General features: G+C 53.0%; 5 protein-coding genes and 1 long non-coding RNA gene across 11 annotated transcripts; 3 read left to right on the forward strand and 3 right to left on the reverse strand.

Annotated features, from left to right (window-relative positions):
• Positions 1–25,592: 25,592 nt before the first annotated feature.
• On the reverse strand, positions 25,593–31,171 carry DOK2 (docking protein 2). 3 transcript variants are annotated; one of them, XM_058859326.1, is made up of 5 exons: positions 31,051–31,171; positions 29,140–29,421; positions 28,180–28,288; positions 26,565–26,746; positions 25,593–26,489 (listed from the first exon to the last, which is right to left on the reverse strand). In XM_058859326.1, the coding sequence occupies exons 1-5, from the start codon at positions 31,111–31,113 to the stop codon at positions 25,704–25,706; spliced, it is 1,422 nt and encodes a 473-aa protein (XP_058715309.1). In that variant the 5' UTR covers positions 31,114–31,171; the 3' UTR covers positions 25,593–25,703. The 3 variants fall into 3 exon arrangements, with proteins under 3 accessions (XP_058715309.1, XP_058715308.1, XP_058715307.1); XM_058859325.1 differs by having other exon boundaries at positions 25,593–25,853; positions 25,896–26,746; XM_058859324.1 differs by having other exon boundaries at positions 25,593–26,746.
• A 2,348-nt stretch (positions 31,172–33,519) lies between these two features.
• On the forward strand, positions 33,520–106,679 carry XPO7 (exportin 7). The gene is made up of 28 exons (XM_058859320.1): positions 33,520–33,648; positions 40,090–40,236; positions 42,961–43,054; positions 46,061–46,227; positions 48,519–48,584; positions 52,537–52,641; positions 55,086–55,251; positions 57,430–57,503; positions 60,501–60,620; positions 61,837–61,983; positions 64,730–64,902; positions 66,272–66,465; positions 69,211–69,316; positions 71,097–71,232; positions 71,969–72,042; positions 74,412–74,492; positions 76,649–76,712; positions 78,643–78,751; positions 80,603–80,709; positions 83,428–83,516; positions 85,913–86,020; positions 91,218–91,300; positions 92,985–93,199; positions 95,953–96,091; positions 97,843–98,003; positions 100,437–100,535; positions 101,948–102,075; positions 106,119–106,679. Exons 1-28 carry the CDS (start codon positions 33,631–33,633, stop codon positions 106,210–106,212), a joined length of 3,264 nt encoding a protein of 1,087 aa, XP_058715303.1. The 5' UTR covers positions 33,520–33,630; the 3' UTR covers positions 106,213–106,679.
• A 5,521-nt stretch (positions 106,680–112,200) lies between these two features.
• LOC131589711 (uncharacterized) lies at positions 112,201–112,744 on the reverse strand. Its single transcript, XR_009279824.1, has 3 exons — positions 112,675–112,744; positions 112,562–112,601; positions 112,201–112,530 (listed from the first exon to the last, which is right to left on the reverse strand). It is a non-coding gene; the product is annotated as an uncharacterized LOC131589711 (long non-coding RNA).
• Positions 112,745–114,331: 1,587 nt separating this feature from the next.
• Positions 114,332–120,169, reverse strand: PBDC1 (polysaccharide biosynthesis domain containing 1). Its single transcript, XM_058859458.1, has 6 exons — positions 120,091–120,169; positions 119,796–119,861; positions 118,048–118,107; positions 117,831–117,971; positions 116,723–116,834; positions 114,332–114,600 (listed from the first exon to the last, which is right to left on the reverse strand). Exons 1-6 carry the CDS (start codon positions 120,115–120,117, stop codon positions 114,476–114,478), a joined length of 531 nt encoding a protein of 176 aa, XP_058715441.1. The 5' UTR covers positions 120,118–120,169; the 3' UTR covers positions 114,332–114,475.
• A 1,723-nt stretch (positions 120,170–121,892) lies between these two features.
• NPM2 (nucleophosmin/nucleoplasmin 2) lies at positions 121,893–125,117 on the forward strand. 3 transcript variants are annotated; one of them, XM_058859339.1, is made up of 9 exons: positions 121,893–121,992; positions 122,217–122,291; positions 122,394–122,479; positions 123,055–123,171; positions 123,464–123,557; positions 124,061–124,161; positions 124,346–124,374; positions 124,452–124,695; positions 124,818–125,117. In XM_058859339.1, exons 2-9 carry the CDS (start codon positions 122,234–122,236, stop codon positions 125,061–125,063), a joined length of 975 nt encoding a protein of 324 aa, XP_058715322.1. In that variant the 5' UTR covers positions 121,893–121,992; positions 122,217–122,233; the 3' UTR covers positions 125,064–125,117. The 3 variants fall into 3 exon arrangements, with proteins under 3 accessions (XP_058715322.1, XP_058715324.1, XP_058715323.1); XM_058859341.1 differs by having other exon boundaries at positions 124,455–124,695; XM_058859340.1 differs by lacking the exon at positions 121,893–121,992 and adding an exon at positions 122,017–122,134.
• A 572-nt stretch (positions 125,118–125,689) lies between these two features.
• FGF17 (fibroblast growth factor 17) lies at positions 125,690–133,459 on the forward strand. 2 transcript variants are annotated; one of them, XM_058859466.1, is made up of 6 exons: positions 125,690–125,794; positions 126,353–126,622; positions 126,755–126,791; positions 129,025–129,169; positions 131,290–131,396; positions 133,094–133,459. In XM_058859466.1, exons 2-6 carry the CDS (start codon positions 126,591–126,593, stop codon positions 133,379–133,381), a joined length of 609 nt encoding a protein of 202 aa, XP_058715449.1. In that variant the 5' UTR covers positions 125,690–125,794; positions 126,353–126,590; the 3' UTR covers positions 133,382–133,459. The 2 variants fall into 2 exon arrangements, with proteins under 2 accessions (XP_058715449.1, XP_058715450.1); XM_058859467.1 differs by lacking the exon at positions 125,690–125,794 and adding an exon at positions 127,194–127,355 and having other exon boundaries at positions 126,582–126,622.
• The last annotated feature ends 5,224 nt before the right edge of the window (positions 133,460–138,683 follow it).

Here is a 138,683-nt window from a genome sequence, read left to right on the forward strand (position 1 = left end):
TTTTGGGGATGACGAGGTTAATCAGCAAAGCCGATTGCAGGGACACAGGCAGCTCCCAGTGCTCCCAGTGCTCCCAGTGCCTCCGGCAGGGACGGGCACGCCTGGAGCACTTCCAGAGGATCCCGCTCCAGCATTCCCTGCGGGATGGAGACCCCTCCGTGGCGCTGCTTTGCTCCCGCACAGGAGTTGATTCCTCCCCTCGCTCCCTTTAAATCCCGTCGGGATGGGCTGGATTTGCTCTCCCTCCCGGCTCCGGGCTTTAATTCCGATCCCATTAACGGCGGCCGAGCTCGTTCCCGTGCTGGATTAGGCAAGAACGGGGACAGAGCCGCTCTCCTCGTCCCAAAAACACCGGGAGGAGCCTCAGCACCTCGGCTCGGGCTGGATTTGTCCCCGTCAGGGACACCGGCACGAGGAGAGGGGACATCCACACCCCGGGGCCGCTTCCCCTGGCTCTGCCCTCCAGGAAATGCCCCATTTCAGGCACCTGCAGCAGGCTGAGCCTCAAGCGGGTGATTTTTTTAGCACCTCTGGGAGTTTTTAGGGTCTCAGGGATGGCTGGAAGTCCGAACCTCACCTCTGCTCCCAGTCCCGGGGCTCCTGAATCCCAGGGATGGAGCGGGACCAGCGAATCGCCTCCCTGAGCTGCTGCTCCGTTTGCAGAGCCCAGTTTGGGGCTGGGAATTCCCGGATCAGGGCTTTGTCCTCCCGGGATGTGCAGCAAACCGAGCGCCCTCTGATTAATCCCTTTGAGCTCCAAAACCCTGGAATTCCACCCTTTTTAGACCCATTTGGTTTAGAAGGGACCTTAAAGCCTTAAAGCCACCCCTGCCATGGCAGCGACACCTCCCACGACCCCAGCCCGGCCTGGAATTCATTTCCTGCCCTTGCAGATGCGGCTCCAACATTTTCCATTCTTTTTCACTCTGGGCAAGGTTTGCCCCAGCGCTGGCAGCGCGGAGGGCACGGAGAGTTCACTGCGGGCACAAGGACACCCTTGGGGACATTCCCTCCCCCTTCCCAGAGCCCCTCCTCACTTCCCGCTGCCGGGGAACCTCTCATCCTCATCCTCATCCTCCCTCCAGGGCCCGGCCAGGGCTCTCCGCTCGCTCTTCCCGCGGGTGATTCCTCAGGGATCGCGTTCCCAGGAGGAGCCAGCAGCCGCCTCGTGGCGATGGGAGTCCTTGGAACACCCCGACACTGATGGACCCCGACAGCTCCACGCAAAGCCGAGGCTATTTTTGCCCTCGCTGCTGTTTTCTGAGCTGATTTTGCCTCTTTAACCTCTGCCAGGGAACCCAAGCCCTTCCCTGCTGCTTCCTGACGGCTCGGGAACCACGGGGGAAGAAGCAGCCGGTATGAAAAGGAACTCGACTGATTCCAAACCCCCTCTGGATAAAGCCCAGGGCTGGTGGGAGCTCCCGGAGGTGCCGGCTGGGTTTGGTGGCTCCCACCCCAGCCCCGGCCTGCCCGGGAGCACCTTTTGGGAATTCGGGATTCTCCTGCCCATGGAATGTTCCAGCACGGGGCCCATCCGGCTCCGTGAGCGTGGCAGAGATTCCCAAACCTTCCCTAAAATTCCACCTCTCTGCTTCCAGGAGGGACAAAGGCACATCCCACAGATTCTGCGAATCCCAGGATTCCAGCACCAAACTGGGACGGTGCCACCACCGACGGTGCCCGGGGATGCCGCAGCCACCACCTCCTGTCAGTGGATTTTTGGGAGTTTTGGGTGAACTGCACACGGCAGAGCCACAGGGCTGGTGCCTCTGAGAGGGGACAATCCCAGTGCCACCAGAGGCGCTGCAGCGACCCCCTCCTGTCACCGAATTTTGGGGAATTTGAGGTGACTCCTGTCAGCGAATTTTGGGGAATTTGAGGTGACTCCTGTCACGGAATTTTTGGGAATTTCGGGTGACCCGCACACGGCAGAGCCACTCCCCTGGTGGCTCTGAGAGGGGACAGTCCCAGTGCCACCAAGGATGCCACAACCACCCCCTCCTGTCACCGAATTTTTGGGAATTTGAGGTGACGCCTGTCAGTGAATTCTGGGGAATTTGAGGTGACTCCTGTCACCGAATTTTTGGGAATTTGAGGTGACTCCTGTCACCGAATTTTTGGGAATTTCGGGTGACCAGCACACGGCAGAGCCACTCCCCGGTGGCCCCGGGAGGGGACAATCCCAGTCCCACCAGAGGCGCTGCAGCGACCCCCTCCTGTCACCGAATTTTCGGGAACTTGAGGAGAGTCCTGTCAGTGAATTTTCGGGAATTTGAGGTGACCCGCACACGGCAGAGCCACAGCGCTGGTGGCTCTGAGAGGGGACAGTCCCATTGTCACCAGGGATGCCCCAGCCACCCCCTCCTGTCACTGAATTTTTGGGAATTTGGGGTGACTCCTGCCACCGAATTTTCGGAAATTTCGGGTGACCCGCACATGGCAAAGCCACTCCCCTGGTGACCCCGGGAGGGGACAATCCCAGTGCCACCAAGGATGCCATAACCACCCCCTCCTGTCACCGAATTTTTGGGAATTTGGGGTGACTCCTGTCAGTGAATTTTGGGGAATCTGAGGAGAGCCCTGTCATGGAATTTTTGGGAATTTGAGGTGACGCCTGTCAGTGAATTCTGGGGAATTTGAGGAGCGTCCTGTCAGCGAATTTTTGGGGAATTTGAGGTGGCTCCTGTCACGGAATTTTTGGGAATTTCGGGTGACCCGCACACGGCAGAGCCGCTCCCGGGTGGCCCCAGGGGGGGACAGGCGTGGCCCCTCCCCGGGGAGCGGAGCTGTCACCTCGGCTGCTGTCACCGCCGTCAGCCCCAAATCGCAGCTGACATTTCCAGCCCAGCCCTCGGCACCTGAGCCAGACGCCGCCGCTGGAAGGGAAGCGCTCGGGAATTTTTTGTGCCAAGGAACAGATTCCTGCTCGCTCTGCCCTCGGTGTCCGAACGCGGGTCCAGCCCCGGAGCCCCACAGGGGGAATTCAGAGCGGGAACAGGCGGGATTTGGGATCAGGAGCCTCCTGGGATGGACTGGAAGAGCTTTCCATGGACAACCAGAGTGTTCCCATGGGATGGAGAGGGCAGGGATGGGGAAAAGGAGAGGGAATTGTTCCGTTGGATTGAGGGAGCAGGGATGGAGGAAATGCAGAAGGAATTGTTCCCATCAAATGGAGGGAGCAGGGATGGAGGCAAAGGAGAGGGAATGGTTCCAATCGAAGGGAAAGAACAGGGATGGAGGCACAGGGAATTCTTCCCACGGGATGAGGACACAGGGAATTGTTCCCAGGGGATGAGGACACAGGGAATTGTTCCATGGGGATGAGGGCACAGGGAATTGTTCCATGGGGATGAGGGCACAGGGAATTGTTCCATGGGGATGAGGACACAGGGAATTGTTCCCAAGGGATGGAGGCACAGGGATGGGGACACAGGGAATTGTTCCCAGGGGATGAGGACATAGGGAATTGTTCCCATGGGACAAAGGCACAGGGATGGGGACACAGGGAATTGTTCCCAGGGGATGAGGACACAGGGATGAGGGCACAGGGAATTGTTCCCAGGACAGGGAAGCTCGGGAATGACACTGGAGCAGCCGCGGAGCGGGACCGGCTCCAGTCCCGCACCCGGCCCGGGCAGCGAGCGCAGCAAATCGAGTTTCGCTAAAAGCTCGGCCGGGGCTGGGCGGCCGCTCCCGATGCCGGGAATGAGATTTCCATGCACTCCCAGGATGTTAAGTGAGTAATTGCGGGAGCGCTGGGCTGGACGCGGCGTCCTTGGCTGCTCTTCCCGAGCCTCCACGGCTCCAGTGGAACAGCAGGACTGGGAAACGTCTGGAAAAACGTGACATTCCTGTGTATCGGCAGAGGAGGATCCATCCATCCCCTCGTTCCTTGGGGTGCCAGGAGAGGATCCCCATCCCATGGAAAATGGGAATTAGGTGCTAGAAATCCTTCCCTGGGAGGGTGGTGGGATGGAATTCCCAGAGCAGCTGTGGCTGCGCCATCCCTGGAAGTGTCCAAGGCCAGGCTGGATCCAGCTGCGAGGTGTCCCCGGCTGTGGCAGGAACGGGATGGGTTTAAATCCCTTCCAAACAAAACCATTCCACGATTTCCATGGACGCCGCTTCCCAGCAGTGTCTGGCAGCCTCCCATCTCCCACCGCGGAAGGAGCGAGGAAAACCCTTTGGAAAACGGGGATGGGCGGGATCGCATCCTCGGGAAAGGCCGAGGCGGGAGCTGCCAGCCCGGGGTGAGACACCGGCTCCAGATCCTGGGAAAACACCTCGGGAAGCGCCAGGCGGGAGCTGCCGCAGCCTCTCTGGCACCAGGGAACTTGGAGAGATCCCCAAATCCCTTTGGATCTGTCTCATCCCGGCAGGAACACTCAGAGCCGCGGGATCTGCTCCTGCCCGGCGCTCCAGGCTCCTCCAGCAGCCGCTTCTCCTCCCCGGCCAGCTCCGTGATCCTCATGGAAAAACATTCCCGGGGCCTGGAGCAGCGCTGGGGACGAGAATCCCTTGGGAACATCCCGAGGGGAGGCGCAGGGCAGGGATGAGGTCGGGACTTTTGGGATTTGCCGCTTTCCTTTTCCAGTTTAATTGGGGATGTTTTGGTGCTCAGAGTCAGGAGCGCTGCTCCCATCTCAGTCCTCAATGGGAACGGGTTGGATCAATGGGAAAAATGGGATTTAAGGAGGCTGATCCCATCCCCAGCACGGGAGCTGCTCCATCCTCTTCCTCAGGGAGGAAAATTCCTGTAGCTGGGGGTGGTTTTCCTGCTCCTTAGGCCGTTCCCAAGGGAAAAGAATCCACGGGGAAAGCATGGAGAGCTGGGTTGGGCACGGGGATGTTCCAAGAGCTCAAGGAATTCATCCAGGCCTCCATCATCCCCATCCCAAATCCAGCCCCATTCCCATCTCCATCTGAGGCAGGAAATCCCTGTTGGAGAAACCTTGGAAAACTCCTCCCTTTCCATGGAGCAAAGGCTCCACACCCCAGAGCTCATGGGTGGGAAAATCCTGGGATTTTCCTGTCACTCCTGGGTTCCGCTGAGGAACGTTCCAGGAGGACAAGAGGGGGCAGTGAGAACATTCCAAACCCTCCTGGAAGAGCAGATCCTGCAGCTCCCTGCCAGTTTCTCTTGGGAATGATGTTTCAAGCACCATCCAAAAGTTCAAACCTGTCTTTTCCAGGAAAAGATCCCTTTCCAAAGGAAAACTTGGCTAAAAGTTTAAAAAAGAACAAAAATACAAACAATTCCCTGTGGATACCAGGATGGAATTTCCATTGGAAGCTGAATCCTTCCTTCCTTCCTTCCTTCCTTCCTTCCTTCCTTCCTTCCTTCCTTCCTTCCTTCCTTCCTTCCTTCCTTCCTTCCTTCCTTCCTTCCTTCCTTCCTTCCTTCCTTCCTTCCTTCCTTCCTTCCTTCCTTCCTTCCTTCCTTCCTTCCTTCCTTCCTTCCTTCCTTCCTTCCTTCCTTCCTTCCTTCCTTCCTTCCTTCCTTCCTTCCTTCCTTCCTTCCTTCCTTCCTTCCTTCCTTCCTTCCTTCCTTCCTTCCTTCCTTCCTTCCTTCCTTCCTTCCTTCCTTCCTTCCTTCCTTCCTTCCTTCCTTCCTTCCTTCCTTCCTTCCTCCCTCCCTCCCTCCCTCCCTCCCTCCCTCCCTCCCTCCCTCCCTCCCTCCCATCCCCGGTCTCCCTCTCCCAGCTCCCATTTGGGATCCCCTCCCCTTTAATCCCAGTTTGGGATCCAGGTTGGGATTTTAATCCCAAACTCTCCCGTTTTTCCTGGAATGGATAAATCGGGACCCTTGGAGCAGCTGGGGGTGACTGCACCCGGCCTGGGGCTGGCAGCTCCCCGGACAGGCCCTGGGGGTGTCCCCAGGAGTGTCCCCAGTGTCCCCGGGGGTGTCCCCAGTGCCCCAAATATCTCTGGGGGTGTCCCAGTGTCCCTGGGGGTGTCCCCAGGGGTGTCGCAGTGTCCCCAGTGTCCCCGGGGCTGTCCCCAGTGTCCCCAGGAGTGTCCAAATGTCTCCTGGGGGTGTCCCAGTGTCCCCAGGAGTGTCCCCAATGTCCCCAGGAGTGTCCCAAATGTCTCCAGGGGTGTCCCAGTGTCCCCAAGAGTGTCCCCAATGTCCCCAGGACTGTCCCCAATGTCCCCGGGGGTGTCCCAAATGTCCCCAGGAGTGTCCCCAGTGTCCCTAGGACTGTCCCCAATGTCCCCGGGGGTGTCCCAAATGTCCCCGGGGGTGTCCCCAATGTCCCCGGGGGTGTCCCCAGTGTCCCCAGGAGTGTCCCCAGTGTCCCCAGGAGTGTCCCCAATGTCCCCGGGGGTGTCCCCAATGTCCCCAGGGTGTCCCCAGTGTCCCCACAAGGGCAGAGCCGCTGGCCGTGGCCCAGCCGCTGGCTCCGGGTGAATTTTGCCGCTGCTTTCCCTGCAGGAGCGGAGGCTGCAGAGTAATCGAATTAGGGAAATATTATGGGCAGGAAAATGGGCAGATAAGTGGCTTAAAGTGATCGAAATGACCTGGAGGTGCCCGCGCAAATGGTCTGGAAAATATCCTGGAACAGCCCTGGCCAGGCAGCTCCCGGGAGCCGGAATTCCAGGAACAGGGAATGCTCTGAGTCTCTGCCTCCGTGTCCTGGCCCCTCCGGGCGGGGGCTCAGCCCTGGGACCCCCTCCCCTTCCCCGGGCACAGGGAATTCCATCCAGCCCTGGAATCGGGGATTTTACTGCTGGGATGGTTTTTCCCCCCGATCCGCGGATTCCCCTCCCCAGGGATGTTCACGGGATCGGGCTCAGCCGGACACCGCATTCCCAGCTCCTGGAGATCCCGGGGATCCCGGAGATCCCGGCGGGGATCAGTGCGGGCTGGAGCAGGCCGAGAGCTCAGCCCCGCCCTGGGATGAGGGAAGCAGGGCAGCAGGAATTCCAGGCACATCCCAGGATGGGGCTGAAAGCCGTTCCCATCCCGCTCCCCGCAGGTTGGGAAGCTGCGAGCTGTGGGAGGATGCGTTAAAAATAAAAATAAAAATAAAAATAAAATAAAAATAAAAATAATCCTTTCCGCAGCGCGGAGGAGCCAGAGCCATCAATCCCCGCTGGCCCCGGGGGGGTGGCACCGGCAGAGAGGCCTGGGGACCTTTTCCCTCCCGCCGTGCTGGGAATCCAGAGGAAACCGCTGGAATTGGAGCAAAACCAGCGGTGGCTGCAGACTTTTGTGTGACAGCGGCTGCCGTCACCCGCCGGGGACAATTTTCCTGACAGCATCCCCTGCTCCACCGTTGGGGTTTTTTTGTCGCTGGAGCATCCAGAGGTTGGCAGGTGGCTCAGGTGGGAGCCTGGAGCTCTGCCAGCATCAAAAAACAGCAATTTCAGAGTCCCGCTGGAGCGAGGCACAGCCAGGACAGAGCGTCCCTCCTGGGTTTTTTGGGATTTCTCACATTCCCAGAGCTTCCCAGGCCTCACATCCGGAATTTTTTGGGTTTCCATACCGATGTAACCAGGAACAGCTCCCGGGAACGGGGTCGGGTTGTGCCGCTGGATTTTTCATCTTTTAGGGGAAACGGAGAGCATCAAAACCCACCCCAAAAGTGATTTGTTAAAAAGGCAGGAATGATCCATAATCCAAAGTGCTTGGAGAAGCGGCTCTTGAAGGAGATTGACTCTGACAGCCCAATAAACGTCAGCTCGGCTCCGGGATGAATATTCCCAACTTTAATTGGAGCCATGATGCTCCCATTACCCGGGACAGCGAATCCCCACCTCCCCATTGATAAAATTATCCTGGTTTTTATCCTCTAATTGATGGCAAGGCCGCTCTTCCCCCGGAGAATCGGCTCCAGCAGCCTCGGAGGGGGATGGAACGGTCCCAGCGCAGCATGGGGAGGGGCGGGGGGCACAGAGAGACCCCGAAATCCTTCAGGATCCTCGGCTGCTTCCAAGGAGGAGGAGGAGGAGGCAGAGCCCGCCAGGAGGGATGGGAAGGGAAGAGGGAGCGGGGAGAGCGTGGCAAAAAGGAGCTGATAGCATCTCCCTCCCCGCCTGGCGTTATCCTGCCGGATTTAGGGAGGAGGATTTGGGATTTCGATCCCGCTCGGCAGCAGCTGACAGGAGCAGATTAAAGGGGTTGAGCCGGGGCCGGGCTGGAGGCTCCAACCCCCATGGGTGAGGGGAAAAGGGGATTTGGGATGGGAAAGGGAGCGGGAAAAGCGAGCACCGGCACCGCTCCAGCCCCTCGGATTCCGGTTCTCGCTCCCGTTTTTCCCTCCGGAGGAGCGGGAGCGGCCCCGGGGCTCTGCCCGGAGCCGGGACGGGGAAGCGGCCGCTCCTGCTCGGAGCTAAGGGTCCAGATTTGCTTTTCGCTCTCCATTTTCCCATCTGAGCCCATCCCGGCTCCTCTGTCCTCGCCGCTCCCGCCAGCGATTATTGCCCGTAATTTACATTTAATGATAAGGCTGGAATGTCGGGGAGATGTCGCCGCGCAGCTTTAACAGCGACACGAGGGAAAAGGGACAGAGGAAGGGGCGGGACGCGATTCCAGGTGGCAGCGCTGGGGTCCCTATGGCGCATCCATGGGATTGGCACCCTCGGTGCCACCCCCCACAGCGAGGGGGGCTCATCGTTAATGATTTATCCTTAATTAGCTGTTCTGGCCAGCGCCAGCATTCCCTGGCATCCTCGGCTCCGAGGGTCTGGGAGCAAACGGCGGTGGCAGGAATTCCCTCCTCTCGCTCAGGAACAATCCCGCAGCCCCTGCGGCACCTCGGGGTCCAGGGATCTGTTCTGTCCACCGGGCTCCCGATCCCAAAAAGCTGCCGGTAACCGATCCACAAAATCAGGGACTGGAAGATCCCAGGGAAGGCTCTGCACCCCCAAACTCCTCGGTGGGAAGCGGGGGCCTTCAGCACCCCCGGGAGAACAAAACCCCCCGGAACGCGGGCTGGGAGCTGCGGGGGGAGCCTCAGACCCGAAATGTTGGGAAATGAGGGGGGAATGACCCCAAATGTTCCCTGACAGCCCCCGGGCCCGTTCGGGGTCGGCCCGCACCCATTAATGACCCTGGGATTAATTGCGGGGAGGGGGCGCCCGGACCGGGGTCAGAGCGGCTGGGAGGGCTCTGCGGAGCCATGGGATGGACTGGGAACATCCCAATTCCCAGTTTGTGATTCCACAGGTTCCAGTGCCGGGTCTGCACTGGGAACATCCCAATTCCCAGTTTGGGATTCCACAGGTTCCAGTGCCGGGTTTGCACTGGGAACATCCCGGTTCCCAGTTTGGGATCCCACAGGTTCCAGTGCCGGGTTTGCACTGGGAACATCCCAGATCCCAGTTTGGGATCCCACAGGTTCCAGTGCCGGGTCTGCACTGGGAACATCCCGGTTCCCTGTACACGATGCCAGGTCAGCGGTGCCTCAGGATTCCTTGGATTGGGAACATCCCAATCCTCAGGACGGGATTCCAGAGGTCCCTGTGCCAGCTTTGCCCTGGGAGCATCCCAGTCCCCATTACGGAATTCCAGAGGTTCCCATTGCCCTGGGAACATCCCACTCCCCACCACAGAATTCCAGAGGCAGCGGCTCTCCCACAATTCCCGTTCCAGTGGCAATTCCTGGGGAGCTCCCGGCTGCCCGAGGCCACAGCTGGGCCTGGCGGTCCCCGAGCTCTGCTGAGCCCTGGCCTGGCTCCAACTGCTGGAATTCCGATCCTGGAATTCCGATCCTGGAATTCCGATCCTGGAATTCCGATCCTGGAATTCTGATCCTGAAATTCTGATCCTGGAATTCTGATCCTGAAATTCTGATCCTGGGAGTGGGAGCAGCAGAGTAAGGCTCCCTGCAGGACCCGCTCCCATCCGTGCTCGTCCGGTAAATCCGGGATCCTGGGGGGCTCCGGGGGTCCTTCCCCTTCCCAGAGCTGTGACATTTCCTCCTCTTCCAGTGGAACCGGATTTTGGGGCTCCTTCCACCCCTCAAGGGCCTGAGGGTCCCTTTAACGCCCCCAAACCTGTGACATTCCCCGGAAATATCCTTTTCTGACCAGGCTGACTCCATTTTGGGGAGTTTGGTGGATTTTGGGGGTTCCCCTCACCCCTCCAGGATCTGGAGATCCTTTAACCCCTCCCATCCCTGAGACATTCCCCTAGGAGATGTTCCTCAAGCGCTGACACCAGTCTGATTTTGGATTTTGGGGTTCCCTTCACCCCTCCGAGTGTCTGGAGATCCTTTAACGCCCCCTAAATCTGCAACATTCCCCTGAAGGATCCTTCTCTAACCAGTCTAACTCCATTTTGGGGAGTTTAGCGGATTTTGGGGGATTCCCTTCACCCCTCGAGGATCCGAAGATCCTTTAACCCCTCCCATCCCTGAGACATTCCCCTAGGAGATGTTCCTCAAGCTCTGCCACCAGTCCGATTTTGGATTTTGGGGGGTTCCCTTCACCCCTCGAGGACCCGAAGATCCTTTAACCCCTCCCAACCCCGCTCCAATTCCCTTCCATCCCCTCGCACACCAGCACAACCCCCGAGCCCTCCCAGGCAGCTCGGGACCCCCAACCCCTCCCCGCACGGGGGCTCAGCGAGGCGGGGACAGCGCGGGGGGAGCTCCCGGTGGCCCCGGAGCCCCCCGAGGCGGCGCTGGCGGGGCCGGGCGGCGGAGCAGCTCCTGCGGGTGACAGCTTTATGCAAGATGAGTTATATAAGCCTCGCCGAGCCCGAGTCAGCCGTAATGAGACGCCTGTGAAATCTTGCAGCGATCTGTGTCAGTGCCCTAATCGCGGGCGACAGCCGGGCTCTGCGGCTGCTCGCGGATGATAATATTAATGTCAGGAAGCATCAAGCGCAGGATGCGCCTTTCAAAGGGGGGATTACGCTGCTCGGCGGCGAAAAGGAAACAGCGCTAATCTTCCCTGCCGCATCCCGGGCGCTGCCGGGGGCCTGCGGGAGCAGCGCAGGGTGCGGTGCTGGAGGGAGCAGCGGGGTGGGAGCGCAGGGCGCTGCCTGTCCGCGGTGGGAACGGGAAAATCCGCTCTGAACCCCATCCCTGGCTCGTCTTCCACCCCATTCCTTCATCCTGCATTCCCTGTCCGCAGTGGGAACGGGAAAATCCGCCCCGAACCCCATTCCTGGCTCGCCTTCTACACCATTCCTCACATCCCGCATTCCCTGTCCGCGGTGGGAAGGGGAAAATCCGCTCTGAACCCCATCCCTGGCTCGCCTTCCACACAATTCCTTCATCCCGCATTCCCCGTTCGAGGTGGGAACGGGAAAATCCGCCCCGAACCCCATTCCTGGTTCACCTTCCACTCCATTCCTTCATCCCGCATCCTCTCATGCCCTGTCCTGTGTGAGCGCCCTCAGCCTGCCCCAAACCCCATTCCCAGCTGGTTTTTTCCCCATTCCCGGCTGGTTTTTCCCCATTCCCGGCTGGTTTTCCCCCATTCCCGGCTGTTTTTTTCCCCATTCCCGGCTGGTTTCCCCCCAATCTCGGCTGGTTTTTCCCCCGTTCCCAGCTGTTTTTTCCCCCATTCCCGGCTGGTTTTCCCCCCATTCCCGGCTGGTTTTTCCCCCAATCCCGGCTGGTTTTTCCCCCATTCCCGGCTGGTTTCCCCCCATTCCCGGCTGGTTTCCCCCCATTCCCGGCTGGTTTTCCCCCATTCCCAGCTGTTTTTTTCCCCATTCCCGGATCCCACAGCCCCGCAGGAGCTCTCCGGGCCCGTGCAGCGGATCCAGGTGGGGCCGCCAGGTTCCCTTTGTGATTCCAGCCGCTTTCCCCGGCTGCGGGTGCCGCTGCCGCTCCGGAATTGATTTGCATTCATTCCGCTCCCGTCTGGGGTGCGGGGGGAGGCCGAGCTGCCAGGCAGCGCAAACAAACAAACTCCAGCGGCGCAGGGAGCCTCGGCATCCTCAGCGATTCCAGAGCTGGGAAAAACCCTCAAAAATCCCGATTTCCGCCGTTTTCAGCAGGCTCCGGCAGGCTGGCGGGGCTGGCGGAGCCCCCCGGGTGTCCCTGGGGGTGACACCGGGGGGTGGCCGCGGACAGCCGGGGTCACTGCCACCATCCCTGCCCCTGGAGCTCGGCCTGGAGCAGCTCTGCGTCCCAAATCCCAAATCCCAAATCCCAAACCCCAAATTCCAAATCCCAAATTCCAAATCCCAAACCCCAAATCCCAAACCCCAAATCCCAGCTCCGGGACACCCAGCTGCGGGCACCGAGGAGCTGGGGAGGAGTTAAAATTAAAGGAATTTCATTTTGGAGAGGAGTTAAAATCCCAGTGGGGGGGTTCAGGCTGGTTCGGGAATTTTCTGGGGTGTGGCAGGGTGGGTTCTGGAAATTTCCCCCTGTTTTCCAAAGGAAACGATCCCCGAGCTGATGAAGCCTGCCAGGATTTGTCTGGAGCCGTCTCCTCTCCTGCTCTGATCTTCACTCTCCAAATCCTGGAATTCCCGATCCCGGAATTCCCAATCCCGGAATTCCCAATCCTGAAATTCCCAATCCCGGCCCTTCCTGCTCCTGTTGGATGCAGCGGGGTGTGGGGAATGTCGTGGGAATGTTGGGATTGGGGGGATTTGGGATCAATGATCCAGCAGGGAGAGAGGGAGGAGCCCTGGAAGGGCCTGGAACCAGCGGGGCTTTGGGAATGGGAAAGGGACGGCGACTGCGATGGTGGGATATGGGATATGGGATATGGGATATGGGATATGGGATATGGGATATGGGATATGGGGTATGGGACATGGGATATGGGATATGGGATATGGGATATGGGATATGGGATATGGGATATGGGATATGGGATATGGGATGGAGGGTATGGGATATGGGGTATGGGATATGGGATATGGGATATGGGATATGGGATATGGGATGGAGGGTATGGGATACGGGATATGGGATATGGGATATGGGATATGGGGTATGGGATATGGGATATGGGATATGGGATATGGGATATGGGATATGGGATATGGGATATGGGATATGGGATGGAGGGTATGGGATATGGGATATGGGATATGGGATATGGGATATGGGGTATGGGATATGGGGTATGGGATATGGGATATGGGATATGGGGTATGGGATATGGGATATGGGATATGGGATATGGGATATGGGATATGGGATATGGGATATGGGGTATGGGATATGGGATATGGGGTATGGGATATGGGATATGGGATATGGGATATGGGATATGGGATATGGGGTATGGAATATGGGATATGGGATATGGGATATGGGATATGGGGTATGGGATATGGGATATGGGATATGGGATATGGGATATGGGATGGAGGGTATGGAATATGGGATATGGGATATGGGATATGGGGTATGGGGTATGGGATGGAGGGTATGGGATATGGGATATGGGATATGGGATATGGGGTATGGGATATGGGATATGGGATATGGGATATGGGATATGGGATATGGGATATGGGATATGGGGTATGGGATATGGGGTATGGGATATGGGATATGGGATATGGGATGGAGGGTATGGGATATGGGATATGGGATATGGGATATGGGATATGGGGTATGGGATATGGGGTATGGGATATGGGATATGGGATATGGGATATGGGATATGGGATATGGGATATGGGATATGGGATATGGGGTATGGGATATGGGATATGGGGTATGGGATATGGGATATGGGATATGGGATATGGGATATGGGATATGGGATATGGGATATGGGGTATGGGATATGGGATATGGGATATGGGATATGGGGTATGGGATATGGGATATGGGATATGGGATATGGGATATGGGATATGGGATATGGGATATGGGGTATGGGATATGGAATATGGGATATGGGATATGGGATATGGGATATGGGATATGTGATATGGGATATGGGATATGGGATATGGGATATGTGATATGGGATATGGGATGAAGGTATGGGATATGGGATATGGGATATGGGATATGGGATATGGGATATGGGATATGGGATATGGGGTATGGGGTATGGGATATGGGATATGGGATATGGGATATGGGATATGGGATATGGGGTATGGGATGGAGGGTATGGGATATGGGATATGGGGTATGGGGTATGGGATATGGGATATGGGATATGGGATATGGGATATGGGATATGGGGTATGGGATGGAGGGTATGGGATATGGGATGAAGGTATGGGATATGGGATATGGGATATGGGGTATGGGGTATGGGATATGGGATATGGGATATGGGATATGGGATATGGGATATGGGGTATGGGATATGGAATATGGAATATAGGATGGAGGGTATGGGATAAAGTGCCATGAGGGAGCACTGCCCTCTCTGGGAAAATTGGGAATCAGCTCCTGGGCCTGGAAGGGGCAAAGCCGGGCGGGGCAGGCTGGAGATGGGAATGTCGGGCAGCGGGAGCAGCTCGGCTGTTTCCTGCAGGAGCGGGATTCCCTTTCCAGGCTCTCCTCATCCCCACGGAGCGCGGGGGGCTCCATCGAACCTCGGGCACGGCCTGGGCTGGAGGTTGGGGTCCCTGCCCGGGAGGGGTCCCTGCCCGGGAGGGGTCCGTGCCCGGGAGGGGTCCCTGCCCCGGAGGGGTCCCTGCCCGTGGGATTGGGGCTCCGTGCTGATTCCGTGATTCTGCTCCCCGCTTTCCCTCGGGGCTGGGCACGGGGTGAGGATGATGAGAACACAAATCACCCCGGCACGGGGCCAGGAGAGCCGGGCTAATTGGAAACAGGCGGGAGTCTGGGGTGTCCGTGAGTCGGGAATGATGGATCTGGGAGCCGCTGATGGAGTTTTTAACTCGATTACTGCGGGTGCTGGTGGCTCATCCCGGCCCTCCCGGCTCCCTCCCGAGCAGCTCCGCCGGGATAAACGCGGTGCTGCCGCTCCCGCTCCTCCATCCCGCCCTGGATCCAGCGGGATCAGCATTCCATGGGCCGCTCCCTTCCCCGGGCGCTCCTCATCCCAAAACCAAGGGCGCTCAGAATCCCAGTTCCCGTTTTCCTTGGGTTGCATCTTCCCAGGAAAAGCGGGAGCTGGAGGGAAGGCGGTGCTGAGCCCTGAGGGATGTGGGGCAGAGCCGGGAAGGTCGGGAGCTGCGGCCGCACTCCATAAATCCCGCGGAGACGATGGATTTGCTCCATCTCCATTATTGCTTCCTTCTGCATAAACGCGCGGCAGCGCCGGGGCCGTGAATCATCCCCGGGCTGGCTCAGCAGGATCGGGAGCTGCTTCAAGGATCTCCGAGCCCTCCCGTCCCTCCCGGGGCTCAGGAAATCTGGGATCGGAGATTTTGGAGCCTCCTGTCTCGGGGATTTGGTGCGATGGGTTCGCCCCGTGCTCAGCGCTGGGGCGAAGCATCGGATCCTTCAGGCTCGGAGCCCTCCGGGATCCCCCGGGAAGGGTTGGGAGCCGGGCAAATCCAGGGAAAAGCAGGGAAAAGGCAGATCCGTCTGGAAGCTGCCTCAGATTCTGCTCCTTTCACGCCCCGGTATTTCTCCGGGGGGCTCTCAGCCGCCCCTCTCCCCCGTCCCCCCCTGACGGGACCGCAATCCCGAGGTTTTCCCGGGATCAGGGGCAGGAGGGAGCCGTGCCCATCCCCCGCCATGGATCTGCCCCCCACAGCCCCGTTCTGCTCCTCCCAAATCCTCTTCTTCCTCCTGCTCTTCCTCGTTTTCAACTGGAGCAGTCCCGGGTGGGAAGCGGGGCCTGGCATTCCAGACTCCCGGAGCGGGCGGGATCCATCCCGGGATGGAGGGCAGGGGGTGCCAGGGCAGCCCAGGGCCCTGGGATCCTCATTCAATTTGGGGTCTTCATTCAATTTGGGGTCTTCATTCAATTTGGGGTCCTCATTCAATTTGGGGTCCTCATTAAATTTGGGGTCCTCATTAAATTTGGGGTTTTCATTACAAATGGAAATGAAAACAATGTGCCCCCGGTGTCAGCTCGGCTGGCAGGGCTGGAATTCAGACGTTGATGCTGTTCTTTCCCTGGAACGGAGCAGCTCCTTCCTCCTCCTCCTCCTCTTCCTCTTCCTCCTCCTGCTCTTCTTCCTTCTTCTCCCCTTCTCCTTCTCCTTCTCCTTCTCCTTCTCCTTCTCCTTCTCCTTCTCCTTCTCCTTCTCCTTCTCCTTCTCCTTCTCCTTCTCCTTCTCCTTCTCCTTCTCCTTCTCCTTCTCCTCCTCCTCCTCCTCCTCCTCCTCCTCCTCCTCCTCCTCCTCCTCCTCCCCTCCCATCACCGCGGTGCCCTCAGGGACACCCAGCTCTCCCATCCCCTCTGGATTTTCCTTCCCAGAGCCCCGGATCCCGTCACTCCATGCTGGGAATCTTCCTGCCGGTGTCAGCCCGAGCCCTCATTAAGCACTGGAATAATTAATTATTCCTATTTATAACGAGCACTCGGCCCTGCCCTTGACAGAGCCCGGCTGCTCCCGAGGCCGCTGACACGGAGTTATTTTTACCCCTCTTCCCTGGAGAGGTTTCGCTCCCAATTCCAGCGAATCCCTGGGATTTAAAGGGCCGCTGACGATCCCTGCACCCCCTTCCCGGAGTTCCGGGGGGAAGAGCGGGAAGGGCTCCGTGATTCCAGGAAATTCGGGAGCTGCTGTGGGTGTGGGATGATGTGGGATCGGTAATCCTGACATCCCGGATCGATCCCGCCCTGATCCCACAGGATCTCTGGAGCCCCTCGAGGAATTCCATCTATTGCTGTCTCCCAGAGATGGGGAACAGTGGGAATTCAGGGAAATCGATGCAAAATTCCCAAGGAAAAGGGACGGAAGTTGAGGATGGAGATGCCCAAAGGAAAATCCCTTTTGGGGAGAATGTGTCCAAACGAGTCCCTGGTGCTGTGAATCCCTTTTTTCCCTGGATTTCTGCTCCTGCCCAGGCTCAGGACGCTGGGAATGGGTGCCAAGGGATCCCGAGGCACCGGCTCCCGATTCCCAGGAAAACCAGAACCCATCCCTCACTTCCACTCCAGCTCCTTGGGATGTGGCTGCTGCGATCCAGGAGGAAAAGCTGGATTTGCGTTAATGCCTCTCCTGTGGATTCCTGTGGATTCCCGTGGTTCGGGAAGCGCAGCAGAATTCCCGTGTTCCACAGCCTGGGTGCTCACAGGGCTCTGGGAATCCAAGATTCCTAATGGGAAAGGCCTTGGGAATCCAAGATTCCAGCTGGGAAATACCCACATGGGTCTGAAATCCAAGATTCCCAATGGGAAATGCCTCACACGGGTTTGGGAATCCAAGATTCCCAATGGGAAATGCCTCACACGGGTTTGGGAATCCAAGATTCCAGCTGGGAAATGCCTCACACGGGTTTGGGAATCCAAGATTCCAGCTGGGAAATGCCCACATGGGTTTGGGATCCAAGATTCCAGCTGGGAAATGCCCACATGGGTTTGGGAATCCAAGATTCCCAATGGGAAATGCCCCACATGGGTTTGGGAATCCAAGATTCCAGCTGGGAAAGGCTTTGGGAATCCAAGATTCCCGCTGGGAAAGGCTTTGGGAATCCAAGATTCCCGCTGGGAAATGCCTCACATGGATTTGGGAATCCAAGATTCCCGCTGGGAAAAGCCTCTCTGGGCAGGGCAGAAAGGAAAACAATCCAGCTTTTATGGGAATGTAAATCCAGGGAATCTCATCAGGGAGCGAGGCAGGGAGTTTCACATCCCATGGGATGCTGGTGGGATCTGCTGGGACAAAACGTTCCCTAATTAATTTTCATCAGCACATTTATCCTTCCAGAACATTCCTTATCATCCCTGGGGATCTTCCCGCTTTCCGGAGCCTCCACATTCCCGTTCCCCGCCCTTGGGGACACCGAGATGTTCATTCCCACCGAAACCCTGGGCCGGGTTCCTGCCGGGAACGTTCCCTTCCCTCATCCCTGCCAGCAGAGATCATTCCCGGCAGGAATCTTTCCCGGCACGCATCATTCCCGAGGCAGGCTGAGCCATCTGGATGGGCCGGGGCTCAGCATATGCTGCCTCGGAAATTCCCGATCATTCCCGGCTCTCGCCAGCTGCTGGGAATTGGCTCCCGCTCGGAGGAGAGAGCCGGGAAATTCCACCCTTCCCGGCTCCGATGGATGGATCCCGGGAAAGGTGAGGCTGGATCCGTGTGCCCGGTGCCAGCGGGATGGGATCCCCTCGGGAATGCCGGGCAGGGAGCGGATCCAGCCCGGAGCACACCGGGATGGGAAGTGCTTGGAATGGTTTGGGTGGGAAGAGACTGAAATCTCGTCTGGTTCCAGCCCCTGCTGTGGGAGGGACACATTCCATGATCCCAGATAATCCAAACCTGCCCTTGGGCACTTCCAGGGATCCAGGAGCAGCCACAGCTTCTCTGGGAATTCAATGCCAACCCCTCCCCACCCTCCCAGCCAGGAGTTCCTTCCCCAAATCCCATCCACATCCCTGCCCTCTGGCAGTGGGAGCCATTCCCTGCGTCCTGGAATTCCAGGAAATCCCGGTGTCCGTGGTTCTTCCTCCTCCTGCAGCACCCCCAGAGCGACGGGAAAACAAAACCCTGGAATGGTTTGGGTTGGGAGGGAATTTAGGGATCTGCCAGTCCCAGCTCCGACACCTCCCGCTATCCCAGATTATCCCAACCCAGCCTTGGGCACTTCCAGGGATCCAGGGGCAGCCACAGCTCCTCTGGGAATTCCATCCAACCCCTCCCCACCCTCCCAGCCAGGAATTCCTTCCCAAAATCCCATCTCACCCCATTCCCGGCAGTGGGAGCCATTCCCTGTGTCCTGGCACTCCAGGGCCTCCTTCCCAGCAGATTCCCGGTGTCCAGGGCTGTTCCTGCAGCACCCACTGATGGATGGAGAAACAAAACCCTGGAATGGTTTGGGTTGGAAGGACCTAAAATCCATTTCCAGCCATGACACCTCCCCCCACCCCAGGGTGCTCCAGCCCGGCCCTGGATGCTTCCAGGGATCCAGGAACAGCCACGGCTTCTCTGGGAATTCTGGGCCTCTCCACGCTGCAGAATTCCCGGCATTGCCGGCAGTGCCGAGGGTGGAACTGTGAATCTCCGGCTGCAGCCTCAGCCTGGGCAGGTGGGTGTTGTGGATATTTATATTTTACATTTCTATTTCCTGACAAAATCCGCCCGCGGAGCAGCTCTGGGACGCGCACGGAGCAGGATTTGGGTCCAAACACTGCGGATTAAGGCAAAGGAGCACAGGAAACCTTCACTTCCATGGAGACTTGGGAGAGCTGAAGGCTTGGAAAAATCCCAGGATTCAAACCAGGCTTTAAACCGCAAGATGGGGGAGCAGGGTCTGGAATTCGGGATTCGGACACATCCTGCCTTCGTCATTAGGGTCTGGATGATGCTGTTAATGAGGTTCCCGTAATTAATTCATTAACGGAGAGTTGGATGCACGATCCAAAGAGCTCCAGAGTTTTCCCAGGCTCTGGACAGGGCTGTCCTCACACAGCTGGAGCCTCCACCAAACATTCCCTGCTGGAATTCCACAGGGAGGGATTTGGGGTGGGGACCCTGCTCCCATGAACCCCCAGCCCAGCGAGGGGATCCCCCCAAAACCTGGATCTGGCAGCAAAATCCCATAAAAACAACGATTCCCTGAACCAGAACCGGCCGGGAATTGCCTTTCCAGAAGCTTCTCCACACCTTGGAACGAGCCCTCCTCGTCTCCTCCTGTTCCCAGCAGGAAATTCGGCTGCTCCTTTCATCCAGGTTTCCCTTTCTCCGCTCTCCCATCCCCTGGGATCTCACATCGGGATCTCATCCCCATCCCTCAATCTCGTGGATTCTCCCCAAACTTTTCCTCCGTCCCTGCATCCCTCAGCAGGGAATTTGGTGCTGTGGGATTTGGGATGTGCCCCTTGCAGCAGCAGCTGGGGGGTGTTTGGGTTCTTTTTCCCAAAAAAACCCATGGGAAATATAAATATAAATATAAATATAAATATAAATATAAATATAAATATAAATATAAATATAAATATAAATATAAATATAAATATAAATATAAATATAAATATAAATATAAATATAAATATAAATATAATTTTTCCCAGATATTTATATGGACAGGAAGGAAAGGGAAGACAGAGGAATCTGGGAATTTGGTTCCAGCACGAGCAGGGCTCAGGGATGCTCCAGGCTGGGATCAGAGTGGGAATTCAGTCCCAGCAGGGCTCAGGGATGCTCCAGGCTGGGATTGGAATGGGAATTCACTCCCAGCAGGGCTCAGGGATGCTCCAGGCTGGGATCAGAGTGGGAATTCACTCCCAGCAGGGCTCAGGGATGCTCCAGGCTGGGATCAGAGTGGGAATTCACTCCCAGCAGGACCCAGGGATGCTCCAGGCTGGGATCAGAGTGGGAATTCACTCCCAGCAGGGCTCAGGGATGCTCCAGGCTGGGATTGGAATGGGAATTCAGTCCCAGCAGGGCTCAGGGATGCTCCAGGCTGGGATTGGAATGGGAATTCAGTCCCAGCAGGACCCAGGGATGCTCCAGGCTGGGATTGGAATGGGAATTCACTCCCAGCAGGACCCAGGGATGCTCCAGGCTGGGATCAGAGTGGGAATTCAGTCCCAGCAGGACCCAGGGATGCTCCAGGCTGGGATCAGAGTGGGAATTCAGTCCCAGCAGGGCTCAGGGATGCTCTGGCCTTGCCCAGGTGCCGGGATCGATGCCCAGCCGGTGCCCCTGGCCGCTCTGTGGGCAGCAGAGGCCACGGGATCAATGCGGGATGAAGGAATTACGGCTCTGGACTTTTACAGCTTCCTTCCCACCAAAGTCCGGCTTTAGGGACTCCCGTTGCTGCCAAGGAATTCAGCTGGGGCAGGACCAGCCCAGCTCCTGCAGGACAGCCATGGACTCGTTTTTTCCCGGGTCTGGAATGCTAGAATTCCCAGGAATAACCACTCTGGGAATCCTTGAGCTGCCGAAAGGACGAGGAAAAGCGGGATGTATGATTTCAGAATTCCCCTCCGCTCTGCCACCTCCACCTTCTCCTCACTCCCGCCCATCCCACATCCCGAGAAGCTCCGGGAACGAGACAGGCAGAGACAATCCAGACCTTCCCAATTAAGCAATTTTTTCCTGAATGAAGAGCCCTGCTCCTGCTGGCTCCGGGAATGGGATTTCCATCAATCCCGGCCTGACGAGCTCCTCGTCACTCAGCACCTCTAATGAGGCTCCCTAATTCCGTTAGGGGCTCCTTGGCATGGCCCTAATGCAGTTTCCAGCTCCTGCTGGCGCCTGGGATTCGGCCGGAGCGGGAGAGCGAGCGCATCCCTAATCCGAGCGGACAGTAATGGGAAAACGAGCTGAGCCGCGGGAAAAACGGGAGCGGCGTCTCCAGGCCATGGGAAGCGCCCCCATCCCGCTTTTCAGCGGGTTTGTTCCTCATTTCCTGGAGATCCCTGGATCTTTCCGTGCCCTGAGCAATCCAGGCCTTGCCAGCCCAGCTTTCCCTTGGGATTATCCCAGATTTTTCCACAAGGCTGCACCCCTGGTCTGTTCCCAATCCAAATTCCCCATCGTCTCCATTCCCACACCCCTCTTCCCGTGCCCAATCCAAGCTGGCCCAGCTTTCCCTTGGGATTATCCCGGATTTTCCCACAGAGCTGCATCCCTGGTCTGTGCCAACTTCCCCATCCTTAATTCCTGTTCCTCCCCATCCTGGAGATTCCCACACCTTCATTCCTCATTCTGCCCCTCCAGCCCATCTTTTCCTTGGGACAATCCCAGATTTTTCCACAGGGCTGCATCCCTGATCTGTTCCCAATCCTTATTTCCCCTTCCTCCCCATCCCGGAGATTCCCACACCCTCATTCCTCTCTCTTCCTCTCCAAGCTCTCCCAGCCCAACTTTCCCTTGGGATTCTCCCAGTTTTCTGCCCCAGGGCTGCATTCCTGGTCCATTCCCCATCCTCTCCACCCCGGAGATCTCCTGATCCCACTTTCCTTGCTCTGCTCCAAGCAGCCCAGCTTTCCCTTGGGATCATCCCGATTTTCTGCCCCAGGGCTGCATCCCTGCTCTGCTCCCAGGCCCAATTTTCCAATCCCAGATCCCATTTTTCCTCACTCTGCCCCCTCTGAGCCTTCCCAGTTTTCCCTTGGGATGTTGCTCTGCCTCTCCTCCGCTCGGGAGCCCCTCGGAGCTCGGAACAAATCCGCGCTCCCATTATCCCTGCTCCTGGATGATTCATAACCAGCAGAATTCCATCGGGACAGAAATTCCCAAATCAGATTAAACCTCTCAGTTCTTCTGGAGCTTTGGGCTTCCAGCTCTTCCCTCCCTCTTTTCCATTGATTTTTGCCCAGCCCTTTGCTGAGCTTTTCCAAGGGTTTATCCAGCTTGGAATTCTCCAGGCTCTTTTCCACTCTAAACCCCATCCGCGGTGGGGGGGGGGGCAGGCAGGGGATGCAATTCCAGCACCAAAATTCCCGGGATTTCCCCCAATCCCTGCCCACCACTGCAAATCCCACAAGATTGGGAATTTTTGGGAAGCCTTTCCATGTTTTTACAGTGCCATTCCTGGTGATCCATCATTCCCTGGTTTCCCATGGAACTGGGAAATCTGGGAGGCGTTCCCATGTTTTTACAACATCATTCCTGGTGATCCATCATTCCCTGGTTTCCCATGGCACTGGGAAATCTGGGAAGTGTTTCCATTCCTTGGGTTAAGGCAGGCAAGCCAGGAGGAGCAGGGATGCAGCAGGAAGCTGGGCTGGAGGAGGGAGGGTTGTGTTAACACCAATTAATAATGAATAAGGCCCTAATGAGCGTTAATTAATTAATAATAACATGTGCTCAAGCCATCGATTCCCGATGAACGGCCCCACGCTGCCAGGAGTCCCCAGCTCGGGAATTCTCCTGGATTCCCCTGGCTCTGGGGATGGGAACCAGCCCAGCCATGGACGGGACCATCCCATTTTTCCATAGGAATGGGAAAAGGGAAAGGATGGGAAAGGTTGGGAAGCATCTCCCGCCCCTCAGTGCATCCTAAACCCCTCCCAGCTCCCCCCTGCTCCGTGATTTTCCTTAGTCCCACGTGGAAAATCCTGCTGGAAGCTTTTCGTTCTGGACTGACCACCTTTAGGTGTTTCTCCCTGTGTGATCCCACCTGGAGCAGGATCCCGCTGGATCAGGATCCCCCTGGAGCAGGATCCCATTGGAGCAGGATCCAGCTGGAGCAGGATCCCTGGAGCAGGATCCCCTCAGAGCAGGATCCCATTGGAGCAGGATCCCGTTGGAACAGGATCCCATTGGAGCAGGATCCCATTGGAGCAGGATCCCTGGAGCAGGATCCCATTGGAGCAGGATCCTGTTGGAACAGGATCCCATTGGAACAGGATCCCATTGGAGCAGGATCCCATTGGAGCAGGATCCCTGGAGCAGGATCCCTGGAGCAGGATCCAGCTGGAGCAGGATCCGATTGGAGCAGGATCCCTGGAGCAGGATCCAGCTGGAGCAGGATCCCATTGGAGCAGGATCCCCTCAGAGCAGGATCCCTGGAGCAGGATCCCATTGGAGCAGGATCCCATTAGAGCAGGATCCCATTGGAGCAGGATCCCCTCAGAGCAGGATCCCATTGGAGCAGGATCCGATTGGAGCAGGATCCCTGGAGCAGGATCCAGCTGGAGCAGGATCCCATTGGAGCAGGATCCCCTCAGAGCAGGATCCCTGGAGCAGGATCCCATTGGAGCAGGATCCCATTAGAGCAGGATCCCATTAGAGCAGGATCCCATTGGAGCAGGATCCCATTGGAGCAGGATCCCTGGAGCAGGATCCCATTGGAGCAGGATCCCATTGGAGCAGGATCCCATTAGAGCAGGATCCCATTGGAGCAGGATCCCCTCAGAGCAGGATCCCATTAGAGCAGGATCCCATTGGAACAGGATCCCATTGGAGCAGGATCCCATTAGAGCAGGATCCCATTGGAGCAGGATCCCCTCAGAGCAGGATCCCATTAGAGCAGGATCCCATTGGAGCAGGATCCCCTCAGAGCAGGATCCCATTAGAGCAGGATCCCATTGGAGCAGGATCCCTGGAGCAGGATCCCTGGAGCAGGATCCAGCTGGAGCAGGATCCCACCTGTGCATCCCATTCCCTTCAATCCCGCCCGGGATGCAGCCATGGATCCTGAGCTTTAATCAGCATTTCTTATCAAAACCACTTAATTTGGCTCATTAAAAGCCGCCGGATTCCCAAGATCCAGGAAATGAACCGGAGCACCTGAGCGTCGCCTCTGATTGGGAGAGGTTATAAATAATTCATGGGATGTCTGCGCTTTCCATGGAAAACCGAACGGGAGGAGCTGCGATCCCGATCCCGGGCTGCGGATGGGGCTGGGGGGGTCCGAGCTGGGCCCTGGAGGGATCCCGGGAAATTCCATGGGGAAATGGGATGGGTCTGGCTGAGGGGCCGGATGTCCCCGAGGAAAGGCTGGAGGTGGATGGGAAGAGGAGGGGGAGGAAGATGAGAAGGAAAGGGAAGGGGAAGGGGAAGGGGAAGGGGAAGGGGAAGGGGAAGGGGAAGGAGAAGGAGAAGGAGAAGGAGAAGGAGAAGGAGAAGGAGAAGGAGAAGGAGAAGGAGAAGGAGAAGGAGAAGGAGAAGGAGAAGGAGAAGGAGAAGGAGAAGGAGAAGGAGAAGGAGAAGGAGAAGGAGAAGGAGAAGGAGAAGGAGAAGGAGGAGGAGAAGGATGGCCCAGGGGCTGTGTACTGGTTTGTACTGGTTTGTACTGGGAGGACTGGAGCCAGAGGTGAACATCTCCATGGAAATAAAGCCCAGTTTTCCATCTGGAATTCCGAGGGGTTGGAAAGGGGCGTTCTAAGGGGAATTCCAAACAACTGGAGCAGCTGGAATCTGGAATTGCTGAGCGAGGAGCGGGAGGGAGCTTTGGGCAGGGAAGGAGTGGCTCTGCCGGGGCACTGGAACATACTGGGAGCACTGGGGGCTGTGTGTGGGCACGGGAGGGATCCGAATCCCTGGAATGAGCCGCGTCCATCCCATGGGGTGGGATCTGCATCCCTGTGGGATTCGGGATGTGCATCCTTGGGGAAGAGCATCCAGCTGAGCCGCCCAGGCCCATTCCTGCTCCAGCCGCCTCTGGAAGCGCATCCCGGGGGGATGGCTGGGGCAGAGCCGGGGCTCTCGGGGCCGGAGCTGGGCCGGGACCGGGGCCGGAGAGGGGCCGGGGCTCCCGGGGCCGGAGCTGGGCCGGGACCGGGGCCGGAGAGGGGCCGGGGCTCCCGGGACCGGAGCTGGGCCGGGACCGGGGCCGGAGCGGGGTCTGAGCGGGGCCGGGGCTCCCGAGGCTCCCGGGGCCGGAGCGGGGTCTGAGCGGGGCCGGGGCTCCCGAGGCTCCCGGGGCTCCCGGGGCTCCCGGGGCTCCCGGGGCTCCCGAGGCTCCCGGGGCTCCCGGGCACGGCCGCTGCGCGGGCTCGCACTGCCCTCCAGCGGCACGGCTCGCTCCCGGGCTGCCAGCTGGCACTGCCACCCCCGGCTGTCCCCTGCCACCCCCGGCTGCCTCCTGACACCCCCAGCTGTCCCCTGCCATCCCCAGCTGTCCCCTGCCATTGCCCAGGCTGTCCCCTGCCACCCTCCAGGCTGTCCCCTGCCATCCCTGGCTGTGCCACCCCTCTGCCCAGATGTGTCCCCATGGCCCAGAGTCCCACCAGGGTATTTGTGGTGTCTCCCCCTCCTCTGTCCCCGCTGCTCCTCACTGCAGGTTCCTCCTCCTGGCCCCCCTCAGGGCCACGTTGTCGTAGTCGCAGTGGCCGAGGCGCTCCGAGCCGGGGAGCAGGAAGGATCTTTTGGGGACGGCGTAGTCGTCGCTCTGGGGGTTGTAGGGACACCCCAGCCCGGGGGGCTCCTCGGGGGCCGCCTGCAGCCTCCAGGCCTCCCCCTTCACCTCCTCGGGCTCGTCGTAGAGCGCGAGCGCCGCGAGCCCCTCGGGCTCGTCGTAGATGTGCTCGGCTTTGGGGGCCGGGGGGCGGCCGGGGGGCTGCCCGCCCCCTCCTGCATCCCTGGGGACCCTCGGGAGCTCGGGGAACCCCTCCCGGGGCCGGCCCAGGCCGCCGAACCGCCGCGCCAGGAGGGCCTTGGCCACGGCGTCGAAGGGGACGGCGTACTCGGGCTCCAGCTCGGCGCCGCCCGGCCTCGGCCGTGGGGAACGGCGGGGCTCGGCTTGGGGAAAATCCGCACCCCGCGAAGGCTGGAGCGGCCCTGAGCACTCCCCTGCCCCGGGGGGCATCGCCGCCTTGGCCTTGAGCCCTTTGGCCTCCCCAGAGGGGCCCTGGTGCTCCTCGCGGCCCTGCGCCCGCCCGGCCCGCTCAAGGCCCTCGTCCGCGAGGCCTCCCCGGCGCGGCTCCTCTGCACCATGGCCCCGCTGGAGCTCGATGGCCGCCTCGATGGCCGCGAAGATCTCGTTGCCTTGCCTGGTGTCGAACTCGAAGTTGCCCTCTCCGGACTCGCAGCGCCGGCCGGCCTCGAAGGAGAAGGTCACCTGTGGAGGGAGGGCAGGGCTCGGTCCCCGCGGTGCCCAGGCCAGCCCCGGCCGGGCTCCCTGAGCACTGCTGACCTTGTCGCGGCCGAAGCGGCGCAGGAAGCGGTAGGGCCAGCGGAACAGCGGCTCCCGGCTCCGCGGATGCCGCAGCTCCAGGGACTCCTCGGCAGCACGCAGGATGCAGCGGCCCCGGAGCTGGCAGCGCTGCGATGACGGCGTCGGCCTCACTGTCACCTCAAACTCCTGCTCCAGGCAGGCTGGGGAGGGACACGGCATCGGACACGGTGCCACGGGACACAGAGACCGGGATGGACACGGCATCGGACACGGTGCCATGGGACACAGAGACCAGGATGGACACAGTATCAGACACGGTGCCACGGCACACAGGGGCTGGGGTGGACACGGTGCCAGGACACGGTGCCACGGGACACGGGGGCTGGGGTGGACATGGTGCCAGGACACACGGGGACTGGGATGGACACGGTGCCACGGGACACAGAGACCGGGATGGACACGGCATCGGACACGGTGCCACGGGACACAGGGACAGGGATGGACATGGCATTGGACACAGTGCCAGGGCACACAGGGGCTGGGATGGACACGGTGCCATGGCACACAGGGACTGGGGTGGACATGGCATCGGACACGGTGCCATGGCACACAGGGACAGAGATGGACATGGCATCGGACACGGTGCCAGGGCACACCGGGGCTGGGATGGACACGGTGCCAGGGCACACAGGGACTGGGGTGGACATGGCATCGGACACGGTGCCATGGCACACAGGGACTGGGGTGGACACGGTGCCAGGGCACACAGGGGCTGGGATGGACACGGTGCCATGGCACACAGGGGCTGGGATGGACACGGTGCCAGGGCACACCGGGGCTGGGATGGACACGGTGCCAGGGCACACAGAGACCGCGATGGACACGGCATCGGACACGGTGCCACGGGACACAGGGACTGGGAGTGACCCCCAGGCCAGACCAACCTGCTCCAGGCTGGCTGGGGATGGACACGGCACTGGACATGGGTGCCACCCCACAGAGGGGCCAGGAGTGACCCCCAGGCCAGAGCCCTGGACACAGCTGGCACTGGACACGTGTCCCACACCACAGAGGGTGACCACCCCTCCAGGCCAGCTGGGATGGACATGGTGGACACCGGCCACGTGTCCCACTCCACACAGGGGCTGGGATGGACACGGTGCCACGGCACTCAGGGGCTGGGATGGACACGGCATCGGACACGGTGCCACGGCACATGGGGGCTGGGAGTGACCCCCAGGCCAGCTGGGATAGACATGGTGGACACTGGCCATGTGTCCCACCCTGCACAGGGGCTGGGAGTGACCCCCAGGCCAGCTGGGATGGACATGGTGGACACTGGCCATGTGTCCCACCCTGCACAGGGGCTGGGAGTGACCCCCAGGCCAGCTGGGATGGACATGGTGTACACTGGCCATGTGTCCCACCCCCAGAAGGGCTGTGGGTGACCCCTCCAGCCAGGCCAGCAGTGACCGGCCGATAAGGGCCAGACAGCTCCAGCCACTGCTGATAGCACAGCCAAGGCAGCCCCACAAACCACAGCAGGAAGAGGAGGAGGAGGAGCAGGAAGAGCAGGAAGAGGCTTTTGGGGGGAGATTTCCCCCCCCCGCAGCAGCCCCAGCCCTGCTCCCACCTTTGTCCCGTGAGCTGTACAGGGAATTTTCCTCCATGGAAAACTCTCTCTCCGTGCCCGGCGAGCTCAGCGATCCCTCCTTGGCCACTCCGGGCTCCTCCTGGCTCCTCTGCCCGGGGGAAGAGTGGGAGGCGAGGGTTCCACCCATCCCTGGGATCCCATCCATCCCAATGGATCCCACCCATCCCAACAGATCCCATCCATCCCTGGGATCCCATCCATCCCAATGGATCCCATCCATCCCAGCCCTCCATCCCAATGGATGCCAGCGGATCCCATCCATCCCATCCATCCCATCCATCCCAATGGATCCCATCCATCCCAGGGATCCCATCCATCCCAGTGAATCCCATCCATCCCAGGGATCCCATCCATCCCAACCCTCCATCCCAATGGATGCCAGCGGATCCCAACCATCCCAACCCTCCATCCCATCCATCCCAACAGATCCCACCCATCCCAACAGATCCCATCCATCCCAGTGAATCCCATCCATCCCAGGGATCCCATCCATCCCAATGGATCCCATCCATCCCAGAGGTTCCTAGCGGATCCCATCCATCCCAATGGATCCCATCCATCCCAGGGATCCCGTCCATCCCAATGGATCCCATCCATCCCAGGGATCCCATCCATCCCAATGGATCCCATCCATCCCATGGGATCCCATCCATCCCAGGGATCCCGTCCATCCCATGGGACCCCATCCATCCCAGGGATCCCATCCATCCCAGCAGATCCCATCCATCCTAATGGATCCCATCCATCCCATTCATCCCATGGATCCCATCCATCCCAACTCTCCATCCCAACTGATCCCAGCAGATCCCATCCATCCCAATGGATCCCATCCATCCCAGCGGTTCCTAGCGGATCCCATCCATCTCAGGGATCCCATCCATCCCAGGGATCTCATCCATCCCAGGGATCCCATCCATCCCAGCAGCTCCCATTTCATACCGGGAACGCCAGCTCGCACATCCGCCGGATCCACTCGTGCGCCTCGGCGGCGGGAGCAGCCAGCAGCACGCGGCGCTCGGCCGTGTCCAGCAGGATGGGGACGGTGTCCCCGGGACAGGCGGTCTCGGTCCCCGCGGGGACCACGCGGACGCAGTCGCGGAGCCGCAGCGGGCGCCGGGCGGGCTCGGCCTTGCGCGGCCTCTCGGGGCCGTCCCGCAGCTCCAGGTGCGCCGGGGACCCGCGGCTGTCCCGGTACAGCACGGCCCAGAGCTTCTTCCACCTCTGCCATGGGGAGAGCACCGCGTCGGCACTCCCGGCACGGCCTGGCCTGCCCGGGGCTTGACCTTCCTGGGGATTTGTGTCTTCCTGGGAATTTCTGCTTTCCCGGGAATTTGTGTCTTCATGGGAATTTGTGTCTTCACGGGAATTTGTGCCTTCCCAGGATTTTACCTTCCCTGGAATTTTACCTTCCTGGAAATTGTACCTTCCCAGGAGTTTGAACTTTCCAAGGTGTTTTTACCTTCCCAGGAATTTTTGCCTTCCCAGGAATTTTTGCCTTCCCAGGTATTTTTACTTTCCCAGGAGTTTTTACCTTCCAAGGAGTTTTAATTTTTCCAGGAGATTTTACCTTTCTTTGGGTGGTTTTATCTGCCCAGGACTTTTTACCTTTCCTGACAGTTTGACTTTTCCTGGAGTTTTTACCTTCCCAGGAATTTTTACCTCCAGGAGTTTTTACCTCCAGGAGTTTTTACCTCCAGGAGTTTTTGCCCCCTTGGGATCACACAGGAACCCAAGGCAGGACAAAGCCCCTCCCCACACCCAGGGGTGACGGAAATTGGGATTTCAAAATCTCTGGATAAACATTCCCACCCTGCAGCGAGGCCTTCCCAGCTCCAGCCTCACCCAACCCCATTCCCCCACAAGCTGCCAACGACTTCCAGCTCCCGTTTTCCCTAAAATCCCCCAACTTTTCAGCTCAGCAGAAGCCGCAGCAGTTCCGGGCTCGGGGTGCGAGGGAGGCACCATGGCAAAGGGGAAGTGGGGGCAGGGAAGTCACCCCAAAACCGGCCCGGGGCTCCCTTTTCCCGGGATGGGGTTTTGGGATCGCTGCCCTTCCCCTGGGGTGGATCCCCCGGGAATGGGCTCTGTGGGGAGGAAGAGAAGGGAGAGGAGCAGGAGAGGCCCCTCAGCTCCTTCCCTTGGGCAGCCATCGCCCAACCCCGGCCGTTATCGGAGCCGGAACCGCGCGGCTTTGGGGCCTCAGCTGTCACCCCCGGCTGGAGATGAACTTAAATGGGGCTTTGGGGTCACTTCTGTCACCCCTGGCTGGAAACGTCCCCAAATGGGCTTTGGGGCCTCAGCTGTCACCCCCGGCTGGAGATGAACTTAAATGGGGCTTTGGGGTCACTTCTGTCACCCCTGGCTGGAACTGTCCCCAAATGGGGCGTTGGGGCCTCAGCTGTCACCCCCAGCTGGAGCTGAACCTAAATGGGGCTTTGGGGTCATTTCTGTTACCCCCCCAGCTGGAACTATCCCCAAATGGGGCTTTGGGGTCACTTCTGTCACCCCTGGCTGGAGCTGTCCCCAAATGGGGCTCTGGGGTCACATCTGTCAGTCCCAGGTCACTTCTGTCACCCCCCAACTCTGCAGGGTCTCTCTTGGGGGGTCTCTACAGTGTCCCCAGCAGCTCCTGTCCCCCTGCTGTGGATGAGGGACAGTGGAGCGTCCAACGGCTGGGATCACCCCATTCCCACAGGATCCACACCATTCCCACAGGATCACCCCATTCCCACAGGGTCCACCCCATTCCCATGGGTTTCACCCCATTCCCTTGGGATCCATTCCATTCCCCTGGGATCCACTCCATTCCCGTGGGATCCACCCCTCTCCCAGACCCCCGAGCCCCCTGACCTTCCCGAATGGCTGCTGGAGCTGCAGGTAAATCCAGCCCTGCTTCACCACTGCCTCCTCCATCCTGGCGTGTCCGGAGTGTCCAGAGTGTCCAGAGTGTCCAGAGTGTCCAGAGTGTCCAGAGTGTTTGGAGTGTCCAGGATGTCCGCAGTGTCCGCAGTGTCCGCAGTGTCCGCAGTGTCCGCAGTGTCTGCAGTGTCCGCAGTGTCCGCAGTGTCCACAGTGTCCGCAGTGTCCGCAGTGTCTGCAGTGTCTGCAGTGTCTGCAGTGTCTGCAGTGTCCGGGATGTCCGCAGTGTCCGCAGTGTCCGCAGTGTCCGCAGTGTCCGCAGTGTCCGCAGTGTCCGGGATGTCCGCAGTGTCCGGGATGTCCGCAGTGTGCGGGGTGTCCGGGGTGCCCCCGGGGGTCCGGCGGGGCCGTGTCCCCCCGCGGTGGCAGCGGGTTCGGCTCAGCCTGTGCCGCTCCCAGCCCGGGCTCTGCCGCTTCCTCTGCAGGCGGCGGCTTCCTGTGAGCGCGGCGGGGACAGCGGCACTGCCGCGAGGAGGGCGTGGCAGCGGGTGTGGCACCGGGCGTGGCAGCGGGTGTGGCACCGGGCGTGGCAGCGGGTGTGGCACCGGGCATGGCAGCGGGTGTGGCACTGAGGGTGTGACACAGTGGGTGTGGCACTGTGGGTGTGGCACTGTGGGTGTGGCACTGTGGGTGTGGCACTGGGTGTGGCACTGTGGGTGTGGCACTGAGGGTGTGACACAGTGGGTGTGGCACTGGGTGTGGCACTGTGGGTGTGGCACTGCAGGCGTGGCACTCTGGGCAAGAGGGTGTGGCACTGTGGATGGGTGGGTGTGGCACAGTGGGTGTGACATAGTGGGTGTGGCACAGTAGGTGTGACACTGCAGACAGGTGGGTGTGGCACTGTGGGTGTGGCACTGTGGGTGTGGCACTGTGGGTGTGTCATTGTGGGTGTGGCACGGTGGGTGTGGCACTGTGGGTGTGGCACTGTGGATGGGTGGGTGTGGCACAGTGGGTGTGTCATTGTGGGTGTGGCACAGTGGGTGTGTCATTGTGGGTGTGGCACAGTGGGTGTGGCACGGTGGGTGTGGCACAGTGGGTGTGTCATTGTGGGTGTGTCACAGTGGGTGTGGCACAGTGGGTGTGGCACAGTGGGTGTGGCACTGTGGGTGTGTCACTGTGGGTGTGGCACAGTGGGTGTGGCACGGTGGGTGTGTCATTGTGGGTGTGGCACAGTGGGTGTGGCACAGTGGGTGTGTCATTGTGGGTGTGGCACAGTGGGTGTGGCACGGTGGGTGTGTCACTGTGGGTGTGGCACAGTGGGTGTGTCATTGTGGGTGTGGCACAGTGGGTGTGGCACGGTGGGTGTGGCACAGTGGGTGTGGCACAGTGGGTGTGGCACTGTGGGTGTGGCACTGTGGGTGTGGTACTGTGGATGGGTGGGTGTGGCACGGTGGGTGTGTCACAGTGGGTGTGGCACTGCCGGACACACCCGTGTGTCACCCTGTGGTGCTGATGGGCACTGGGCACACTGGAGGGCACTGGGCAGCACGGCCGGACCCTCGCGCAGGACACAGCACTGGGCAGGGCACTGGGGACAGCGGTGACAGCGGTGACACTGCTGGCACTGCTGGCACTGCTGGCACCGGTAATGCCGGTGGCACCCGTGGTACTGACGGCTCTGGTGGCGCTGGTAGCACTGGTGGCACTGGTGGCGCCAGCGGCACAGGTGGCACAGGTGACACTGCTGGCACTGGTAGCCCGGTGGCACTGGTGGCACTGGTGGCACAGGTGACGTTGGTGGCACAGGTGGCACTGGTAGCACTGGTGGCACAGGTAGCACTGGTAGCACTGGTGACACTGCTGGCACTGGTAGCACCGGTGGCACTGCTGGCACTGCTGGCACTGGTAGCACCGGTGGCACTGCTGGCACTGGTGGCACAGGTGACGTTGGTGGCACTGGTAGCACCGGTGGCACTGCTGGCACCGGTGGCACTGGTAGCACAGGTGGCACTGCTGGCACTGGTAGCACTGCTGGCACTGGTGGCACCGGTGGCACTGCTGGCACAGGTGACACCGGTGGCAGTGCCCGTGCAGGTGTCGCTGCTCTCAGCGCTGTCCCCGCTGTCCCCGGGGTGCGCGGCCCCTTTAAGGCGGTGTCAACAAACCGCGCTCGCGCCCCTCCCTCCTCCCCCCGCGCCGCGCCGCCGCCGTGACGTCAGACGCAGCGCGCCGCGCGCGCACGGGGGCGTGGCCAGACCGCCATGGGCGTGTCCCTCCGCCGCGCGCAGGCCCCAGACGGACGCGTGGGCGTGGCCTGCGCTGGGTGGGCGTGGCCTGCGCTGGGTGGGCGTGGCCTAGCTCAGCGCGCGCAGGAGAAGGGGCGTGGTTTCCGCCGCGTGGGCGTGGCTCACCCCGCGGAGGGGGCGTGTCCCCTGCGCGCGCGCAGGCGCGGGAGGGGCGGGGTCGCGGCGCGGCGCATGCGCGGTGCGGCCGGCGGCGCGGGGGGACGCGGTGGCGCCGGGCCCGGCGCAGGCGGGGGCGGAGGCGCGAGCGGAGCATGAATGGGGCAAGATGGCGGATCATGTGCAGGTGAGCTCCGGGCGCAGCGCGGGGCTCGCCCGGGCCCGCTCGCCGCCCTCCCGGCACCCCCGCGCCGCCCCCCCGGCCCGCGCGGCCGAGCCCCGCACGGCCAGGCCCGGCCAGGCCCGGCGCGGCCCAGGCGCGCAGGCCGCGCTCGCCGGGGAGGCGGCGCTGCCGCCGCGCTCTCCCCGTGGGGCTCCGAGGGGCTCCGGTGTCGCTTTGTGTGCCCTCGGTGCCGCTCTACGTGCCCTCGGTGTCACTCCGAGTGTCCCCGGTGCTGCTCCGAGTGTCCCCGGTGTCGCTCTGTGTGTTCTCGGTGTCCCTCCGTGTATCCCCGGTGTGGCTCCGAGTGTTCCCGGTGTGGCTCCGAATGTTCCCGGTGTGGCTCCGTGTGTTCCCGGTGTGGCTCCGTGTGTCCCCGGTGTGGCTCCGTGTGTCTCCGGTGTGTCTCCGAGTGTCCCCCGGTGTCGCTCCGTGTGTCCCGGTGTGGTTCCATGTATCCCCGGTGTGGCTCCGAGTGTTCCCGGTGTGGCTCCGTGTGTCCCGGTGTCGCTCCGTGTGTCCCCGGTGTGGCTCCGTGTGTCTCCGGTGTGTCTCCGAGTGTCTCCGGTGTGTCTCCGAGTGTCCCCCGGTGTCGCTCCGTGTGTCCCGGTGTGGCTCTGTGTGTTCTCGGTGTATCCCCGGTGTGGTTCCATGTATTCCCGGTGTGGTTCCGTGTGTCCCGGTGTCTCTCCGTGTGTCCCGGTGTCTCTCCGTGTGTCCCGGTGTTGTTCCGTGTGTCCCGGTGTCCCGGTGTTGTTCCGTGTGTCCCGGGCTCTCCTCCCGGGCTGTGCCCTTGGCCCTGCCGGTTCCCCTGGGGGCTCAGTCCCGGTTGCTCTGCGGGAGCCCCGCGGGAAGGGCGGCAGAGCTCGCTCCGGTCCCGTTTGATGCTGGGAATCAGCGGCCGGGGCAGCCCCGGGACCCGCGGGCTCCTGAGAACCGGGCCCGGTACCCGCGGGCTCCTGAGAACCGGGCCCGGTACCCGCGGGCTCCTGAGAACCGGGCCCGGTACCCGCGGGCTCCTGAGAACCGGGCCCGGCCCCGGGAGCTGCGGGCTGGGCAGCCGGGGGATCCCAGCCGGGTTTGGGATCCTTCTCCAGCCGGGTTTGGGATCCTCCTCCAGCCGGGTTTGGGATCCTTTCCCAGCCGGGTTTGGGATCCTTCTCCAGCCGGGTTTGGGATCCTTCTCCAGCCGGGTTTGGGATCCTTCTCCAGCCGGGTCTGGGATCCTTTCCCAGCCGGGTTTGGGATCCTTCTCCAGCCGGGTTTGGGATCCTCCTCCAGCCGGGTTTGGGATCCTTTCCCAGCCGGGTTTGGGATCCTTCTCCAGCCGGGTTTGGGATCCTTCTCCAGCCGGGTCTGGGATCCTTTCCCAGCCGGGTTTGGGATCCTTCTCCAGCCGGGTTTGGGATCCTTTCCCAGCCGGGTTTGGGATCCTTTCCCAGCCGGGTTTGGGATCCTTCTCCAGCCGGGTTTGGGATCCTTTCCCAGCCGGGTTTGGGATCCTTTCCCAGCCGGGTCTGGGATCCTTCTCCAGCCGGGTTTGGGATCCTTCTCCAGCCGGGTCTGGGATCCTTTCCCAGCCGGGTTTGGGATCCTTCTCCAGCCGGGTTTGGGATCCTTTCCCAGCCGGGTTTGGGATCCTTTCCCAGCCGGGTTTGGGATCCTTCTCCAGCCGGGTTTGGGATCCTTTCCCAGCCGGGTTTGGGATCCTTTCCCAGCCGGGTTTGGGATCCTTTCCCAGCCGGGTTTGGGATCCTTCTCCAGCCGGGTTTGGGATCCTTTCCCAACCGGGTTTGGGATCCTTTCCCAGCCGGGTTTGGGATCCTTTCCCAGCCGGGTTTGGGATCCTTTCCCAGCCGGGTTTGGGATCCTTTCGCAGCCCTGGGAGCTCTCAGAGTTGGGGAAAGCTTTTCCCGGGTGTTTTGAGGGAATTCCAAGTTGGAGAAGTTCATGGCGTTGGAGCCAGCAGGGAAATTGGGGATGGAAAAGTTCCAGGCTGGAGTGGAGGGGACAAAACCCCTGGGAAAGAGCCCGAAACTCTCTGGAAAGGAGCAGAAACTCCTGAGGAAGGGAAGGGAAGGCTCAGAGTGGGCTCAGAGCCCTTCGGGAGCGTTCCTGACGTCTCTCAAGGGACCTAAATCCCCTGGAAGTGACCCCAAATCCCTGGAATTGACCCCAAATCCCTGGAAGTGACCCCAAATCCCTGGAATTGTCCCCAAACCCTCTGGAATTGTCCCCAAACCCCCTGGAATTGTCTCCAAACCCCTGGAATTGTCCCCAAACCCCGTGGAATTGTCCCCAAACCCCCTGGAATTGTCTCCCAAACCCCCTGGAATTGTCCCCAAACCCCTGGAATTGTCCCCAAACCCTCTGGAATTGTTTCCAAAGCCCCCGAGGCGCAGCTGGAGATGTTTTCCATCAGATTTTGATGGATTTGGATTTGCACGGAGCCCAAACCCTGGGATAAAGCAGAATTCCCGGGAATTATTTATTATCCCTGGAATTTTGGGATCGAATCAATTCCCAGGAATTGCGAGGGCGAGAGGAGAGCTCGGGAATTCCGCTGGGAATTGCGGAAAACGGGGATCGCTGGGTTAGGAACGGGAATTTCCACAGGAAAAAAATCCTCATTTTCCTCGGAATTTGGCTCCAAATCCGGGATTTCCGTGTGAAATCCGGGATTGAGCGAGGTGGGAGTCGGGAAAGCCGGAGCTGGAGGGGTTGGGAATGCTGAGCTCAGCGGGGTTAAAGTTTAACTCAGAACTTCGGGAATTTTTCCACGGCTGGAAAAAGGATTTGGGAACTCGCAGGAATTCCGGGAATTCCGGTGAGGATTGGGAAGGTTTGGAGCGATGGGAAAAGGGGTTGGAAGTGGGAGAGGTTTGGATGGGATTTTGGGATGAAATCCTCCCGTTATTCCAGGATATCCCAACCTGCTCTTGAAAACTTTGGGATTTCCATCCCAGGCAGGAATTCCTTCCCAAAATTCCATTTAAATCCCCCCTTTTCCAATGGGAATCCATTCCCTGTGGCCAGCCCAGCTCTCCTGGAAACGGCTCCGGGTTTTCCCTGGAATTTCCCTTTTCCAGGAGAACATTCCCAGCAATCCCAGCCTGGCTCCAGAGATATTTTTAGGGAATATTCTCCGGGAATGCTTGCTTTGGGAATTTGGGAATAAATCCCAGCTGGCAGCAGGGCTTGGGAAGTTGGGAAAATCCCTCTGGAACTTCCCAAGAATTTTGGTTTGGGTGGGAAAAAATTCCCAAAGGAATTTCAGGAATTACGGCGGAGCCCAAACGGATTTTCCGTGGATTTTATTGGATGTGACGGAGCCTGAATTGGTTTTTTGTGGATTTTTCCCAATGTGGTGAAGCCCCAGAAGATTTTTTATGGATTTCCTGGAATGACGAAGCCCAAATCCGTTTTTTTGGGGATTTTTCTGGGTTTGGTGAAGCCCAAAAAGATTTTTTGATGGATTTTACCTGGAGTGAAGAAACTTCCAAAACTTTTTATGGATTTTTCTTGGAATGACGAAGCCCAAATCCATTTTTTGGGGGATTTTTCCTGGAATGACAAAGCCAAAATGAATTTTTCCTGGATTTTTCCTGGAATGAAGAAGCCCAAACCCATTTTTCCATGGATTTTACCCGGATTGATGAAGCCCAAATTAATTTTTCATGGATTTTTCCCGGTGTGAAGAATTCCCAAACCTTTTTTTTATGGATTTAGACCCGGAATGGTGAAGCCCAAACACGATTTTTATGGATTCTACCTGGTTTTCATCCTGAAAAATCCAAAACTCTGGGAATTGTGAGCGATCCCTTTGGCTTTTCCTGGGAATATCCCATTTTTTTTTCCCTTTGGAAGCAGATTTTTCCTTGGATTTTTGGATTGAAAACTAAAATTATGGAAACGATGGACAAAAATTCCCAAATTTACAGAAATTTACTGGAAAGGATGGATAAAAATTCCCAGATTATGGAAATTTGCTGGAAATGATGGGTGAAAATTCCCCAAATTTTGAGGGATTTCAGCTTTTCCTGGGATTTTTTTGCCCCCATGGGAATTCTGGGTTTGAATTCCCGCGTTCCTCTGGGGATTTTGGGAATTAATCCCAGGAGAGGCGGCTCTTCCCAGGGAGGGGATTCCCAGGAGAACCTCGATTCCGGCTTTTTCTGGAAATTCCTGTGAAATTCCTGCAAAATCTCTGGAAATTCCCGCAAAATTCCTGGAAATTCTTCCAAAATTCCTGAAAATTCCTGCTAAATTCTCCTGAATTCCTGCAAGATTCCTGGAAATTCCTGGAAATTCCTGCAAAAATCCCTGCAAATTCCTGGAAATTCTTGCTGAATTCCTGTAAATATTGGAAAATTCCTGTAAAATTCCTGGAAATTCCGCTAAATTCCTGCAAAATTCCTGTAAAAGCCTGGGGTTTATCCCAGAGCCGGAATTTTGGGAATTTTGGGCTGTGCCCCCTCCCTGGCCCGGGAAGGAAAGGATTTGGGAAGGGAATGAAGTGACGCCCTCAGGGCAGCATTTTCCAGGAGTTTATTCCCAGAGAAATGGAAATTCCAGGGAATTGCGGCTCTGGAACGGGATCTGGAGGGGAGGGAGGTTCCAGAGGGAATGTTGAATTCCCAAATTCCCGAATTCCCGGTGCTTTGGGGCTGGAATTGCTGTGCAGGGAATGTCCCGGGTGTTGGGATCCGCCGGCTCATCCCGAAGGAGTCCGATCCCGAAAGGGAATCCCTGGAAAAGGGGAATCCTTGGAAAAGGGGAATCCTTGGAAAAGGGGAATCCTTGGAGAAGGGGAATCCTTGGAGAAGGGGAATCCATTTGAAAAGGGAAATCCTTGGGAATTCCCCACTTTGGCGCTTCCCATCCCAAACCGCTCCTGGATTCTGGGAATCCCAGCCTGGGGAACGGGAGCTGGGCCCGGGAGGAGTTTCCAGCCCAGGAATTTGGGATCTTGGGACGGAATTCCCATCTGGGCTGGAATTCCCTGGGATGGGGGGAGGTGTCTGTGATTATGGAAGTCGGAATGGGAAGGGATTTGAGGATCTTCCAGGGAAAAACAATCAGAGATTCCAGGGAAAAGCTGGGAATGAGAGGAATGGCTCGGGGGGGGGGGGGGGGGGGGGGGGGGGGGGGGGGGGAAGGGAAGGGGAGGGAAGGGAAGGGAAGGGAAGGGGAGGGGAGGGGAGGGAAGGGGAGGGAAGGGGAGGGGAGGGGAGGGAAGGGGAGGGAAGGGGAGGGGAGGGAAGGGGAGGGAAGGGGAGGGAAGGGAAGGGGAGGGAAGGGGAGGGAAGGGAAGGGGAGGGGAGGGAAGGGGAGGGAAGGGGAGGGAAGGGGAGGGAAGGGAAGGGAAGGGATGTGAGGTGAGGTCTCGACAGTTCCGCTCCCTCTGCACACAAACAGCCCCCGCTGTGCCCCAATCCCGTTTTTCCCACATTTTCCCCGTTCCCTGTTCCCCATTCCCTGTTCCCCATTCCCTGTTCCCCATTCCCTGTTTTCCCATGATTTCCCTGTTTCCCCATTCCCTGTTTCCTGTTTTCCCATCTATTCCTGTTTGTGTTGCCGGTGTTCCCATTCCCGTTTTTCCACCATTCCCATTCCCGATGTTCCTGGTGTTCCTGGTCATTCCCATTCCCTGTGTTCCTGGTTGTGTTCCCCGTTGTGTTCCAGGTTGTGTTCCCTGTTTTCCCACCATTCTCTGCTGTGTTCCCGTGTTCCAATTCCTGTTTTCCCATCATTCCCATTCCCTGTTTTCCCAGTTGTGTTCCCAGTGTTCCCAGTTTTGTTCCCGGTTGTGTTCCTGGTTGTGTTCTCAGTTGTGTTCCCGGTGTTCCTGGTGTTCCCCATCCATTGTTCTCAGTTTTGTTCCCGGTTTTGTTCCCGGTTTTGTTCCCGGTTGCGTTCCCGGTGTTCTCATTCCTGTTTTCCCATTCATTCCCGTTGTTCCCGGTTGTTTCCCGGTTGTTTCCTGGTTGTGTTCCCGGTGTTCCCATTCCCATTTTCCCGTTCATTCCCATTGTTCCCGGTGTTCCTGGTTGTGTTCCCGGTGTTCTCATTCCCATTTTCCCGTTCATTCCCGTTGTTCCCGATTGTTTCCTGGTTGTGTTCCCGGTGTTCCCGGTGTTCCCATTCCCTGTTTTCCCATTCATTCCCGGTGTTCCCGGTTGTGTTCCCAGTGTTCTCATTCCCGTTTTCCCGTTCATTCCCGTTGTTCCCAGTGTTCCTGGTTGTGTTCCCGGTTGTGTTCCAGACTGTGTTCCCGGTTGTGTTCCCGGTGTTCCCATTCCCGTTTTCCCGTTCATTCCCGTTGTTCCTGGTGTTCCTGGCTGTGTTCCCGGTGTTCCCATTCCCGTTTTCCCGTTCATTCCCGTTCATTCCCGTTGTTTCCCGCAGAGCCTGGCCCAGCTGGAGAACCTGTGCAAGCAGCTCTACGAGACCACGGACACGGGCACGCGCCTGCAGGCCGAGAAAGCGCTGGTGGAGTTCACCAACAGCCCCGAGTGCCTGAGCAAGTGCCAGCTGCTGCTCGAGAGGGGCAGCGTGAGTCACAATTCCTGAAATTCCCGGAATTCCCGGAATTCCTGATCCCAAATATCCCCAAAAACAGGGAATTCCCAATCCTGAACATCCCCAGTCCCATCCATGGCATCGCTTATCCATGGATCCATGGATAGCCAGTGCCAGCTGCTGCTCGAGAGGGGCAGCGTGAGTCAATTCCCGAAACTCCCGGAATTCCTGATCACAAATATCCCTAAATCCAGGGAATTCCCGATCCCAACATCCCCCAATCCAGGGAATTCCCTCCCATGGATAGCCAGTGCCAGCTGCTTCTCAAGAGGGGCAGCGTGAGTGATGCTTCCTGGAATTCCCAGAATTCCTGATCCCAGACATCCCCCAATCCAGGGAATTCCCAATCCTGAACATCCCCAATCCCATCCACGGCATCGCTTATCCATGGATCCATGGATAGCCAGTGCCAGCTGCTGCTCGAGAGGGGCAGCAAGAGTCACAATTCCCGAAATTCCCGGAATTCCTGATCCCAAATATCCCCAAAACCAGGGAATTCCCAATCCTGAATATCCCAAAAGTCCATCCACGGCATCGCTTATCCATGGATCCGTGGATAGCCAGTGCCAGCTGCTGCTCGAGAGGGGCAGCGTGAGTGATGCTTCCCAGAATTTCCAGAATTCCTGGAATTCCTGATCCCAAATATCCCCCAGTCCAGGGAATTCCCAATCCCAAATATCCCCAGTCGCATCCACGGCATCGCTTATCCATGGATCCGTGGATAGCCAGTGCCAGCTGCTGCTCGAGAGGGGCAGCGTGAGTCAATTCCCGAAATTCCCGGAATTCCTGATCCCAAATATCCCTAAATCCAGGGAATTCCCGATCCCAACATCCCCCAATCCAGGGAATTCCCTCCCAGGGATAGCCAGTGCCAGCTGCTTCTCAAGAGGGGCAGCGTGAGTGATGCTTCCTGGAATTCCCAGAATTCCTGATCCCAGACATCCCCCAATCCAGGGAATTCCCAATCCTGAACATCCCCAATCCCATCCACGGCATCGCTTATCTATGGATCCATGGATAGCCAGTGCCAGCTGCTGCTCGAGAGGGGCAGCGTGAGTCACAATTCCTGAAATTCCCGGAATTCCTGGAATTCCTGATCCCAAATATCCCCAAAACCAGGGAATTCCCAATCCTGAACATCCCCAATCCCATCCATGGCATCGCTTATCCATGGATCCGTGGATAGCCAGTGCCAGCTGCTGCTCGAGAGGGGCAGCGTGAGTCACAATTCCTGAAATTCCCGGAATTCCTGGAATTCCTGATCCCAAATATCCCCCAGTCCAGGGAATTCCCAATCCTGAACATCCCCAATCCCATCCATGGCATCGCTTATCCATGGATCTGTGGATAGCCAGTGCCAGCTGCTGCTCGAGAAGGGCAGCGTGAGTCAATTCCCAAAATTCCCGGAATTCCTGAAATTCCTGATCCCAGATATCCCCCAATTTAGAGAATTACCGATCCTGAACATCCCTGAATCCAGGGAATTCCCTCCCATGGATAGCCAGTGCCAGCTGCTGCTCGAGAGGGGCAGCGTGAGTCCGAATTCCCAAAATTCCCGGAATTCCCAAATTCCCGGAATTCCTGATCCCAGACATCCCCAAAACCAGGGAATTCCCAATCCCGAACATCCCTGAATCCAGGGAATTCCCTCCCATGGATAGCCAGTGCTCCAGAGGGGCAGCGTGAGTGATCCAGCCTGGAATTCCTGAAAATTCCCCAAATCCAGGGAATTCCCCATCCCAAACTCCCCAAATCCATGAAATTCCAGATCCCAACCATTCCCAAATCCAGGGAATTCCAGATCCCAAACTCCCCAAATCCAGGGAATTCCCTCCCATGGATCCATGGATCACCAATGCCAGCTGCTGCTGGAGAGGGGCAGTGTGAGTTCATCCCGAAAATTCCTGAAAATCGTGGAATTCCAAGCTTGGAGAAAGGAATTCCAATGATCCCAAATATTCCTGGAAATTCCTGCAAAATTCCTTAAAATTCCTGAAAAATTCCCTCAAAATTCTTGAAAATTCCTAAAAAAAATTCCTAAAAAATTCCTGCATTGTTCCTGTAAATTCCTGAAAAAGTCCTGCAAAATTCCAGAAAATTCCTGTGAAATTCCTGGAGAAGTCCTGGAAATTCCTGTTAAATTCTTATGAATTCCTACAAAATTCCTGAAAAAATCCTGCTAAATTCTTGCTAAATTCTCACAAATTCCCACAAAATTCCTTTAAATTCCTGTAAAATTCCTGAAAATTCCTGCAGAAATCCTGGGAATCCCTGCTAAATTCTCATGAGTTCTTGCAAAATTCCTGAAAATTCCTGCAAGATTCCTGCGAATTCCTGTGAATTCCCGTAAATTCCTGCCAAATCCCTGAAAATTCTTAAAAATTCCTGAAAATTCTTAAAAATTCCTATAAATTCCTGCAAAATTCCTGTGAATTCCTGTTAATTCCTGCAAAATTCCTTAAAAATTCCTGTCAATGCCTTCAAAATCCCTGTAAATCCCTGGAAAATCCCAGGATTTATCCCAGAGCCGCTGGAATTTCGAGCTGTTCCCCCTCCTGAGGCATTTTCCTCCTCCAGCTCCAGTTCCTGGGGGATCCTTTCCCCAATTCCCGGGGGATCCTTTCCCTGTCCGGGGTCGGGATTTTTCCCGATCCCGGTTTTTTTATGGATCTTTTCCGTGTTTTCCCTGTTTTCCAGTCCTCGTACTCGCAGCTGCTGGCGGCCACGTGCCTGAGCAAGCTGGTGTCGCGCAGCAGCAACCCCCTGCCCCTGGAGCAGCGCGTCGACATCCGTGAGTATCCCGCAATTCCCGCTGTTCCCGCTGTTCCCGCAATTCCCGCTGTTCCCGCTGTTCCCGCTGTTCCTGGTGATCCCGAGGCACTCCCGCCATTCCCAGCATTCCCGCCATTCCCAGCATTCCCAGCATTCCCGCCATTCCCAGCATTCCCGCCATTCCCAGCTTTCCTGCCATTCCCAGCATTCCCACCATTCCCAGCATTCCCACCATTCCCAGCATTCCTGCCATTCCCAGCATTCCTGCCATTCCCAGCATTCCCACCATTCCCAGCATTCCTGCCATTCCCAGCATTCCCACCATTCCCAGCATTCCCACCATTCCCAGCTTCCCGCCATTCCCAGCTTTCCTGCCATTCCCGGCATTCCCACCATTCCCAGCATTCCCAGCATTCCTGCCATTCCCAGCTTCCCGCCATTCCCAAGGCATTCCCAGCATTCCCAGCATTCCCACCATTCCTGAGGAATTCCCGCCATTCCCAGCATTCCCAGCATTCCCGCCATTCCCAGCATTCCCGCCATTCCCAGCTTTCCTGCCATTCCCAGCATTCCCGCCATTCCCAGCATTCCCGCCATTCCCAGCATTCCCAGCTTCCCGCGACTCCCGCTGTTCCCAAGGGATTCTTGAGGGATTCCCACCATTCCCGAGGGATTCCTGCCATTCCTGAGGCATTCCCACCATTCCCACTATTCCCAGGATTCCCGCCATTCCCAAGGGATTCCTGCCATTCCCACCATTCCCAGCTTCCCGCCATTCCCAGTGTTCCCAAGGGATTCCCACCATTCCCAGCTTCCCGCCATTCCCGAGGGATTCCCGCCATTCCTGAGGCATTCCCACCATTCCCACAATTCCCAGCATTCCCAGCATTCCTGCCATTCCCAGCATTCCCGCCATTCCCACTATTTCCAGAATTCCCGCCATTCCCACTATTCCCAGCATTCCCACCATTCCCACCATTCCCAGCATTCCCAGCATTCCCACCATTCCCAGCATTCCTGCCATTCCCACCATTCCCAGCATTCCCAGCATTCCCAGCATTCCTGCCATTCCCAACATTCCCAGCATTCCCGCCATTCCCAACATTCCTGCCATTCCCACCATTCCCACCATTCCCACCATTCCCAGAATTCCCTCCATTCCCATGGGATCCCAGCCCATTCCAGGCTCTCTCTGGGGTGTTTTCAGTGGAGTTCAGGGCTGGATTTTTGGGATAACAGGGAATGGGATCCGTGGATTTGGGAGTGAACCGCTTGGATTTGATCAGTTTTCCTTGGAATATAAAATTGGCTTTTCCCAGGATGTGGTCGAGACTGAAAGTGGCCGGAAAATCTCTGGGATTTGGGATTTTGGGATTTTGGGTGTCTGGAATATCTCTGGGATTTGGGATTTTGGGATTTTGGCTGTCTGGAATATCGCTGGGATTTGGATTTTTGGGATTTTGGGATTCAATCAGTCCTGCTCTCCTTTTCCTCAATGATTTTCCCAATGAAAATTTGGGAATGTTTGGGTTCCAAAGGCTTTCCCAGCCTTGGATCAGGTGGAATTCCCATCCTGGGAAGTGCAGGAGGCCCCTGGGCCTTGGGGGCTTTTCCAACCTCCAGAATTCCCGGATTTTTGCAGCTGATGGAGCAGCTGAGGGTGGGAATGCGACCCTTTCCCAGGGAAAATCCAGGGAAAATCCAGTCCTTCCCTGGGTCTAAATCCAGCTCTTTTCCAGGGATATTCCAGGGTAAATCCAGCCTTATTCCAGGTCTAAATCCATCCCTTTTCCTGGGAAAATCCAGCCCTTTCCCAAGGGTATTCCAGAGCTAAATCCAGCCCTTTTCCAGGTGTATTCCAGGGCTAAATCCGACCCTTTCCCAAGGCTAAATCCAGCAGTTTTCCAGGGTAAATCCAGCTCTTCCCTTGGTCTAAATCCAGCCCTTTTCCAGGGATATTCCAGGGTAAATCCAGCCTTTTCCATGGGTATTCCAGGGTAAATCCAGCCCTTTCCAGGGATATTCCAGGGTAAATCCATCCCTTTTCCAGGGATATTCCAGGGTAAATCCAGCCCTTTTCCATGGGTATTCCAGGGTAAATCCAGCCCTTTTCCATGGGTATTCCAGGGTAAATCCAGCCCTTTCCAGGGATATTCCAGGGTAAATCCAGCCCTTTCCAGGGATATTCCAGGGTAAATTCTGCCCTTTTCCAGGTCTAAATCCATCCCTTTTCCTGGGAAAATCCAACTCTTTCCCAGGGGTATTCCAGGGCAAAATCCAGCCGTTTTCTGGGTCTAAATCCAGCCCTTTCCCAGAGCTAAATCCAGCAGTTTTCCAGGGCTATTCCAGGGTAAATCCAGCTCTTCCTGGGTCTAAATCCAGCCCTTCTCCAGGGCAAATCCAGCTTTTTCCCAAGAGTATTCCAGAGCTAAATCCAAGCCTTTTCCAGGTCTAAATCCAGCCCTTTTCCAGGTGTATTCCAGGGCAAATCCAGCCCTTTTCCAAGTCTAAACCCATCCCTTTTCCAGGTCTATTCCATCCCTTTTCCAGGTCTATTCCATCCCTTTTCCAAGTCTGTTCCATTCCTTTTCCAGGTCTATTCCAGAACTAAATCCATCCCTTTTCCAGGTTTATCCCATCCCTTTTCCAGGTTTATTCCATCCCTTTTCCAGGTTTATTCCATCCCTTTTCCAGGTTTATTCCATCCCTTTTCCAGGTTTATTCCATCCCTTTTCCAGGTGTATTCCAGGTCTAGACCCATCCCTTTTCCAAGTCTATTCCATCCCTTTTCCAGGTCTATTCCAGGTCTAGACCCATCCCTTTTCCAGGTTTATCCCATCCCTTTTCCAAGTCTATTCCAGAACTAAATCCACCCTTCCCAGCACCTCCAATTCCCCATCACCCCACATTCCCCTCCCTTCCCTCCCTCCCTCCCTCCACCCCTCCCCAAACTCCCTTTCCCTTCCTCCCTTTCCCCCCCAGGGTTGGATTTTTCCCGTGGCTCCAGCTTTTCCGTGTTTTCCAGGGAATTACGTGCTCAACTACCTGGCCACGCGGCCCAAGCTGGCGACGTTCGTGACGCAGGCGCTGATCCAGCTCTACGCCCGCATCACCAAACTGGGCTGGTTCGACTGCCAGAAGGACGAGTTCGTCTTCAGGAACGTCATCAACGACGTCACGCGCTTCCTGCAGGTCCAGGAATTCCCGGAATTCCTCCAAATCTGGGAATGGCGGGAATTGAGGGGGTTGGGGTTTCCCTGCTGGTGATTTTCAGGGGGGATTCTGGGGGTGAGGAGCTCCTTAAAAGTTCAGGGAGCTGGGAATTGTTCCTGGGTGTTCCAAACTTTAGGAATCAGTGGTGGGATCCATCTTTTCCTTGCCAGAATTCCCGGGATTGGCCAAAATCCCGGAGTTTTCTGGGGGTATGAAGGAGTTTGGGATTTCCCTGTTGGTGATTTTCAGTGGGGGCTTCTGAGGGGAAACAGCTCCTTAAAAATCAGGGAATTGTTTCAGGGAGCTGGGGATTGTTCCTGGACATTTCCAGCTTTAGGAATCAGTGGTGGGATCTGTCTTTTCCTTCTCCAGAATTCCTGGAATTCCCCAAAATCCGGGAATTGGGGGGTGTGAGGAGTTTGGGGTTTCCCTGTTGGTGATTTTCAGGGGGGATTCTGGGGGTGAAAAGCTCCTTAAAAGTTCAGGGAGCTGGGAATTGTTCCTGGGTGTTCCAAACTTTAGGAATCAATGGTCAGATCCATCTTTTCCTTGCCAGAATTCCCAGGATTGGCCAAAATCCCGGAGTTTTCAGAAAGAAAACGAAGGAATTCATGAAGGAGTTTGGGATTTCCCTATTGGTGATTTTCAGTGGGGGCTTCTGAGGGTGAAAAGATCCTTAAAATTCAGGGAATTGTTTCAGGGAACCAGGAATTGTTCCTGGGTGTTCCAAACTTTAGGAGTCTGGTTGGATCTGTCTTTTCCTTCTCCAGAATTCCTGGGATTCCCCAAAATCCAGGAATTACAGGATGTGAAGGAGTTTGGGATTTCCCTGTTGGTGATTTTCAGCAGGGGCTTCTGGGGGTGAGGAGCTCCTTAAAAGTTCAGGGAACCAGGAATTTTTTCTGGGTGTTCCCAGCTTTAGGAATCAGTGGTTGGATCCATCTTTTCCTTCCTCAGAATTCCAGGAATTCCCCAAAATCCGGGAACTGGGGGGTGTGAGGAGTTTGGGATTTCCCTGTTGGTGATTTTCAGTGGGGGCTTCTGAGGGTGAAAAGATCCTTAAAATTCAGGGAATTGTTTCAGGGAGCTGGGAATTGTTCCTGGACGTTCCCAGCTTTAGGAATCAGTGGTGGGATCCATCTTTTCCTTGCCCAGAATTCCCGGGATTGGCCAAAATCCCGGAGTTTTCTGGGGGTATGAAGGAGTTTGGGATTTCCCTGTTGGTGATTTTCAGGGGGGCTTCTGAGGGTGAAAAGATCTTTAAAAGTTCAGGGAGCTGGGAATTGTTCCTGGGTGTTCCAAACTTCAGGAATCAATGGTCAGATCCATCTTTTCCTTGCCCAGAATTCCCAGGATTCCACAAAATCCTGGAATTTTCAGGAGGAAAACAAAGGAATTCTTGAAGGAGTTCAGGATTTTGGTGCTTTGCAGTACAGGGTTCTGAGGGTGAAAAACTGAAGAATTCAGGGAATTGTTTTCAGGAGCAGGGAATTGTTCCTGGACATTTCCAGCTTTAGGAATCAGTGGTTGGATCCATCTTTTCCTTCTCCAGAATTCCTGGAATTCCCCAAAATCCGGGAATTGGGGGGTGTGAGGAGTTTGGGATTTCCCTGTTGGTGATTTTCAGTGAGGGTGAAAAGATCCTTAAAATTCAGGGAATTGTTTTCAGGAGCTGGGAATTGTTCCTGGGTGTTCCAAACTTTAGGAATCAGTGGTTGGATCCATTTTTTTTCTTCCTCAGAATTCCGGGAATTCTGTAAAATCCCGGAGTTTTCCGAAGCCATGAAGGAATTTGGGATTTCCCTGTTGGTGATTTTCAGCAGGGGAGGGCAAACAGCTCCTTCCAAATCCCAGAGCAGGGAATTTTCCCTGGATATTCCCATCTTTGGGATCCAAACTCAAATCCACCCCGAGGATGGATGGAAAATTCCGGAATTTTTTGTTCCCTTTTTCCCATTCCCAATGATCCCGCTCCGTATTTGGCTCCTTAAAATCTTCAGCCAGCAGAGAATTCTTTCCAATCCCAATTTTCTCCTCCATCTTTTCCAAACCTTTGGATATTCCCAGGATTTCTTTCACTTTCCCACGTTGATTCTTTCAAACCTCTCATAAATTCCTCATTTTTCTGTTTCAATTTGGATTTTTAAGATGCATTTTAAGCTTTTCTAGGCACGATTTTTTTCCCAAAAAAAAAAGAGGGATTTTTCCCAGAAAATTTGGGAATTCCCAAGGGATGAATTCCCGGGAAAAGCCGTTCCTTGTCTCCGCAGGACAGCGTGGAGCACTGCATCATCGGCGTCACCATCCTGTCCCAGCTCACCAATGAGATCAACCAGGTCGGTGCTTCCCTCTCCCGCCTTTTCCCGGAGTTTTTTTGGGAATTTCGCTCTCTGGGAGGGATTTTTTGGGGATTTTGGGTTTGGTTTTCTCTTTGTTTCCTCGGTTTTTTTCTGGGATGAGAACGGGATGAAAAAAAACTGGGATAAGGAATTGTTTAATGTGGGAATTTCCTGGTGAGAAAATCCCAAATTTCCCATTGTCATTGAATGGTTCCTTTCATCCCGGATGGAATTCCCAGGGGATTTCTGGGATAAAATTCCTGGGAATGCTGCTGGATTCTCCCCGAGTCCTGGCCCAGCTTTTCCAGAGGGTTTAGGACCCCTGTGGGGCTGGGCTCTGGAATTCCCTCTGGAATTCCCTCTGGAATTGCTGCTGGAAGCTGGGATCGGCACCTTCACCTCCTGTATCCCACGTCCTGTGGTTTTTCCATGATTTTCCAGGTTTTTTCCATGATTTTCCAGGTTTTTTCCATGGTTTTCCTTGGTTTTCCATAATTTTTCCATGATTTTCCAGGTTTTTTTCCATGGTTTTCCATGGTTTTCCTTGGTTTTCCATAATTTTTCCATGGTTTTCCAGGTTTTCTCATGGTTTCCCATGGTTTTCCTTGGTTTTCAATGGTTTTCCTTGGTTTTCCTCAGTTTTTCCACGCTTTTCCATGGTTTTCCTTGGTTTTTCCATGGTCTTCCCTGTTTTTCCATGGTTTTCCATCTTTTTCCATGGTTTTTCCATTATTTCCCCATGGTTTTTCCATGGTTTTCCTCAGTTTTTCCAGTTTTCCATGGTTTTCCCATGGTTTTCCATGGTTTTTCCATGATATTTCCATGTTTTCCCATGGTTTTCCTTTGGTTTCTCCATGGTTTTCCTTGGTTTTCCTGTGTTTTTCCCATGGTTTTCCATGGTTTTTCCATGATTTTCCCATGGTTTTCCCATGGTTTTTCCATGTTTTTTCCATAATTTTCCATGGTTTTCCATGGTTTTCCATGTTTTCCCATTTTTTCCATGGTTTTCCATGGTTTTCCTTGGTTTTCCCATGGTTTTTCCATATTTTTCCATGATTTTCCGTGATTTCCCATGGTTTTCCATGCTTTTTCCATGTTTTTTCCATGCTTTCCCCTCAACCAGGCCGATTTTCCCGCGGTGTTTGGAAAAGTCTCTGATTTTCCTTAAAAAACGCAGCTGGAAAATCCCTTTGGCTTTGGCTTTGGTTTCCTTGGGAAGCGGCTCCGGCTTTTCCCGGGATGTTCCGGAATCCAGAGGAATCCCGGCGGGATCCGGCTGTGCCAGACCTGGAAAGGGAGGAGCCAAATTCCCGGATTTAATCCAAATTCCAGGATTTAATTAAAATTTATGGATTCAATCCTAATTCCCAGATTTAATCCCAATTCCCAGATTTAATCCCAATTCCCAGATTTAATTCAAAGTCCCAGATGTAATTAAAATTCATGGATTTTATTAGAATTCCAGGATTTAATCCAAATTCCTGGATTTAATCCCAGTTCCCAGATTTAATCCAAATTACCGGATTTAATCCAAATTCCCAGATTTAATCCAAATTCCCAAATTTAATCCAAATTCATGGATTTTATTAAAATTCTTGGATTTAATTAAAATTCCTGAATTCAATCCCAATTCATTGATTTAATCCAAATTCTAGGATTTAATCCAAATTCACAGATTTAATTAAAATTCCTGAATTTAATCCCAATTCCAGGATTTAATCCAAATTCCTGGATTTAATTCGAATTCCCAGATTTAATCCCAATTCCTGGATTCAATCCCAATTCCCTGGGGAATTTTCCATCCCCCCAAGGCCTTGGAACAGGAATTTTATCCCCATTCCCGGAGCTCCCGGCGCTCAGAGCCGTTAAAATTCCTGAAAATTCCGGGATCCGTTGGGGCTTTTCCTTCTCTCCTTCCATGGAAAGAACGGGAATTTTGGGATCCTCCATGGAATCGTTGGGAAAAATCCAACCTCGGATTCCAATTCCAATCCCAGAGGAAAGGTTTGGAGCTGGGAATTGGAGTGAGGAACAGAAAAGCAGGAATTTTTCCCGGCGGATATTCCGCTGGAATTCTGCGTCCCGGATATCCCAGACAGGCGGAATTTCCCTGGGATCCGTGGTAAAAATGGGAATTTTTCCTCCTTTTCCCTCTTTTTCTGGGGAATAAAAAAGGAATTTTGCTGTTTCCCAGCTCTGGGATCCGGTGGCAGATCCGGGATTGGGATTTATCCCAAAAAACAGCAAAATCCCGGAAAACTCCTGGAATTCCCTTTGGCTGGAATTTCAATTCTCAGGGTTTATCCCTGTCTGCCCAGCAGCTCCAGGGGGGATTCAACCCTTTGGAGTCAGGAATTCCCATTCCCAAAATCCCAAAATTCCCCATTTTTGGCAAAAATTGGAAGGGAAACTTGGACTAAATTGGGAATAAAATTCCAGGAGCGTGGATTTCTCCATGGAAAAGTTCTGGAATTGCTTCCCGCCGTTTCTGAGGGTTCAGAACCCTTTGGAGCTGGGAATTCCATTTCCCAAAATCCCAAAATTTCCCATTTTTGGCAAAAATTGGAATGGAAACTTGGACTAAATTGGGAATGAAACACCAGGAATGTGGATTTCTCCATGGAAAAGTTCTGGAATTGCTTCCCAATGGTTCTGGGGGTTCAGAACCCTTTGGAGCTGGGAATTCCATTTCCCAAAATCCCAAAATTTCCCATTTTTGGCAAAAATCGAAGGGAAACTTGGAATAAATTGGGAATAAAGTCAATAAAATTCTGGGAATAAAATTCCAGCAATGTGGATTTCTCCGTGGAAAAGCTCTGGAATTGCTTCCCAACGGTTCTGGGGGTTCAGAACCCTTTGGAGCCGGGAATTCCCATTCCCAAAATCCCGGAATTTGAATCAAAATCGAATCAAAACTTGGAATAAATTGGGAATAAAGCCAATAAAAGTCTGGGAATAAAATTCCAGGAATGTGGATTTCTCCATGGAAAAGCTCTGGAATTGCTTCCTGCCGTTTCTGGGGGTTCAGAACCCTTTAGAGCCGGGAATTCCCATTCCCAAAATCCCCAAATTCCCCATTTTTGGCAAAAATCGAAGGGAAACTTGGAATGAATTGGGAATAAAGTCAATAAAACTCCGGGAATAAAATTCCAGGAGCGTGGATTTCTCCATGGAAAAGCTCTGGAATTGCTTGCCGCTGGTTCTGGGGATTCAGAACCCTTTGGAGCTGGGAATTCCCATTCCCAAAATCCCGGAATTTGAATCAAATTTGAATCAAAACTTGGACTAAATTGGGAATGAAATACCAGGAATGTGGATTTCTCCATGGAAAAGTTCTGGAATTGCTTCCTGCCGTTTCTGAGGGTTCAGAATCCTTTGGAGCTGGGAATTCCAATTCCCAAAATCCCAAAATTCCCCATTTTTGGCAAATTTTTGGCAAAAAATCAAAGGGAAACTTGGAATAAATTGGGAATAAAGTCAATAAAATTCTGGGAATAAAATTCCAGGAGCGTGGATTTCTCCATGGAAAAGCTCTGGAATTGCTTCCTGCTGGTTCTGGGGGTTCAGAATCCTTTGGAGCTGGGAATTCCCATTCCCAAAATCCCAAAATTTGAATCAAAATTGAAGGGAAACTTGGAATAAATTGGGAATAAAGTCAATAAAACTCTGGGAATAAAATTCCAGGAGCGTGGATTTCTCCATGGAAAAGCTCTGGAATTGCTTCCCAATGGTTCTGGGGGTTCAGAACCCTTTGGAGCTGGGAATTCCCATTCCCAAAATCCCAAAATTTGAATCAAAATTGAATTAAAACTTGGAATAAATTGGGAATAAAGCCAATAAAAGTCTGGGATTGGAGCTCCAGAGTGTGGATTTCTCCATGGGGAGGGCGGGGCCGCGATTCCCGGCATTCCCGAGCTTTTCCCGGATTTGCGAGCGCGCTGTTCCGCAGGCCGACACCTCGCACCCGCTGACCAAGCACCGGAAAATCGCCTCCTCCTTCCGCGACTCCTCCCTGTTCGACATCTTCACCCTCTCCTGCAGCCTCCTCAAACAGGTGGGGACAGCCCGGGAATATCCGCGGGAATATCCGCGGGAATATCCACTGGAATATCCGCGGGAATATCCGCGGGAATGGCCTCAGGAATGGCCTTGGGAATATCCGCGGGAATGTCTGCAGGAATATTCTTGGGAATATCCGCGGGAATGTCTGCAGGAATATCCGCGGGAATGTCCGCGGGAATCTCCTCTGGGAATTGGGAATGGCAGTTGGTGGCTTGGGAGGGAATTCCTGCCTGGAATTCTGGGATTCGATAATGATGATGATGATGATGATGATGATGATGATGATGATGATAATAATAATAATATCAACAGCAAGAGCAGCAATGATAATATATATAATAATAAAAGTAATTATATAATAATGATTATAATATACAATATATATTATTATTACATTATATATATAATTATATAATAATAATATAATAATAGCAATAACAAAGGAACAAAATAACAATAACAATAATTACAATAAGAATAACAATAATTTTAATAATTACAAGAATGATAGTAATAATAGCATAACAATAACAATAGAAACAGCAACAACAATAATAACAACAATAATAACAATAATTATAATAGTAGCAGATAATAATAAATAATAATGACAACCATGGTAATAGTAATAACAGTACTACTACTACTATTAGTATTACTATTACTATTACTATTACTAGTAATGACAGCAGCAATAATAATTGCAATAACAAAGCAACAAAATAATAAAAATAATTACAATAAAAATAATAACGGTAACAAAAGTAACATGATAATAATAATAGAAACAATAACAATAATAGTAATTATAACAGTAATAACTATAATAATAATAATAATAATAGCAACAATAAAAACCACAGTAACAATAATGATGCTAATGAGACTAATAATAGTAACAGTAATACCAATAATAAAAGTAACAATAATAATAATAGAAACAATAATAATAACAATAACAATAATAACAACAATATTAATAATAACAGTAATATAAATAATAACAATAATAATGACAATAATAGTAATAACTATAGTAACAATAATGGTACTAATGATAGTAATAATAATAATGGTAGTACCAATAATAAAAGTAACATAATAATAATAATAATAATAATAATAATAATAGAAACAACAATAATAACAATAATAATGACAATATTAATAATAATAACAATAATATAAATAATACCAATAATAACAATAATAATAGCAATAATAGTAATAACTATAGTAACAATAATGGTACTTATGATAGTAATAATAATGGTAGTACCAATAATAGAAGTAACAATAATAATAATAGAAACAACAACAATAACAATAATAACAATAATAATGACACTATTGATAATAATAACAGTAATACAAATAATAACAATAATAACAATAATAGTAATAACTCTAGTAACAATAATGGTACTAATGATAGTAATAATAATAATGGTAGTACCAAAAATAAAAGTAACATAATAATAATAATAATAGAAACAACAATAATAACAATAATAATGACAATATTAATAATAATAACAGTAATATAAATAATGCCAATAATAACAATAATAATAGCAATAATAGTAATAACTATAGTAACAATAATGGTACTTATGATAGTAATAATAATAGTGGTAGTACCAATAATAAAAGTAACATAATAATAATAATAGAAACAACAACAATAACAATAATAACAATAATAATGACAGTATTGATAATAATAACAGTAATATAAATAATACCAATAATAACAATAACAATAATAGTAATAACTATAGTAACAATAATGGTACTAACGATATTAATAATAATAATGGTAGTACCAATAATAAAAGTAACATAATGATAATAGAAACAACAACAATAACAATAATAACAATAATGACAATATTATTAATAATAACAGTAATATAAATAATACCAGTAATACCAATAATAATAACACTAATAGTAATAATTATAGTAACAATAATGGTACTAATGATATTAATAATAATAATGGTAGTACCAATAATAAAAGTAACATAATAATAATAGAAACAACAACAATAACAATAATAACAATAATAATGACAATATTAATAATAATAACAGTAATATAAATAATACCAGTAATAGCGATAATAATAATAATAATAACTATAGTAACAATAATGGTACTAATGATAGTAATAATAATAATGGTAGTATCAGTAATAAAAGTAACATAATAATAATAATAGAAACAACAACAATAACAGTAATAACAATAATAATGACAATATTAATAATAATAACAGTAATATAAATAATACCAATAATATGAGCAATAACAATATTGATAACAATATAATAATAATAATAATAATAATAATAATAATAATAATAATAATAATAATAATAATAATTGCAGTGATGATTGCAGCAGTGTTAATTAGCGCTAATTGATTGCAGGCGTCGGGGAAGGCTCTGAACCTGCACGACGAGAGCCAGCACGGGCTGCTGATGCAGCTGCTGAAACTCACCCACAACTGCCTCAACTTCGACTTCATCGGCACCTCCACCGACGAGTCCTCAGACGACCTGTGCACCGTGCAGATCCCAACCAGCTGGAGATCAGGTGAGAAATCCCGGGAAAATCCCGGGAAAATCCAAATCCTGGGAAAATCCGACTCCTGTGCACCGTGCAGATCCCAACCAGCTGGAGATCAGGTGAGAAATCCCGGGAAAATCCAAATCCTGGGAAAATCCAACTCCTGTGCACCGTGCAGATCCCAACCAGCTGGAGATCAGGTGAGAAATCCCGGGAAAATCCAAATCCTGGGAAAATCCAACTCCTGTGCACCGTGCAGATCCCAACCAGCTGGAGATCAGGTGAGAAATCCCGGGAAAATCTTGGGAAAATCCAAATCCTGGGAATATGAAATCCTGGGAGTGCAGATTCCCAGCAGCTGGAGATCAGGTGAGGGTAAATCCTGGGAAATCCAAATCCTGGGAATACAGATCCCAACCAGCTGGAGATCAGGTGAGACATCCAAATCTCGGGAAAATCCAAATCCTGGGAAAATCCAAATCCTGGGAAAATCCAAATCCTGGGAATGGGAAATCCTGGGAATGGGAAATCCTGGGGGTGCAGATCCCAACCAGCTGGAGATCAGGTGAGGGAAAATCCCGGGAAATCCAAATCCTGGGAATGGGAAATCCTGGGAAAATCCAAATCCTGGGAATACAGATCCCCACCAGCTGGAGATCAGGTGAGATGGGATTCCTGGGGAAAATTCCCAGGAAACACCAAATCCTGGGAAATTTCATAAATAAACCTGAATTTAAACTCGGCTCTAATTCAGTTTGGGGGGATTTGATCTTTCCAAATCCCTTTTCCAGCCTTTCACAATCAGGAAAAATGGATTCATAAGAAAAATTAGGGAATAACTTCCACATGGAAAAGGCTCAAATCCTTGGAAATTTCATAAATAAACCTGAGATTAAACTCGATCCTAATTAATTTTTAGGAGATTTTATCATTTAAAATCCCTTTTCCCTTCCAGTGTTTCAACTCTGGTTCCACCAAGCAGGAGAAATGGATTTTAAAAAATTTCAGGAATAATTTTCTCACCTGGAAAATGCTGAAATCCTTGGAATTTTTATAAATAAACATGAGATTTAACTCGGTCCTAATTAATTTGGGGAGATTTTATCATTTAAAATCCCTTTTCCCTTCCAGTGTTTCACCTCTTGTTCCAATAACCAGGAGAAATTGGTTTTAAATAAAAATTAGGGAATAACTTCCACCTGGAAAATGCCGAAATCCTTGGAAATTTCATAAATAAACCTGAGATTGAACTCGATCCTAATTAATTTTTAGGAGATTTTATAATTTAAAATCCCTTTTCCCTTCCAGTGTTTCAACTCTGGTTCCACCAAGCAGGAGAAATGGATTTAAATTAAAAATTAGGGAATAACTTCCACCTGGAAAAGGCTCAAATCCTTGGAATTTGCATTAAAAAAACCCAAGGTTAAACTCAGCCTTAATTAATTTGGGGAGATTTTAATTAATTTGGGGAGATTTTATCTTTTCAAATCCCTTTTCCCTCCCAGTGTTTCACCCCTGGTTCCACCCAGCAGGAGAAATGGATTTAAAAAAATTTCAGGAATATTTTTCTCACCTGGAAAATGCTGAAATCCTTGGAAATTTTGTAATTAAACCTGAGATTAAACTCGGTCCTAATTAATTTTTAGGAGATTGTATCATTTAAAATCCCTTTTCCCTTCCACTCTTTCAACTCTGGTTCCACCAAGCAGGAGAAATGGATTTAAATTAAAAATTAGGGAATAACTTCCACCTGGAAAAGGCTCAAATCCTTGGAATTTTCATTAAAAAAAGCCAAGGTTAAACTCAGCCCTAATTAATTTGGGGAGATTTTAATTAATTTGGGGAGATTTTAATTAATTTGGGGAGATTTTAATTAATTTGGGGAGATTTTATCTTTTCAAATCCCTTTTCCCTCCCAGTGTTTCACCCCTGGTTCCACCCAGCAGGAAAAAAAGGGATTTTAAGGAATTTCGGGAATACCTGGGCCCTTTTCCCTCATCCCAGATTTTCTGCCTTTCCCAGGTCTCTCATTCCCTAAATCCCATCCCTGCCCTTTCCTCCCTGCTCCCATTCCAGGGAATTCCAAATCCCAGCAGAGATTTTCCAGGATCGCGGCTCTTCCGTGGGACAAATCCAGGCGGATAAAATCGGGATAAAACCGTGGGAATTTGGGAATTGGGATCCAACCCTGTTTTTTTCTTGCAGCTTTCTTGGATTCTTCGACCCTTCAGTTGTTTTTTGACCTTTATCATTCCATCCCTCCTTCCTTCTCTCCTCTGGTGAGTCCCAGATTTCTTTTCCTTCGTTTTTTTGGGAATTTTCTGGGAGATTCCCTGGGAATGTGGAATATCCGGGTGCTGCCGAGGGTTTTGAGGCTCCTCCAAGGTTGGATTTTTTTTGGGGCTGGAATTTCCGAGCTCCTGTTTGTTCATTCCCTGGAGGGAATAATTCCCAACATTCCCAAAAAATTCCCTAAAAAAGCACAGTGGGAATAGGGAGCAAAGCTGGGAACACCCCAAGGATTGGGATTTCTCCTTCCACCTTTTCCAAACCCCTTGGGATGAGAGAGCACAACGCAGCTAAAATGGGAATTATTTCTTCTGGAAAAATCCTGAATTGGATTATTTTGGGAAAAATCAAAAATTGGATTGTTTATTCTGGAAAAATCAAAAATTGGATTATTTAATCTGGAAAAATCAAAAATTAGATTATTTATTGTGGAAAAATCAAAATTTTGATTATTCTGGAAAAATCAAAAATTGCATTATTTATTCTGGATAAATCAAAAATTGGATTATTTAATCTGGAAAAATCAAAAATTGGATTATTTAATCTGGAAAAATCAAAAATTAGATTATTTATTCTGGAAAAATCAAAAATTTGATTATTCTGGAAAAATCAGAAATTGGATTATTTCATCTGGAAAAATCAAAAGTGGGATTATTTTATCTCGAAAAAAACAAAAGTTGGATTTTTCTGGAAAAATCAAAAATGGGATTATTTTGGAAAAAATCAAATATTGGATTATTTTATCTGGAAAAATCAAAAGTTGGATTATTTATTCTGGAAAAATAAAAAGTTGGATAATTTCTTCTGGAAAAAAATCAAAAATTGGATTGTTCTGGAAAAATAAAAAATTTGATTATTTAATCTGGAAAAATCAAAAATTTGATTATTTATTCTGGAAAAATAAAAAGTTGGATAATTTATTTTGGAAAAATCCAAATTTTGATTATTCTGGAAAAATAAAAAATCGGATTATTTCATCTGGAAAAATCCAAAGTTGGATTATTTTATCTGAAAAAAACCAAAAGTTGGATATTTGTGGAAAAATAAAAAAAAAATTGGATTATTTCTTATGGAAAAAAATCAAAAATTGGATTATTTGTTTTGGAAAAATAAAAAGTTGTATTATTCTGGAAAAAATCAAAAATTGATTATTTCTACTGGAAAATAAAATATTGGATTATTTTACCTGAAAAAATCAAAATTTGGATTATTCTGGAAAAATCAAAAATTGGATTATTTAATCTGGAAAAATCAGAAGTTAGATAATTTCTTCTGGAAAAACCAAAAATTAGATTATTTCTTCTGGAAAAATAAAATTTGGATTATTTTATCTGGAAAAATCAAAATTTGGATTATTTCTTATGGAAAAAATCAAAAATTAGATTATTTCTTCTGGAAAAAATAAAATAGTGGATTATTTCTTCTGGAAAAAAATTAAAAATTGGATTATTTCTTATGGAAAAAATCAAAAATTGGATAATTTCTTCAGGAAAAATAATTTTAAAGAGGCCTTTCAGGGATAAATCCCTGAATTAAAGCTCAGGGAAAACAAGGCTGAGAGGGAAGAGCCTTCCAAAGGAATTTTTCCATGGAGATTCCATTTATTCTGGTGGAGAGTTAATTCCTAATCCTGAATTTCCAGCCTTAAATATTCAGGAGAGTTTGGAGGGGTGAAAATCCCGTTTTTTTTTTCATGGAAATGTGGAATTCTTCCCTTGGGATCCACGATTGGGATCCCAATCCCAGGAAAAGTCCGGATGTGGCATCGGAGCTCTGCGCCAGGGTGGGATCAAAGCTTGGAGCTTGGAGGGGTTTTCCAACCTCTGGAATTCCATCATTTGGGGAATTTCCATAATCCTGGGAATTTCCATAATCCTGGGACTTTCCAGAATCCTGGGTATTTCCATAATCCTGGGAATTTCCATAGTCCTGGGAATTTGCATAATCCTGGGAATTTCCATAATTCTGGGAATTTCCATAATTCTGGGAGTTTCCATAATCCTGTGAATTTCCATAATCCTGGGAATTTCCATAATCCTGTGAATTTCCATAATCCTGGGAATTTCCATAATTTAAGGGATTTCCATAATCCTGGGAATTTCCATAATCCTGGGAATTTCCATAATTCTGGGAATTTCCATAATCCTGGGAATTTCCATAATCCTGGGAATTTCCAGAATCCCGGGAATTTCCATAATCCTGGGAATTTCCATAATTTAAGGGATTTCCATAATCCCAAATTTCCATAATTTAAGGGATTTCCATAATCCTGAATTTCCATAATCCCGTGAATTTCTATAATCCCAGGATATTAATCCCGGGAATTTCCAGAATCCCGGGAATTTCCATAATCCTGGGAATTTCCAGAATCCCGGGAATTTCCATAATCCCAAGAATTTCCATAATCCCGGGAATTTCCATAATCCCGTGAATTTCTATAATCCCAGGATATTAATCCTGGGAATTTCCATAATCCCGGGAATTTCCATAATCCTGGGAATTTCCATAATCCTGGGAATTTCCATAATCCCGGGAATTTCCATAATCCCGTGAATTTCTATAATCTCAGGATATTAATCCTGGGAATTTCCATAATCCCGGGACTTTCCAGAATCCTGGGAATTTCCATAATCCTGGGAATTTCCATAATCCTGGGAATTTCCATAATCCCAGGAATTTCCATAATCCCGGGACTTTCCATAATCCCGGGAATTTCCATAATCCTGGGAATTTCCAGAATCCTGGGAATTTCCATAATCCCAGGATTTTCCATAATCCTGGGAATTTCCATAATCCTGGGAATTTCCATAATCCCGGGAATTTCCATAATCCCAGGAATTTTGGGTTGGAGTTTTGGGCGCTGGGATTTCATTCTCTGTTAGGGAGCAGCAAACCTCCACGGCCGCTGGTGCCGTGAGGGGAACATTCCTTCATTTCCTGGTTCTCATCCCGGTTTTTTGGGGCGATTCCCGTTTTTCCGTGGCCAGGTTTTATCCTGCTTGGTGCAGATCGCCTCCGTGCGCCGCTCCCTGTTCAACAACGCCGAGAGGGCGAAATTCCTGTCCCACCTGGTGGACGGAGTCAAGCGGATACTGGAGAACCCCCAGGTGAGAATTCCAGCTGGGAACGGCGGCTCCGCGTCCTCTCCGTCGCGTTTCATCCCAAAAAATTCCTGGGAAAGGGGAGGATGGAGCGGCCTTGGTTGGATCTTGGCTTTTCCCGCCCGAGGGAGGCTCCTGGTGGAGATTGGGAAGGATTCCTCCATTGGAAGGGGATTTAAGGATTGGAAGCGTCCCTGGGAATGGCCAAAAAATGGGAGAAGTGGCTGTTCCTGCCCTGGTTTGATTTGGTGGGAGCTTGGATTTGTTCCTGGAGCTGTCTCCCATTCCATGATCCCATCCCGTGGGAAGAGCTGTTCCTGCAGGAACAATTCCTCCATTGGAAGAGGATTTAAGGGCTGGAATCATTCCCAGGAATGCCCAAACCAGGAGATGTGGCAGTTCCAGCCCTGGTTTGATGGGATTTGTTGAGAGCTTGGACTCGTTCCCGGCGCTCTCTCCCATTCCATGATCCCATCCCGTGAGAAGAGCTGTTCCTGTAGGAGGAAGTTTTCCATTGGAAGAGGATTTAAGGACTGGAAGCATCCCTGGGAATGCCCAAACCAGGAAATGTGGCAATTCCTGCCCTGGTTTAATGGGATATGGTGGGAGCTTGGACTGGTTCCAATTCCATGATGATCCCAGCCCATGGCAGGAGCTGTTCCTGCAGGAACAATTCCTCCATTGGAAGAGGATTTAAGGACTGGAATCATTCCCGGGAATGCCCAAACCAGGAGATGTGGCAATTCCTGCCCTGGTTTAATGGGATTTGGTGGGATCTTGGTCTGGTTCCCAGCGCTCTCTCCCATTCCATGATCTGATCCCATGGGAGGAGCTATTCCTGTAGGAGGAAGTTTTCCATTGGAAGAGGATTTAAGGACTGGAACCATCCCTGGGAATGCCCAAACCAGAAGATGTGGCAGTTCCAGCCCTGGTTTGATGGGATTTGTTGAGAGCTTGGACTCGTTCCCGGCGCTCTCTCCCATTCCATGATCCCATCCCGTGGCAGGAGCTGTTCCTGTAGGAGGAAGTTTTCCATTGGAAGAGGATTTAAGGACTGGAAGCATCCCTGGGAATGCCCAAACCAGGAGATGTGGCAATTCCAGCCCTGGTTTGATGGGATTTGGTGGGATCTTGGACTCTTTCCCGGTGCTCTCTCCCATTCCATGACCCCATCCCATGGCAGGAGCCGTTCCTGACCCCTCTCCCGTTTTTATCCCCTCAGAGTCTGTCAGACCCCAACAATTACCACGAGTTCTGCCGGCTGCTGGCGCGCCTGAAGAGCAATTACCAGCTGGGGGAGCTGGTCAAGGTGGAGAACTACCCCGAGGTGATTCGCCTCATCGCCAACTTCACCGTCACCAGCCTGCAGGTACCGGCCAGCCATTCCCAAATCCCACATCCTGAACAGAATCCCTGTGCTTGGGGGATTTTCCATATCCTGTTTTTAGGATTTGTTAGGATTGTTCAATATCAGCAGCCTGAAGGTACCAGCAGCCATTCCCAAATCCCACATCCTGAACAGAATCCCCATAGTTGGGGGATTTTCCATATCCTGTTTGTAGGATTTGTTAGGATTGTTCAGCATCACCAGCCTGCAGGAACCACTCAGCCATTCCCAAATCCCACATCCTGAACAGAATCCCTGTGCTTGGGGGATTTTCCATATCCTGTTTGTAGGATTTGTTAGGATTGTTCAGCATCACCAGCCTGCAGGAACCACTCAGCCATTCCCAAATCCCACATCCTGAACAGAATCCCCCTGGTTGGGGGATTTTCCATATCCTGTTTGTAGGATTTGTTAGGATTGTTCAATATCAGCAGCCTGCAGGTACCAGCAGCCATTCCCAAATCCCACATCCTGAACAGAATCCCTGTGCTTGGGGGATTTTCCATATCCTGTTTTTAGGATTTGTTAGGATTGTTCACCGTCAGCAGCCTGCAGGTTCCACCCAGCCATTCCCAAATCCCACATCCTGAACAGAATCCCCATGGGAAGCAGCAGTTGGGGGATTTTCCGTATCCTAGCGGGGAGTTGGAAAAACGAGGTTGATTTTTAGGATTCAGTGGGGATTTGTTAGGATTGTTCAGCATCACCAGCCTGCAGGTTCCACCCAGCAATTCCCAAATTCCACATCCTCCTGAATGGAATCCCTGTGCTTGGGGGATTTTCCATATCCTAGCAGGGAGTTGGAAAAATGAGGTTGATTTTTAGGATTTCCATGTTTTTTCCTCTGGAAGCGCTGGGAATTTGCTCCCTAACAACGTTCCTTGAAATTCCTGGTTAATTTGGCAGCCAGGCCTGCAGCAGAAGTGGAAGGAGCTGATCTTGAAGCCCCTCCCAGGGCAAATTCTGTGGGAAAAACTGAAATCAAAAGCACACATACCCTAATTCCCTGCCTTGTTTTCCATGTTTTTCCCTTGGGAAGTGCTGGGAATTCACTCCCAACAATGTGCCCTGAACTTCCCGGTTAATTTGGCAGCCAGGGCAGCGGAAGGTGGAATGAGCTGAGCTTGAAACCTCTTCCTTCCCGGCCAAATTCTGTGGAAAAAACTGGAATCAAAGCACACAAATCCTGATTCCCTGCCTGGTTTTCCATGTTTTTTCCTCTGGAAGCACTGGGAATTCACTCCTAACAATGTGCCCTGAAATTCCTGGTTAATTTGGCGGCCAGGGCAGCGCAAGGTAGAAGGAGCTGAGCTTGAAATCCCTCCCAGGGCAAATTCTGTGGGAAAACCTTGAGCCAAAACACACAAATCCTAATTCCCTGCTTGTTTTCCATGTTTTTCCCTCTGGAAGCGCTGGGAATTCACTCCTAACAATATTTTCTGAAAATTCCTGGTTAATTTGGCGGCCAGGGCAGCGGAAGGTGGAATGAGCTGAGCTTGAAACCTCTTCCTTCCCGGCCAAATTCTGTGGGAAAAACTCGAATCAAAGCACACAAATCCTAATTCCCTGCCTTGTTTTCCATGTTTTTTCCTCGGGAAGCGCTGGGAATTCGCTCCTAACAATGTGCCCTGAAATTCCTGGTTAATTTGGCAGCCAGGGCAGTGTAAGCTGGAATGAGCTGAGCTTGAAGCCCCTCCCAGGCCAAATTCTGTGGGAAAACCTTGAGCCAAAGCACACAAACCCTGACTTCCTGCTTGGTTTTCCATGATTTTTCCCTCTGGAAGCGCTGGGAATTCACTCCTAACAATGTGCCCTGAACTTCCCGGTTAATTTGGCGGCCAGGGCAGTGCAAGGTGGAATGAGCTGAGCTTGAAACCCCTTCCTTCCCGGCCAAATTCTGTGGGAAAAACTCGAATCAAAGCACACAAATCCTAATTCCCTGCCTTGTTTTCCATGTTTTTTCCCTCTGGAAGCGCTGGGAATTCGCTCCTAACAATGTTTTCTGAAAATTCCTGGTTAATTTGGCAGCCAGGGCAGTGTAAGCTGGAATGAGCTGAGCTTGAAACCCCTTCCAGGGCAAATTCTGTGGAAAAACCTTGAGCCAAAACACACAAATCCTAATTCCCTGCCTTGTTTTCCATGTTTTTTCCTCTGGAAGCTCTGGGAATTTGCTCCTAACAATGTTTTCTGAAAATTCCTGGTTAATTTGGCAGCCAGGCCAGTGCAAGGCCTGGTCAGTGAAGGAGGAGCTGAGCTTGAAGCCCCTCCCAGGCCAAATTCTGTGGGAAAACCTTGAGCCAAAGCACACAAACCCTGACTTCCTGCTTGGTTTTCCATGATTTTTCCCTCTGGAAGTGCTGGGAATTTGATCCTAACAACATTCCTTGAAATTCCTGGTTAATTTGGCAGCCAGGGCAGTGCAAGGTGGAATGAGCTGAGCTTGAAACCTCTTCCTTCCCGGCCAAATTCTGTGGGAAAAACTGGAATCAAAGCACACAAATCCTAATTCCCTGCTTTGTTTTCCATGTTTTTCCTTCTGGAAGTGCTGGGAATTTGCTCCTAACAATATTTTCTGAAAATTCCAGGTTAATTTGGCAGCCAGGGCAGTGTAAGCTGGAATGAGCTGAGCTTGAAGCCCCTCCCAGGGCACATTCTGTGGGAAAACCTTGAGCCAAAGCACACAAATCCTAATTCCCTGCCTTGTTTTCCATGTTTTTTCCTCGGGAAGCACTGGGAATTCGCTCCCAACAGCGTGCACTACCTGCTGAGCCTGTGGCAGCGCCTGGCCGCCTCGGTGCCCTACGTCAAGGCCACGGAGCCGCACATGCTGGAGACGTACACGCCCGAGGTGACCAAAGCCTACATCACCTCCCGCCTGGAATCCGTGCACATCATCCTCAGGTCAGGCTCCTCCCGCTCATCCCAGCCTGGGAAAGCTGGGAAAAGCAGGATCGTTACCTCTGGGAAAGCTGGGAAAACAGGATTGTTACCCCTGGAAAAGCTGGGAAAAGTGGGATCGTTACTCCTAGGAAAGCTGGGAAAAGTGGGATTGTTCCCTCTGGGAAAGCTGGGAAAAGTGGGATCGTTCCCCCTGGGAAAGCTGGGAAAAGCAGGATCGTTCCCTCTGGGAAAGCTGGGAAAAGCAGGATTGTTCCCCCTGGAAAAGCTGGGAAAAGCGGGATTGTTCCCCCTGGAAAAGCTGGGAAAAGCGGGATTGTTCCCCCTGGAAAAGCTGGGAAAAGCGGGATTGTTCCCCTGGGAAAAGCGGGATTGTTCCCCTGGAACGGCGGCTGAGGGCCGGCGGCTCCAGGATCGCTCGGCGGGGGTCGCGGTCCCCTTGGGAGAGGAGACATCGGAGTGCAGCCGCTGGGATCTGAGGGAAAAATGGGAATGAGCCCCCCTGGGAGAGCTGGGAATGTGCAGCCAGAGAGGGGAAATTCCAGGGAGAGCTTCCAGAACATTCCAGGGACGAAAGGGGCTCCAGGAGAGCTGGAGAGGGGTTTGGGACAAGGGATGGAGGGACAGGAGCCAGGGAATGGCTTCAGCTTGGAAAAGGGATTGGATGGGATTTTGGGAAGGAAGGGGAGGGTGGGGAGGGGCTGGGATGGAATTCCCGGAGGAGCTGGGGCTGCCCCTGGATCCCGGGAAGTGGCCAAGGATCAACCTGGGAATGTGGGAGGTGTCCCTGCCTATGGCAGGGGTGGAATGGGATGGGATTTAAGTTCTTTCCAACCCAAATTTTTCCACAATCCCATGAAATCCAAACTGGGTGGGATTTTAACCCTTTCCAACCCAAATTATTCCATGATCCTGTAAATTCCAAACTGGATGGGATTTAAGTTCTTTCCAACCCAGAGCATCCCATGATCCTGTGAATTCCAAACTGGATGGGGTTTAAACTCTTTCCAACCCAGAGCATTCCATGATCCTGTGAATTCCAGACTGGGTGGGATTTAAGCTCTTCCCAGCCCAAATCCTTCCATGATCCTCTGAATTCCAAACTGGATGGGATTTAAACTCTTCCCAGCCCAAACCACTCCATGATCCTGTAAATTCCAAATTGGATGGGATTTAAGCTCTTTCCAACCCAGATTTTTCCACAATCCCATGAAATCCAAAGTGGGTGGGATTTTAACCCTTTCCAACCCAAACCATTCCATGACCCTGCCAATTCCAAACATCTCCAACGCCCCCGGAGCAACCAAACCACAGCGACCGTTCCGGCGCTCCCGGGACTCCCCAAATCCATTTTTCCGTGTGTTTTTTGCAGGGATGGGCTGGAGGATCCTCTGGAGGACACGGGGCTGGTGCAGCAGCAGCTGGATCAGCTGTCCACCATCGGGCGCTGCGAGTACGAGAAGACGTGCGCGCTGCTGGTGCAGCTCTTCGACCAGGCCGCCCAGTCCTACCAGGAGCTGCTGCAGAGCGCCAGCGCCAGCCCCATGGACCTGGCCGTGCAGGAAGGTCAGCTTTCCCGGGAATTCCCATCCCAAATCCCATCCCATCCCAAATCCCATCCATCCCATCCCATCCCATCCCATCCCATCCCATGGATCCCATCCCAGCGCCAGCGCCAGCCCCATGGACCTGGCTGTGCAGGAAGGTCAGCTTTCCTGGGAATTCCCATCCCATCCCATCCCAAATCCCATCCCATCCCATCCCAAATCCCATCCCATGGATCCCATCCCATCCCATCCCATCCCAAATCCCATCCCATGGATCCCATCCCATCCCAAATCCCATCCCATGGATCCCATCCCATCCCAGCGCCAGCCCCATGGACCTGGCTGTGCAGGAAGGTCAGCTTTCCCAGGAATTCCCATCCCAAATCCCATCCCATCCCAAATCCCATCCATCCCATCCCATCCCAAATCCCATCCCATGGATCCCATCCCAAATCCCATCCCATGGATCCCATCCCAGCGCCAGCGCCAGCCCCATGGACCTGGCCGTGCAGGAAGGTCAGCTTTCCTGGGAATTCCCATCCCATCCCATCCCATGGATCCCATCCCATCCCAAATCCCATCCCATGGATCCCATCCCATCCCAAATCCCATCCCATGGATCCCATCCCATCCCAAATCCCATCCCATGGATCCCATCCCATCCCAAATCCCGTACATCCCATCAATCCCATCCCATGGATCCTATCCCATCCCATCCCAAATCCCATCCCATCCCAGCACCAGCCCCATGGACCTGGCTGTGCAGGAAGGTCAGCTTTCCTGGGAATTCCCATCCCAAATCCCATCCCATCCCATCCCATCCCATCCCATCCATCCCATGGATCCCATCCCATCCCAAATCCCATCCCATGGATCCCATCCCATCCCAAATCCCATACATCCCATCAATCCCATCCCATGGATCCCATCCCAGCGCCAGCGCCAGCCCCATGGACCTGGCTGTGCAGGAAGGTCAGCTTTCCTGGGAATTCCCATCCCAAATCCCATCCCATGGATCCCATCCCATCCCAAATCCCATCCATCCCATCCCATGGATCCCATCCCAAATCCCATACATCCCATCAATCCCATCCCATGGATCCCATCCCATTCCAGCGCCAGCGCCAGCCCCATGGACCTGGCTGTGCAGGAAGGTCAGCTTTCCTGGGAATTCCCATCCCAAATCCCATCCCATGGATCCCATCCCATCCCAAATCCCATCCATCCCATCCCATCCCATCCCATCCCAAATCCCATCCCATCCCATCCCATCCCATCCCATCCCATCCCATCCCATCCCATCCCATCCCATCCCATCCCATCCCATCCTATCCCATCCCATCCTATCCCATCCCATCCATCCCATCCCATGGATCCCATCCCATCCCAAATCCCATCCCATCCCATCAATCCCATCCCATGGATCCCATCCCATCCCAGCGCCAGCGCCAGCCCCATGGACCTGGCTGTGCAGGAAGGTCAGCTTTCCTGGGAATTCCCATCCCAAATCCCATCCCATGGATCCCATCCCATCCCAAATCCCATCCCATGGATCCCATCCCATCCCAAATCCCATCCCATCGCATTGCATCCCATCCCATGGATCCCATCCCATCCCAAATCCCATCCATCCCATCCCATCCCATCCCATCCCATCCCAAATCCCATCCCATGGATCCCATCCCAAATCCCATCCCATGGATCCCATCCCATCCCTTCCCCCTTTTCCCTGCTCTGGGCTGTGGCTGTAAATTTCCCACATTATTTTGGGAGAAAATGGATTTCTCTGGGAGAGAAATGGATCATTTTGGGGAAACCCGGCTTTGTTTGGGAATCCCGGATTTCCCTGGGAATCCCGGCTCTGTGAATCCCATCTCTCCCTGGGAATGCTGTCTCTCCCCGGGAATGCCGGATTTCCCTGGGAATGCCGGATCTCCCTGGGAATGCTGTCTCTCCCCGGGAATGCCGGATTTCCCTGGGAATCTCGTATTTCCCCGGGAATCTCGTATTTCCCCGGGAATCCCAGATTTCCCCAGGAATGCCGGATCTCCCCGGGAATGCCAGATTTTCCTGGGAATGCCAGATTTTCCCGGGAATGCTGGATTTCCCCGAGAATGCCGGATTTCCCAGGAATGCCGGATTTCCCGGGAATGCCGGATTTCCCGGGAATGCCAGATTTCCCGGGAATGCCAGATTTTCCTGGGAATGCCGGATTTTCCCGGGAATGCCGGATTTCCCGGGAATGCCGGATTTCCCGGGAATGCAGGATTTCCCAGGAATGCCGGATTTCCCGGGAATGCCAGATTTCCCCGAGAATGCCGGATTTCCCCGAGAATGCCGGATTTTCCCGGGAATGCGAGATTTCCCTGGGAATGCCGGATTTTCCCGGGAATGCTGGATTTCCCGGGAATGCCGGATTTTCCCAGGAATGCCGGATTTTCCCAGGAATGCGAGATTTCCCGGGAATGCCGGATTTTCCCAGGAATGCCGGATTTCCCGGGAATGCCAGATTTCCCTGGGAATGGCAGATTTCCCCGAGAATGCCAGATTTCCCGGGAATGCCGGATTTCCCGGGAATGCCGGATTTCCCGGGAATGCCGGATTTCCCAGGAATGCCAGATTTCCTGGGAATGCCGGATTTCCCGGGAATGCCGGATTTTCCCGGGAATGCTGGATTTTCCCGGGAATGCTGGATTTTCCCGGGAATGCCGGATTTCCCGGGAATGCCGGATTTCCCGGGAATGCCAGTTTCCGTTGCTCGCAGGGCGCCTGACGTGGCTCGTGTACATCATCGGCGCCGTCATCGGCGGCCGCGTCTCCTTCGCCAGCACGGACGAGCAGGACGCCATGGACGGGGAGCTGGTCTGCAGGTCAGCCACATTCCCAAAAATCCCGCCGGGAATCCCGGGAAAACCACGCCCGGACAGCCGGGAAAGGCGGAATCAGCTCCCGCCGGGTGCCCGGAGCCGGAGGGAATTGGGGATCTGGGATTGGGTTGGGAATGGTGGAGATGGGAATGCTGGGTGTTATTGGGAATGCTGGGAGTTACTGGGAATGCTGGGTGTTATTGGGAATGCTGGGAGTTACTGGGAATGCTGGGAGTTACTGGGAATGATGGGATTTATTGGGAATGCTGGGAGTTACTGGGAATGCTGGGAGTTACTGGGAATGCTGAGAGTTATTGGGAATGGTGGAGATGGGAATGCTGGGAGTTATTGGGAATGCTGGGAGTTATTGGGAATGCTGGGAGTTACTGGGAATGCTGGGAGTTATTGGGAATGGTGGGAGTTATAGGGAATGCTGGGAGTTATTGGGAATGCTGGGAGTTATTGGGAATGGTGGAGATGGGAATGCTGGGAGTTATTGGGAATGCTGGGAGTTACTGGGAATGGTGGAGATGGGAATGCTGGGAGTTATTGGGAATTCTGGGAGTTATTGGGAGTGCTGGGAGTTTTGGGAATGCTGGGAGTTACGGGAATTCTGGGAGTTGGGAATGCTGGGAGTTATTGGGAATGCTGGGAGTTGGGAATGCTGGGAGTTATTGGGAATTATGGGAGTTGGGAATGTTGGGAGTTATGGGAATGTTGGAGATGGGAATGCTGGGAGTTATTGGGAATAGCAGGCTTGGAAATTTTGGGAATTACTGGGAATGTTGGACTTTGAAATATTGGGAATTATTAAGAATGTTTGGCTTGGAAGTATTGGGAATTATTGGAAATATTGGGCCTGGAAATACTGGGAATTATTGGGAATGTTGGGCCTGGGAATTCTGGGAATTAATTGGAATAGTGGGCTTGGAAATTTTGCAAATTATTTGGAATATTGGAAATACTGGGAATTACTGGGAATGCTGAGCTTGGAAATACTGGGAATTCCTGGGAATAGCGAGCTCGGAATATTCCGATTTTCTGCTGCCATGAACTGGATTTTGGGATTGAAATCCAGCGGGAATTTGGGTTTCGGCAGAGAATGGGGGGAGCGAGCAGGGAAAAGGGAATTGTTCTCCCCCTTTTCCATCCCTTTTTCCCATTTGTTTTTCCCCCTTTTCCCATTTTTTCCCCCTTTTCCCATTTGTTTCCCCCTTTTCCCATTTTTTTCTCTTTTTTTCCCATTTCTTTTCCCTCTTTTCCCATTTTTCCCCTTTTCCCATTTTTTTTCCACCCTTTTCCCCTTTTTCCCCAAATTTCCCATTTTTTCCCCGATTTTCCCATTTTTTCCCCAATTTTCCCATTTTTTCCCACCCCTTTCCCATTTCTTTTCTCCCTTTTCCCATTTTTTCCCCCTTTTCCCATTTTTTCCCCCTTTTCCCATTTGTTCCCCAATTTTCCCATTTTTTCTCTTTTTTCCCATTTTTCCCCCCATTTCCCATTTCTTTCCCAAATTTCCCATTTCTTTTCCCAAATTTCCCATTTCTTTTCCCCCTTTTCCCATTTTTCCCCCCATTTCCCATTTCTTTCACAAATTTCCCATTTCTTTCCCAAATTTCCCATTTCCTTTCCCAAATTTCCCATTTCTTTTCCCATTTTTCCCCCATTTCCCATTCCTTTCCCCCCATTTCCCATTCCTTTCCCCCCATTTCCCATTCCTTTCCCAAATTTCCCATTTCCTTTCCCAAATTTCCCATTCTTTTCCGCTGTTCCCGTTTCCCAGGGTGCTGCAGCTGATGAACCTGACGGATTCCCGGCTGGCTCAGGCCGGGAATGAGAAGCTGGAATTGGCCATGCTCAGCTTCTTCGAGCAATTCCGCAAGATTTACATCGGGGATCAGGTGCAGAAATCCTCCAAGGTAACGCAAATCCCGGGAATTCCAGCCCTTTCCTTGGAAAACCGCCCCAAATCCCTTCATCCCTTCCTTTCTCCTCCTTTCAGCCAGAAATCAATCCCATTTTCCAGGATTTCTCCCTTTATTCCCAAGTTTTGGCTTTCCCAGTGTTGAGCTGAGTTGGGAATGTCGGGAATTGGAGGCCTGGATTTGGATTTTCCCTTTTTTTTTTTTATTGTTGGGATCATCCCAAACATCCCCTGATCTTTCCTGGCTTTAAAATGGGAATAAATCCCAATTTCCTTCATCCCAAGGGATTTGTAATGGTGGCTCAGGAGGTAAAAATCCCTTTTTCCAACAAAAAAAAAAACGGGAATGTTGCTCCAGGATTGAGTTCTGTTCCTTCCTGGAGGAAAAATTGGATTGGGATCAAATCCATTCCCAGGGATTTGGGAATTGCTGAGAATTCCAGAGAAATCCCCTCCGACCCTGGCTGTGTTTGGAGGTGGAGCGTGGTTAAATCCCGTTTTTTTGGGGAATTTTCCCAGGAATTTTCCTGGAAAAACCCAAATCCTCCTCCTTTAGCTCAGAGTGACCCTGCTGGAACAAAGGAAAAACAGGAAAAATCAGGAAAAACTCCGGATTAGGAACAACCCCCGGGAAAATCCCTCCTGCCAGCGAGGGCAGAGCGGATTTCTCGGGATCATTCCCAGTTTTCCTGGCGGTTTGGAATCCTTTTTTCCATGGTTTTTTTTGGCAGCTGTACCGGAGGCTCTCCGAGGTGCTGGGGCTCAACGACGAGACCATGGTGCTGAGCGTCTTCATCGGCAAGATGTGAGTGCTCCGGGAGAATTCCAGGGATTTCCTGGAATTCCCGCCGGGAAAAGCGGGATCCCAGAGATCCCAGAGATCCCAGAGATCCCAGGGATCGGGCTCAAGAGACAAACCTGGAATTTGGATCCTTGGGATTCAGGGAGCTCAGAGAGTTCTGGCTGGAATTTTCCAAATTCCACAATTCCGTCCTTTTCCCGGGATGGAATTTCTTCCCGGAATTCCGGAGGGGGGGAGGGGCCATTCCCAGACACATTCCAGCTGGGAAGGAGCTCAGAGCTTTTCCTTGGAATTCCATCCTTGGAGATTCATCCATTTCCTTGGATTTTTCCTTGGAATGTTGCAAATCGGCCTCTTCTCAGGATCCAGCCTGGAATTTTATCCCATTTTTTGGCCATTTATCCATTTTATCCAGATTTTATCCATTTTTTAATCCATTTTATCCATAATTTTATTCATTTTATCCATTTTTTATCCATCTCATCCATTATTTTATCCATTTTATCCATTATTTCATCTATTTTATCCAGTTTTTATCAATTTTTTTATCCATTTTATCAGATTTTATCCACTTTTTAATCAATTTTATCCACTTTTTATCAGTTTTTTATCCATTTTATCATATTTTATCCATTTTTTAATCCATCTCATCCATTATTTTATCCATTTTATCCATTGTTTTATCTATTTTATCCGTTTTTTTATCAATTTTTTTTCCATTTTATCCAGTTTTTATCCATTTTTTAATCCATTTTATCCATTTTTAATCCATCTCATCCATTATTTTATCCTTTCCATCAAGTTTTTATTCCAATTTTATCAATTTTATCCAGTTTTTATCCATTTTTAATCCATTTTATCCAGTTTTTATCCATTTTTAATCAATTTTATCCATTTTGATCCATTTTTAATCCGTTTTATCCAGATTTTATCCATTTTTTAATCCATCTTATCCATTTTTTATCCATTTTATCCCATTTTTTATCCATTTTATCCCATTTTTTATCCATTTTATCCCATTTTTTATCCATTTTATCCCATTTTTTATCCATTTTATCCCATTTTTTATCCATTTTATCCCGTTTTTTATCCATTTTATCCCATTTTTTATCCATTTTATCCCATTTTTATCCATTTTATCCCATTTTTTATCCATTTTATCCTATTTTTTATCCATTTTTCCCAGTTTTTATCCATTTTTCCCAGTTTTTATCCATTTTTCCTGGTTTTTATCCATTTTTTCCAGTTTTTATCCATTTTATCTCTTATTTTATCCCATTTTTATCAATTTTATCCATTTCTTCCATTATTTTATCAATTTTTCCCTGTTTTTATCCCATTTTTTATCCATTTTTTCCCAGTTTTTATCCATTTTTCCCATTTTTATCAATTTTATCCGTTTTTTCCATTATTTAATACATTTTATCCCATTTTTATCCATTTTCCCCAGTTTTTATCTGTTTTTTCCATTATTGAATCCATTTTTCCCTGTTTTTATCCCATTTTTTATCCATTTTTATTCCATTATTTTATCCATTTTATCCCATTTTTTATCCATTTAATTCCTTATTTTATCCCATTTTTATCAATTTTATCAATTTTTTCCATTATTTAATCCATTTTATCCCATTTTTATCCATTTTCCCCAGTTTTTATCTGTTTTTTCCATTATTGAATCCATTTTTCCCCGTTTTTATCCCATTTTTATCAATTTCATCCATTTTTCCATTATTTTATCCATTTTTCCGTTTTTATCCCATTTTTTATCCATTTTTTCCCAGTTTTTATCCATTTTTCCCATTTTTATCAATTTTATCCATTTTTTCCATTATTTAATCCATTTTATCCCATTTTTATCCATTTTCCCCAGTTTTTATCTGTTTTTTCCATTATTGAATCCATTTTTCCCTGTTTTATCCCATTTTTTATCCATTTAATTCCTTATTTTATCCCATTTTTATCAATTTTATCCATTTTTTCCATTATTTTATCCATTTTTCCCCGTTTTTATCCCATTTTTTATCCATTTTATCCATTTTTTCCATTATTTTATCCATTTTTCCCCGTTTTTATCTCATTTTTTATCCATTTTATCCCATTTTTTATCCCTTTTATCCCTTTCCCAGCAGCCTCTGGCTCTTTCCCATCCAATCCAGGGCGAATTTGGGAATTCCAAAGGGCTGCAAATCCCACAGAATTCCCAAACCAGAATTTCCCTTCCCAAAAATTCTCCCAAAAATCAAAAAAAAACCGGAATTCCATTCCCGATTTTCAGCCGTGGGTATAAAACCCCCCAAAATTCCTGGGGAAACGATGGGAAAAGCGGGAAAAATCCCGGGAAAAGGCGCGTGATCCGTGTTTTTCCTCGGCAGCATCACCAACCTGAAGTACTGGGGCCGCTGTGAACCCATCACCTCCAAAACCCTGCAGCTGCTCAACGACCTCTCCATCGGATATCCTTGGGAATTCCCGGGAATCGGCCGGGGATGAGCGTTTCCTTTGGGATGGGAATTCCCCCGGGCAGGGGGTGCTGGGTGGGGGGTGGTTTTCTGGGAATTCCGGGAATTCCAGGAGTTCCTGATGTTCCTGGAGTTCATGGAATTCCAGGAGTTCCAGGAGCCCATGGAATTCAAGGAATTCCAGAAGTTTCTGGATTTCCGGAAGTTCCTGGATTTCCAGGAGTTTCTGGGTTTCCAGGAGTTCCTGGAGTTCCTGGAGTTCCTGGAGCCCATGGAATTCCAGGAGTTTCTGGGTTTCCAGGAGTTCCTGACATTCCTGGAGTTCCTGGATTTCCAGGAGTTCCTGGAGCTCCTGGAGCCCATGGAATTCCAAGAATTCCAGGAGTTTCTGGACTTCCAGGAGTTCATGGAGTTCCAGGAATTCCAGGAGTTTCTGGATTTCCGGAAGTTCCTGGATTTCCAGGAGTTTCTGGATTTCCAGGAGTTCCTGGAGTTCCTGGAGTTCCTGGAGCCCATGGAATTCCAGGAGTTTCTGGGTTTCCAGGAGCTCCTGATGTTCCTGGAGTTCATGGATTTCCAGGAGTTCCAGGAGCCCATGGAATTCAAGGAAATCCAGAAGTTTCTGGATTTCCGGAAGTTCCTGGATTTCCAGGAGTTCCTGGATTTCCAGGAGTTCATGGAATTCCAGGAATTCCAGGAGTTCCTGACATTCCTGGAGTTTCTGGATTTCCAGGAGTTCATTAAGTTCCTGGAATTCCAGGAGTTCGTGGAATTTCAGGAATTCCAGGAGTTTCTGGATTTCCAGGAGTTCCTGAAATTCCAGGAGTTCATGAAGTTCCTGGAATTCCAGGAGTTTCTGGATTTCCAGGAGTTCCCGAAATTCCAAGAGTTCCTGTATTTCTGGGAGTTCCAGGAGCCCATGGAATTCCAGGATTTCATGGAATTTCAGGACTTCCAGAAGATCCTGGATTTCCAGGAGTTCCAGGAGTTCCTGACGTTCCTGGAGCTTCAGGAGTTCCAGGAATTCCAGGAGTTCCTGGATTTCCAGATCCTGAATTTTTCCCCAAGATTTGCGCTTGGGTTGTCCTTGAAAAACCAGAATTCCCAATTTATTGAGACCCAAACAGAATTCCCGACTTCCTGAAAATTCCAGGCAATTCCCAACTTCCCGAATCCTCCAGGCACAATCCCCTTCTCCCAGCCTGGCCCTGGATGTGATTTTCCAGGAATTCCAGGAGTTCCAGATCCTGAGTTTTTCCCCAACCCAAGATTTTCACAATTCGGGTTTTCCTTGGAAAAAGCAGAATTCCCAATTTATTGAATAATCCAGGCCCAATCCCGTTTTCCCAGGATGTCCCTGGGAATGGTTTTCTGGGAATTCCAGAACTTCCAGAACTTCCAGCCCCGGAGTTACCCCAAGCCGAGATTTGCACGGTTTGGGTTCTCCTTGGGAAAAAAACCAGAATTCCCAACTTTCTGAATCTTCCGGGCACGATCCCATTTTTCCAGCCTGGGTTTGGATGAGATTTTTCAGAATTCCAGAAATTCCACACATTCCAGACCTGAGTTTTTCCCCAGAAATTTGGGATTTCCTTGGAAAAAACAGAATTCCCAATTTATTGAATAATCCAGGAATGATCCCGTTTTCCCAGGATGTCCCTGGCAGGGATTTTTCCAGGAATTCCAGAACTTCCAGAAATTCCAGACCCTGGGGGGGTCTCCCCAAGCTGAGATTTTCCCAATCCGAGTTTTCCTTGGAAAAACCACAATTCCCAATTCATTGACTAATCCAGGCACAATCCCATTTTTCCAGCCTGGCTCTGGATGCGATTTTCCAGAATTCCAGAAACTCTGGGATTTCCACAAATTCCAGGAGTTCCAGGAGTCTATGGAATTCCAGGAGTTCATGGAATTTTAGGACTTCCAGAAATTCCTGGATTTCCAGGAGTTCATGGAATTTCCACAAATTCCAGACCCTGGGAGTTCTCCCCGAGCCGAGATTTTCCCAATCCGAGTTTTCCTTGGAAAACAAAACCCCACAATTCCCAACCCTGAACCCCTGGGGTCCCATCCCGTTTTCCCAGGCCGTCCCTGGGAGTGTTTTTTTCCGGGAATTCCGGGAATTGTGGGAATTCCTTGACATCCAGCACCTACAGCAGCGTGCGGAAGCTGGTGAAGCTCAGCGCCGTGCAGTTCATGCTCAACAACCACACGGTGAGCGCTCCCTTTTCCCGGGAAATCCCCTCCGGAAACCGCCGCGATTCCGGGATCTGGGGGGGTTTGGTTGGAATTCTTGGGGTGGGAGAGGTTGGGATTTGGGAATTGTTCCCGAAGGGTTTCTGCTCGCTGGGGAATCCGGCCTCGTTCCCGGGAAATTCCCGGGGGAGGAGGGGAGTGAGGGGCATTCCCAACATTCCCAACATTCCCGGCATTCCAGACATTCCCAGCATTCCAGACATTCCCAGCATTCCCAACATTCCCAGCATTCCCAACATTCCCAGCATTCCTGACATTCCCAGCATTCCAGACATTCCCAGCATTCCCAACATTCCCAGCATTCCCAACATTCCCAGCATTCCTGACATTCCCAGCATTCCTGACATTCCCAGCATTCCTGACATTCCCAGCATTCCCGACATTCCCAGCATTCCCGGCATTCCCAGCATTCCTGGCATTCCCAGCATTCCTGGCATTCCCAGCATTCCTGGCATTCCCAGCATTCCTGACATTCCCAGCATTCCTGACATTCCCAGCATTCCTGGCATTCCCAGCATTCCTGACATTCCCAGCATTCCCGGCATTCCCAGCATTCCCAGCATTCCCGACATTCCCAGCATTCCTGGCATTCCCAGCATTCCTGGCATTCCCAACATTCCTGGCATTCCCAGCATTCCTGGCATTCCAAACATTCCCGGCATTCCTGACATTCCCAGCATTCCTGGCATTCCCAACATTCCCGGCATTCCTGGCATTCCAAACATTGCCAGCATTCCTGACATTCCCAGCATTCCCAACATTCCCAGCATTCCCAGCATTCCTGACATTCACTGCATTCCTGGCATTCCCAGCATTCCCAACATTCCCGGCATTCCTGACATTCCTGACATTTGCTGCATTCCTGGCATTCCCAACATTCCCGGCATTCCTGACATTCCCAACATTCCAAACATTGCCAGCATTCCCAGCATTCCAGGCATTCCCAGCATTCCCGACATTCCCGGCATTCCCAACATTCCCAACATTCCCAGCATTCCCAGCATTCCCGACATTCCCGACATTCCCGGCATTCCCATCATTCCCAGATTCCGTGATGTTCCCGTGGAGCTGGGATTCCCTTGGGAACGAGGGGAATTCCTGCCGGTTTTCCAGGCATTCCCAGGGTGTTTTCCTGGAATTCTGGAATTCCTGGAGTTCAGAGATTATTTCCAGGAATTCCTGGAGTTCCCAGGATGTTCTTCAGGCATTCCCAGGATTTTTTCCTGGAATTCCTGCATCTCCACGAGGTTTTCCGGGCACTCCCAGGGTGTTTTCCTGGAATTCCCAGGACCTCCAGCCCCAGTTCCCATCCTGGAATTCCATTTTTCCATGGAAAACAGCCGGGAATCAGCCTGAAGGGATTCCCCTCCCAGAGGCAGCGCCAGAATTCCCAGAATTCCCCCAGGAATTCCAGGGGGAGGGAGAAGAGCGGGATTTACCGGCTCCGGGAATTCCAGCAGATTCCATCATTCCTTAAAATCCTCTGGATTTTGGGATCAGCCGGGAATTGTGGATCCCAAGGATCCAATGGGAATTCCAGAAAATTCCATCATTCCTTAAAATCCTCTGGATTTTGGGATCAGCCGGGAATTGTGGATCCCAAGGATCCAATGGGAATTCCAGAAAATTCCATCATTCCTTAAAATCCTCTGGATTTTGGGATCTGCTGGGAATTGTGGATCCCAAGAATCCAATGGGAATTCCAGAAAATTCCATCATTCCTTAAAATCCTCTGGATTTTGGGCTCAGCCGGGAATGCTGGCTCAGCTCCATCCGCTGCATCCCAGATTTCCCACCCCCCATTGCTCAGGGCAGCTTTTCCAGGCGGGAATTTTTTTCCCAGGGGGGCTTTTCCCACTTTTCCCATCCCGGTTTTTTCCTTTTCCAGAGCGAGCACTTTTCCTTCCTGGGAATCAACAACCAGTCGAGCCTGTCGGACATGCGCTGCCGCACCACCTTCTACACCGCGCTGGGCCGCCTGCTCATGGTGGATCTGGGTAAATCCCGGCAATTCCGGCAATTCCGGAAAATCCCAAACCTCCCGGGATTTGGGCATTTTGGGAAGGAGCCGGGAAAAATGATCGGGATTCGGGAATTGAGGAGGGAAAATGGGGAGGGATTTTAACAGCTGGAAATTTGGGATTGGATTTTTTTCCGTCCCGCAGGGATTTGGGATCAACTTTTCCATCCTAAAATTTGGGATCAGTTTTCCCATCCCGCAGGGATTTGGGATCAACTTTTCCATCCTGAGATTTGGGATCAACTTTTCCATCCTAAAATTTGGGATCAGTTTTCCCATCCTGAGATTTGGGATCAACTTTTCCATCGGTTTCCCAGCCCACCAAGAATTGGGATTTGATTTTTCAGTCCCAAAATTTGGGATTCAATCCCAAAATTTGGGATCAGTTTCCCATCCCACCAAAATCTGGGATTCAATCCTAAAATTTGGGATCAGTTTTCCCATCCTGAGATTTGGGATCAACTTTTCCATCCTAAAATTTGGGATCAGTTTTCCCGTCCTGAGATTTGGGATCAACTTTTCCATCCTAAAATTTGGGATCAGTTTTCCCATCCCGCAGGGATTTGGGATCAACTTTTCCATCCTAAAATTTGGGATCAGTTTTCCCATCCTGAGATTTGGGATTCAATCCTAAAATTTGGGATCGGTTTTCCCATCCTGAGATTTGGGATCAACTTTTCCGTCAGTTTCCCAGCCCACCAAGAATTGGGATTCGATTTTTCAGTCCCAAAATTTGGGATTCAATCCTAAAATTTGGGATCAGTTTCCCATCCCACAAAAAACTGGGATTCAATTTTTCAATCCCAAAATTTGGGATCAGTTTTCCATCACACCAAGATTTGGGATCAACTTTCCCAAATCCCAAAAATTTGGGATCAGTTTTTCCAGGCCACCAAAATTTGGGATTCAATCCCAAGATTTGGGATCGATTTTCCCATCCCACCCAAACTGGGAATAAATTTTCCCATCCCAAAATTTGGGATCAATTTTCCCATCCCCACGTCCCAAATTTTTCCTCCTGGATCCGGGGTCATTCCCAACCCTCTGGAAGTTCCGTTTGGGAAGGACCCGGCTCCATCTGGATCCCTCCGGCTCCGTGGGGCCGCCTGGCCCGGGAGATTCCCAGGGATTTTCCAGGGATTTTCCATGGATTCCATGACTTTTTCCCGTTCCAGGGGAGGATGAGGATCAGTCTGAGCAGTTCCCAAGGGGTTTCCCATGGAATTTCCATGGATTTTCCATGGATTTTCCTGCTTTTCCAGGGGAAGATGAGGGTCAGTACGAGCAGTTCTCAGGGGGTTTCCATAGATTTTCCATGGATTTTCCATGGATTTTCCATGGGTTTTCCATGGATTTTCCTGTTTCCAGGGGTGGATGAGGATCAGTACGAGCAGTTCTCAGGGGGTTTCCATAGATTTTCCATGGATTTTCCATGGATTTTCCACAGATTTCCCATGGGTTTTCTATGGATTTTTCTGGTTTTCCAGGGGAGGATGAGGATCAGTCTGAGCAGTTCATGGGGGTTTTTCCCATGGGTTTTCCATGGATTTTCCTGCTTTTCCAGGGGAGGATGAGGATCAGTCCGAGCAGTTCCCAGGGGGGTTTCCATAGGTTTTCCATGGATTTTCCATGGATTTTCCCTGTTTTTCCAGGAGAAGACGAGGATCAGTACAGGCAGTTCCCAGGGGGTTTCCCATGGGTTTTCCATGGGTTTTCCATGGATTTTCCCTGTTTTTCCAGGAGAAGACGAGGATCAGTACAGGCAGTTCCCAGGGGGGTTTCCATAGGTTTTCCATGGATTTTCCATGGATTTTCCGTGTTTTTCCAGGAGAAGACGAGGATCAGTACGAGCAGTTCATGCTGCCGCTCACCGCTGCCTTCGAGGCCGTGGCTCAGATGTTCAGCACCAACTCCTTCAACGAGCAGGAGGCCAAGGTCAGCTGGGAGAAAATTCCCAACTTTTCCCACTTTTCTGGGATTCATCCCATGGGATTGGGGGGTTTTAGGGAGCAGGGAGCTGTGCTGAGCTCCGGGAGAGAAACGGGAATGGTGGGAGCTTCCCAAGGGGGCTGGGGGTGCCTGAATCCCTCGGGATCAGATCGGTGGGAATTGGGGGTTCCTGAATCATTGGGATCAATCCAGAGGGAATTTGGGATTGATCCAGAGGGAATTGGGATCAATCCAGAGGGAATTGGGGGTTCCTGAATCTTTGGGATCAATCCAGAGGGGATTGGGGATCCCTGAATCTTTGGGATCAATCTGGGGGGAACTGGGATTAATCCAGAGGGATTTGGGGGTTCCTGAATCTTTGGGATCATTCCAGAGGGGACTGGGGGTTCCTGAATCCCTCAGGATCCATCCAGGGGGAACTGGGATCAATCCAGAGGGGATTTGGGATCCCAGAATCCCTTGGATCAATCCAGAGGGAATTGGGATCCCTGAATCCCTTGGGATCAATCCAGAGGGAATTGGGGGTGCCTGAATCTTTGGGATCAATCCAGAGGGGATTTGGGATCCCAGAATCCCTTGGATCAATCCGGATGGGATTTGGGATCCCAGAATCCCTTGGATCAATCCGGATGGGATTTGGGATCCCAGAATCCCTTGGATCAATCCGGATGGGATTTGGGATCCCTGAATCCCTTGGATCAATCCGGATGGGATTTGGGATCCCTGAATCCCTTGGATCAATCTGGATGGGATTTGGGATCCCAGAATCCCTTGGATCAATCCGGAAGGAGCCGGGGGTGCGGGGTTGGGCTGGATTGAATTATTGTGCTCGATTCTGTTCTTGATTCCGTCTGCTGCATTTCACTGATGGCATTTCCTGTGTCCGTGTGTCCATTGTTCCGTGTGTCCGTCTGTCCGTCTGTCCGTTATTCCGTGTGTCCGTGTGTCCATTGTTCCATGTGTCCGTGTGTCCATTGTTCTGTCTGTCCGTGTGTCTGTTATTCCGTGTGTCCGTGTGTCTGTGTCCGTGTGTCCATTGTTCCGTGTGTCCGTGTGTCCGTTATTCCATGTGTCCATGTGTCCGTGTGTCCGTGTGTCTGTGTGTCCATTGTTCTGTATGTCCATTGTTCCATGTGTCCGTGTGTCCATTGTTCCGTGTGTCTGTGTGTCCGTGTGTCCGTTGTTCCATGTGTCCGTTATTCCGTGTCCATGTGTCCGTGTGTCTGTGTGTCTGTATGTCCATTGTTCCGTGTGTCTGTGTGTCCATTGTTCTGTATGTCCATGTGTCCATGTGTCCGTGTGTTCATTGTTCCATGTGTCCGTTGTTCCATTGTTCTTTGTGTCCGTGTGTTCCATGTGTCCATTGTTCCGTGTGTCCATTGTTCCGTGTGTCCATTGTTCCGTGTGTCTGTGTGTCCGTGTGTCCGTTGTTCCATGTGTCCGTTATTCCGTGTCCATGTGTCCGTGTGTCCATGTGTCCATGTGTCCATGTGTCCATGTGTCCGTGTGTCCGTGTGTCCATGTGTCCATGTGTCCATGTGTCCGTGTGTCCGTGTGTCCGTGTGTCCGTTGTTCTGGTTCCATTCCGTGTCCGTGTGTTCCATGTGTCCGTGTGTCCGTGTGTCCGTGTGTCCGTGTGTCCGTTGTTCCATGTGTCCATGTGTCCGTTGTTCTGTCTGTCCGTGTGTCTGTGTGTCTGTTATTCAATGCGACTGTGTGTCCTTTGTTCCGTGTGTCTGTTATTCAATGTGTCCGTGTGTCCATTATTCCGTGTGTCCGTGTGTCCATGTGTCCGTGTGTCCATGTGTCCGTGCGTCCGTGTGTCCATGTGTCCATGTGTCCGTTGTTCCATGTGTCCATGTGTCCGTGTGTCCATGTGTCCGTGTGTCCATGTGTCCATGTGTCCATGTGTCCGTGTGTCCATGTGTCCGTGTGTTCCATGTGTCCGTGTGTCCATGTGTCCATGTGTTCCATGTGTCCGTGTGTCCATGTGTCCATGTGTTCCATGTGTCCGTGTGTCCATTGTTCCGTGTGTTCATGTGTCCGTTGTTCCATGTGTCCGTGTGTCCATGTGTCCATGTGTTCCATGTGTCCGTGTGTCCATTGTTCCATGTGTCCGTGTGTCCGTTGTTCTGTGTGTCCGTGTGTCCGTGTGTCCATTATTCCATGTGTCCGTGTGTCCGTGTGTCCGTTGTTCCGTGTGTCCGTGTGTCCGTGTGTTCATTATTCCATGTGTCCGTGTGTCCGTGTGTCCATGTGTCCGTGTGTCCGTGTGTCCGTGTGTCTGTATGTCCATTGTTCCATGTGTCCGTGTGTCCATTGTTCCGTGTGTCCGTTATTCCATGTGTCCGTGTGTCCATGTGTCCGTGTGTTCCATGTGTCCATGTGTCCATGTGTCCGTTGTTCCATGTGTCTGTGTGTCCGTGTGTCCATTGTTCTGTCTGTCCGTGTGTCCGTGTGTCCGTGTGTCCGTGTGTCCATTATTCCGTGTGTCCGTCTGTCCGTGTGTCCATGTGTCCATGTGTCCGTGTGTCCATTGTTCTGTCTGTCCGTGCGTCTGTGTGTCCGTTATTCAATGCGTCTGTGTGTCCATTATTCCATGTGTCCGTGTGTCCGTGTGTCCGTGTGTCCATTATCCCGTGTGTCCGTGTGTCCGTGTGTCCGTGTGTCCGTTGTTCCATGTTTCCTGTTCCGGTTTCCCAGCGCACTCTGGTGGGGCTGGTGCGGGATCTTCGCGGCATCGCCTTCGCCTTCAACGCCAAGAGCAGCTTCATGATGCTCTTCGAGTGGATGTATCCTTATCCCGAAATTCCCGAAATTCCCACAATTCCCGTCCTGCTCCGGGACTTATCCCGAAATTCCCGAAATTCCCATCCTGCTCCAGGATTTATCCCGAAATTCCCGAAATTCCCACAATTCCCGTCCTGCTCCGGGACTTATCCCGAAATTCCCACAATTCCCGTCCTGATCCTGGACTTATCCCGAAATTCCCGCAATTCCCGCAATTCCCGTCCTGCTGCAGAACTTATCCCGAAATTCCCGCAATTCCCACAATTCCTATCCTGCTCTGGAACTTATCCCACAATTCCCATCCTGCTCCAGGACTTATCCCGAAATTCCCACAATTCCCATCCTGCTCCGGGACTTATCCCGAAATTCCCACAATTCCCATCCTGCTCTGGAACTTATCCTGAAATTCCTGTCCCACAATTCCCGTCCTGCTCCAGGACTTATCCCGAAATTCCCGCAATTCCCGTCCTGCTCCAGAAATTATCCCAAAATTCCCGCAATTCCCATCCTGCTCCGGGACTTATCCCAAAATTCCTGTCCCACAATTCCCATCCTGCTCTGGGATTTATCCTGCAATTCCTGCAATTCCTGTCCTGCTCCAGAACTTACCCCGCAATTTATCCTGCAATTCCTGCCCCGCAATTCCCCAGCCCACAATTCCCACAATTCCCACAATTCCTGCAATTCCTGCCCCACAATTCCTGCCCTGCTCCAGAATTTATCCCAAAATTCCCACAATTCCCACAATTCCTGCAATTCCTGCCCCACAATTCCTGCCCTGCTCCAGAATTTATCCTGCAATTCCCCAGCCTGGAATGCCCAATCCCAACTCCTGACACTCCCCCAATGTCAACTCCCAAATCCTCCCTGATCCCGGCATTCCCACAATCCCAAACTCCCAGAATTCCCAGAATTCCCAACTCCCTGATCCCAAAATTCCCGGCATTCCCACAATCCCCAACTCTCATAATTCCCACAATCCCAACTCCCTGATCCCAGAATTCCCACAATCCCAGAATTCCCACAATCCCAGAATTCCCGGCATTCCCGCAATCCCAAACTCCCAGAATTCCCAGAATTCCCAGAATTCCCAACTCCCTGATCCCAGAATTCCCACAATCCCAGAATTCCCGGCATTCCCGCAATCCCAAACTCCCAGAATTCCCAGAATTCCCAGAATTCCCAGAATTCCCAGAATTCCCAACTCCCTGATCCCAAAATTCCTGGCATTCCCACAATCCCCAACTCTCATAATTCCCACAATCCCAACTCCCTGATCCCAGAATTCCCACAATCCCAGAATTCCCACAATCCCAGAATTCCCAGCATTCCCACAATCCCAAACTCCCATCGCTCCCTCCATGGGAACACCCCCAGACATTCCGCCTGCCTGGGAATTCCCGGAATTTTCCTGGGAATTTCCCTTGGACCCACAGGATTTTGTGTTCTTCATTCCCAAAAATCCCCATTCCCAGGAATGCCCTGGATTTCCCTGGGAATTCCCTTGGATTTATGGGATTTAGCGTCCCTCATTCCCAAAAATCCCACTTTGCCTCAAAAAATTGGGATTTTCCTCTTCCCTCTCTTCCAAAAAAACCTTTTTGGCTTCCGGTTTCTCTTAAAAATTGGGATTTCCATAAAAAAAAAATTGGGATTTCCTGTTAAAATTTGGGATTTTCTTAAAAAAAATTGGGATTTTTTTTAAAAAAAATTGGGACTTCCTTAAAAAAAATTGGGATTTCCTTATAAAAAATCGGGATTTTCTTGAAAAAAAATTGGGAATTTCTTTTAAAAATAGGGATTTCCTTAAAAAAAAATGGGATTTCCTTTAAAAAAAAAATGGGGTTTCTTTAAAAAACTGGGATTTCCTTTAAAAAACTGGGATTTCTTTAAAAAAAATTGGGATTTCCTTAAAAAAAATTGGGATTTCCTTAAAAAAGTTGGGATTTCCTTAAAAAAAAAAATTGGAATTTCCTTATAAAAAATTGGGATTTCCTTAAAAAAATTGGGATTTTTCTCTTCCTTTTTCCTCCAAAAATAAAAAAATGAAAACAAAACCAGTTCTTTTTCCCAAAAAATCCCTTTTGGGCTCCCGATTTTACCTTAAAAAATTGATTTTTTTTTCTTTGGGATCCTCCCCAAAAAAAAAACCCTTTTGGATTTTTTGTTTCCTATAAAAAAATCCAGGATTTTCCCTTTGGATTTCCCCACACTTTTGATTTATTATGAGCTAATTAATTCAAAATTTCAAAAAATTAATTAAAATTAATTTAAAAACGACCCCAAATTCCATCCTCTTTGGGATATATTCCTATTTATATATTTGGGATGTATTTTTGGGATATTCCCGTGGGATTTTGGCTCTGGAAAATTGGGAATTCCTTAATTCCAAGGGCAGTTATCCGTCGTACATGCCCATCCTGCAGCGCGCCATCGAGCTCTGGTACCACGACCCCGCCTGCACCACGCCCGTGCTCAAACTCATGGCAGAGCTGGTCCACAACAGGTAGGAATTCCCAAAAAAACCTGCAATTCCCAAAAAAACCTGCAATTCCCAAAAAAACCTGCAATTCCCAAAAAAACCTGCAATTCCAGCTGCCAATGGGAGATTTCAGCCCTTGGGGTGCGGTCGTTGCCCCAAAAAATCCTCGTCTTCCTCAGTTTTTCCTCGGTTTTCCTCTTCTTTCCTCCCCAATCCTCAATTCTATCTCATCTTCAGTCCCAAATTTTCATTTTTTCCTCCCAAATCCTCATTTTTCCCTCATTTTTTCTCATTTTTCCCTCATTTTTTCCTAACATTTTCCTCATTCTTAGTACCAAATCCTCATTTTCCCTCATTTTCTCCTCCAAATGCTCATTTTTTCCTGATTTTTCCTCATTTTTTCTTCCCAAATCCCCAATTTTTTCCTTATTTTTCCTCCCCAATCCTCATTTTTTCCTCATTTTTTTCACACTTTTCCTCCCAAATCCTTACTTTTTCCTTTAGTCCCAAATCCTCATTTTTCTCATTTATCCCTCAGTTTTCCTCCCAAATCCTCATTTTTCCTCATTTTTTCCCATTCTTTGTCCCAAATCTCCACTTTCCCCCATTTTCCCCTCGTAAATCCCATTTACAACAGGCAGCAATTCCCAAACCCTTGTGATTTCAGGGAATTCTGCAGCTTGGAAAAGCTTTAAAGCTGATTCCATCCCCTTGTGTGTCCTTCTTGCCCCAAATCCTCCTGGTTTTCCCCCATTTTTTCCTTCTTTTCCCCCCAAATCCCCATTTTCCCCTCCTAAATCCCGTTTAGAACAGGCAGGAATATCCTTTCAATCCGGGATTCCATGGAATTCTGCCAGGGAGGGGTTTGGATCCAGCTCAGTATCCCAGGGGAGGGAAAGGTTCTCCTGATCTGGGGGCACTCCCAGGGATCCCTGGAATTCCTTGGGAATTCCATCCCCACCCTCCCAGCCAGGAATTCCTTCCCCAAATCCCATCCCATCCCTGTTTTCCGAGCTGAAGCCGTTCCCTGGCTCCTGTCCCTCCATCCCTTGGCCTCTCCACCTCTCCTGGAGCCCTGGAATGTTCTGGAAGCTCTCCCTGGAGTTTCCCCTCTCCCGGGGCTCATTCCCAGCTCATTCCCGGCTCATTCCCGGCTCATTCCCAGCCTCATTCCCAGCTCATTCCCAGCTCATTCCCAGCTCATTCCCAGCTCATTCCCAGCTCATTCCCAGCTCATTCCCAACCTCATTCCCAGCCTCATTCCCAGCCTCATTCCCAGCTCATTCCCAACCTCATTCCCAGCTCATTCCCAGCTCATTCCCAGCTCATTCCCAACCTCATTCCCAGCCTCATTCCCAGCCTCATTCCCAGCTCATTCCCAGCCTCATTCCCAGCTCATTCCCAGCTCATTCCCAGCTCATTCCCGGCTCATTCCCAGCTCATTCCCGGCTCATTCCCAGCTCATTCCCGGCTCATTCCCAGCTCATTCCCAGCCTCATTCCCGGCTCATTCCCGGCTCATTCCCGGCCTCATTCCCGGCTCATTCCCGGCTCATTCCCAGCTCATTCCCAGCTCATTCCCACCTCATTCCCAGCTCATTCCCAGCCTCATTCCCAGCTCATTCCCAGCCTCATTCCCAGCTCATTCCCAGCTCATTCCCAGCCTCATTCCCAGCTCATTCCCAGCTCATTCCCAGCTCATTCCCAGCTCATTCCCAGCTCATTCCCGGCTCATTCCCAGCTCATTCCCAGCTCATTCCCAGCTCATTCCCAGCTCATTCCCAGCTCATTCCCAGCTCATTCCAGGCTCATTCCCAGCCCATTCCCGGCTCATTCCCGGCTCATTCCCAGCTCATTCCCAGCTCATTCCCAGCTCATTCCCAGCCTCATTCCCAGCCTCATTCCCAGCTCATTCCCAGCTCATTCCCAGCCTCATTCCCAGCTCATTCCCAGCCTCATTCCCAGCCTCATTCCCAGTTCATTCCCAGCTCATTCCCAGCCTCATTCCCAGCCTCATTCCCGGCTCATTCCCAGCCTCATTCCCGGGTTCATTCCCAGCTCATTCCCGGGTTCATTCCCAGCTCATTCCCAGCTCATTCCCAGCTCATTCCCGGCTCATTCCCAGCTCATTCCCAGCTCATTCCCGGCTCATTCCCGGCTCATTCCCAGCCTCATTCCCGGGCTCATTCCCAGCTCATTCCCGGGTTCATTCCCAGCTCATTCCCAGCTCATTCCCAGCCTCATTCCCAGCTCATTCCCAGCTCATTCCCAGCCTCATTCCCGGCTCATTCCCGGGTTCATTCCCAGCTCATTCCCAGCTCATTCCCAGCCTCATTCCCAGCCTCATTCCCAGCTCATTCCCAGCTCATTCCCAGCCTCATTCCCAGCTCATTCCAGGCTCATTCCCGCCTCATTCCCAGCCTCATTCCCAGCTCATTCCCAGCCTCATTCCCAGCTCATTCCCAGCTCATTCCCAGCTCATTCCCAGCCTCATTCCCAGCCTCATTCCCAGCCTCATTCCCAGCTCATTCCCAGCTCATTCCCAGCTCATTCCCAGCCCATTCCCAGCTCATTCCCAGCTCATTCCCAGCCTCATTCCCAGCTCATTCCCGGGTTCATTCCAGGCTCATTCCCAGCTCATTCCCAGCTCATTCCCAGCTCATTCCCAGCTCATTCCCAGCTCATTCCCAGCTCATTCCCAGCTCATTCCCAGCTCATTCCCAGCTCATTCCAGGCTCATTCCCAGCCCATTCCCGGCTCATTCCCGGCTCATTCCCAGCTCATTCCCAGCTCATTCCCAGCCCATTCCCAGCTCATTCCCAGCTCATTCCCAGCTCATTCCCAGCCTCATTCCCAGTTCATTCCCAGCTCATTCCCAGCCTCATTCCCAGCCTCATTCCCGGGTTCATTCCCAGCTCATTCCCGGGTTCATTCCCAGCTCATTCCCAGCTCATTCCCAGCTCATTCCCGGCTCATTCCCAGCTCATTCCCAGCTCATTCCCGGCTCATTCCCGGCTCATTCCCAGCCTCATTCCCGGGCTCATTCCCAGCTCATTCCCGGGTTCATTCCCAGCTCATTCCCAGCTCATTCCCAGCCTCATTCCCAGCCTCATTCCCAGCTCATTCCCAGCTCATTCCCAGCCTCATTCCCAGCTCATTCCAGGCTCATTCCCGCCTCATTCCCAGCCTCATTCCCAGCTCATTCCCAGCCTCATTCCCAGCTCATTCCCAGCTCATTCCCAGCTCATTCCCAGCCTCATTCCCAGCCTCATTCCCAGCCTCATTCCCAGCTCATTCCCAGCTCATTCCCAGCTCATTCCCAGCCCATTCCCAGCTCATTCCCAGCTCATTCCCAGCCTCATTCCCAGCTCATTCCCGGGTTCATTCCAGGCTCATTCCCAGCTCATTCCCAGCTCATTCCCAGCTCATTCCCAGCTCATTCCCAGCTCATTCCCAGCTCATTCCCAGCTCATTCCCAGCCTCATTCCCGGCTCATTCCCAGCCTCATTCCCAGCTCATTCCCAGCTCATTCCCATCTCATTCCCAGCTCATTCCCAGCTCATTCCCGGCTCATTCCCAGCCTCATTCCCGCCTCATTCCCAGCTCATTCCCAGCCTCATTCCCGGCTCATTCCCAGCCTCATTCCCGCCTCATTCCCAGCTCATTCCCAGCTCATTCCCAGCTCATTCCCGGCTCATTCCCAGCTCATTCCCGGCTCATTCCCAGCTCATTCCCGGCTCATTCCCAGCTCATTCCCAGCTCATTCCCGGCTCATTCCCAGCTCATTCCCAGCTCATTCCCAGCTCATTCCCAGCTCATTCCCAACCTCATTCCCAGCTCATTCCCAGCTCATTCCCAGCTCATTCCCAGCTCATTCCCAGCCTCATTCCCAGCTCATTCCCAGCCTCATTCCCAGCTCATTCCCAGCTCATTCCCAGCTCATTCCCAGGGCTCATTCCCAGCTCATTCCCAGCTCATTCCCAGCCTCATTCCCAGCCTCATTCCCAGCCTCATTCCCAGCTCATTCCCAGCTCATTCCTGGGCTCATTCCCAGCCTCATTCCCAGCCTCATTCCCAGCTCATTCCCAGCTCATTCCCAGCTCATTCCCAGCTCATTCCTGGCTCATTCCCAGCTCATTCCCGGCTCATTCCCAGCCTCATTCCAGGCTCATTCCCAGCTCATTCCCGGCTCATTCCCAGCTCATTCCCAGCTCATTCCCAGCTCATTCCCAGGCTCATTCCCGGCTCATTCCCAGCTCATTCCCAGCCCATTCCCAGCCCATTCCCGGCTCATTCCCAGCTCATTCCCAGCTCATTCCCGGCTCATTCCCGGCTCATTCCCGGCTCATTCCCGGCTCATTCCCGGCTCATTCCCGGCTCATTCCCAGCCTCATTCCCAGGGCTCATTCCCAGCTCATTCCCAGCTCATTCCCAGCTCATTCCCAGCTCATTCCCAGCTCATTCCCAGCCTCATTCCCAGCTCATTCCCGGCTCATTCCCGGCTCATTCCCGGGTTCATTCCCGGCTCATTCCCGGCTCATTCCCAGCTCATTCCCGGCTCATTCCCAGCTCATTCCCAGCTCATTCCCGGCTCATTCCCAGCTCATTCCCAGCTCATTCCCGGCTCATTCCCAGCTCATTCCTGGTCTCATTCCCAGCTCATTCCCAGGCTCATTCCCGGCTCATTCCCAGCTCATTCCCGGGTTCATTCCCAGCTCATTCCCAGCTCATTCCCAGCTCATTCCCAGCTCATTCCCGGCTCATTCCCAGCTCATTCCCAGCCTCATTCCCAGCTCATTCCCAGCTCATTCCCAGCTCATTCCCAGGGCTCATTCCCAGCTCATTCCCAGCTCATTCCCGGCTCATTCCCAGCTCATTCCCAGCCTCATTCCCAGCTCATTCCCAGCTCATTCCCAGCTCATTCCCAGCTCATTCCCAGCTCATTCCCAGCTCATTCCCAGCCTCATTCCCAGCCTCATTCCCAGCTCATTCCCAGCCTCATTCCCAGCTCATTCCCAGCCTCATTCCCAGCCTCATTCCCGGCTCATTCCCAGCCTCATTCCCAGCTCATTCCCAGCCTCATTCCCAGCCTCATTCCCAGCTCATTCCCAGCTCATTCCCGGCTCATTCCCAGCTCATTCCCAGCTCTTTCCCAGCTCATTCCCAGCTCATTCCCAGCTCATTCCCGGCTCATTCCCGGCTCATTCCCGTTTTTCCCGCAGATCCCAGCGGCTGCAGTTCGATGTCTCCTCTCCCAACGGGATCCTGCTTTTCCGTGAGACCAGCAAGATGATCACGACCTACGGTGAGGATCCCGGAGCCTGGCAGGGTAGAGAGATCCATGGAAAAATCCTGGAATCATCTGGGAAAAATCCTGGAATCATTCATGGATAAATCCTGGAATCATCCTGGAAAAATCCTGCATTTATTCGTGGATCAATCCTGGATTCATCCTGGAAAATTCCTGGATTTGTTCATGGATAAATGCTGGCTTCATCCTGGAAACATTTTGGAAAAATCCTGGATTCATTCATGGATAAACCCTGGATTCATCCTGGATAAATCCTGGATTCATTCATGGATTCATCTTGGAAGAATCCTGGAAAAAGTCCTGGAAAAATCCAGGATTTATCCTTGAAAATTCCTGGATTTGTTCATGGATAACTCCTGGATTCATCCCTGGATAACTCCTGGATGATCCGGGATAAATCCTGCATTCCCTGGGATGAGCTGCTGGAAGCTCGGAGCGCAGGGAAAAACCAGGAAAAGCAGGAAAAGGCGGAATCGGCAGGGAGAGCATTCCCAACCTCGGGATCGCTGCTCCCACGTGGATCAGTGCCCTCCTGTATTCCCAGGAAAATCATGGAATGCTTTGGGTGGGAATGGCTTCGAAATCCCAGATTTGGGGTTGGAATGGGTTTGAAATCCCATCCCAATTCCCAGATTTTGGGTTGGGAATGGCTTTGAAATCTCATTCCAGTCTTGATTTGGGGTTGGAATGGATTTGAAATCCCAGATTTGGGGTTGGAATGGGCTTGAAATCCCATCCCATTTGGAATTCATGGGATCATGGAAGGGTTTGGGTTGGAATGGATTTGAAATCCCATCCCAATCTTGATTTGGGGTTGAAATGGCTTTGAAATCCCAGATTTGGATGAGAAATGGCTTTGAAATCCCATCCCAGTTCCCAAATTTGGGGTGGGAATGGATTTGCAATCCCAGATTTGGGGTTGGAATGGATTTGAATTCCCATCCCAATTCCGGGATTTTGAGTTGGGAATGGGTTCGAAATCCCATTCCAATCATCATTTGGGGTCGGAAAGCTTTGAAACCATCCAGTTTGGAACTCATGGGATCATGGAAGGGTTTGAGTGGGAATGGATTTGAAATCCCGGCTTTTGGGGTGGGAATGGATTTCAAGTCCCAGTTTGGGGTGGGAATGGATTTGCAATCCCAGTTTGGGGTGGGAACGCTGGGCTGGGATGATTCCAAGGCGGAATTCCGGCAGGGAACCGCATCCTGACGCTGGGCGAGGTGCCGAAGGAGCAGGTGTACGCGCTGAAGGGAAGGGAATGCTGGGGTGGGAATGGATTTGAAATCCCAGAGTTGGGGTTGGAATGGATTTGAAATCCCATCCAGTTTGGAATTCATGGGATCATGAAAGAGTTTGGGTTGGAATGGATTTAAAATCCCAGGTTTGGGGTGGAAAAGGCCTTGAGATCCCATCTCAGTTCCCAGATTTTGGGGTGGGAATGGATTTGTAACCCCCGATTTGGGGTGGGAATGGATTTCAAGTCCCAGTTTGGGGTGGGAATGGATTTGCAATCCCAGGTTTGGGGTGGAAATGGCCTTGAGATCCCATCCCAGTTCCCAGATCTGGGGTGGGAATGGATTTGAAATCCCAGCTTTTGGGGTGGGAATGGATTTGTAACCCCAGATTTGGGTTGGGAACGCTGGGCTGGGATGATTCCAAGGCGGAATTCCGGCAGGGAACCGCATCCTGACGCTGGGCGAGGTGCCGAAGGAGCAGGTGTACGCGCTGAAGCTGAAGGGAATCTCCGTCTGCTTCTCCATGCTGAAGGCGGCGCTCAGCGGCAGCTACGTCAACTTCGGCGTCTTCCGGCTCTACGGGGACGACGCGCTGGACAACGCCCTGCAGACCTTCATCAAACTGCTGCTCTCCATCCCGCACAGCGACCTGCTGGTGAGCTGGGAACAGCAACGGGAATAACGGGAATAACAACGGGAATAACGGGAATAACAGGGTGTTTGGGAATAGAGAGCTGCTCTCCATCCCGCACAGCGACCTGCTGGTGAGCCAGCGGGAATAACGGGAATAACAACGGGAATAACAACGGGAATAACAACGGGAATAACGGGAATAACAACGGGAATAACAACGGGAATAACAACGGGAATAACGGGAATAACAACGGGAATAACAGGGAATAACGGGGTGTCTGGGAATACAGAGAGCTGTTCTCCATCCCACACAGCGACCTGCTGGTGAGCTGGGAACAGCAGCGGGAATAACGGGAATGACGGGAATAACAGGGATAACGGGAATAACGGGAATAAGGGGAATAACAACGGGAATAACGGGAATAACGGGGTGTCTGGGAATAGAGAGCTGCTCTCCATCCCACACAGCGACCTGCTGGTGAGCTGGGAACAGCAACGGGAATAACGGGGAATAACAACGGGAATAACGGGAATAACAACGGGAATAACAACGGGAATAACAGGGATAACGGGAATAACAGGGAAAATGGGAATAACGGGAATAACAATGGGAATAACAGGAATAACGGGGAATACGGGGAATAACGGGAATAACAGGGAAAAACGGGGAATAACAGGGAAAAACGGGGTGTCTGGGAATAGAGAGCTGCTCTCCATCCCACACAGCGACCTGCTGGTGAGCCAGCGGGAATAACAACGGGAATAACGGGAATAACGGAATAACGGGAACAACAGGGAAAATGGGAAAAATGGGAATAACGGGGAAAATGGGAATAACGGGAATAACGGGGTGTCTGGGAATACAGAGACCTGCTCTCCATCCCACACAGCGACCTCCTGGTGAGCCAGCGGGAACAGCAGGACAAACGGGAGTAGCAGGGAAAACAGGGAATAACAGGGAATAATGGGAAAAATGGGAATAACAGGGGAATGGGAATGCCGGGAGTCACAGGGAATAACGGGGTGTCTGGGAATACAGAGAGCTGCTCTCCATCCCACAGCTGGTGAGCCAGCGGGAACAACAACGGGAAAAACGGGAATAACAGGGAAAACGGGAATAACAGGAATAACAGGGGAATGGGAATGCCGGGAGTCATGGGGAAAAACGGGGTGTTTGGGAATACAGAGAGCTGCTCTCCATCCCACACAGCGACCTCCTGGTGAGCCAGCGGGAAAAACGGGAATAACGGGAAAAATGGGAAAAAACAGGGAAAATGGGAATGCTGGGAGTCACGGGGGAATGGGGATCTGGGATACCGAGAGTCACGGGGGAAATGGGATGTCTGGGAATAGAGACCTGCTGGTGAGCTGGGAACAGCGGGAATAACGGGAAAAATGGGAATAACGGGAAAAACGAGAGTAACGGGGTGTCTGGGAATGCTGAGAGTCACAGGGAAAATGAGGTGTCCGGGAATACGGAGAGTCACAGGGGGAATGGGATCGGGAATTCTGAGGGGCCCAGGGAAAACGGGGAACCCAGGAATACGGAGAGTCTCAGGGGAATGGGGATCAGGAATACTGAGAGTCATGGAGGGAACGGGATCAGGAATGCTGAGAGTCCCAAGGAAATGGGGATCTGAGAATACCGAGAGTCACGGGGGAAATGGGATCTGGGATACGGAGAGTCACGGGGAAACAGGGATCAGGAATACTGAGAGTCACGGGGGGAACGGGATTGGGAATACCGAGAGTCCCAAGGAAATGGAATCAGGAATACCGAGAGTCACAGGGGGAACAGGATTGGGAATACCGAGTGTCCTGAGGAAACGGGGATCTGGGAATATGGAGAGTCCAGGGGAACAGGGTATCTGGGAATACTGGAAATCACAGGGGAATGGGGATCGGGAATACAGAGAGTCCCGGGGGAACAGGGATTGGGAATACTGGGAATCACAGGGGAATGGGGATCGGGAATACAGAGAGTCCCGGGGGAACAGGGTATCTGGGAATGCCGAGAGTCCCAGGAAGAGCTGGAGTCTCCAAAAGGCTCCCCGGAATGGCCGGAGCTTCCCGGGATAAAACGGAGCCTCCTGGGAAAAGCCGGATACTCCCGGGAACGGCCGGAGCCTTCCAGGAATGGCCAGAACCTCCTGGGAACAGCCAGAGCTTCCTGGGAATGGCCAGAGCTTCCTGGGAATGGCCAGAGCTTCCTGGGAATGGACAGAGCTTCCTGGGAATGGCCAGAGCTTCCTGGGAACAGACAGAGCTTCCTGGGAACAGCCAGAGCTTCCTGGGAATGGCCAGAGCTTCCTGGGAACAGCCAGAGCTTCCTGGGAAATCCCAGATTCTCCCGGGGACTCCGGGAACAGCCGGAGCACAGGGAGGAGCGCAGAGCCGGGAGGGATTCGGGAATTCGGGCAGGGACGGGAACAGGCGGCACAGCCGGGGCGGAGAGAGGGAGCATGGGGAGAATTCCCAGATTCTGGGTTGGAATGGATTTGAAATCCCATCCAGTTTGGAATTCATAGGATCACGGAACAGTTTGGGTTGGAATGTTGGAATGAGGGAATGGGAAATGTGTGGGAATGGGAGAGGAGGACAATGGGAAATCTGTTGGAACATCGATTTTCTGGGATAGGGAATTCCTGGTTGGTTCCTCCTGGGACATCCATCAGCACATTCCAGGCCACTGACAAAAGGTTGGATTTAGGAATTCACCACATTCCAGGAAAACCACCGAGCCTCACCAGCGGATTTTTCCGGCTTTTCCCGCAGGATTATCCCAAGCTCAGCCAATCCTATTATTCCCTGCTGGAAGTTCTGACCCAGGACCACATGAACTTCATCGCCAGCCTGGAGCCTCACGTCATCATGTACATCCTGTCCTCCATCTCCGAGGGCCTCACCGCCCTGGGTAATTCCCGAGGATCTCTGGGAATCGGGATGGGAGCGGGAGGAGATCGCAGTCGGAGCCTCAAATCCCGTTTTCCACTCCGGAGTTTGTCAGGAGGGATTTGGGAGGGAGGGAGAGGTCGGAGCGCTGATCCCTCCCGGAATTCAGGGGATTTCTGGGATGGTGGAATTTCGGGATGGTTTGGGTAGGAGGGGATTGAAATCCCATCCAGCTCCAATCCCAGTCCCGGGAACGCCTCCCCCAATCCCAGCTGATCCCAACCTGCCCTTGGACACTTCCACTTCTTTCCCTCCCAAACTCCGTTTTTCCCATTTTCCCTCCTAAACTCTCATTTTTCTCCATTTTCCCCCCATTTCCCCTCCAAACCCATATTTTTATCCCATTTTTTCCCCATTTCCCTCCCAAAACCCCATTTCCCCCCCTTTTTTTCCCATTTTCCCTCCCCAAAATCCCATCTTCCTCTTATTTCCCCATTTTCCCTCCCAAACCCCCATTTTTTTCTCCCATTTCCCCATTTTTCCCCATTTTTTCCCAAAATCCCCATTTTTTCCCCATTTTCCCTCCCTAACCCCCATTTTTCCCCCTTTTTTCCCCGTTTTCCCTCCTAAACCCAAATTTTTTTCTCCCAAACCCCCATTTTTTTTCCCCAAATCCACTTTTTTCCCAATTTTTTCCCCAAATCCCCATTTTTGCCCCATTTTCCCTCCCAAACCCCCATTTTTTTCTCCCATTTCCCCATTTTTTTCCCCAAATCCCCATTTTTTCCCCATTTTCCCTTCCAAACCCCCATTTTCCCTCCCAAACCCCCATTTTTCCCCTTTTTTCCCCATTTTCCCTCTTAAACCCACATTTTTTCCCCCCAAATCCCCATTTTTTCCCAATTTTTCCCCCAAATCCCATTTTTTCCCGATTTTCCCTCCCAAACCCACATTTTTTCCCCCAAATCCCCCTTTCTTCCTAATTTTTTTCTCCAAATCCCCATTTTTTTCCCTATTTTCCCTTCCAAACCCCCATTTTTTTCTCCCAAATCCCCATTTTCTTCCCCATTTTTCCCCCAAATCCCCATTTTTCCCCATTTTTTCTCCCCAACCCCAATTTTTTCCCAATTTTTTTCCCTCCAAATCCCCATTTTTTTCTCATTTTCCCTTCCAAACCCCAATTTTACCCCATTTTTTTCCCCAAACCCTCATTTTTTTCTCCATTTTCCCTCCCAAACCCCCATTTTTCCCCCAAATCCCCCTTTTTTCCCTATTTTTTCCCCAAATCCCCATTTTTTCCCATTTTCCCTTCCAAACCCCCATTTTTTCCCCATTTTTTTCCCCAAATCCCCATTTTTTCCCCCATTTTCCCTCCCAAACCCCCATTTTTTTCCCTCCCAAACCCCCATTTTCCCTCCCAAACCCCCATTTTTTCCCCAAACCCCCATTTTTTTCCCCAAACCCCCATTTTTTCCCCATTTTCCCTCCCAAACCCCCATTTTTTTCCCCAAACCCCCATTTTTTTCCCCAAACCCCCATTTTCCCTCCCAAACCCCCATTTTTTTCCCCAAACCCCCATTTTTTTCCCCAAACCCCCATTTTCCCTCCCAAACCCCCATTTTTTTCCCCAAACCCCCATTTTTTTCCCTCCTAAACCCCCATTTTCCCTCCCAAACCCCCATTTTTTTTCCCCAAACCCCCATTTTTTTCCCTCCCAAACCCCATTTCCCCCGTTTCCCCGTTGCCGCTCCCGACGCGTGTCCGTGCCCGCAGACACCATGGTGTGCACGGGCTGCTGCTCCTGCCTGGACCACATCGTCACCTACCTGTTCAAGCAGCTCTCGCGCAGCACCAAGAAGAGATCGACCCCGCTGGCCCAGGAGAGCGACCGCTTCCTGCACATCATGCAGCAGCACCCCGAGATGATCCAGCAGGTGCGCCCCAAAAACCTCCTGGGGGGCCAAAAACCTCCTGGGGGGCCCAAAAACCTCCTGGGGGGCCCAAAAACCTCCCAAAATCCTCCTTTGGGGCCCAAAAACCTCCCAAAACCCAAAATCCTCCTTTGGGGCCCCAAAAACTCCTCAGGTCCCTGCACATCATACAGCAGCACCCCGAGATGATCCAGCAGGTGCGCCCCAAAAACCTCCTGGGGGGCCCAAAAACCTCCTGGGGGGGCCAAAAACCTCCTGGGGGGCCCAAAACCCTCCCAAAACCCGAAATCCTCCTTTGGGGCCCAAAAAAACTCCAGGGGGGCCCAAAATCCTCATTTGGGGCCCCAAAAAACTCCTGTTGGGGGCCAAAATCCTCATTTGGGGCCCAAGAAACTCCTCAGGGGCTCCAAAAACACCTCAGGGGCTCCAGAAACTTCTGGGGGGCCCAAAAAACTCCTCAGGGGCCCCAAAATCATCCTTTGGGGCCCAAAATCCTCCTTTGGGGCCCCAAAAACTCCTCAGGTCCCTGCACATCATGCAGCAGCACCCCGAGATGATCCAGCAGGTGCGCCCCAAAAAATTCCTGGGGGGCCCAAAAACCTTCCCAAAACCCAAAATCCTCCTTTGGGGCCCAAAAAACTCCTGGGGGGCACAAAAAACTCCTGTGGGGCCAAAAAAACTCCTCAGAGGCTGCAAAAATCCTCCTTTGGGGCACAAAATCCTCCTTTGGGGCCCAAGAAACTCCTCAGGACTCCAAAAAACTCCTGGGGGGCCCAAAACCCTCCCAAAACCCGAAATCCTCCTTTGGGGCCCAAAAAACTCCTCAGGTCCCTGCACATCATACAGCAGCACCCCGAGATGATCCAGCAGGTGCGCCCCAAAAAACTCCTGGGGGGCCCAAAAAACTCCTGGGAGCCCCAAAATCCGCATTTGGGGATCCAAAACTCCTCCTTTGGGGCCCAAAAAACTCCTGGGGGGCCAAAAAAACTCCTCAGAGGATGCAAAAATCCTCCTTTGAGGCACAAAATCCTCCTTTGAAGCCCAAGAAACTCCTCAGGGGCTCCAAAACTTCTCCTCTGGGGCCCAGAAACTCCTCAGGACTCAAAAAACACCTCAGGGGCCCCAAAAACTCCTCAGGGGCTCCAGAAACTTCTGGGGGGCCCAAAAAACTCCTCAGGGGCCCCAAAATCATCCTTTGGGGCCCAAAATCCTCATTTGGGGCCCCAAAAACTCCTGTTGGGGGCCAAAATCCTCATTTGGGGCCCAGAAACTCCTCAGGACTCCAAAAAAATCCTCAGGGGCTCCAGGATTCACCTGAGGGCCTCCAAAGACTTCTGGAGGGTCCAAAAACTCCTCAGGGGCCGCAAATTCCTCCTTTGGGGCACGAAATCCTCCTTTGGGGCACAAGAAACTCCTCAGGACTCCAAAAACACCTCAGGGGCCCCAAAAACTCCTCAGGGGCCCCAAAATCATCCTTTGGGGCCCCAAAAAACTCCTGAGGGGCTCCAGAAGGACCTCAGGGGCACCAAAATTCCCCTGGGGAGCCCCAAAATTCCCCTGGGGAGCCCCAAAATTCCCCTGGGGAGCCCCAGAATTCCCCAGGGAGCCCCAGAATTCCCCATGGAGCCCCAAAATTCCCCTGGGGAGCCCCAGAATTCCCCATGGAGCCCCAAAATTCCCCTGGGGAACCCCAAAATTCCCCAGGGGAGCCCCAAAATTCCCCTGGGGAGCCCCAAAAGGCCCCTGGGCACCCAAAGGCCTGGAATTCCATCCTTGGCAGCGCTCGGAGCCTCCAGGAGATTCCCAACTGCCAGGGATGGGATTGGGGTTTATGGGATGGGATTTATGGGATCGGGATGGGATTTGGGATTTGGGATTTGGGATTTGGGATTTGGGATTTGGGCTGGGATCCATAGGATGGGCTGGGATCCATGGGATGGGCTGGGATCCATGGAATCAGGATGGGATCCACAGGATCGGGATGGGATCCATGGGATGGGATAGGATCCATGGGCAGGGATCCATGGGATCAGGGTGGGGTCCATGGGCAGGGATCCTTGGGATCCATGGGCAGGGATCCATGGGTGGGGATCCATGGGATCAGGATGGAGTCCATGGGATCGGGATGGGTTCCATGGGATGGGATCCATGGGCAGGGATCCATGGGATTGGGATGGGATCCATGGGATGGGATGGGATCCATGGGTAGGGATCCATGGGCAGGGATCCATGGGATCAGGATGGAGTCCATGGGATTGGGATGGGATCCATGGTCTGGGATCCATGGGATGAGGATGGGATCCATGGGATGGGATCCATGGGCAGGGATCCATGGGATCCATGGGATGGGATCCATGGGATGAGGATGGGATCCATGGGATGAGGATGGGATCCATGGGATGGAGGCGCTGCGTTAACCCCTGGCTGCCCGTGCAGATGCTCTCCACGGTGCTGAACATCATCATCTTCGAGGACTGCCGGAACCAGTGGTCCATGTCCCGGCCCCTGCTTGGCCTCATCCTCCTCAACGAGAAGGTACGGACGGATCCATCCCGGGGATCCACCTGGGGCGGGCTGGAGAGCCATCCCAAAAAGCCTTGGGGTGACCCCATGACCAGGGTGATCCTTGGGGTGATCCCATGGGCAGGGTGATCCTTGGGGTGACCCCATGGGCAGGATGATCCGTGGGGTGATCCCATGGGCAGGATGATCCTTGAGGTGATCCCATGGCCAGGATGATCCTTGGGGTGATCCCATGGCCAGGATGATCCTTGTGGTGATCCCATGGCCAGGATGATCCTTGTGGTGATCCCATGGCCAGGGTGATCCTTGGGGTGATCCCATGGCCAGGGTGATCCTTGGGGTGATCCCATGGCCAGGATGATCCTTGTGGTGATCCCATGGCCAGGATGATCCTTGAGGTGATCCCATGGCCAGGATGATCCTTGTGGTGATCCCATGACCAGGGTGATCCTTGGGGTGATCCCATGGCCAGGGTGATCCTTGGGGTGATCCCATGGGCAGGAAAACTCCTTGGAGCAATCACATGTCCAAGATGATCCTGGGATCATGGGCAGGGTGATCCTTGGAATGGTCCCATGGGCAGGAAAACTCCTTGGATGAATCCATGACCAGGATGATCCTTGGGGTGATCCCATGGCCAGGAAAATTCCTTGGAATGATCCTTGGAGTGATCCCATGGCCAGAATGATCCCTGCAATGATCTCTGGATGATCCTTGGAATGATCCCTCCACCAGGATGATCCTGGGATGATCCTAGGATAATCCCATGGCTAGGATGGTCCCTGGAATGTTCCCAGGATGATCCTGGGATTATCCCTGGAATGATCCCAGGATGATCCCTGGATGACCCCATGGCCAAGATAATCCCAGGATGATCCCTGGAATGATCCCAGGATGATCCCTGGAATGATCCCTGGATGATCCCTGGCTGATCCCTGAGCCAGGAAAGCCCCTCGGAGCTGCTCCATCCCAGCTCCATCACCCCAAACCCCAAACCCCAAACCCCAAACCCGGGATGTTCCCTCCTCATCCCCGCGGGGTGGGGGTGGGGGTTGGGATTGCTCCGTGCCCCGTCCCGAATCCCGCGGGAACGGCTCCGAGCGGCTCCGGAACGGCTCCGAGCGGCTCTGAGCGGCTCCAGAACGGCTCCGAGCGGCTCCGAACGGCTCCAAGCGGCTCCGGAACAGCTCCGAGCGGCTCCGAGCGGCTCCGGAACAGCTCTGAGCGGCTCCGAGCGGCTCCGAACGGCTCTGAGCGGCTCCGAACGGCTCCGAGCGGCTCCGAACGGCTCCGAGCGGCTCCGAGCGGCTCTGAGCGGTTCCGAGCGGCTCCGAGCGGCTCCGAACGGCTCCGAGCGGCTCCGAGCGGCTCCGAGCGGCTCCGAACGGCTCCGAGCGGCTCCGAACGGCTCCGTGTGTCCCCAGTACTTCTCGGACCTGCGGAACAGCATCGTGAACAGCCAGCCCCCGGAGAAGCAGCAGGCCATGCACCTCTGCTTCGAGAACCTCATGGAGGGCATCGAGCGCAACCTGCTCACCAAGAACCGCGACAGGTCAGCGGGAACGGGAACGGGGAATGCAGCGGGAATGCAGCGGGAATGGGGGATGAGGGAATGGGGGAATGCAGCGGGAATGGGGGATGAGGGAATGCAGCGGGAATGGGGGAATGAGGGAATGGAGGAATGCAGCGGGAATGGGGTAATGTGGGAATGCAGTGGGAATGGGGTAATGGGGGAATGGGGGAATGGGGGAATGGGGGAATGCAGCGGGAATGGGGGAATGAGGGAATGGGGGAATGCAGCGGGAATGGGGGAATGGGGGAATGGGGGAATGCAGCGGGAATGGGGGAATGAGGGAATGGAGGAATGCAGCGGGAATGGGGGAATGAGGGAATGGGGGAATGCAGCGGGAATGGGGGAATGGGGGAATGCAGCAGGAATGGGGGAATGCAGCGGGAATGGGGGAATGCTGGGGGAATGTGGGAATGAGGGAATGTGGGAATGAGGGAACACAGCAGGAATGTGGGAATGAACACAGCAGGAATGCATTGGGAATGCTGCGAGAATACAGCGGGAATGCAGTAGGAATGAGGGAATGAAGGAATGAGGGAATGTGGGAACACAGCGGGAATGCAGTGGGAATGCAGTGGGAATGCAGTGGGAATGAACACAGCAGGAATGCAGTGGGAATGTGGGAATGAACACAGCAGGAATGCAGTGGGAATGCATTGGGAATGCAGTGGGAATGCAGTGGGAATGCAGTGGGAATGAAGGAATGAGGAAATGTGGGAATGCAGCGGGAATGAACACAGTGGGAATGCATTGGGAATGCAGCTGGAATGTGGGAATGAAGGAACGAGGGAATGTGGGAATGCATTGGGAATGCGGGAACATGGGAATTCAGGAATGTGGGAATGCAGGAATGAGGGAATTCGGAAATGTGAATTCAGGAATGCGGGAATGTGGAAACTCAGGAATTCGGGAATGCAGAAGTTTGGGAAAGCCAGAACTCAGGACTGCAGGCGGGAATTTGGGAGTACAGGCAGGAACTCGGGAACGCAGGAATGTGCACGGGAATGCGGGAATTTGGGAACACGTGCAGGAACTCAGGAATGCTCACGGGAATTTGGGAATTCAGGAATGCTCACGGGAATTTGGGAATTTGGGAATTCAGGAATGCTCACGGGAATTTGGGAATTCAGGCAGGAATTTGGGAGCATGGGCAGGAATTTGGGAATTGGGGAATTCAGGAATGGGCTCGGCCCGGGGATGGTTGAGGCGGGGAGGGAGGTGAAGCATTCCCGCCGTGCCGGGGGATCCAGCCTGGCCTGCCCCACTTCCAGCCACAGATTTTCCTCTGGGAATTCCATCCCAGCCCCTCCCAGCCTGGAATTCCTTCCCAAAATCCCCATTTCAGTCTGAGAATTCCCACGGGATTCCTTCACGGATCAAGGATGGGCTCACGGAAGGGTTTGGGTGAGAAGGGACCGGAATTCCCACCCAAAGCCGTGGGGAATTTCCGTGGGAGCAGCCATGGACAAACCAGGGATTTTCCTCTGGGAATTCCATCCCAGCCCTTCCCCACCCACCCACCCAGGCGGGAATTCCTGGATTCATCCTGGATAAAATCCTGGAAAAATCCTGGATAAATCCTGGATAAATTCTAAATTCATTCATGGATAAATCCTGGATAAATTCTAAATTCATTCATGGATAAATCCTGGAAAAATCCTGGATAAATTCTAAATTCATTCATGGATAAATCCTGGATAAATTCTAAATTCATTCGTGGATAAATCCTGGATAAACCCTGGCTCTCCCCATTCCGGTGGGATCCAAGAGCTTTGGGTGGAATCCCCCAGACCCCCCTGGAATCCCACGGAACCCTCTGGAACCCCTCAGGATCTCCTGGAAACCCCCAAAACCCACCAAGAACTCTTCAGAACCCTCTGGAACCCCCTGGAATCCCATGGAAACTCCTGGAACCCCTCAGAATCCCCCAGAACCTTCCGGAACCTCTCCCCCCGCCCAGGTTCACACAGAACCTCTCGGCGTTCTGGCGGGAAGTCAACGACTGCATGAAGAACTCGAGCTCCCCCAGAACCCTCCAGAACCCCCCAGAACCTCCTCAGAACCCTCCAGAACCCCCCAGAACCTCCTCAGAACCCTCCAGAACCCCCCAGAACCTCCTCAGAACCCTCCAGAACCCCCCAGAACCTCCTCAGAACCCTCCAGAACCCCCCAGAACCTCCTCAGAACCCTCCAGAACCCCCCAGAATCCCATGGAACCCTTCAGAACCCTCCAGAACCCCCCAGAACCTCCTCAGAACCTCCTCAGAAACCTCCAGAACCTTCTGAGAGCCCTCCAGAACCCCCTTGAATCCCATGGAATCTCCCAGGAACCCTTCCAGAACCCTTCAGAATCCTCCCAGAACCCCTTGGAACCCCCTGGAATCCCATGGAATCTCCCTGGAATCTCCCAGAATCCCATGGAATCTCCCAGGAACCCTTCCAGAACCCTTCAGAACCTCCTCAGAACCCTCCAGAACCCCCAGAACCCCTGAGAACCTTCCAGAACCTTCTCAGAACCCTCCAGAACCTCCTCAGAACCCTCTGGAACTCCCTGGAACCCCCGCGAATCCCATGGAATCCTTCCAGGAACCCTTCCAGAACCCTTCAGAACCCCTTGGAATCCCATGGAATCCTCCCAGAACCCCTTGGAATCATTTGGAATCCCATGGAATCCCCCCAGAATCCCCTGGAATTCCCCAGAACCCCTGAGAACCTTCCAGAACCTCTCTCCTGCAGGTTCACACAGAACCTCTCGGCGTTCCGGCGGGAAGTCAACGACTCCATGAAGAACTCGGGACCCCCCTGAACCCCCCCAGAACCTCCTCAGAACCCCCCAGAACTCCCTGGAACCCCCTTGAATCCCATGGAATCCTTCCAGGAACCCTTCCAGAACCCTTCAGAATCCCTTGGAATCCCATGGAATCCCCCAGAACCCCTGAGAACCTTCCGGAACCTCTCCCCCGCAGGTTCACACAGAACCTCTCGGCGTTCCGGCAGGAAGTCAACGACTCCATGAAGAACTTGAGACCCCCCTGAACCCCCCCTAGAACCTCCTCAGAACCCCCCAGAAGCCTCCAGAACTTTCTCAGAACCTCCTCAGAACCCCCCAGAACCCCCCCAGAACCTCCTTGGAACCCTCCAGAACCTCCTCAGAACCCCCCCAGAACCTCCTCAGAACCCTCTAGAACCTCCTCAGAACCCTCCAGAAGCCTCCAGAACTTTCTCAGAACCCCCCCAGAACCTCCTCAGAACCTCCTCAGAACCCTCCAGAACCCCCCAGAACCTCCTCAGAACCCTCCAGAACCTCCTTAGAACCCTCTGGAACTCCCTGGAACCCCCTTGAATCCCATGGAATCCTTCCAGGAACCCTTCCAGAACCCTTCAGAATCCCTTGGAATCCCCTGGAATCCCCTGGAATCCCATGGAATCCTCCCAGAACCCCTTGGAATCCCCTGGAATCTCCCAGAATCCCATGGAATCTCCCTGGAATCCCCTGGAATCTCCCAGAACCCCTCAGAACCTTCCGGAACCTCCTCAGAACCCTCTGGAACCCCCTGGAATCCCCCAGGAACCCTTCCAGAACCCCCCAGAACCCCTTGGAACCCCCTGGAATCCCATGGAATCTCCCTGGAATCTCCCCGAATCCCCTGGAATCTCCCAGCAACCCTTCCAGAACCCTTCAGAACCTCCTCAGAACCCTCCAGAACCCCCCCAGAACCTCCTTGGAACCCTCCAGAAGCCCCTGAACCCCCCCTAGAACCTCCTCAGAACCCCCCCAGAACCTCCTCAGAACCTTCTCAGAACCCCCTGGAACCCCCTTGAATCCCATGGAATCTCCCAGGAACCCTTCCAGAACCCTCCAGAACCTCCTCAGAACCCTCTGGAACTCCCTGGAACCCCCTTGAATCCCCCAGGAACCCTTCCAGAACCCTTCAGAATCCCTTGGAATCCCCTGGAATCCCCCCAGAATCCCATGGAACCCCCGAGAACCTTCCGGAACCTCTCTCTCTCTCTCTGTCCCGCAGGTTCACGCAGAACCTCTCGGCGTTCCGGCGGGAAGTCAACGACTCCATGAAGAACTCGAGCTACGGCGTCAACAGCAACGACATGATGAGCTGACAGCTCCGAGCCTTCCTCTTCCTCCTCCTCCTCCTCCTCCTCCTCCTCCTCCTCCTCCTCCAGGCGTTTTCCCACGGGAATGGCACGATCCAGGTGCAGGAATTCCGAGGTTTTATTATTTTTATTTTTATTTTTATTTTTATTTTTTTTTTTGAGGGGTATTTTGGTTTTTTTTTGGTTTTTTTTGGTTTTTTCTTTTGGTGGCGCCGCGTCGGGAAAATCCTGCCTTGTATAAAAATATGGAAAAAAAAAACAAAACAGAACAAAAAAAAAACAAAAAAAAAAAGAAAAGGAGAAAAAAAAAAAATGAAAAAAAAAATAATATGTACATTTTTTCATAACGTTTTGGAGCGAGGTTTATATTGAGTTTCAGAAAAATGAGGTTTAAAAAATGATCAAAAAAAAAATAAAAATGTTTAAAAAAAAAAAAAGGATAAAAAAAGATGAAAAAAGATGGGAAAAAGATAAAAAAAAAGATAAAAAGGGTAAAAAAACAAAAAAAAAAAGATGAAAAAATAGAGAAAAAATGAACAAAATAGACAAAAAATAGATAAAAAACGAGAAAAAAAAACGACAAAAAAAATAAAAAAAAGAAGACAAAAAAAATAAAAAAAGAAGACAAAAAAATAAAAAAAGAAGACAAAAAAATAAAAAAAAGAAGACAAAAAAAATAAAAGGTGGGGGAAAAAAAATCACAAAAAAATTACAAAAAAAAATCATAAAAAATCCCACAAAAAACGAGGACAAAAAAAAAAGACAAAAGGATAAAAATACAAAAAAAAAATACAAAGTGTGATTGAAATTTTTACAGAGTCCTGGTGTGAGGATGATGAATGTGAGTGAGGAAAGCGTGGCCTGAAGCTTTACTGGGCGAGGGGGGTGTGAAAGTGCAGAGATTATTAAAGAGAGAGAGAGAGAGAGAAGCGAAAACTCAAAACAAACGCTTAAAAAAAAACCACAAAAAAAAAAATTAATAATAATAATAATAATAAATAATAAATAATAATTAAAAAAAATAATAAAAAAAAAAACACAGCAAAAAAACACAAAAAAAACCCCAAAAAAAAGCGTTGTAAAATTCCAAATGTATATTTTTTCTTATGAAGCCCCTGTGAGAAATGATCATTTCCCAGCCCTGCTTGTCGGGAACGTGACCCTTCCCTTCCTGCTTTGCTCGTGGCTCCTCCTCCTTTTTATTCCCGGTTTTTTTTTTGGGATAAGGATGGATCCAAGGGAAACTCTTGGATTTCCCCACTCTCGTTGCTGCTACTCGTGTGCATCCTCTTGCTCAGCTCTCCCCAGAACCCCTCGGCCCTTCCTTCCTTCCTTCCTTCCTTTTCTTGCAATTTGCTTTTGGAATTGCATTTTTGGAATTCTAGATTTTTCTTTTTTTTTTTCTCCCTTCTTTCCCTTATTTTCCTTTTTTTTATTTTCCTTTTTTTTCCTTTTCTCATTTTTCTTTCTAATTTTCTTGTCTTCCTTTATTTTCCTTTTTTCCTTTTTTTCCTTTTTATTTTCTTTTTTCCTTTTCTTTTTTTCCCTTTTCTTTTTTTCCCTTTTCTTTTTTCTTCCCTTTTTGTATTTTTCCCTCTTATTTTCCTTTTTTCCCTTATTTTTTCCCCCTTACTTTTTTCTATTTATTTTTTCCTTTTTTTTCCTTTTTTCCTTTTCCCCTTTTTTCTTTTCCCCCTTTTTTTTTCTTTTCCCCATTTTCTTTCCTTTTCTCCCTTCTTTCCCTTATTTTCCTTTTTATTTTCCTTTTTTTTTCCTTTTCTCATTTTTTTTCTAATTTCCTTGTCTTCATTTATTTTCCTTTTTTTCCTTTTTTTTTCTTTTTTCCCTTTTCTTTATTCTTCCCTTTTTTTATTTTTCCCCCTTATTTTCCTTTTTTTCCCTTATTTTCTCCCCCTTTTTTCTATTTATTTTTTCTATTTATTTTTTTCTTTTTATTTTTTTCCTTTTTTTTCTTTTTTTTCCTTTTTTTCCTTTTTCCTTTTTTTCTTTTCCCCATTTTTTTTCCTCTTCTCCCTTCTTTCCCTTATTTTCCCTTATTTTCCTTTTCTTTTCCTTTTCTCATTTTTCTTTCTAATTTCCTTGTCTTCCTTTATTTTCCTTTTTTCCCTTTTTTTTCCTTTTTATTTTCTTTTTTCCTTTTCTTTTTTTTCCTTTTCTTTATTCTTCCCTTTTTGTATTTTTCTCTCTTATTTTCCTTTTTTTTCCTTATTTTTTCCCCCTTACTTTTTTCTATTTATTTTTTTCCTTTTTTTTCCTTTTTTTCCTTTTTCCCTTTTTTCTTTTCCCCTTTTTTTTTTCTTTTCCCCATTTTTTTTCCTTTTCTCCCTTCTTTCCCATATTTTCCCTTTTTTATTTTCCTTTTTTTTTTAATTTTCCCTTTTTTATTTTCCTTTTTTTTTTCCTTTTCTCATTTTTCTTTCTAATTTTCTTGTCTTCCCTTATTTTCCTTTTTTCCCTTTTTATTTTCTTTTTTCCCTTTTCTTTATTCTTCCCTTTTTGTATTTTTCCCTCTTATTTTCCATTTTTTCCCTTATTTTTTCCCCCTTGCTTTTTTCTATTTATTTTTTTCTTTTTATTTTTTCTTTTTATTTTTTTCCTTTTTTTCCTTTTTCCTTTTTTCTTTTCCCCCTTTTTTTTTCTTTTCCCCATTTTTTTTCCTTTTCTCCCTTCTTTCCCTTATTTCCCCTTTTTTATTTTCCTTTTTTTTTCCTTTTCTCATTTTTCTTTCTCATTTCCTTGTCTTCCTTTATTTTCCTTTTTTCCCTTTTTTTCCTTTTTATTTTCTTTTTTCCATTTTCTTTATTCTTCCTTTTTTTTATTTTTCCCCCTTATTTTCCTTTTTTTCCCTTATTTTTTCCCCCTTATTTTTTCTTTCTATTTTTTCTTTTTATTTTTTCTTTTTTTTTCTTTTTATTTTTTTCCTTTTTTTCCCTTTTTTTCCTTTTTCCCTTTTTTCTTTCCCCCCTTTTTTTTTCCCCCATTTTTTTCCTTTTTCTCCCTTTTTCCCCTTATTTTCCTTTTTTTATTTTTCCCCTTTTTTTCCCTTTTTTATTCTTTTTTTCCTCTTATTTTCCCCCGTTATTTTCTCCATTTTTCCCCCTTCTTCTCCCTTTTTTCCCCTTTTCTTTCCCCTTTTTTCCCTTTTTTTCCTTTTTCCCTTTCCTCCCTTATTTTTTTTCTTTTTCCCATTTTTCTTCCCTTTTTTTTCCTTTTTCCCTTTTTCCCCCTTATTTTTTTTCTTTTTCCCCTTTTTTTCCTTTTTTCCTTTTTTTTTCCCCTTTTTTCCCCCTCATTTTTTTCTTTTTCCCCTGTTTTTTTATTTTTCCTTTTTTTTCCTTTTTTTCCTTCTTTTCCTTTTTCCCTTTTTTTCCCCTTATTTTTTTCTTTTTCCCCTTTTTTTCCTTTTTTTCCCATTTTTTTCCTTTTTTGCCTTTTTTCTCCTTATTTTTTCTTTTTTTCCCCTTTTTTTTTTCTTTTTTTCCCATTTTTTTCCTTTTTCCCTTTTTTTCCCCTTATTTTTTTCTTTTTCCCCTTTTTTTACATTTTTCCTTTTTTTCCCATTTTTTTCCTTTTTTGCCTTTTTTTCCCCTTATTTTTTTCTTTTTCCCCTTTTTTTCCTTTCTTCCCATTTTTTTCCTTTTTTGCCTTTTTTTCCCATTTTTTTCCTTTTTTCCCTTTTTTCCCCTTATTTTTTTTCTTTTTCCCCTTTTTTATCCTTTTTTCCCCTTATTTTCCCCCCTTTTCCCCTTTTTTTCCCTCTTTTTCCCCTTTTTTTCCTTTTTTTCCCATTTTTTCCCTTTTTTTCCCATTTTTTTCCTTTTTTCCCTTTTTTCCCCTTATTTTTTTTTCTTTTTCCCCTTTTTTATCCTTTTTTCCCCTTATTTTCCCCCCTTTTCCCCTTCTTTTCCCTCTTTTTCCCCTTTTTTTCCTTTTTTTCCCATTTTTTTCCTTTTTTTCCCCTTATTTTTTTCTTTTTCCCCTTTTTTATCCTTTTTTTCCCCTTATTTTACCCCCTTTTTCCCCTTTTTTATCCTTTTTTTCCCCTTTTTTCCCCTTTTTTTCCCCTTTTTTCCCCCCTTTTCCCCCATTTCCCCCCATTTTTTCCCATTTCCCCCCATTTTTTCCCATTTTCCCATTTTTCCGTGCTGTTTCCGGCGCAGTTCCGGAGGTTCCCGTGCTGGGTTTGGGTTTTTCTCTCCCTGCTGGGTGTGTGTGGGCTCCTTTCCCGTCGGCAGGCGCTGGTTGGTGTCGGGTGTTTGCTGCAATCCGTGTAAAAGCATCGTGACTGCAAATAAAACTCCGTGGTTTCTACTGCGCCGGCTCTGCTGCGCCCGAGAGCCCCGAAATTCACCCCAGGATCCGTCCTGGAGCCCCAAAAACCATCCTGGAGCCCCAAATCCATCCTGGAACCCCAAAATCCATCCTGGAGCCCCGGAATTCACCCCAGGATCCGTCCTGGAGCCCAAAATCCATCCTGGAACCCCAAAATTCACCCCAGGATCCATCCTGGAACCCCAAAATCCATCCTGGAGCCCCAAATCCATCCTGGAACCCCAAAATCCATCCTGGAGCCCCGGAATTCACCCCAAAATCCATCCTGGAGCCCCAAAATCCATCCTGGAACCCCGAAATTCACCCCAAAATCCATCCTGGAGCCCCAAAATCCATCCTGGAACCCCAAATCCATCCTGGAGCCCCAAAATCCATCCTGGAACCCCGAAATCCATCCTGGAACCCTGAAATTCACCCCAGGATCCGTCCTGGAGCCCCAAAATCCGTCCTGGAACCCTGAAATCCATCCTGGAACCCCGAAATTCACCCCAAAATCCATCCTGGAGCCCCAAAATCCATCCTGGAGCCCCGAAATTCATCCTGGAACCCCGAAATCCATCCTGGAACCCCAAAAACCATCCTGGAACCCTGAAATTCACCCCAAAATTCATCCTGGAGCCCCAAAATCCATCCTGGAACCCCGGAATTCACCCCAGAATCCATCCTGGAGCCCCCAAAACCATCCTGGAACCCCGAAATTCACCCCAGAATCCATCCTGGAACCCCAAAATTCACCCCAAAATCCATCCTGGAACCCTGAAATTCACCCCAGAATCCATCCTGGAACCCCAAAATCCATCCTGGAACCCCAAATCCATCCTGGAGCCCCAAAATCCATCCTGGAGCCCCAAAATCCATCCCGGAACCCTGAAATCCATCCTGGAGCCCCGAAATTCACCCCAAAATCCATCCTGGAACCCCAAAATCCATCCTGGAGCCCCAAAATCCATCCCAGAACCCTGAAATCCATCCTGGAGCCCCGAAATTCACCCCAAAATCCATCCTGGAACCCCGAAATTCACCCCAAAATCCATCCTGGAACCCTGAAATTCACCCCAAAATCCATCCTGGAACCCCAAAATCCATCCTGGAACCCCGGAATTCTACCCAAAATCCATCCAGGAGCCCCAAAATCCATCCTGCAACCCGAAATTCACCCCAAAATCCATCCTGGAGCCCCGAAATTCACCCCAAAATCCATCCTGGAACCCTGAAATTCACCCCAGAATCCATCCAGGAGCCCCAAAATCCATCCTGGAACCCTGAAATCCATCCTGGAGCCCCAGAATCCATCCTGGAACCCCGAAATTCACCCCAAAATCCATCCAGGAGCCCCAAAATCCATCCTGGAACCCCGAAATTCACCCCAAAATCCATCCTGGAACCCTGAAATTCACCCCAAAATCCATCCAGGAGCCCCAAAATCCATCCAGGAGCCCCAAAATCCATCCTGCAACCCGAAATTCACCCCAAAATCCATCCTGGAGCCCCGAAATTCACCCCAAAATCCATCCTGGAACCCCAAAATCCATCCTGGAACCCCGGAATTCACCCCAAAATCCATCCTGGAGTCACCTGAGAGCCCCAAAATTCATCCCAAAGTTCATCCTGGAGCCCCAAAATTCATCCTGGGCCCCAAAATTCACACCAGAGTCCCCCCGCAGCCCCAAAATTCATCCTGGAGCCCCAAAATTCACCTGAAAATTCACCTGAAAGCCCCAAAATTCATCCTGGAGTCACCTGGGAGCCCCAAAATTCACCTGAGAGCCCCGAAATTCACCCCAGAATTCATCCTGGAACCCCCAAAATTCATCCTGGAATCCCCAGAATTCACCTGAGAGCTCCAAAATTCACCTCCAAATTTACCACAGAGCACCAAAATTAATCCCAGAGTCACCCTGGAGCCCCAAGATTCACACCAGAATTCACCACACAGCCCCAAAATTCATCCCAGAGTCACCCCAGAGTCACCTGAGAGCCCCAAAATTCATCCCAGAGTCACCTGAGAGCCCCAAAATTCATCCTGGAGCCCCAAAATTCATCTTGGAGCCCCAGAATTCTCACCAGAGCCCCCCAGAGTGACCCCGGAGCCCCAAAATTCACCTCAAAATTCACCTGAGAGCCCCAAAATTCACCTGAGAACCCCAAGGTTTATCCCACAGCCCCCCAGAGTCACCTGAGAGCCCCAAAATTCACCCCAAAGCCCCAAAATTCACACCAGAGCCCCAAAATTCACACCAGAGCCCCCCAGAGTGACCCGAGAGCCACCCCAGAGTCACCCCACAGTCCCCCAGAGCCACCCCAGAGCCCCCAGACTCACCCAGGAGTGACCCCAGAGCCCCGAGAGTCACCCAGAGTCACCCCAGAGCCACCCCTGCACCCCGAGTGTCCCCAGCGTCACCCCAGAGCCCCGAGAGTCACCCAAAGTTACCCCAGAGTCACCCAGAGCCTGAGAGTCACCTGAGAGCCCCAAAATTCACCCCAGAGCCTCGAGTCACTCCTGAGTCACCCCAGAGTCACCCAGAGCCACCCCTGCACCCCAAGAGTGTCCCCAGTGTCACCCGAGCCTTGAGAGCCACCCCAGAGTCACCCCAGAGCCTCAAGAGTCACTCCTGGGTCACCCAGAGTCACCCCAGTCACCCCTGCACCCCAAGAGTGTCCCCAGAGCCCCCCAGAGTCACCCCAGAGCCCCGAGAGTCACCTGAGAGCCCCAAAATTCACCCCAGAGCCTGAGAGTCACTCCTGAATCACCCCAGAGTCACCCCAGAGTCACCCCTGCACCCCAGGAGTGTCCCCAGAGTCACCCCAGAGCCCCGAGAGTCACCCAGAGCCACCCCAGAGCCCCCCAGAGCCTGAGAGTCACCTGAGAGCCCCAAAATTCACCCCAGAGCCTCAAGAGTCACCCAGAGCCACCCCTGCACCCCAACAGTGTCCCCAGAGTCACCCCAGAGCCCCCAGCATCCCCCCTGCACCCTGAGATTCATCCCAGGACCCCGAGAGTCCCCCCAAAACTTTGAGAGTTCCCCCAGAACCCCAAATCTTCCCCAGCACCCCAAATCTCCCCCTGCACCCCAAATCTCCCCCTGCACCCCAAATCTTCCCCCAGCACCCCAAATCTCCCCCAGCACCCCAAGATCTCCCCCAGCACCCCAAATCCTCCCCCAGCACCCCAAATCTTCCCTCAGCACCCCAAATCCTCCCCCAGCACCCCAAATCTCCCCCAGCACCCCAAATCCTCCCCCAGCACCCCAAATCTCCCCCAGCACCCCAAATCTTCCCCCAGCACCCCAAATCTTCCCCCAGCACCCCAAATCTTCCCCCAGCACCCCAAATCCTCCCCCAGCACCCCAAATCTTCCCCCAGCACCCCAAATCTTCCCCCAGCACCCCAAATCTCTCCCTACACCAAGTTCTCCCCAAGAATTTTGGATTTCTCTCCCAATTCCAAGATCTCCCCCTGAGCCCAGAATTCCCAACATTTCCCCCGGAACCCCAAAATCCCCGGGAGCTCTCCCTGCTCACCCCAACACCCCCAGCCCTTTCCCACAGGGAAAATCCCAAAAATCCCAAAAATCCCAAAGTTTCACTCGGGGGGATCCTCGAGCCCCGACCCAAACCCACCTGGATTTGGCCCAAATTCCCGGAATTCCTCCCTCATTTTAGGGAAGGGACCCCCAACACCTGCCAGGGAAGGGACCCCCAAAGAGGGATTTGGGATTTTCCAAATTTGGAAAATTTGGGATTTCCAAATTCCAAAATCCCAACACCAGCACCGGGATTTTAAAATCTTTATTTACAGCAGGAGGAGCCGCAGCCCCTCCGAGCTTCCAGAACTTTCCCAAAGCCTGGGAATGATCCTGGAGCGGGGCTGGGGGCTCCTGCCCCCCAAAATTCCAGCCTGGGGGTTCCTGCCCCCCTCATCCTTTCCCCAATTCCTGCTCTTCATCCTCATCTTCATCGCGCTTTTCCCTGCTGAAAACGGCGTCGTTGCAGCCTTCCCTGTTCCGGGCGATCTCGATGGCGAAGAATTGGATCCTGGTGGCTGAAAAGGGGGAGAGGGATCAGCTCCAGCTCCCTGCACCCCATTTCCCACCAAAAAAATGGGGTTTATCCACTAAAAAATGGGGTTTATCCACTGAAAATGGGGTTTATCCACCGAAAATGGGGTTTATCCACTAAAAAATGGGGTTTATCTACCAAAAAATGGGGTTTGTCTACCAAAAAATGGGGTTTATCCACCAAAAAATGGGATTTATCCACCGAAAATGGGGTTTAGCCACCGAAAATGGGGTTTGTCTACCAAAAAATGGGGTTTAGCCACCAAAAAATGGGGTTTATCCACCAAAAAATGGGGTTTTTTCCCCCCAAAAATGGGGTTTATCCACCAAAAAATGGGGTTTATCCACCAAAAAATGGGATTTATCCACCAAAAAATGGGGTTTTTTCACCAAAAAATGGGGTTTAGCCACCAAAAAATGGGGTTTATCCACCAAAAAATGGGATTTATCCACCAAAAATGGGGTTTATCCACCGAAAATGGGGTTTATCCACCAAAAATGGGGTTTATCCACCAAAAATGGGCTTTATCCACCAAAAATGGGGTTTATCCACCAAAAATGGGCTTTATCCACCGAAAATGGGGTTTATCCACCAAAAAATGGGGTTTAGCCACCAAAAAATGGGGTTTAGCCACCAAAAAATGGGGTTTTTTTCCCCCCAAAAACAGTGTTTTCCCAACAAAAATGGGGTTTATCCACCAAAAAATGGGGTTTTTTCACCAAAAAATGGGGTTTATCCATCAAAAAAAACGGGGTTTATCCACCAAAAATGGGGTTTATCCACCAAAAATGGGGTTTATCCACCAAAAATGGGCTTTATCCACCAAAAATGGGGTTTATCCACCAAAAATGGGGTTTATCCACCAAAAATGGGGTTTATCCACCAAAAAATGGGGTTTAGCCATCAAAAAATGGGTTTTTTTCCCCAAAAACAGGGTTTTCCCAACAAAAATGGGGTTTTCCCAACAAAAAATGTTTTTTTTTTCCCACCAAAAACAGTGTTTTCCCAACAGAAATAGTGTTTTCCCAGCAAAAATGGGGTTTTCCCACAAAAAAATGGGTTTTTTTCCCACCAAAACCAGCGTTTTCTCACCAAAAATGGGGTTTTCCCAACAAAAATGGGGTTTTCCCACCAAAAAATGGGTTTTTCCCCCAAAAAACTGTGTTTTCCCAACAAAAATGGGGTTTTCCCACCAAAAAATGATGTTTTCCCAACAAAAATTGTGCTTTTTTCCCACCAAAAGTGGCGTTTTCCCACCAAAAATGGGCTTTTCCCACCAAAAATGGTGTTTTTCCCACCAAAAATGATGTTTTCGCACCAAAACCGGTGTTTTTCCACCGAAAATGCTGGTTTTTCCCACTGAAAATGCTGTTTTCCCCCAAAAAATGGTGTTTTTCCACTGAAAATGATGTTTTTTCCCACCAAAAATGGTGTTTTCCCATCGAAAACAGTGTTTTTCCCCCCAAAAATGGTGTTTTCCCACCAAAAATGGTCTTTCCCCACTAAAAATGGTGTTTTCCCACCAAAACCAGTATTTTTCCCCCCAAAAATGCTGTTTTTTCCCCCTGAAAATGCTGTTTTTTCCCACTGAAAATGGTGTTTTCCCACCAAAACCAGTGTTTTTCCCACCGAAAATGGTGTTTTTTCCTCCAAAACTGGTGTTTTCCCACTGAAAATTATGTTTTTCCCACCAAAAATGGAGTTTTTCCCACCCAAAATGGTGTTTTCCCACGAAAAACAGTATTTTTCCCACCAAAACCAGTATTTTTCCCACCAAAAATGGTGTTTTTTCCCACCAAAAATGCTGGTTTTCCCACTGAAAATGGTGTTTTTCCCCCCAAAATGCAGTTTTCCCACCCAAAATGGAGTTTTTCCCACCCAAAATGGAGTTTTTCCCACCCAAAATGCAGTTTTCCCCCCAAAATGCTGTTTTCCCCACCCAAAATGGAGTTTTCCCACTGAAAATGGAGTTTTTCCCCACCCAAAATTGAGTTTTTCCCACCCAAAATGCAGTTTTTCCCCCCAAAATGCAGTTTTTCCCCACCCAAAATGCAGTTTTTCCCCCCAAAATGCAGTTTTTCCCCCCAAAATGCAGTTTTCCCCACCCAGGATGGAGTTCTCCGGGCTGTACTCCCCGCGCGAGTCCAGCCGCAGCAGAGTTCCGTAGTTGAAATCCTCCACCACCCCCTCGAAGCGGAGACAGAACGGGCGCCACTTCTGGGGAGGGCAGGGAATGAAGGGGTTAAACCACGCTCAGCACCCCAAAAACACCAGGACACCCCAAAAAAAACCCTCAGCACACCAAAAACCCCAGGACACCCCAAAAATCCCAGGACACCCCAAAAAAACCCAGAACAACCCAAAAAAACCCAGAACAACCCAAAAAACCCCAGGACACACAAAAAAAAACCCAGGACATCCCAAAAAAACCCAGAACACCCCAAAAAAAAAACAGGACACCCCAAAAAAACCCCAAGACGCTCCAAAAAAACCCAGGACTCACAAAAAAAACCCAGGATACCCCAAAAAAAACCCTCAGCACCCCAAAAATCCCAGGACACCCCCCCAGGACACACAAAAAAAACCCCAGGACACCCCAAAAAAACCCAGAACACCCCAAAAAAAACCCCAGAACACCCCAAAAAAAACCAGGATACACAAAAAAACCCCAAGACACCCCAAAAAAACCCAGAAAAACCCCAAAAAAAACCCAGAACACCCTCAAAAAAAAAACAGGACACCCCAAAAAAACCCCAAGACACCCCAAAAAAACCCCAGGACACCCCAAAAAAACCCCAAGACACCCCAAAAAAACCCCAGGACACCCCAAAAAAACCCCAAGACACCCCAAAAAAACCCCAGGACACCCCAAAAAACCCCAGGATACCCCAAAAAAAAACCAGGACACCCCAAAAAAACCCCAAGACGCTCCAAAAAAACCCAGGACTCACAAAAAAAACCCAGGATACCCCAAAAAAACCCAGAACACCCCAAAAAAAAACCAGGACACCCCAAAAAAACCCAGAAAAACCCCAAAAAAAACCAGAAAAACCCCCCAAAAAAACCCGGAACACCCCAAAAAAAAACCAGGACACCCCAAAAAAACCCCAGGACGCCCCAAAAAACCCCAGGACACCCCAAAAACCCCAGGACACCCCAAAAAACCCAGGAAAACGGGGGGACCCCCCAAAATCCCCCCCAAACTCCACCCACCGCCTTGGCCGGCTCCGATTTGAGCTCCTCGGGGTCCAGGAGGTCGACGCGCAGCTCCCGGAAGCTCCGGCGGAATTCCTCATAAATCCGATCGTCCACCTTGGTCAGGTGCAGGAATTTGGGGTCCACGGAGGAGATGAGCTGCACACGGAGCCCAAGGATGAGCTGGGACCCCCCAAAAACCCCCCAAAGCACCCCAAAAATCCCCCAGACTCACGTTGAAGTAGACCTGGGCGTGCTGGTGAGCTTTGATGGCCCAGGCGAGCTCCAGGCGGGGCTGGACACGGAGAGGGGACAGCTGTGACACCCCTGGGGACAAATGTCCCCTCTGGGAGTCCCTCTTCCCGTTTTGGGGACCCTCTCCCCCTTTTTGGGGGTTTTCTCCCCGCTTTCAGGGGGTTTTCCCTCCCCTTGGGGTTCCTCTCTTCTCGTTCTGGGGGATTTTCTTCCTTTTGGGGTTCTCCTCCTCCTCCCAGACCCCCCAAAACCGGGACTGAGACCTCCCCAAAACTGGGACTGAGACCCCCCCAAACCGGGACTGAGACCCCCCAAAACCGGGACTGAGACCCCCCCAAAACCGAGACTGAGACCCCCCAAAACCGGGACTGAGACCCCCCCAAAACCGAGACTGAGACCCCCCCAAAACCGGGACTGAGACCCCCCCTAAAACCGGGACTAAGACCCCCTAAAACTGGGACTGAGACCCCCCAAAACTGAGACTGAGACCCCCCAAAACCGGGACTGAGACCCCCCCAAAACCGGGACTGAGACCCCCTAAAACTGGGACTGAGACCCCCCAAAACTGAGACTGAGACCCCCCAAAACCGGGACTGAGACCCCCCCCAAAACCGGGACTGAGACCCCCCCAAAACCGGGACTGAGACCCCCCCAAAACCGGGACTGAGACCCCCCAAAACCGGGACTGAGGACCCCCTAAAACCGGGACTGAGACCCCCCCAAAACCGGGACTGAGACCCCCCCAAAACCGGGACTGAGACCCCCCAAAACCGGGACTGAGACCCCCCCAAAACTGGGACTGAGACCCCCCCAAAACCGGGACTGAGACCCCCCAAAAGCCCCTCCCAGGACTGGGATGTGCCCCTGAGGACGGGGATCCCCCAAAGCTGGGACTCCTCAGCTTTGTGAACCCCAAAATGGGAACCCCCAAATCAGAGACACCCCCCAGGACAGGGACCCCCAAATCAGAGACACCCCCCAGGACTGGGACCCCCAAATCAGAGACACCCCCCAGGACAGGGACCCCCAAATCAGAGACACCCCCCAGGACAGGGACCCCCAAATCTGGGACCCCCCCCAGGACAGGGACCCCAAAAGCTGAAACCCCTCAAATCTGGGACCACCCCCCGTGAGGACAGGGACCCCCAGGGCAGGAACCCCAAAATCTGGGACCCCCTCCCAGTAAGGCTCCCCAATCTTCCAATCCCCCCCAGACTCCCCCAGTTTCCTCCAGTCCCCCCCAGTTTCCCCAGTTCCCCCAGTTCCCCCCCCGTTCCACCAGTTCCCTCCAGTCCCCCCCAGTTTTCCAGTTCCCCCAGTTTCCCCAGTCCCTCCAGTCCCCTCCAGTTCCACCAGTTCCCCCCAGTCCCCCCAGTTCCCCCAGTCCCCCCCAGTTCCCCCAGTCCCCCCCAGTTCCCCCCAGTTTCCCCAGTCCCCCCAGTTCCCCCAGTCCCCCCAGTCTCCTCAGTCCCCCCAGTTCCCCCCAGTTTCCCCAGTTTCCCCCAGTCCCCCCCAGTTCCCCCCAGTCCCCCCAGTTCCCCCAGTTCCCCCCAGTTCCCCCAGTTTCCCCAGTCCCCCCCAGTCTCCCCAGTCCCCCCAGTCTCCCCAGTCCCCCCAGTTTCCCCAGTCCCCCCAGTCCCCCCAGTTTCCCCAGTCTCCCCAGTTTCCCCAGTTTCCCCCAGTCCCCCCAGTGCCCCCAGTTTCCCCAGTCCCCCCAGTTCTCCTCACGTCGTTGCCGAACGCCTCCGCGGGCAGCGCCAGCGCCTGAGCGGCCGCCGCGGCCTCACCGGGGCCCTGCGGGGGACACGGGGCTGTGACAGCGCGGGGACACGGGCCAGGGACCCCCAGAGACCCCCAGGGACACCCAGGGACCCCCAGGGACACCCAGGGACACCCAGGGACACCCAGGGACCCCCAGAGACACCCAGGGACACCCAGAGACACCCAGGGACACCCAGGGACCCCCAGGGACACCCAGGGACACCCAGAGCCCCCCAAACCCCCCAGGACCCCCCGGGCTCACCAGCCCCGCCAGCCCCGCAGCCGCCATCGCTGCCGGAAGAGGAGCGGAGGCTCCGCCCACGGGAACGGGGGGGGGACGGGGGGGATGGGGGGGATGGGGGGGGACACTGGGGATTGGGGGGGACAGAGGGGACAGGGGGGGACAGGGGGGGACACTGGGGATTGGGGGGACAGGGGGGATCGGGGGGGGGACAGGGGGGACACTGGGGATTGGGGGGGACAGGGGGGGATGGGGGGGACACTGGGGATTGGGGGGACAGGGGGGGACAGGGGGGACAGAGGGGACAGGGGGGGGACACAGGGGATTGGGGGGGACAGAGGGGACAGGGGGGGACAGGGGGGGACACTGGGGATTGGGGGGACTGAGGGGACAGGGGGGGACACTGGGGATTGGGGGGACAGAGGGGACGGGGGGGACAGGGGGGACACTGGGGATTGGGGGGGGAAAGGGGGGGAGGGGGGGGGACAGGGGGGGGACACGGGGGACACAGGAGGACGGGGGGGAGGGTGGGGGATGGGGGGGACACAGGCGGACACAGAGGATTGGGGGGGACAGAGGGGACAGGGGGGGATTGGGGGGACAGAGGGGACTGAGAGGGACAGAGGGGGGGACACAGGGGATTGGGGGGGACACAGAGGGACAGGGAGGGATTGGGGGGGACACAGGGGATGGGGGGACAGAGGGGACAGGGGGGGACACAGAGGATTGGGGGGACAGAGGGGACAGGGGGGGACACAGAGGATTGGGGGGACAGAGGGGACAGGGGGGGACACAGAGGATTGGGGGGGACAGAGGGGGATTGGGGGGACAGAGGGGACCGAGAGGGACAGAGGGGGGGACACAGGGGATTGGGGGGGGACACAGAGGGACACAGAGGGACAGGGAGGGATTGGGGGGGACACAGGGGATGGGGGGGACAGAGGGGACATGGGGGGATTGGGGGGACAGAGGGGACCGAGAGGGACAGAGGGGACTGAGAGGGACAGAGGGGGGACAGAGGGGGGGACAGAGGAGGGGGATTGGGGGGACCGAGGAGGACACACGGGGAACAGAAGGGGGACAGAGAGGGGACATGGGAGGGACACGGTGAGATCAAGGGGGACACGGGTGGGACATGGGGACAGAGCGGATGTGTGGGGCCGGGGGGACACGAGGGGGACACGGGGATCGCAGGGACACGGGGGGACATGCAGGACCCAGGGACACGGGGGTGACCCGGGGGGACACGGGACAACCCGGGGGGACACGCGAGGCACGGGGACACGGGAGTGACACGGAGGGGACATGGAAGCACACGGGCGATGTCAGGGGACACGGGGGTGACACGGGGGGACACGCGAGGCACGGAGACACAGGGTGACATGGAGGGGACACGGGGGGACATGGAGGGGACACGAAGGGGACACGGGGGGATATGGAGGGGCACGGAGAGGACACGGGCGGTGTGAGGGGACACGGGCGGTGTGAGGGGACACGAAGGGGACACTCGGGGACACGGGCAGTGTGAGGGGACACGGGGTGGACACGGAGGGGACACGGGCAGTGTGAGGGGACACGAAGGGGACACGGGGGGACACGGGCAGTGTGAGGGGACACGAAGGGGACACGCGGGGACACGGAGGGGACACGGGCAGTGTGAGGGGACACGCGGGGACACGGAGGGGACACGGGCAGTGTGAGGGGACACGGGGGGACACGGGCAGTGTGAGGGGACACGAAGGGGACACGGAGGGGACACGGGCAGTGTGAGGGGACATGGGGTGGACACGGAGGGGACACGGGCAGTGTGAGGGGACACGAAGGGGACACCCACGGCGCGGGGTCCCCAAGGCTGTCACCGCACCTGTGACACGTCGGGGGTGACAGGGGCTCCCACGCTCATTAGCACCCCCACCTGAGCGGGTAATTAGCTAATTACCAGCTCGGCTGCCGGTTAATTAGCAATGGGGGCGGGCGGGGCCGCTGTGCCCTATAAGCGGCCGCTGTGGGGCGGCCCCGCTGTCTCTGGGGTCCCCTCGGGCTGACATTTGAGGCTTTGCTCTGTGTGAGTGTTTTGGGGCCGGGGGAGCTTTGGGGGTGCTGTGGGTTAAGGGGGGGGTCCCACAGTTGTTGGTGTCCCCCCCCAGGCTGTGCCACCCCCGCCATGTCCCTGACGGACAGCACCGACAGCAGCTGCGGGAGAGCCGTGTCCATCCTTTGGGGTGAGTGCCCCCGGCCCCAAACCCCCTCCCCAAAGCCCGGGAGTGCCCCCCGGGACCCCCCGGCACCGCTGTGTCCCCTCCTGTCCCCTCCTGTCCCCGCAGGGTGCGAGCTGAGCAGCGGCCGGAGCTCCTTCACCTTCCAGGTGCCCGAGGACTGGCGCTGCGAGCAGCAGCTGGTGCTGCGCACGGTGCGTCACCCCAAAAAAACCCCAAAAACACCCCAAAAAAATCCCAAAAGACCCCAGGAAAAAAAAAAAAAAATCCCGAAAGACCTCTCCAAAAAAACCCTAAAAAATCCCAAGACTCCTCCAAAAAATCCCAAAAGACCCCTCCAAAAAAACCCCACAAAATCCCAAAAGACCCCAGAAAAAAACCCAAAAGACCCCCCCAAAAAAACCCAAAACACCCCCAAAAAACCCCCCATAAAATCCAAAGACCCTAAAAAAAAAAAAAATCCCAACTTATCTCCATCCCCGGGATGAATTCCCTGTGCTGGATGCGCAGGGCGATGCCCTCAGCCCCAAAAAGATCCCCCCACCAAAAAAAAAAAAAAAAAATCAAAGAAAAATAATAAAATACCCCCAAAACAACCCCCAAAAATTTAAAAAATCACCCCAAAAATTTAAAAAATCACCCCAAAAATTTAAAAAAACAAACAAACAAAAAAATTCCCGCTAATAAACCTCCAAAGCGGGGGCTGCTGGAGGAGCAGCCGGGTTTTGTGCGGCTCCTGAGGGGGTTTCCTGCCTTTCCCCCTGTCCAGATCTGCCTGGGGGAGACGGCGCGGGATGAGTTCCACGTGGTGGAGGTGGTGGCCGAGGACGGCGGCGGCCGCCCCCCGGTGCCCCTGGCCACGCTGAAGCCGTCGGTGCTGCCCACGGTGAGTGCCCGGTGCCCGCCCGGTGCTGCCCGGGCCGGTGAGTGCCCGGTGCTGCCCGGGCCGGTGAGTGCCCGGTGCTGCCCGGGCCGGTGAGTGCCCGGTGCTGCCCGGGCCGGTGAGTGCCCGGTGCTGCCCGCGGTGAGTGCCCGGTGCCCGCCCGGTGCTGCCCGCGGTGAGTGAGTGCCCGGTGCCCGCCCGGTGCTGCCCGCGGTGAGTGAGTGCCCGGTGCCCGGCCTGGGGGCTGCTCCCGCTCCGGGAACGGTCGGGAATTGTTTCCGTTCCCGTTTTCCAGGCCACGCTGGCGGGAGTGGAACTGACCCCACCCGTGACTTTCCGGCTGCGAAGCGGCTCCGGTCCCGTCTATGTCAGCGGCCAGCACGTGTCCGGTGAGTGTCCCCGAGTGTCCCCAACTCCCCCGAGTGTCCCGTGAGTGTCCCCGAGTGTCCCCAACCCCCCTCGGGTGTCCCGTGAGTGTCCCCGAGTGTCCCCAGTCCCCCCGAGTGTCCCGTGAGTGTCCCAAACCCCCCTCGGGTGTCCCGTGAGTGTCCCCCGAGTGTCCCCAGTCCCCCCCGAGTGTCCCGTGAGTGTCCCCGAGTGTCCCGAACCCCCCTCGGGTGTCCCGTGAGTGTCCCCGAGTGTCCCCAGTCCCCCCCGAGTGTCCCGTGAGTATCCCCGAGTGTCTCCAGTCCCCCCTGAGTGTCTCCAACCCCCCGTGAGTGTCCCGTGAGTGTCCCTGTCCCCCCTCGGGTGTCCCCTGAGTGTCCCGTGAGTGTCCCTGTCCCCCCTCGGGTGTCCCGTGAGTGTCCCTGTCCCCCCGTGGGTGTCCCCATGAGTGTCGGGGTCCCCCCGCCCCAGCGGGGTCTGGGGGCTCAGCCGGGCTCTCCCGCAGTGACAGACTTCAGCTCGGAGGATGAGGATGAGGAAATAGTAGAGGAGACCCCCGAGAAGCCCCCCAAGGCCTCGAGTGCCCGGAAAGGCGGCGCCGCCAAGGTCAGCACCGGAGGGGTTTTGGGGTCCGGAGGGGTTTTGGGGTCGGAGGGGTTTTGGGGTCCCTGTGGCACGGGGAAGGGGGGGCAGGCACCCCACATTCCTCTCCAAGGGGATGAGCCACGGCCTTCATCCCTCGGGCAGGAAGAGTCCTCATCCTCCATCTCTCTGTGTCTCTCTCCCGTAGAAAAGGAAGCTGGAAAAGGAGGATGAGCCGTGAGTATGGAAATCCTGGGGCGGGGGGATCCCCCAGGGCCGGGACCCCAGTCCCAACGCTCCCCTTCTCCCCCCAGCAGGAACAGCCTGGCCCGTGAGGATCCCCTTCCCCCCAAGGTAGGAGCTGCCCCCCGTTATCCCTTGGGATTATCCCAGGGAGCTCCTGGCCGGGGACAAGGACCCAAAACTGGGGGAGAAGCGCGGTTTTGGGGCCCCCTCCCCACCTTCAGCCCCTCCCCGATCCCGCAGGGGCGCGGGGGCCGGCCGGGGCAGGAAAGCAGCACCGAAGAAATAACGGGAATTCCATCGGAGCCGGGCCAGGTGAGGGTTGGGATGAGCGGTCCCGGAGCTGGGAGAGGCCCTGGGGGGCGGCTCCGTCCCCACCGCGGGGTCTCCAGGGGTTCCCTGCGGGTAAATCCCATTTTTCCCTCCTTCCCTTCCAGGTGCGGCCGAGGCTGGAGCAGCAGCAGCAGCCGGTGGTGGTGGTGGTGTGGTTCCCAAATAAAGCACATTTTGCACTCCTGGCTCCCCGCGCTGCTGCCGGGGGGGATTTGGGGGCACCCCCCACCCCGGCTGGAGCTGCTGCCCTGGATTTGGGGGGCCAGCGCTGCCCCCCGGCCGTGGGGTGCTGTGAGAAGGGCACGGAGGGGGGTCGGGGGAGCAGCAGGGACAGGATCGGATCCCCCTGACCCGGTACCGGGATTTGGGGGGGCCCGGAGCCCCCCGGGTGTCACAGAGCGGACCCGAACCCCTCTCCAGGGCTGTCCCGGCTGTGGGGCATCCATGGGGCGGTGGGGGAGTTACTCCCTCTCCGCACCCCGGGCTGGGGTATTTGGGGGGGTTAACCCCGCTCCGCACCCCGGGCTGGGGTATTTGGGGGGGTTAACCCCGCTCCGCACCCCGGGCTGGGGTATTTGGGGGGGTTAATCCCGCTCCGCACCCCGGGCTGGGGTATTTGGGGGGGTTAACCTCTGTCCGCACCCCGGGCTGGGGCTGGGAGCCACCGCGGTGGGTCCGGGGGCGTCCCCGGGGCCGTTCCTGCCCCACGGCAGCGCTGCCGCTCCAGCCCGTGCCCACCCCCGGGGCTGCCCGTGCCCCCCGGGATGTGCCCACAGCTCCCGGCCCCGAGGCGGGGGCGCAGCCCGGGGGTGCTGGGGGGGTCCATCTATCATCCCCCGGGGTCTGGGGGTCCGGCCCGGGAGGGGCTCCTAGAAAGGGGGGCTGCCCCATTTTGTGGTTTTGGGGGGCAGCAAAGTGAGGTTGGGCGGGGGGGGGGTGTTAATTTGGGTTGTTTTTAAGGGATCAGGCCCCTCACTCTCCTGCGGATGGGGGGTGGGCTCCCTGCTGCTCCCCCTCCTGCCTGACCCACCCCCCCCAACCTTGCCCCGAGAGGGAAACTGAGGCACGAGCGCGGAGGCAGGTGAGCTCTGAACGGACCCTCCTCCCTGTCCCTAGGGGACCCCCCCAGGGCTGTTTGCCCCCCGCGGGGGTCCCCCCGCTCCCTGCCGGGGGAGTTATCAGGCATTTCGCACCTCCCTGGAGCAGCAAACGGCGCCTGGGGGGGATCCCCGGCCTCCCCCCGCGGCCCTGCCGGGGGAGGGGGTCCCCGGAGCCCCCCAGCGCTGCAGCAGCGGCCGAGCCCCTCCCGTGTCAGCCCAGGGCTGTGCTGGCACCTGGTGACGGGCAGGTGACAAAAACCCCTCTGTCCCCAGGCCTGGCACCCTCACCGCGTGCCCCAGGGTTGGGGCGGGGCGGGGGGGGGGGACACTCAAAGCCGAGCCCACCTCCCCCGTCCCCTCCTCCTGCCCCATCCCCGCCCGGCCCCTCCCTGCGGGGCTCTCCCACCTTTAAGAGCCGCCCCCGCATCCCCGGTCCCCCTCCGGGCACGGCCGGGGCTCCGTGGGGCGGGGGGCTGCGGGCACCGCCCTGCCCGGGGGCACCGGGCCCAGCACGGGGGGCTGATGGGGAGGGGGCGCAGGGGACAGGACGGCGCTGGATGTCCCCCGGGTGTAGAACACGCAGCCCCCAGGGCCGCAGGACGAAGAAGAGGAGGAGGAGAAGCCCCCCGGCCCCGCTGCCTCCCCCATGAGCCGTCGCTGCTGCGGAGCTTTGGGCATCGCACGTGGGCTCGGAGCACCCCGGGATTCACCCGCTCGTCCCGGGAAGGAGGCGACGGGAGCGTTCCCAGCGCTGCCCGGGGGGCTTCGGGCAGCGCCATGCAGCCCCTCACCCTGCAGAACCTCTCCATGTAAGCCCCGAGCTCCCGCTGCCGTTCCCGGGGCTCTCCCCGGGTTATTCCCGGTTTTCTCCCGGGGTTGGGGGGAAGGAGGAACCGCCCGGCTCCCACCCAAACTTCCCGGTTTTTCCCTTTTCCCCGCAGATGTTTCCAGCTGCTCATGTTCTCCTGTCAGACCCAGGTAGGTGCAGGGGCTCTGCTGACCCCGGGGTGGGTGAAGGCGGCCGTGGTGACCCCCAGAGCCGCCCCTTGGCTTTGGGGGGTGCCCCGGGAGTTGGGGGGTACCCGGGGGTCCCATCCGGCTCCGGGCAGGGATGGTGTGTCCCCTCTGGAGGGGGGGTCAGTGCTGGCCGCCCCCCGGCCCCTCCGGAGGGTGCGGGTGAGGCTGGCACGGAGCCCTGCCCGGCCCGGGAGGAATTCCCGGAGCCCCCGGGCTCGCCCCGAGGAGGTTAACGGGGTCCGGCCGCTCCTGGCGGGGGGGTGCGAGGTTCGACACCCCCTCCCCTCTCCCCCACACCCTCTGGGGGCTGCTCACACCCTTTTTTTTTTTTTTTTTTTTTTTTTTTTTTTTTTTGAGCTTTAGAAAAGCGGCAGCTTTTAAAATCCACTGTTCCATATCAGCACCCTCTGCTCCAGCGCCCGAACAAAACCCCCGGGGCTGCGGCCCCTGCGCCATTAAAACATCCTCGGGACCTTTCTTCTCCTTTTTCCTCCTCTCTTTTTTTGTTTTTTCCCCCTTCCCAAGGTAAACGCTTTTATTTCTTTGAAAATGAGAGAGCAAGGGAAGGGAAGTGCCTTTGATGGAGAGGGGGCCCCCCCAATCCCATCCCACCGACCCCAAAGGCTTTACAGCAGATCCCGGCAGCGCACAAAGGTGGGGGGGAAGGATTTGGGGGGTCGGGCACTGCCCCCCACCCTCCCAGGGCTGGAGAACCTCTGGGAATTCCCAGATTCCACATCCTGGGAATGCGGGAGGCAGGTCCTGACCCCCCCGAGGTGACACCGCGCACCCCAAAGCGGCAGTGGGACCCCAAATGTGCCCCTCTCCCAGCAGGAGATGGCACCCCTGGATCTCAGCTCCTCCAGGGCTGCATTTGGGGTCCAGCAGGTGCTGCCCCAAACGCGGCTCGCTCCGGGATTGAGCCGAGTTTTCCCTTGGAATGTTCTGGTTGGAGTTGGGAGCGGGGACCCCAAATCCCCCTCCTCACCTGCCCTAAACAGCTCCGCTTTCCCCCCCAAATATCCCGCGTTTAGGAAAAGCCACGGAGCCGTTTCGGGATCCCAGGAGCGTTTATCCCATTCCCGGGGTGGGTTGGGAGCAGGTGGCTCCGCTCCCGGGATTTGGGGGACCAGGGATTTGGGGCGTCCAGCTCCCGGGGGATTTGGGGCGTCCAGCTCCCGGGGGATTTGGGGCGCCCAGCTCCCGGGGGATTTGGGGCGTCCAGCTCCCGGGGGATTTGGGGTGTCCAGCTCCCGGGGGATTTGGGGTATCCAGCTCCCGGGGGATTTGGGGCGTCCAGCTCCCGGGGGATTTGGGGCGTCCAGCTCCCGGGGGATTTGGGGCGTCCAGCTCCCGGGGGATTTGGGGCGCCGAGCTCCCGGGGGATTTGGGGCGTCCGGCTCCCGGGGGATTTGGGATATCCAGCTCCCGGGGGATTTGGGGTGTCCAGCTCCCGGGAGATTTGGGGCGTCCAGCTCCCGGGAGATTTGGGGCGTCCAGCTCCCGGGGGATTTGGGATATCCAGCTCCCGGGGGATTTGGGGTGTCCAGCTCCCGGGGGATTTGGGGTGTCCAGCTCCCGGGGGATTTGGGGTATCCAGCTCCCGGGGGATTTGGGGTGTCCAGCTCCCGGGGGATTTGGGATATCCAGCTCCCGGGGGATTTGGGGTATCCAGCTCCCGGGGGATTTGGGGTGTCCAGCTCCCGGGGGATTTCAGGCACCCGTTCCCGGGGGATTTTGGGGACCCGCTCCCGGGATTTGGGACGCCCAGGTTTTGGGGCACCCTCTCCCGGAATTTCGGGTGTCAGCTCCCGGGGGATTTGGGGTACGCAGCTCCGGGGATTTGGGGCACCCGCTCCCGGGATTTTGGGGGTGATTTAAGGCTCCACACCTCCCGTGTGGGACCCACCGGGTGTTTCCCCAGCTCAGCTCCCGCTCCCAGCGCATCCCAAATTCCCGCTGAGCCACCCCCGGGGCACGCGAGGGGCAAATCCTTCCCCTCAGCCCTGCTTTGCTTGGAAATCGGGAAAACTTCGCTTTTCCCACCCCAAACTCCCCAAAAAGGCTCCACCACCCCCCCCGCCACCCCGCTCCCACCCTCTCCTTCTCTTCGCCATCCCAAAAAACGAATTGATCCCATTTTTTCCCTTGGAAAACGAAGGGGGAGAACCAACCGTCTCCTAATTTTAACCAGTACGTGAGGGACCAGGGGGCCATGACGGACCAGCTGAGCCGGCGGCAGATCCGCGAGTACCAACTCTACAGCCGGACCAGCGGCAAGCACGTCCAGGTCCGCGGAAAAAGGATCACGGCCACCGCCGAGGACGGCAACAAATTCGGTGAGGAGCTGTCCCGACCCCGGCCGGAGCTCAGGGAATCGCCCGGGAAGCGCCTCTTCCCAAATTGTTCTCTAGGAGGGATGCGGGAATTCCGGCTCCGCCTAAAAAATCCGCCTAAAAAACAAAACAAAAAAATTATTAAAAAAATTTGATTCTCTCGGAAAAGTCAGCCCTGACCTCAAAAGTTCCAAAATCGTGGATTTCTCCGGTTTTGTGCAGTGTTTATAATTCCCAGATTTAGGGGTTGGTGATTTGTAATCCCTTCCTGCAGACAAAACAGCTTTTCCCGGAGAAAAATCCTCTGATCCCGGCATCCTCCTCCTAAATATCCAGCACTGGTGGGCAGATCCCAGCTTTTATTTTTTATTTCTCCCTCGTTTTTTTTTTTTCTCCCCTGCATTTATTTTTGGTTTTGTTTTTCCCTTCCTCATTTATTTTTATTTTTACCCCCCCATTTATTTTTACTTCCCCCCCCACTTTTATTTCTGCTTTCCCCCCACTTTCATTTTTATTTCCCCACAATTATTTTTATTCCCCCCCCCCGCATTTTTTCCCCTAATTTATTTTTATTTTTACCCCCGCTTTTATTTTTTTTTATTTATTTTTTTTTTAATTTTGGTTTTATTTCTTTTTGGTTTTATTTCTTTTTGGTTTTATTTATTTTTGGTTTTATTTTTATCTTTATTTATAGTTATTTTTGTTTTTATTTCTATTTATTTTTTATTATTTTTATTTTATTATTATTTATTTATTTTTATTTATTGTTTTCCCTGGATTCTCCCGCCCGTGCTCCCAGATTTCTGTGTGGCTCTGGAGCCGGGAATGTTGTGGAGGAATAATGGGGAAAAGGAGCCTGGTGGGTGCTGGGTTTGGTCTGGTCCTGGAGAATCCACTGAATTTCCTGGAGAATTCACTGAATTCCTGGAGAATTCACTGAATTCCTGGAGAATCCACGGAATTTCCTGGAGAATCCACTGAATTTCCTGGAGAATCTGTGGAATTTCCTGGAGAATCTGTGGAATTTCCTGGAGAATCTGTGGAATTCCTGGAGAATCCCTGGAATTCCTGGAGAATCCACAGAATTCCTGGAGAATCCACAGAATTCCTGGAGAATCTGTGGAATTCCTGGAGAATCCGTGGAATTCCTGGAGAATCCCTGGAATTCCTGGAGAATCCACTGAATTTCCTGGAGAATCCACAGAATTCCTGGAGAATCCCTGGAATTCCTGGAGAATCCACTGAATTTCCTGGAGAATCCACAGAATTCCTGGAGAATCCCTGGAATTCCTGGAGAATCCACGGAATTTCCTGGAGAATTCCTGGAGAATCCACTGAATTTCCTGGAGAATCCCTGGAATTCCTGGAGAATCCACGGAATTTCCTGGAGAATCCACTGTATTTCCTGGAGAATCCCTGGAATTCCTGGAGAATCCCTGGAATTCCTGGAGAATCCACGGAATTCCTGGTGAATCCACTGAATTTCTGGAGAATCTGTGGAATTCCTGGAGAATCCACAGAATTTCCTGGAGAATCCACGGAATTTCCTGGAGAATCCACGGAATTTCCTGGAGAATCCACGGAATTTCCTGGAGAATCCACGGAATTTCCTGGAGAATCCACGGAATTTCCTGGGGAATCCACTGAATTTCCTGGAGAATCTGTGGAATTCCTGGAGAATCCACTGAATTTCCTGGAGAATCCACTGAATTTCCTGGAGAATCCACTGAATTCCTGGCGAATCCACGGAATTCCTGGAGAATCTGTGGAATTCCCGGGGCTGTGCCTTCATCACCCGCCCAGTTTGGGTCTCTTTGGCATCACGGATAGGGAAATTCCCTGGAAAATAAAATGTTTCCTTCCCCTGAGGAGTCTCAGAAGGATCCAGATTTCTCCAAGAGGCAAAAATAATCCTGGGAAAAACTTCCTTGGAGGAACCTGGGGCCGCCCAGAGCTGCGGAAAGGAACAAATCCTGCTTTTCCCAAAGGAATCACATTTATTTTTCCCCTCTTTTTTTGGGGGCGGGGGAGAAGGAAGCAGCAGGGATGGGGATGGGGGTGGGAACGGGGGATTTGGGGTCTGGGGGTGTCGCAGCCCCCCGGGACACGTCCCCTCCCCGCAGCCAAGCTGATCGTGGAGACCGACACCTTCGGGAGCCGCGTGCGCATCAAGGGCGCCGAGAGCGAGAAGTACATCTGCATGAGCAAGAGGGGGAAACTCATCGGGAAGGTGAGTCCTGGACACCCCAAATCCCCGGGGAGCGGCTGGGGGTCCCAGCCGGGCTGATCCCCCTGCCCTGGGGGGCTCTGGGGGGCTCTGGGGGGCTCCCTCGTCCTCCCTGGAGGCTTCTGGGGAGGATCCAGAGAGCTGCTCCCGGTGTCTGGGGCTTGAATCCATAGGGAATGGGGTGGGGATGGCTTTGGGGTAGTGAAGGTGGGTTTTGGGATAGTAAATGGGGTTTTGGGGTGATCAGGGTGGGTTTTGGGGTGATCAGGGTGGGTTTTGGGTGATCAGGTTGGGTTTTGGGGTGATCAAGTTGGGTTTAGGGGTGATCAGGGGGGGTTTTGGGGTGATCAAGGCGGGTTTTGGGTGATCAAGTTGGGTTTTGGGGTGATCAAGTTGGGTTTTGGGGTGATCAGGGTGGGTTTAGGGGTGATCAGGGGGGGTTTAGGGGTGATCAAGGCAGATTTTGGGGTGATCAAGGCGGGTTTTGGGGTGTTCAGGTTGGGTTTTGGGTGATCAAGTTGGGTTTAGGGGTGATCAAGGCGGGTTTTGAGGTGATCAGGGTGGGTTTTGAGGTGATCAGGGTGGGTTTTGGGTGATCAGGGTGGGTTTTGGGGTGATCAAGTTGGGTTTTGGGGTGATCGGGGGGGTTTTGGGGTGATCGGGGGGGTTTTGGGTGATCAAGTTGGGTTTTTGGGTGATCAGGGTGGGTTTTGGGGTGATCGGGGGGGGTTTTGGGTGATCAAGTTGGGTTTTTGGGTGATCAGGGTGGGTTTTGGGGTGATCAAGGCGGGTTTTGGGGTGATCAAGGCAGGTTTTGGGGTGATCAGGTTGGGTTTTGGGTGATCAGGGTGGGTTTAGGGGTGATCAAGGTGGGGTTTGAGGTGATCAGGGTGGGTTTTGGGGTGGTGAAGTTGGTTTTTGGGGTGATAAGTTGGGTTTTGGGGGGAATCAAGGCAGGTTTTGGAGTGATCAGGTGGTTTTGGGAGGTGGCAGGGGTAGGTTGGGGGTGACACGAGCTGGGCTGTTCCAGAGATGGTGACAAAGGTGACCCAGGGAGTGGCAGGAACGGGATGGAGGTGACACAAGACGGGCTCTGGGGTGACACAAATGGGGTTTAGAGGTGACAAAATGAGCCTGGGGGGTGGCAGGGGTGGGCTGGGGGTGACAGAGATGAACTGGGGACATCAGGGACAGTGACAAAACCAGGCTAGGGATGGCAGAGATGGGCTTGGGGTGATAAAGGAGGGATTGGGGGGTGGCAGGGGTGGGCTGGGGGTGACAGGGATGAGCTGAGGGGTGTCGGGGTGGTGACAAAGATGGTCTGTGGGGTGCCAGGGGTCAGCTGGGGCTGGCAGAGATGCTCTTGGGGGGTGTAAGGGATGGGCTGGAGGCCCCCAGGGATGGGCTGGAGGCCGTCAGGGATGGGCTGGAGGCCACCAGAGATGGGCTGGAGGCCACCAGGGATGGGCTGGAGGCCCGCAGGGATGGGCTGGAGGCCACCAGGGATGGGCTGGAGGCCACCAGAGTTGGCTGGAGGCCCCCAGGGATGGGCTGGAGGCCCCCAGGGATGGGCTGGAGGCCACCAGAGATGGGCTGGAGGCCACCAGAGATGGGCTGGAGGCCACCAGAGATGGGCTGGCTCATTCCAACCCTTCTCAAGTCCCACCCCAACCCCCTCTCTCCTCCTCCTCCTCCCGCAGCCCAACGGGAAGAGCAAGGACTGCATCTTCACCGAGATCGTGCTGGAGAACAACTACACGGCCTTCCAGAACGCGCGCTACGAGGGCTGGTACATGGCCTTCACCCGCCGGGGCCGGCCCCGCCGCGCCTCCCGCAGCCGCCAGAACCAGCGCGAGGCTCATTTCATCAAGCGCCTCTACCGGGGCCAGCTGCCCTTCCCCAACGCCGAGCGGCAGAAGCAGTTCGAGTTCGTGGGCTCCTCGTCCCCCACTCGCCGCTCCCGACGCACCCGCGGCCCCCGCACGTAACCCCCGGCCTGGCTGGAGCCGTTCGGTTCCCCTGGCGCCCGTCCAGTTCCCTCGGAGCCCGTTTGGTTCTCTCCAGAGCCGTTTGGTTCCCCTGGAGCCCATTCAGGTTCCCCTGGAGCCCGTTCAGGTTCCCCGGTGCCCGTTTGGTTCCCCTGGAGCCCGTTTGGTTCCTCCAAAGCCGTTCGGTTCCCTCGGAGCCCGTTTGGTTCCTCCAGAGCCATTCGGTTCCCCCGGCGCCCGGTCAGGTTCCCCTGTGCCCGTTTGGTTCCCCCAGTGCCCGTTTGGTTCCCCTGGCGCCCATCCAGTTCCCTCGGAGCCCGTTTGGTTCTCTCCAGAGCTGTTCAGTTCCCCTGGAGCCTGTTTGGTTCCTCCAGAGCCATTCAGGTTCCCCTGGAGCCCATTCAGGTTCCCCTGGAGCCTGTTCAGGTTCCCCTGGAGCCTGTTCAGGTTCCCCGGTGCCCGTTTGGTTCCCCTGGAGCCCGTTCAGGTTCCCCTGGAGCCCGTTCAGGTTCCCCTGGAGCCCATTTGGTTCCTCCAGAGCCGTTCGGTTCCCTCGGAGCTCGTTTGGTTCCTCCAGAGCTGTTCGGTTCCCCCGGCGCCCGTTCAGGTTCCCTGGCGCCCGTTCAGGTTCCCCGGTGCCCGTTTGGTTCCCCTGGAGCCCGTTCAGGTTCCCCTGGAGCCCATTTGGTTCCTCCAGAGCCATTCAGTTCCCCTGGAGCTCGTTTGGTTCCTCCAGAGCCGTTTGGTTCCCCTGGAGCCCATTCAGGTTCCCCGGCGCCCGTTCAGGTTCCCCCGGCGCCCGTTCAGGTTCCCCCGGCGCCCGTTCAGGTTCCCCCGGCGCCTGTTCAGGTTCCCCTGGAGCCCCTTCAGGTTCCCCTGGAGCCCCTTCAGGTTCCCCTGGAGCCCCTTCAGGTTCCCCTGGAGCCCCTTCAGGTTCCCCGGTGCCCGTTTGGTTCCCCTGGAGCCCGTCCAGTTCCCCCGGAGCTGTTTGGTTCCTCCAGAGCTGTTCAGTTCCCCCCACAGCCCATTCGGGTCCCCTTGGCCTGGCCAGAGCTGTTTGGTTCCCCCCTGGCCCAGCTGGAGCCCGTTGGGTGCCCCCAGAGCCCGTTGGGTGCCCCCAGAGCCCGTTGGGTGCCCCCAGAGGCCGTTGGGTGCCCCCAGAGCCCGTTCAGTTCCCCCCGGCCCAGCCAGAGCTCTCCCAGTTCCCAGAGCTGGGATTTTCCTCGTTTTATTAAAAATGGTTTGGGTTGGAAGCGCCCCCAGGGTGGGGAGGGCACGGTTTGGGGGTGGGATGTGATGGGGGTCCTGAATCCTGGGGAATCCTGGGGTATCCAGGGAATTTGTGACTCCCCTGATCCCGGGGAATCCCGGGGTATCCAGGGAATTTGTGACTCCCCTGATCCCGGGGTATCCAGGGAATTTGTGACTCCCCTGATCCCAGGGAATCCTGGGGTATCCAGGGAATTTGTGACTCCCCTAATCCCGAGGTATCCAGGGAATTTGTGACTCCCCTAATCCCGGGGTATCCAGGGAATTTGTGACTCCCCTGATCCCAGGGAATCCCGGGGTATCCAGGGAATTTGTGACTCCCCTGATCCCGAGGTATCCAGGGAATTTGTGACTCCCCTGATCCCGGGGTATCCAGGGAATTTGTGACTCGCTCAGGGGTGCTCAGCGAGTCCTGAATCCTGGAGTATCCCAAAGTGTCCAATGCCCTCAGGGGTGGTCAGAGGGATCCCAAATCCCTGGAGCATCCTGTGGTACCCAGACCCTTTGGAGATGTCCACGGGGGTCCCAAATCCCTGGAGCATCCCGTGGAATCCATGTTCCTCACCCAGTGCCTTTGTCCCCTTGTCAGACCCCTGGTGTCCCTGTGCCACCACCCCCAGACACGTCCCCACTCCCCCCGGGCCCAGGGATGGGTTCTGGGGATGGTCAGGGCCAGCTGTGAGCCCATGGGGTGTCCCCTCTGGGGTGAGGTGTCCCCTATTGGGGATGTCCCCTCTGGGGCTGGGATGTCCCCTCTGGGTTGTGATGTCCCCTCTTCGGGCTGGGATGTCCCCTCTGGAGCAGGGTGTCCCCTACTGAGGATGTCCCCTCTGGAGCAGGATGTCCCCTCTGGGGCTGGGATGTCCCCTCTGGAGCAGGATGTCCACTCTGGAGCAGGATGTCCCCTCTGGGGTGAGGTGTCCCCTATTGGGGATGTCCCCTCTGGAGCAGGGTGTCCCCTCTGGAGCAGGGTGTCCCCTCCAGGCTGGGATGTCCCCTCTGGAGCAGGGTGTCCCCTCTGGAGCAGGATGTCCCCTACTGAGGATGTCCCCTCTGGAGCAGGATGTCCCCTCTGGGCTGGAATGTCCCCTCTGGGCTGGGATGTCCCCTCTGGGCTGGAATGTCCCCTCTGGGCTGGGATGTCCCCTCTGGGCTGGGATGTCCCCTCTGGGCTGGAATGTCCCCTCTGGGCTGGAATGTCCCCCCTGGAGCAGGGTGTCCCCTCCAGGCTGGGATGTCCCCTCTGGGCTGGGATGTCCCCTCCAGGCTGGGATCCCGTGCCCTCAGCCCCCCGGGCCAGCACTTGTGTCCCCCCCGAGGGGTCCCCACGTTATTTATTGAGGGGAAGGGTCCGTGTCCCCTCCTGGCGGCGCTGCCCGGGCCGGGGGCGCTGTGGGTGCCACCAGGCCAGAGAGAAGCCGCCTTTCGCTGATTTTTATTTTGCTGCCGATCGTATTTTGTGTGTTTTGACCAATTCTGTTGTTTATGAGTCGGTTTTAGGCCTAAACCTTTAGACTTGAGAGTTTCTTGGTGTAAAGGAGGAAACCCCAAGGAAATAAAAGTGAGTGTACAGACTTTGGGGTCTTTTCCAGACTTTTCCTTCCTGTGCCTGTCGGGATGGGGATCATCCCCCCTGTGCCACCGCGCCGAGCTTGGGGACAGAAGCAGGAGGGTGAAGGTGGCGGCTGACGGGGACTCCCTGGGATTTGGGATCCTGAAGGTGGCTGCAGCACCCTGGGGACAAGGACACCACGCTCAGGGTGGCACCCACTGTTCCCCCAGAGGGGTTTGCACCCCGTTTTACCCCACAGAACATCACCCCTGATGTGCCAGCGTGGTGTCCCTGTTGTCCCCACCCTGAGCCGGTGCCCATCACAGCCCCCAGGGTGTCACCCTCAGAGTGGTGTCCCTGTTGTCCCCAGCCTGAGCCAGTGCCCATCACAGCCCCCCAGGGTGTCACCCTCACAGTGGTGTTCCCATTGTCCCCACCCAGGGCTGGTGCCTGTCACAGCTCCCAGGGTGTCACCCTCAGAGTGGTGTTCCCATTGTCCCCAGCCTGAGCCAGTGCCTGTCACAGCCCCCCAGGGTGTCACCCTCACAGTGGTGTCCCCGTTGTCCCCACTCAGGGCATCACCCAGTACCTGCTGTGGTACCCAAAACTCCCCCAGAGCATCGCCCTGGGCCCTGCTGCCCCCCTCACCTGGCCTCACCAGGGTGGCACCCCCTGTTCTCCACACCCAGGGCATCACTCTGGTACCCCCTGATCCCCACCCAGGCCACCCCCCTCACCCTGTTCCCCCAAATCCCACCCCCCTCACCCTGTTCCCCCAAATCCCATCCCCCTCATCCTGTTCCCCCAAATCCCATCCCTTCATTCCATCTCCCCCAAATCCCACCCCCGTCAGCCTGAGACCCCCAAATCCCATCCCCTCATCCCATTCACCCCCAAATCCCATCCCCTCATCCTGTTCCCCCAAATCCCATCCCTTCATTCCGTCTCCCCCAAATCCCACCCCCCTCATCCTGTTCCCCCAAATCCCATCCCTCTCAGCCCATTCCCCCCCAAATCCCATCCCTTCATCCCGTTCCCCCAAATCCCATCCCCCTCACCCTGTTCCCCCAAATCCCATCCCCCTCATCCTGTTCCCCTAAATCCCATCCCCCTCACCCTGTTCCCCCAAATCCCATCCCCCTCATCCTGTTCCCCTAAATCCCACCCCTCTCAGCCCATTCCCCCCTAAATCACATTCCCTTCATCCTGTTCCCCTCAATCCCACCCCCCTCACCCTGTTCCCCCTATTTCCCCAAATCCCCTTCCCATCAGCTCATTCCCCCAAATCCCATCCCCCTCAGCCTGAGGCCCCCAAATCCCATCCCCTCATTTCCATCTCCCCCAAATCCCATCCCCCTCATCCTGTTCCTCCAAATCCCATCCCTTCATTCCATCTCCCCCAAATCCCATCCCTTCATTCCATCTCCCCCAAATCCCACCCCTCTCATCCTGTTCCCCCAAATCCCATCCCTTCATTCCATCTCCCCCAAATCCCACCCCTCTCATCCTGTTTCCCCAAATCCCATCCCTTCATTCCATCTCCCCCAGATCCCACCCCCGTCACGCTGTCCCCATCACGGTCCCCCCTTTCCTCCCTGCCGGACCCACCACCCCGGCCGCCCCCTCCCCACCTCAGCGCTGTCCCCCTCCCCATAATCACCTGTGACAATGCCCTGGGAGGTGGCACCGGACCCTGGGGGGGACCTAATCCCCGAACCGGGGCTCCCCCAGCCCCTACAAAGCCGGGCCGGGCTGGGGGGAGCAGTGGGGACAAAATGATAACAGTTTGAGCTCAGTGAGGCTTTAAAGGATCGGGGAAATGCAACAGCCCGCAATTAGGGCCGAACAAAGCGCCGCTGCCCAGGTGTGGCGGCCGGAATTAACCACGGTGATTTGATTCTCTTCCCCTCCCGTTTCCTTCGGCCCCACAGCCTCGGCTCCTTGTTCCTGCAGGAATTCGAGACATTCTTGAAAGGAGAAGGCTTTGAGAAAGGAGCCGACTGGGTCCGGACCCTCCCTGCCCCCGCCGCCCCCTCCTCAATTTAGCCAAAGCTTCAAAGGTAGAGGAGTTCCCTTTGTGTGATCTCCGCTTTAATTTTTCCCCTGTCCCTTTTTCTTTCTTTTTTTTTTTTTTTTCTTCTCTCTTCTCCTTCCCAAGCCCTTCCTCTCTTTTCTTTCAGGGTTTTTCCCCTTCCTCCCCTCTCTTTCTTCTCGACCTCCCTGGATAGAAAGGGCTCGGAAGGGTGAGTCCTTTTTAATTATGGCTGGAGAAGGAGAGAGGAAAAAAACCCTCGCGCTGTTTCTTTCTTGCTTTTTGAGGTGAGACCTGGGGCGGGGGGCGGAGGTGGGGACAGGAATGTCCTCTGTGCAGAAAGTGCACTGGAGGGTGTCTGCTCCCAGCCTTTCCCAGGGGCTGGGGATGCCCTGGGGGGTCCGAGGGGGCCGTGCGGGCACCGGGGGCGCCTCCGCAGAGCCCCTGCG

This window comes from Poecile atricapillus, chromosome 29, assembly GCF_030490865.1.
Source record: "Poecile atricapillus isolate bPoeAtr1 chromosome 29, bPoeAtr1.hap1, whole genome shotgun sequence".
Taxonomy (NCBI): Eukaryota; Metazoa; Chordata; class Aves; order Passeriformes; family Paridae; genus Poecile; species Poecile atricapillus.

What these genes read in the sequence shown, in the direction of transcription:
- FGF17 (XM_058859466.1), top strand. Translation starts at nt 126,591, where the DNA reads ATGCAGCCCCTCACCCTGCAGAACCTCTCCAT. An exon ending in ACCCTGCAGAACCTCTCCAT is followed by an intron (nt 126,623 to 126,754) that starts GTAAGCCCCGAG and finishes TTTTCCCCGCAG; the next exon opens with ATGTTTCCAGCTGCTCATGT. An exon ending in GGGGGAAACTCATCGGGAAG is followed by an intron (nt 131,397 to 133,093) that starts GTGAGTCCTGGA and finishes CTCCTCCCGCAG; the next exon opens with CCCAACGGGAAGAGCAAGGA.
- PBDC1 (XM_058859458.1), bottom strand. Translation starts at nt 120,117, where the DNA reads ATGGCGGCTGCGGGGCTGGCGGGGCTG. An exon ending in CGGAGGCGTTCGGCAACGAC is followed by an intron (nt 118,108 to 119,795) that starts GTGAGGAGAACT and finishes CTCCGTGTCCAG; the next exon opens with CCCCGCCTGGAGCTCGCCTG. An exon ending in AATCGGAGCCGGCCAAGGCG is followed by an intron (nt 116,835 to 117,830) that starts GTGGGTGGAGTT and finishes TGCCCTCCCCAG; the next exon opens with AAGTGGCGCCCGTTCTGTCT.
- NPM2 (XM_058859339.1), top strand. Translation starts at nt 122,234, where the DNA reads ATGTCCCTGACGGACAGCACCGACAGCAGCTGCGGGAGAGCCGTGTCC. An exon ending in GGAAAGGCGGCGCCGCCAAG is followed by an intron (nt 124,162 to 124,345) that starts GTCAGCACCGGA and finishes TCTCTCCCGTAG; the next exon opens with AAAAGGAAGCTGGAAAAGGA. An exon ending in TTCCATCGGAGCCGGGCCAG is followed by an intron (nt 124,696 to 124,817) that starts GTGAGGGTTGGG and finishes CTTCCCTTCCAG; the next exon opens with GTGCGGCCGAGGCTGGAGCA.
- DOK2 (XM_058859324.1), bottom strand. Translation starts at nt 31,113, where the DNA reads ATGGAGGAGGCAGTGGTGAAGCAGGGCTGGATTTACCTGCAGCTCCAG. An exon ending in TGTGCGAGCTGGCGTTCCCG is followed by an intron (nt 28,289 to 29,139) that starts GTATGAAATGGG and finishes TCCCCCGGGCAG; the next exon opens with AGGAGCCAGGAGGAGCCCGG. An exon ending in GTACAGCTCACGGGACAAAG is followed by an intron (nt 26,747 to 28,179) that starts GTGGGAGCAGGG and finishes GTCCCTCCCCAG; the next exon opens with CCTGCCTGGAGCAGGAGTTT.
- XPO7 (XM_058859320.1), top strand. An exon ending in AGGTGCAGAAATCCTCCAAG is followed by an intron (nt 71,233 to 71,968) that starts GTAACGCAAATC and finishes TTTTTTTGGCAG; the next exon opens with CTGTACCGGAGGCTCTCCGA. An exon ending in CCTGCTCATGGTGGATCTGG is followed by an intron (nt 78,752 to 80,602) that starts GTAAATCCCGGC and finishes GTGTTTTTCCAG; the next exon opens with GAGAAGACGAGGATCAGTAC.